The sequence below is a fragment of the Hyperolius riggenbachi genome, chromosome 2 (assembly GCF_040937935.1).
Source record: "Hyperolius riggenbachi isolate aHypRig1 chromosome 2, aHypRig1.pri, whole genome shotgun sequence".
Classification (NCBI taxonomy): Eukaryota; Metazoa; Chordata; class Amphibia; order Anura; family Hyperoliidae; genus Hyperolius; species Hyperolius riggenbachi.
The window spans coordinates 471,857,322-472,001,500 of NC_090647.1; positions in this window are offsets into that span (position 1 = coordinate 471,857,322).

Sequence of the window (144,179 nt, forward strand, 5' to 3'; positions counted from 1 at the left end):
CCATGTGTAACATCCATGTACAGCAGTCCCTCTTTCATGTACAGCCCCCTCTTCCATGTGTAACATCCATGTTCTGCAGCCCCTCATTCATGTACAGCCTTCTTGGGCATCAGCTTCCCTTTTACCTGTATTGCTTCCCATTTTCAGCCTCCTCTTCCACATGTGGCAGCCCCTCTTTCATATCAAGATGCCCCCTGAGCTGCCGCCGCCCAAGACACAGGCCTTTGTGGCCTTTCCAGAAATCAGGTCCTGAGTATATATTGTTTAGTGATATATACATATTTGTACATTTTAACCCAGTAGGATTAACCTTAAAGTATGATGCTGTGGTGTTGCCATGAATGAGGACTGATTTCTGGCATAGCAATGGAGGCTGTTATCTCCTATGAATGTAGTACACTGCTGATGGGAACTCGCTGGAGGATAACACACAATACCTTGAACATTTTACATTCAGGGTTGGAGGACTTCATCTGTATTCACAGTGGCGAGCCCAGAGATAGGCTACATTAGTCTATATACAGTTGTACTTGCATTTGCAAAATGTGAAGAATGGATTTACACAAGTATTACATGACTCAGTTACATTGTGTGGAAGCTCACATTTACTTATCAAAGGAGAAAAAAAGAGGTTTCTGCTATTTCGGCATTGATGTGAAACTGTATATGTCTAAATGGATATGGGCAAAACATAGGAGAAAGAACTGTTTTTAACTCCTTTATAACTACAAGTAGAAAATATCCAACATTTATGCTGCTAGCCTTCCTGCATAATCTGTACACAATAACTGCAGACCAGTGGTGGGGTTCTTGCACCACCCCATTCATTTGTAGAGTAAGAGCAGAGCAGCGTCGGGTCTCCTCCTCTTCCTGGCAGCCAAATACTCTTTGCTGCCATCTACTAATTCCTGCTACATGTCATGTGATGGGGAGACAGAGGATGGCAATATATGGCGTGCAGCTGCCAGGAAGACGAGAAGGACCAACACAGCACTGAAGCAGGAAAATATTACACCATTGCACTTACTGTGCATGGTGGAGTGCAGGGCTGAGGAGGCTGTACAAAGATGTGTGTCTGATCACGTGTGTGGGATGGGGCAAGAGACCCCAGGAAAATTTTGCTGAAGGGTTGATGTTATGAATTCCCTCCCCCCATCAGGCTATAAATAAAGTTTAACAATAATAATAATAAAGAGAATTCAATAAGGGCCTTAGTGTAGATCTAGGATACGTGAGTACAAAACAGTCCCCACTATACGGAACTCAGGCAACCGTAAGTCTCAACTAACCAGCATGCGGGAATAACGGGGGCTGTTTTAAGGGTTTTTTTTTTATTTTTTTTGCCGGGCATTAAATACTTACCAAGTGTTTAGCTCTATCTTCTAACTGCCCTGTCGCTCCTAGTGGCTTTGCGGCTTATGTATGACTCTGACACGCCGGGAGCTGTGCATGGAGCATGCCGGAATGCCGCTAGGAGCGACAGGATGGTTAGAAGGCCATTCTGGACACTTAGTAAGGATTTAAAAAGGACACCTGAGGCAAAAATAAACTAATGAAATAAACAATTGTATCTATCTTCTTTCTCCTAAAAATACTACTTTTAAAGTTTTAACTGGTTTATTGTTTTTGCTCAATGACACATCCGTTGAAGTGTGCCAGAGCTAAACTCTATGAACTATTGACCCTTTTATCTCTTTTCTGCTCTCAGAAGCCATTTTCTGCCAGGAAAGTGTTTTCTAGTTGGAATTTCTTATCAGTGAGGGTCACACTGTAGTCACTTCCTCTCTGAGTCAGGACTGAGACCACTTACATACCTGATATTTAACTCTTTCAGGCAGAGAAAGAAAAAAAGGAACACAGTACAGTTATTTGTGTGCTAGGCACTGTACATACCCATGTCACATTTCCCCTCAGGTTACAGGTATCCTTTAAAGTTGCATGGTGTGTGTGTGTGTGTGTGTGTGTGTGTGTGGGGGGGGGGGGGTGTTGTGCTCTTTAGGCCAGTTTGCTAAAGCAACTGGCAAATGCATGCACTCGGCGATCCCCGCTGGTGCTGGATACTGTGAACTTTGCTGTATTTGTGGAATATTTATGCGTGACAATCACTTTGTTGTGAAAATTCTGAATTAAAAATCATCAATTTCACCTGTTGTTATACAGCAGTCATGTGCAATTTATTCTAAAACCTGCCTTGCAACAACATATGGACTTTCACTAGTTATTAACCACTTTACCCCCACGTGTACGGATTTCTCCGCCCCTTTTTTCCCTCCTAAAAAACCAGGGACGGAGAAATCCGTACCTTCCACGCTACCGCCGCTGTCCGCGCTCCCGCCGCTCGTGCGCGCGCACCCGCCGCTCGTGCACGCCGCCGCCCGCTCGCCCGGAGATCAATGAACGGGAAAATCCATTCCCGTTCGTTGATCTAAGCCCCCGCAATGATCTGCTGCTTCTTTCAGAAACAGCGAGATCATTGTGAGTCTCCCAGCCTCCTACTGCTTCCTGTAAGCGTCCTTCCGGACGCTTACAGGTCGCATGTAAACAAACACTCTGTGGCCATCTTGTGGCCAAATAGTAAACTACACCCTAAAAGCATTTTACATATACAAACATTACATTTACACAATAAATTAACTCATTACCTCCCACACTCCCCAATTTTTTTTTTTTTTTTTGTAATTAAAAAAAAAAAATACAATAAAAAAAAAACATAAATAGTTACCTTAGGGACTGAACTTTTTAAATATTTATGTCAAGAGGGTATAACACTGTTACTTTATAAACTGCGGGCTTGTAATTAGGGATGGATGCAAAACTGAAAAAAATGCACCTTTATTTCCAAATAAAATATTGTCGCCAAACATTGTGATAGGGACATAATTTAAATGGTTTTTAACCGGGACAAATGGGTTAATACATTTCATGGGTTTTAATTACAGTAGCATGCTTTATTTAAAAACTATAATGGCCGAAAACTGAAAAATAATAATTTTTTCCCACATTTTTTCCTATTTCCCCATTAAAACACATTTAGAATAAAATAATTCTTGGCATAATGTCCCACCTAAAGAAAGCCTAATTGGTGGCGAAAAAAACAAGATATAGTTCATTTCATTGGGATAAGTAATAATAAAGTTATAGACGAATGAATGGAAGGAGCGCTGAAAGGTGAAAATTGCTCTAATGGTCAGGGGGTAAAACCCCTCAGTGGTGAAGTGGTTATAGACAACGCTACTGTTTGTACTCCTGTAATATTGTCCACTGTACTTTCATTTGATAATAAAAACAGATTTGATTGAATCATACTCCTAAAATTGAATGAATCATATTCCAGACAAGACTGTATTCTTCTATCATTTAGCTGTGAAAATAATCCAGACATGTAAGAACTAATTCACAACGTAAGCTCGCTACAAAGGAACAAAAGATCTATAAAAATACATGACGAGAAAGTCTAATTTGACAAAAACAATACTTGAACTGGCATACACAGAATTGCAAATAAATGACTCAGAAATGCACTCAGTGCTGAGACAGAGTACTCAGCATAAGAGAACTATCCTCGTCAGAGCCCTCCTGCTGCATGTGATAGCGGCAGATATATTTAGATCCATAAAAACGCAGGTGTAGATATAGAAGAGATACAAAAACGAAACAGAGAAAGAAGGATATTGAAAGTGCCCTCAATCCAAATCCTCTGACCTAGATTAATAAAGGTTGCTAAGATATTGTCTACTCATTTATGTACATGGAAATAAAAGAGAAACAATGAACTTTGACAGCCGCATAAACAATTTAAATGCATATTTGGGCAACGCTGGTTTAAATATGCCCATATTAATGCACATTAAATAACAGAACTGCATTTGCATAATAATATTTCTAACCACTGAATAAAACAGCTACACAATAAAACACAAATCCCAACGCCATCATTACTATTACGAATGCCTAGCATAGAGGGTGTTGAAGTCTGAATCCAAGCAATTAGGTCCAACAATTACACATCATTCTGATAAAGTAGCAGGGACAGCCATACTATCCCAGGAAAAAAAACACATATGTAAGTATGTCAATACTTGTTCTACTTACATTTGTATTGTACTGCCCCTGTTTTGATTGCAATGAATTTTATATGGTAAATAAAGAGAAAACAATTTCAAGCATTTTCTGTTTTTCAGCTGCTTCTGCAGAAAAGTGAGGTGTATTTTCCTTCTCAACCTCCTGTCACATAGAACTGCCCTCAGGCAGTCAGTGAGGAGCAGGAATGTGGAAGGGGGGGGGGGGGATAACAAGCTTCCCTCTCCTCTGCAATGTACCAGAATAGAGCAAGGCTGACTTAGATAAGATTCATTACAGCAGACATATTTATGATTATATTGGAATTTTTGCAATGCAGATTGCATGTAGACTAGAGTTGGGCCGAACGGTTCGCCTGCGAACGGTTCCATGCGAACTTCCGTGGTTCGCGTTCGCGTCCCGCAGGCGAACCTTTGCGGAAGTTCGGTTCGCCCCATAATGCACATGGAGGGTCAACTTTGACCCTCTACATCACAGTCAGCAGGCCCAGTGTAGCCAATTAGGCTACACTAGCCCCTGGAGCCCCACCCCCCCTTATATAAGGCAGGCAGCGGCGGCCATTACGGTCACTCGTGTGCTGCCTGCGTTAGTGAGAGTAGGGCGAGCTGCTGCAGACTGTCTCTCAGGGAAAGATTAGTTAGGCTTAACTTGTTCCTGTCTGGCTGCATACCTGTTCTGTGAACCCACCACTGCATACCTGTGCTGTGAACCCACCACTGCATACCTGTGCTGTAAACCCACCACTGCATACCTGTGCTGTGAACCCACCACTGCATACCTGTGCTGTGAACCCACCACTGCATACCTGTGCTGTGAACCCACCACTGCATACCTGTTCAGTGAACCTGCCACTGCATACCTGTTCTGTTCAGTGGACCCGCCACTGTATACCTGTTCATTGAACCCACCACTGCATACCTGTGCTGTGAACCCACCACTGCATACCTGTTCTGTGAACCCACCACTGCATACCTGTTCAGTGAACCCGCCACTGCATACCTGTTCTGTTCAGTGGACCCGCCACTGTATACCTGTTCAGTGAACTCACCACTGCATACCTGTTCTGTTCAGTGGACCCGCCACTGTATACCTGTTCAGTGAACCCGCCACTGCATACCTGTTGTGTTCAGTGAACCTGCCACTGCATACCTGTTCTGTGAACCCGCCACTGTATACCTGTTCTGTTTAGTGAACCCGCCACTGTATACCTGTTCTGTTTAGTGAACCCGCCACTGCATACCTGTTCTGTTCAGTGGACCCGCCACTGTATACCTGTTCAGTGAACCCGCCACTGCATACCTGTTGTGTTCAGTGAACCTGCCACTGCATACCTGTTCTGTGAACCCGCCACTGTATACCTGTTCTGTTTAGTGAACCCGCCACTGCATACCTGTTCTGTTCAGTGGACCCGCCACTGTTACCTGTTCAGTGAACCCGCTACTGCATACCTGTTGTGTTCAGTGAACCTGCCACTGCATACCTGTTCTGTGAACCCGCCACTGTATACCTGTTCTGTTTAGTGAACCCGCCACTGTATACCTGTTCTGTTTAGTGAACCCGCCACTGCATACCTGTTCTGTTCAGTGGACCCGTCACTGTATACCTGTTCAGTGAACACGCCACTGCATACCTGTTCTGTTCAGTGAACCTGCCACTGCATACCTGTTCTGTGAACCCGCCACTGTATACCTGTTCTGTTTAGTGAACCCGCCACTGTATACCTGTTCTGTTTAGTGAACCCGCCACTGCATACCTGTTCTGTTCAGTGGACCCGCCACTGTATACCTGTTCAGTGAACCCGCCACTGCATACCTGTTCTGTTCAGTGGACCCGCCACTGTATACCTGTTCAGTGAACCCGCCACTGCATACCTGTTGTGTTCAGTGAACCTGCCACTGCATACCTGTTCTGTGAACCCGCCACTGTATACCTGTTCTGTTTAGTGAACCCGCCACTGTATACCTGTTCTGTTTAGTGAACCCGCCACTGTATACCTGTTCTGTTTAGTGAACCCGCCACTGTATACCTGTTCTGTTTAGTGAACCCGCCACTGTATACCTGTTCTGTTTAGTGAACCCGCCACTGCATACCTGTTGTGTTCAGTGGACCCGCCACTGTATACCTGTTCAGTGAACCCGCCACTGCATACCTGTTGTGTTCAGTGAACCTGCCACTGCATACCTGTTCTGTGAACCCGCCACTGTATACCTGTTCTGTTTAGTGAACCCGCCACTGTATACCTGTTCTGTTTAGTGAACCCGCCACTGCATACCTGTTCTGTTCAGTGGACCCGCCACTGCATACCTGTTCTGTGAACCCGCCACTGTATACCTGCTCTGTTCAGTGAACCCACCGCATCAGTGCGCATACCTGTGCAGTTAAGTGAACCCACCTACCTACGTGAGTGCACGCAGTGTGATATACCACTCCGTGCATACCCGATATGGACAAAACAGGTAGAGGAAGAGGTAGTGCCAGAGCCAGAGGAAGGCCACCAGGCAGGTCTGCGCGAGGTCGTGTAAATGTAATTTCGTGTGGACCTGGCCCACAGTACAGTGCTCGGAAGAAGGCACGTCCCATCACCTCCCAAGATTGTCAGGACGTGGTTGAGTATTTAGCGACACAGAACACCTCATCTTGCTCAGCCACCAGCGCTACTACTAGCACCACTTCCGCTGCATTTGACACTTCGCAAGAATTATTTAGTGTTGAAATCACTGATGCACAGCCATTGTTGTTACAGCCAGATGAATTTTCACCAGCTCATATGTCTGAGTTACGCGGCAACACTATGGATGTAACGTGTCAGGAGGATGAAGGACCTACTGATGGTGCAAGTTTGGATTTGTCTGAGGCAAGCGAAGCTGGGCAGGATGACTACGATGATGACGGTAATAGGGATCCTCTGTATGTTCCCAATAGAGGAGATGAAGAGGGGGACAGTTCAGAGGGGGAGTCAGAGAGTAGTAGGAGGAGAGAAGTTGCTGAAAGAAGCTGGGGCAGCTCTTCGTCAGAAACAGCTGGTGGCAGAGTCCGGCACCATGTATCGCCACCTATGTACAGCCAGCCAACTTGCCCTTCAGCATCAGCTGCTGAGGTCCCCATAGTGCCCACATCCCAGGGTGGCTCAGCGGTGTGGAAATTTTTTAATGTGTGTGCCTCAGATCGGACCAAAGCCATCTGTTCGCTCTGCCAACAAAAATTGAGCCGTGGAAAGGCCAACACTCACGTAGGGACAAGTGCCTTACGAAGGCACCTGGAGAAAAGGCACAAACAGCAATGGGATGGCCACCTGAGCAAAAGCAGCAGCAGCACACAAAAGCAAAGCCACCCTCCTTCTCCTCTTCCTCCTCCATCAGGTGCATTATCTGCTTCTGCCGCTTTCTCCCTTCCACCTTCACAGGCACCCTCCTCCACTCCGCCTCTGCCCTTGAGCGGTTCCTGCTCCTCTGCCCACAGCAGCAGTCAGGTGTCCGTGAAGGAAATGTTTGAGCGGAAGAAGCCAATTTCGGCCAGTCACCCCCTTGCCCGGCGTCTGACAGCTGGCGTGGCGGAACTGTTAGCTCGGCAGCTGTTACCATACCGGCTGGTGGACTCTGAGGCCTTCCGTAAATTTGTGGCCATCGGAACACCGCAGTGGAAGATGCCAGGCCGCACTTATTTTTCGAGAAAGGCCATACCTCAACTGCACCGTGAAGTTGAGAGGCAAGTGGTGTCATCTCTTGCGAAGAGCGTTGGGTCAAGGGTACACCTGACCACGGATGCCTGGTCTGCCAAGCACGGGCAGGGCCGCTACATTACCTACACAGCCCATTGGGTGAACCTGGTGGTGAACGATGGCAAGCAGGGCGCAGCGGACCAAATTGTGACACCTCCACGGCTTGCAGGCAGGCCTCCTGCCACCTCCTCTCCTCCTGCTACATGCTCTTCGCTGTCCTCCTCCTCCTTGGCTGAGTGGCAGTTCTCCTCTCCAGCTACACAGCCCCAGCTCCGCAGGGCCTATGCTGCATGCCAGGTACGACGGTGTCACGCCATCTTAGACATGTCTTGTCTCAAAGCGGAGAGTCACACTGGAGCAGCTCTCCTGGCTGCTCTTAAGAAACAGGTGGGTGAGTGGCTGACCCCGCACCACCTGGAGATAGGCAACGTGGTGTGCGACAACGGCAGCAATCTGCTTGCCGCTTTGCATATGGGGAAGCTGACACACATACCCTGCATGGCACATGTCATGAATCTAGTGGTTCAAAGATTTGTGGCAAAGTACCCTGGCTTAGCGAATGTCCTGAAGCAGGCCAGGAAGTTCTGTGGGCATTTGAGGCGGTCTTACACAGCCATGGCACGCTTTGCGGAAATTCAGCGCAAAAACAACATGCCGGTGAGACGCCTCATTTGCGATAGCCCGACTCGCTGGAACTCGACCCTGCTCATGTTCTCCCGCCTGCTAGAACAGAAGAAAGCCGTGACCCACTACCTCTACAACTACAGTAGAATGAAACAGTCTGGGAAGATGGGGATGTTCTGGCCCGACAACTGGACACTGATGGAAAATGCATGCAGGCTCATGCGGCCGTTTGAGGAGGTGACCAACCTGGTGAGCCGCAGTGAGGGCACCATCAGCGACTTAATTCCCTACACTTACTTCTTGGAGCGTGCTGTGCGTAGAGTGGCGGATGAAGCTGTGAATGAGCGTGACCAGGAACCGTTACGGCAGGAACAGGCATGGGACCAATTTTCATCAGACCCAGCTGTTTCCTCAACACCTGCGGCAGCACAGAGGGGGGAGGAGGAGGAAGAAGAGAAGTCGTGTGCAGAAGACGAGTCAGACTCAGAGGATGATGAGCAAGGTGTTTCTTTGGGGGAGGAGGAGGAGGAGGGGACAGCGGCAGGAGAACAACCTCAGCAGGCATCGCAAGGGGCTTGTGCTGCTCAACCTTCCCGTGGTATTGTTGGCTGGGGGGAGGAGGTTGACTTACCTGACGTCACTGAGGAAGAGCAAGAGGAGATGGAGGGTACTGGATCCGACTTTGTGCAGATGTCGTCTTTTATGCTGTCCTGCCTGTTGAGGGACCCCCGTATAAAAAACCTCAAGGGGAATGAGCTGTACTGGGTGGCCACACTACTAGACCCTCGGTACAGGCACAAAGTGGCGGACCTGTTACCAACTCACCGGAAGGTGGAAAGGATGCAGCACATGCAGAACCAGCTGTCAACTATGCTTTACAATGCCTTTAAGGGTGATGTGACGGCACAACGCCAGCAAGGTACCACTGCCACTAATCCTCCTCCCGTGTCCACGCAGTCAAAGACAGGACACTCCAGCGATCTCATGGTGATGTCGGACATGCGGACGTTCTTTAGTCCAACGCCTCGCCGTAGCCCTTCCGGATCCACCCTCCACCAACGCCTGGAACGGCAGGTAGCCGACTACCTGGCCTTAAGTGTGGATGTAGACACTGCTGTGAACAGCGATGAGGAACCCTTGAACTACTGGGTGCGCAGGCTTGACCTGTGGCCAGAGCTGTCCCAATTTGCCATCCAACTTCTCTCCTGCCCTGCCGCAAGCGTCCTGTCAGAAAGGACCTTCAGCGCAGCTGGAGGCATTGTCACAGAGAAGAGAAGTCGCCTAAGTCACAAAAGTGTTAAGTACCTCACCTTTATCAAAATGAATGAGGCATGGATCCCGGAGGGCTGCTGCCCACCCCAAGACAAAGTCAGTCCCCGCACACACAGCATCTCTGCCTGCACGCCGTGTGACTGGCTGCCTGGCCTGCCCCAAGAAGACTAAGTCGCTCCCAGTCCCTCCACACAGCATGTCTGCCTGCAGGCCGCTTGACTACCTTCTCCGCTACCACCAACAGGGTCCGGGACTCCAGGCGGATTGCTGAATTTTTTAGGCCGCTGCTAGCAGCGGCCGCTGTAATAATTTTTCTGGTGCGTGTACATGACTGCCTAATTTTTCTGGCTGCACTGCGGGCAGCTGCAACAACAAAAGAAAAGGCATGTACATGCGCCCACTCCCCTTCGTGATCATTACCTTGCCATGGTGAATGGGCTTGCGTATCACAATGAAGCAATGACCGGCGCCTAGATGAGTGTCTCGGGGGGCACACCCACGATAATAAGGTCGTTGCCTCATTGTGGTCAGACCAAATTTGATCAGCTGGACAGTCACTGTTCTGTCATTCAGCTACATCAGCCAGGCGACCATATGGGCTGTAAAGCCACCAAAACCTGCACTCTCGCCATGGTGCGCACCAGTCCAGCACGGCCGTCACTACACAAACAGCTGTTTGCGCTGCGTTACACGGTGAGTTTGGTGTGTCAGTGTGAAGCAGTACCTTAATTACACTACCTGATTGATGTATACACATGCAAGATGTTTGAAAGCACTTTAGGCCTGTCATTTAGCATTCAATGTGATTTCTGCCCTTAAAACGCTGCTTTGCGTCAAATCCAGATTTTTCCCGGGGACTTTTGGCATGTATCCCACTCCGCCATGCCCCCCTCCAGGTGTTAGACCCCTTGAAACATCTTTTCCATCACTTTTGTGGCCAGCATAATTATTTTTTTTTTCAAAGTTCGCATCCCCATTGAAGTCTATTGCGGTTCGCGAACTTTAACGCGAACCGAACCTTCCGCGGAAGTTCGCGAACCAGGTTCGCGAACCTAAAATCGGAGGTTCGGCCCAACTCTAATGTAGACTACTACATAATAAACACAGAGCAGCAGGTGATTTGATTCTATGGCAGTTTCAAATATAGATATCTACTAAAAATGCCTATTTTCCATGTTCCTTTCATTCATTTCAACTAATATATTTCATGGTTTAGTTACATTGAAAAAAACGTACCCATTAATCACAAGCGTGTAAAATGGAGCACCCCAGACTTAATCTTTATCTGTGTTGGTCAACTCCATTTATAGCCAACTGAAAGCAATGCTGAAGCAACACTAAAAACAGAAGTTAGATACCCATGTGTAGGAAAGAGTCTTGATCCTATAGGGACTTCCCAGCGCCCTTGGTCCACCACTGTCCCCCATTTAGGTTATTCAGTCCACTGGTTGAATACACCTTTGGGAGTCCTCGGAATGTTTTGGAAGCACTCATGTCCATATATGCTTCCAAAGCCTTCCACAAAGTCCCAAAGGCATGGAGTGTAAACGGGGCGCATGAAAAGAGGACCAGGGAGGTTCTATGGTATCCAGAGCCCTTCCCTCTCCATAGGCGAGTATCTAACTTTTTTTTCAGTATCCCTTCAGATTTGTTTTACAAACTAATAAATAAATGACTATACTCACCAAGCCACCTCTGTAGAAGGGTGTATAAGTTGAGATGATGTCAAAACTGCGCAGTCTGATTAAGTATACACCAAAGTACAAGTCACCTCCAGCCTCCTTGTGGACCCCAGAAGAGATATTCCTCACTGTCACAATTTTTCTTGAAACCCAGACAACCAACCGAATCCCAATTCACAAAATTCAGAGTTTTCTCACTGTAGAAAAGAGCAATATAATTAATGTAAATTTTATGCAAAGAAAACCACATTCACAGGTGGGAGAACATAATGCACCTAACAATATAGGAATGGGGCATATGTACAAAACGTCAAGTGGCAATTTTACCATTACTTATGCTGACAAGGTAGCGTGTAATGCACAATTAGCATGACCTGCATTACCTAGGTAACGTGACAGTTGTTAGAATGAAGCACACTACACAAGTAGCGTAACATACATTACGCTAGCAACTTAACCAAAGTTTTGTGCATATGCCCCATTATTTTATTACAGTTTCGACATATTGAATTTTGGTGCCAAACATTTTCAGCATTATATAAGTGACACTAGCATACAGTGATAATATTCTTTCAGCAATAATTTAGCATTTTAATGATAATGAATTTATGAATTAAAGCCCACCTCCTGTAATATTTGTGTTCCAGTTTTACAATTGGAAAGGGGTTAGACACTCTTTTGGATTTTATTGCTGTTGGCAGGGGCGCTTTTAGGCATAGGCAGTGCAGGCCATTGCCTGGAGTGCCATTGGTCCTGGGGGGGCCATGTTGCTTGGTTAAGCCCGGTCCCCTGACTAAGCCCCACCCCAACTAAGCCCCGCCTCTGTGGGTTTTCTATTACTTGCTTCTGCTGCATCTGCTTAGTGTAAGTTGCAGGCAGCTGCCTCTGTGTCTCTATGTGCCTTGTGCATCTTTTTTTCCCCCTTTGTGCCTCTTTATATCCCTTTTGTGCCTCCTTCAGCCCCTTGTGCCATGTCTGACCCCATTTGTCCTTTGGTCTCCCTTTATGCCTCCTTCTGTCTCCCTTTGTGCCCCCTACTGTCTCCATGTGCCTCTTTCAGTCCTTCTGTGCCACCTTTGCATCCTTCTGTGCCCCTTTGTGCCTCCTTCTGTCCCCCTGTGCATTTCTTTGTCCCCTTGTGCTACTCCTGCCCCCCTGTTCCTCCTTCAGTCCCACTCTACCTCCTTCTGTCCTCCTGTGCCTCCTTCTGTCTCCCTTTGTGCCTCCTTCTGTCTCACTGTGACTGTCTGTCCCCCTCTGCCTCCTTCTGTCTCTCTGTGCCTCCTTACATCGCCCTCTGCCTTCTTCTGTACCCCTTTGTGCATCCTTCTGTTCCCCTTTGTGCCTCCTTCTGCCCCCTTTGTGTCTCCTTCAGTCCCCCTGTGCCTCCTTCTGGCCCTCATGCCTTATTCTGTCCCACTGCTCCTGTGTACCTCCTTCTGTCCACCTGTGCTTCCTTCTGTCCTCTTTTGTGTCTCATTCTGTCCCCTATTGTGTCTCCTTTTGTCCCCCATTGTGCCTCCTTCTGTCCCCTTCTTCTGACCCTCATGCCTCCTTCTGTCCCCATGTGCCTCCCTATGACCCCTGTGTGCCTTCTTCAGTCCTATGTGCCTCCTTCTGTCCTCCTTTGTGCCTCATGATAGTGGAGCCCTGCCTATGTGTATTTTCTGGTGAAACGCTGCCCGCATTGCGTATTTTCTGGTGAAACGCTGCCACATTTATGTGTATTTTTCTGGTGCAACGCTGCAGCAATAAATGTAATTTCTGGTGAAACATTGCAGCATTATGATTATTTTCTGTTGAAATGCTGCCGCATAACGATTATTTTCTGTTGAAATGCTGCCGCATTGCAATTATTTTTTGGGTGAAATACTGCCACATTACAATTATTTTCAGGGGGGGGGGCGCAATGGATGGGGTGGGGGGGTTTGGCTGCACTCAGGGCACCACAGGGTTTTCTTGCCTGGAGTAAAAAAAATTGCTGGAGGCACTCCTGGCTGTCGGTGTGCCTACCTGGAAGTGGGTACTTCTCTACAGAATGGACATACACTCACCGGCCACTTTAGAGAGGAGAATTGTATTTGGCAGATAAGAAATTTAACATATATTGTTTTTTCTACTGTCTGTATAGGGTTGTGCAAGAAATCGGGTTATGGTTCAGCTAAGGGGGAATTACACTCATAATCTCCCCTGGTTTAGATTTGCTGCACCATTTTGAAATCTGCAAAAATAAGCCTGTAAAAAGAATACCTGAAATTATATAAAAAAAAACCCTACTTTTACTGAAGCCTTTTTCTATTATTACACCTACAGGAACCAACACAGTTTTTGGTCACCCAAATTTCAAAGTACAGTAAAGCCGTAATTATAATGGTGCTTATGGGGGCACCCTAACATCATCGTTATTGCAGTGGATTGGTGGCAGGAGTTAGTTAAGGTTAGGCATGGGGGTGGTTAGGGTTAGGCATGGGTTAAGCGTTGGGGGGATGGTTAGGTTAGGCATGAGGTTTTTTTTTAAGGGTTAGGTATGGGGAGGGGGGTGGTTGAGGTTAGGTATCGGTGAGGCCTTGTTCACAATGCGTTCCGTTCGCGTGTCCGTCCGCGTTGGGCTGTTTTTGACGCATATTTTTTTTTAGATTCCCGGCGCTTGGGTGGGTGATGTGTTTTTGTGCTTAGCGGTTTTCTTAGCGTTTTATCCCAGCGATTTTGTAATTCACTCCCTGACGCAAGTCAGGAAGTAAACTCTTTGACCCGGAAAATAATAAATACAGTGTATTTATTCCTAAAAACGTGAGTGCAATCGCCTTATTGCGCATTTCTTTGTACGCTTTTTCCACTTTTCCTATACCTTCCATTAAAGGGAAGATTCAGGGAGTCTGGAAAAAAAATAAAAATCCATATCCACTTACCTGGGGCTTCCTCCAGCCCGTGGCAGGCAGGAGTTGCCCTCGCCGCCGCTCCGCAGGCTCCCAGTGGTCTCCGGGGGCCGACCCGACCTGGCCAGGCCGGCTGCCAGGTCGGGCTCTTCTGCGTCCCACGCGGGCGCGCTGACGTCATCAGATGTCCTCCAGGCTGTACTGCGCAGGTGCAGAACTACTGCGCCTGCGCAGTACAGCCCAGAGGACGTCAGATGACTTCAGCGCGCCCCCGTGAGGCGCAGATTGGAGCGCAGAAGAGCCTGACCTGGCAGCCGGGCCTGGCCAGGTCGGGTCGGCCACCAAAGACGACCGGGAGCCTCTGGAGCAGCGGCAAAGGCACCTCCTGCCTGCCACGGGCTGGAGGAAGCCCCAGGTAAGTGTATTTTTATTTATTTTTATTCACCCTGCCTCCTGGTTGCATTTGTAAATATATTTTCTGCTGTCTACAACTAGCACATCAATGCAAGTGTCACATATGAATATTAGATGACAACAAAGAAAAAAAGATTTATCCTAACATCCAGACATTGGCACACAAGAAGATTGCACCGCAAATATTACAAAAAATATATATTGAAGTACCTCACAGGAAGTTACCGCATATAAGCCGACCCGCCAAGGTACCCACTTTTTCCTCAGAAACCAGGAAAAAGTGATTGACTCACATATAAGCCCCCTCCCCCATGTAGCCCCCTCCACAGTAGCCCCTCGCCCCATAGCCAGAAGTGCCCCAGGATTATACAGCTGTGTCTCAAGAAGCCACTAGATGGCATCATAGATATGAGACACAGCGATTGCCATACAGGAAGAATTCCAGATCATTGCACTGCTGACACATTGCTTTCACGTTCCACTCCACAAACCAGGAGACACAGGTAGTCTTGAGCAGCGCACTCTGCACACCATGTTGGCGGGGATGGGGGGCACGGACACAGCAGGGGTGAAGCTGGTAAGAGCAGAATCACTAGTGCACAATCCTTACGCTCCTCTGCCATTAACAAAACCTGATTCACCATCTGTTTTTCTCCCCTGACTCGCATATAAGCCGAGGGGGTAACTTTTCAGCATATTTTTTATACTGAAAAATTAGGCTTATACGTGAGTATATACAGTAATTGAAAACATTTAAAAACTGTTTAAAAAAACAACTAAGGCAAAGGTGATGAAAGAACATTCATCCACAATGCAAGGACCAGCAAATGATTTAATACTGGGGGGACATAGCGATCATCATAAAATGCATGATTGAAAACAAACTCAAGTAAAAAATCATCAGTAACTGTAGTGACTGTGAAGTAAATAGAACTAATAAATACTGACAGTGATATGTCCATAAAGATGCAATAAAGTGCTTAGTGCTCAGATTATATATGATATAAACAGATCACTAAATAAAGCAAGGGAATTAGATTGCACGATATCCAACAATGTATGTCTGATCCTGCCAGAAATCAGGTGAGTACCTAAGCAATAAGATTCTGCAAATTAAATTGTATCCGGTGACTCACCAAAAGAAAAACAAATGTTCCACCAGGGCCACTGTTCAGACACAATACACAGTTTCACTGGGTCTCATAAACACATATTGCACTTTATTAGTCTGCGTAACAAAAACCCCCATTAACCCCCATATTGCAAGCCATCCCGTGTATACAGCCTAAGAAGACATGGCTGCAACGAAACAGATGAAATCACTGGTGTTGGCATAAATAAGACCTTGTGGGTTCTCCAAGCTGTGGACTTTCTGATTGGAGTTGCAAAACACACTGCAAAACGCAATGCCATTTTTTGGTGATTACTCTTTACGATTTTGTTCGGGCAACGAGAAACGCATCGCAATCACTAAAAAAATGCTGCATGCAGTAGAGGCCTGCAGCGAGTCGGGTACCCGCGGGTAACTCGAAATGCGGGTCGGGTTCGGGTACCCGAATTGATTTAAGCTGCGGGTGCGGGTCGGGTGCGGGTAGCGAGTTGCGGGTGCGGGTAGGGTTGCGGGTAGCGGTCTGCGGGTCGCGGGTAGTGAAAACAAACAAGTTAATTCTGACTGTGTCTTTTGCTTACTTTACTTTAAATGTTACTTTAAAATGTGCACTTTAGAAGAAAATGTAAAAAAGCGGGTCGCAGGTCGGGTAGCGGGCCTGCGGGTCGGGTAGCGGGCCTGCGGGTCGCGGGTCGGGTGCGGGTAGCGGTTCTGCGGGTCGGGTTACGGGTATCAAATTCATCAGAAAGCGGGTCGGGTGCGGGTAGCGGGTCGCGGGTGCGGGTCGGGTGTGGGTATGAAAAAGTGGACCCGCGCAGGCCTCTAGCATGCAGCTCATTTGCTCTTTTATATGAATTGCAACCTTGCAGTGAGAATGCTGGCATAGGCTTACATTCACATAGCAAAGCTCCAAAAACACCTCCAGTAAATGCCCCAATGTGAAGTAGCTCTTGCAGGTTTCGCTAAAACTTGGACATAATCAGTTGATGTTTGCCTCGGTGCTGTTTTACCTACTAACCATACACAGCCGGCCGTGTCATACATACTGCGCATGCATACCCAGCCCATACACAACCAGTGTCCTACACTCCCGGGAGTAATCTTCCAGTTGCTAAACCTCTACTAGGTGTATGGATTTATGCCTCGGATCCAGTTAGATGCAGATATTGCTTTGCATAGTTCCAAGTATTATCCCAGTAATGTCTCCTGGCTAGTCAGCCACTTGTATAATGCATAAGTGCCAGTTCAGCTATGTTCCAACATTCAAGCTTGGAGGGGGAGTGGAGACTAGCCTGCAGTGTTGTTTGACCATATGCAGGAAGTCTAAAGCATATTAGCCAGATGACCCCGCTAGAATAGCATATACACAGAGCGGAACCCGGAGGGCTCACACCACCTCCTCACAGTTTTTCCCCGCTTAAGCTCCCATGCTCTTACAAGCGATGCCCGGAGGGCTCTCACCACCTCCAGTCGTGGCCACGTCTTCTTCCAGCCTCCTGCGCCTACTGCCCACCGTCTCCTCTCAACCCCATAGACTGTACTGTAACATCCACATCACGCTGGGTCCACACGCCGCACAGCACGCAGCAGATGACGTCACCTTCCGGCCTGCCTCCGTTACTAGTATCGCCCGCCCCTTGGGCTTCATCAGACGGTCACATGAGTGGTCCCATCTTGTTACATTTAAAAGCCATCCTCTCCTGCTCATTTGCATATCTCCACCTCTGCTCTCTGGACATTGGCCACTACATTCAACCATAGCGATCAGTAAACCAATTATTTCAATGCCAAGTGATTCCTTAATACATAGTCAGGATTGCAGCTCAAAAATTGTTCATCTGTGTTCCACATATCACAGTTATCAAAATTATCAAACGACAGCTCTCAAGGGAAACGTTCCAGTTTTGCTAGCCAGTATATATGGGCCACTGTTCAGAGGTAAGTAAAGGGGAATAGATTAAAAGATTGCACTGCAAAAAATGGCGCACGGTGATGCCGATAATGACATCTTGCTACTAAGGTTAATTACCATTTTAGAAATGTCCTAAAATGTTCAATAACCTTAAGGTGCCCATTAACGCTACAATTTTTTCACCAAATGCGATCTTTCGATGCAATATTTGTCATCGAATTGTATAGAAAATTTGCCATTTATGAAGGCATAAGGAATGATTCTTTGGTCGATTACTAAATAGGATAAAAGCGATCCGAAAGTTGGATTTTATGATCGAATTTGAAGAAAGAATCATTCAGTAATGTGAACAATTGATAATTGCTTTCCAATTAGTTATCATGCAAATCACATTGAAAGATCGCATTTAGTGAAAAATTGTACCGTTAATGGGCACCTTTAGTAAGAAGATGTCATTACCAGTATCCGCGTACATTACCTGGTCCTGGTGATCGCATCTCCTCCACTTCCTGGTTAGTTTGCAGGAGTCCTGCAGCCAGCCAATCACCATGCGGGGACTGAAGTTGCATGGTAATTGGCCGTCTGCAGGAAAGCTGCAAACTAACTAGGAAGTGGATGCGATCACCCGGGATCAGGTAATGTATGTAATGTATCCATTCGCCCCTGCCTACTCTCAAGAAGGAGAAGGATCAGGAAGGATAGGCACTGCAACGTACATTTATTCTTCAAAAAGTGAGGCGCAGTCCGAATGCATAAATACAAAACAGTAGTGCAGCATACATGGACATACCCGTGCTCAGAGGTATGATGGTGACGGTGGGTGCTGGGAACTGCTCGCCTGACGGCCGTTTCATGCTGTATCGCGCTTCTATGGAGGCTGCCACCATCAGCCTTGGATCAGAGCACGCAAGTTACAACACTGTGGGTGAGGTGTGTTCTACCTGCCTAATCCACTTCCATGCTGACTACATACTGCTGCAGTGCCAACTGCCTTTCTACCTGCTTCTACCACTACTCTCACATCGAGGCCCGAATCTACCTATGCCTAACCCTGAGACCCCCAGGTACCTAACCACTCCAGCCCTACTGCCAAACACTAATCACTGCACCCCATGCCTAACACGAACCCCCTGCCTAATTGAACCTACTCCTTGCCAACATAGGCAGCAATTAGGTGCAAGGAGGTTATATTATATTATGGCACCTGGCTCCCACTATTTATCGGGCACCATAATTTATCCTACGCTAATTGCGGCTTTTACTATTGCTGCCTATGGAGGCACCGTTTTTATTGGCGTTCGTCCTGCGCCATTTTTATCTGTCACAAGTAAAAGGGCAGAGTGCAAGAGAGGAGAAATGAGCCCACCATCGCTGCCTCACTAGTATCGCCGGCCATGCTGCTTCATCAGAGGCCAATCCATCTATACTCAGTCCTAATATATATGGTATAATAAGATGAACATGTCATTCAAAGCAAGACTGTGTTATTATTTCATTAAGATAAGTTTGGGTATGAATTGTTACTTGAATAACTCTAAGATGTTCTGTTATCATAATTTTTAATGATTGTTTTGTTTTTCCTACGTACCGTAAGTTGGAACATGATCTGTAGCACAATTAATAAGGAACCTTATTTCATACCTCCTGGTACCAGTTGCATCTGTAAATGTATCTTCTGCTATTTCTACAACCAGCACATCAGTATACATGTCACATCCGAACATCAGAACACAGAACTCCCAAAATACAGGCCACGTATCACATGCTCAGCTAGCGAAGGTAAAACACTCGATCACTGTTACACCATGATTAAAGCTTCCTATCACTGTGTCTGCAGAGCAGCTCTGGGGAACTCTGATCATGCTGTGATTCAGCTCATCCTGTCATACAGACAAAAACTAAACACTGCCAAACCTGTAGTATCCACAGTTATGGACAAGTAAAGCTAAAGAAAAAGGTTTTGACTCAACAGACTGGGATGTATTTAAAGAATTAGCCTGAGTCCTGAATACACTGACACGATATATATTACCTTTTGATTTATACGTTTTTGTGACGATACCACAGTATCCATCAAAACACATATCTGGTACAATGGCAAGCGACTTTGGCCCATATTCAGAAAACCACAATAAAGTTGCTGTATGCAGGGAGCACACAGGGATTTTACTGCTACTAACAGTGACAAGGCAACATACATTGCGCAATTAGCGCAACCTACATTTCCTAGGTAAAGTAGCATAGCGCATGCTATCCTAGCAATGCTCATGTTACCTAGGTAGCATGAGTCACTCTAATTGCAGATGGTGCGCTATCTTGACACTGTAGGTAATGGTAAATTTGCTGTGTGGTTCCTGTGCATGTATTTGTATAGCACTTTTCTCATGTTGGATTCGAAGCGTTTGCGAGGCAGCCACTGAAATAGCGTTTTATGATACATTTATCGTCGTAATGGTGCACCATTTTTCACCCTGCGCCATTTTTAACTGGAAACGTACTGATAGTATTTGGATGCCTGGCAGCCAATGGAGGGGTTGGCAGAAAGGGGCAGCATCAGAGGAGCGGGAGGAGAGGTGGATGAAACAAGCAGCAGAGTTCAGTAGAGACTGGAGAGGTGCCAGTCTGTTTCTTGGTAGGCTGTAGAGTAGGATGTTACCATAGTCAAGACTGAGAGATGTGAATCTGGCCCTGCATACAAACCAACAAAGCTGACATACATTTACCAGGCTCGTTTAAGAAGCTTTGATAAGAGGAGAAATGCGTGTACCTGGCAACTTGTTCTCCACATCACAGTAACAAATCATACAGGAGTGTAATGTAGGAAGTACAATATAGCCACTAGCTTAGAAGTCCTTTTCATGTTTTTTTATAGTAAAGTTCAATTCTAGGACAGTGCTGAAAGCAACAGACATTGAAAACCCAGATAATGTGAACAGGAGGATTGTGCTATGAATTGGACACATCTTAGCAAAGACGGATTAAAATTATTATAACTCCGTTGTATTGCCCACATTATAGCAAACACATTGGGCCACCATGTGAATTGAACGTACAGTTTGCCACAGGCTTGCATGCAATTGAGCTGGATATTTTTCCAAGTAATGTAACAAAGGTGAAATGCATTGAGAAAACAGTATATTTTAGTGACTAACTGAAAAAGCTTACAATTCTTAAAGCTGAAGGAAGAAACACAACAGTGGCCTCAAAACACTGCTAACCAAATGCTGGACAAATGCTATCTGTGTGCTAAAGGGGAACTGAAGAGAGAGGTATATGGAGGCTTCCATGTTTATTTCCTTTTAAGCAATACCAGTTCCCTCACAGCCCTGCTGATCCTTTGCCTCTAATACTATTAGCCATAGTCCCTGAACAAGCATGCAGCAAACCAGGTGTTTTAGACTTTAAGGTCAGATCTGACAAGACTAGCTGCATGCTTGTTTCTGGTGTTATTCAGATACTACTGCAGAGAAATAGACCAGCAGGGCTGCCAGGCAACTGGTATTCATTAAAAGGAAATGAATGTGGCAGCCTCCGTATACCTCTTACTTCAGTTCCCCTTTAAGCCACCCTTGACATGCTGCCTATGGCAATTTTTACTACTCAGTGCAAGTGATGACAGATGTACTTGGTATCAAACACCGACATACCCTGTTCCCAGTGCACTCATTGAGAAGTAGTATATATTTAGTACACCTTGGTAAAGTAGCCATGTGCAGGGAGCGCACAGCAATTTTACCATTACTAGCGCAAAGCGTCTGCTATTCGTAGCTGCAGTCTGAATAGCAGGCGGCCCCGGCATCCAATATTTAGCTAGGGCCCATTTCTGTTGAGAGGATTTAGCACGTGGGGGGGGGGGGGCAGAGGGGGTGGGGGGGAGCAGGCCCCTGAAGGCGGGAAGGATTTAGTAGGGTTATGGTGAATGGTTCATGGGGAGTTGTTGTTAGGTGCCTCCGGTGTGTGTGTGTGTGTGTGTGTGTGTGTGTGTGTGTGTGTGTGGGGGGGGGGGGGGGGGGTTATAAGTTTCCCACTAGGGGGAGTTATTAGTTGTCCAAGGGTGGTTATTAGTTGCCCGCCAGGGGGGTTATTTGTTGCCCACCAGGGGAGGGTTCTATGTGAGTGTAGGGAGAGGTTAGGTCATAATGAAATATCAGCAAATATTATCAATATCACACTATATTAATTAAGTAGTAGCATATCGCACATCAACCAAACCCCACTACCCCATCTGCTGTACAATTTCTCTGCACTGACTCCAACAGGAAGGAAGTTGAATAAATGCTCCACCAGGCTTCACCCCCTCAAATCTTAAAGGGAACCCTATGCATGTTGCCTGGCTCCCCCTGATCCTGTGTCCCTAATACTTTTAGCCATAGACCCTGAACGAGCCTGCAGATCAGGTGCTCTGATTCAAGTCTGGTGGAATTAGACATATGCTTGTTGCTGGGTTGTGACACAGGCATTGCTGGTAACAGAAGATGAATAGGACTGCCAGACAACTGGTATTGTTTAAAAGGATATAAATATGGCTGTCTCCATATCACTCTCACCTTGGGTCAACTTTAACAAGGAGAGGAAGTAAACAGTAAGTTGGACACGCCTCGACTACCAGAAGGCAGCGCTACAAACGCTTAGCTACTACTGTTTGCATATGAACTTAAAGAGAAACTCTGACCAAGAATTGAACTTTATCCTAATCAATAGCTGATACCCCCTTTTACATGAGAAATCTATTCCTTTTCACAAACAGATAATCAGGGGGCGCTGTATGGCTGATATTGTGGTGAAACCCCTTCCACAAGAAACATGAAAAGTACGTACTCTTGGCAGTTTCCTGTCTGTGAACCTTGCTGCATTGTGGGAAATAGCGGTTTCCAACTGCCAAAAAATCATGCAGCAGCTACATTAACTGCCAACAGTAAAAATGTCACCATGTAATAAATGTCAGGATGTAAATTAGGGATTTAGAAGATTTGACAATAGGCAAACACTGACTAAATCATTTATACATAATTATTGTAAAAATGAAACACTTTTTTTATTACATTATTTTCACTGGAGTTCCTCTTTAAAGAAAACCTAAACTGAAAATTAAAAGACCAATTCAACATGCACAAGTCATACTTACCTCCCGTGTACTCTACTTGTCAGTCTCTTTTTCCTCTCCTGCGTCCTGTTCGTGCACTGTGATCAATGAAATATGCTAGCGGTTTTGGGAGCTGATTTCAGAGCAATTCTAGGCATGTTTAGAGAGGTTTTCTAAACGGGATCAGTGACTAATGGAGCACAGCGCCTATGCATAAAAATGGCGCCACATTAAAAAGATATGCTTATCGCTATTTATCGTTAGTACTGCATAATAATGGCGCACAGGGAAAAAAGAAGAAAAACGGCACACACTAACGTTATTTATCAATAGTGGCACACACTAACGTTATTTATCAATAGTGGCACACACTAACGTTATTTATCAATAGCGCCCTACATAAGCCAAACTGCAGACGTTATTTAACTGCAAAACGGTGAATAGATTTAATGTAACACTGTCAAGGTTAGGGTTAGGCACCACCAGGGAGGTCTTAGGGTTAGGAACCACCAGGGGGGGTCTTAGTGTTAGGCACCACCAGGGGGGGTCTTAGGGTTAGGCACCACCAGGGGTGTCTTGGGGTTAGGCACCAACAGGGGGTCTTAGGGTTAGGCACCACCAGGGGGGTGGTTAGGGTTAGGCACCACCAGGGGGGTCTTAGGGTTAGGCACCACTGGGGGGGTCTTGGGGTTAGGCACCACCAAGGGGGGTCTTAGGCTTAGGCACCACCAGGGGTCTAGGGTTAGGGATAGGTACAGGGAGGGTTCTGTGTGAGAGTAGGGTTAGGTATAGTTACAGTACAATATACACCACCAGGGGGTCTTAGAGTTAGGAACCACCAGGGGGGGGGTCTTAGGGTTAGGCACCACCAGGGGGGTGGTAGGGTTAGGCACCACCGGGGGGGGTTTAGTGGTTAGGGATAGGTACAGAGAGGGTTCTGTGTGTTAACGCTAAATAACGATAAGGCTTTAATGCTAAATGACAAAGGCTCTAACGTTAAATAGCGATAAGCGGCAAACGGATTAGCGGCAACACTGTGCGCTATTATTCACAGGCGCCATTTTCAGATGGATGCTTTCTAAACATACCTAGCGGTTTTGGGTGTGTTTTTGTGTAGCAGATTACACATATTGTTACAGTAAAAGCTGTTACTGAACAGCTTCTGTAACAAAAACGCCCGGCAAACCGCTCTGAAGTAGTGTTTTTCAGAGCGGTTTGCGTTTTTCCTATACTTTACATTGAGGACGAAACGCTTCAGAAAACCGCAAACGTGCAGCAGGAGGCACGTTTGCGGCTGGGCAAAAACCTCAAACCGCGGTTGTGTGCACCAGCCCATTGCAATACATTAGCCAAGCGTTTTTACAGGCGGATGCGGCCGGCGGATCGCTCCTAAAAGTGTATTCCTGTTATAACAAGATCAGTGCAAGAAGCAAAATGATTAGCATAACTGCTTGCAATGTGATAGCGGGACACAAGACTATAATGCTGTCTCGGCTGCCAGCTATCACAGGTTGGCAAACTCTCACCATCTGGTACAAGAAAGAACAGAGGGATTTCAATGGCCGAAATACATCAGTGAGTTTGTGATGAGGTTATTATTATGGACGGGGACATTCAAGGTCATTGGAAAGCTGAATAATCACCAGTAGGCTGATCAGACTGGCATCACTGGTACTGCAGGCAGCTAATGAATGCTTATTATGCCCGTGTCCTGCATATGATACTTTGTGACTGGTCATTTCATTGTGCATAATCAAACGTTTAGTCTAGACACAACAAGACAATCTTGTGCTATGCACCATTCCCTTTGTAGCTAAGTGAATCAAGGCAGACTGACGTGCGTCTAAGCCTAAGCCTTATTTGCATAATCATTTACAGATATGATGCTGAAAAAAATATATTACCAAATGATATAAAGGGTGTTGTATTTCGCTAATTGAATTAAATAAGATACATCTGGCATGAAAGTAATGCTAGGTACACACCATACAATTTTCTGGCAAATTTACCTGCCAGATCGATTATTTCCAACATGTCCAATTTGAATTTCGATAGATTTTCCAATAGATTTTCGATTGTCCGATCTATATTCCGATCATTTTTCCGATCGATTTTCGTTCACTTCTATGAAAATCAATCAAACAAACTAGTGAGAAATCGATTGAAAAATTGAAAATCGATCGGAAAATGTATCGAAATTCAGATCGCACATGTTGGGAATAATCGTTGTATTGTGTGTACCTAGCATAAGGCTAGGTACACACTTGGGATAAATGCAAAATGGAGCAGCCAAGCACAAGTGTATATATTGTCTGCAGCCAGCCTTCTAGGTGAGTTCTTTGGATTGCACGGTGACCTATTAAATTTGAATGCATGTATTATTGACCTGGACAGGATTCTTGCTTACTCCATTTTTTTTTATCTTGGATTTATTATTTCTCCACCAGCATGCTGATTCATTTCAGACATTGTTTATGATTTAAAGAGACTCTGTAACAACATTTTCAGCCTTATTTCTTCTATGCTATAAGTTCCTATACCTGTTCCAATGTGGTCTGTGTTACTGCAGCCTTTTCTAGTTGCACAGTGGCTGTGTTTATCTCTGTTATATGATCTAATCTTCTCTCTTCTGTCAGCTCTGTCGGCTGTCAGAGTCAGAGACTGAGCTACTCTCAAGCCTATCACACTCTAGTTAGAAGCCATGTCTTTTGTTTGTAAACACTGCCTAAAATTGGCAATTACAAGCCAGGATTGCAGCAGGGAGTGGCAGAAATAACACAGAGGGGCCCAGAAGAACATAATTATTATTATTATTTATTTATTGTATTTATAAAGCGCCAACATATAACGCAGCGCTGTACATTAATTTAGGTTACAGACAATATTTAGGGGTAACATACAGCAAAATGACAATACCTGAATACAAGAAAGACCAGATCACGCAGCACAGTATGAGTACAATGTAATGCTTAGTCAGTCACTGGAGGGGAGCATGGAGATTAGGCAAGTTAGGTTCACTCAAATGCATAGCATGGGTTTACAGTAATGGAGGTGCATGATCAGGTTGGACACAAAAGGAGGAGGACCCTGCCCAAATGCTTACAATCTAAAGGGAGAGGTAGGGACACGAGAGGTAGGAGACCAGAGTTCAGCTGTGGGTTTAGAGCACTTGTGAGGGGTAGTAGGCCAGAGTGAAAAGGTGAGTTTTGAGGGCTTTCTTGAAGATGTTGATGAATAGAATGGTATGCTTTTTATTGTAAGAATTTTAGAGTACAGATTCTCTTTAACCACTTTGGTGACACTGTTTACAGTAGTCTTTCAGCCTTATACACCATCTGGATTTTCCCAGTAACCAGGCGTTCCTCTCCTCCATGGTGGGTTGTGGGATGTAGACCGTACATTATGATCTTTTTATACTGCGGTTTTGGGTGCATGGTTCCTAGCCCTATTCAATTACATGAATTACTTATATTTTATTGTCATCTGAGAATCCCACATATTACATTGGATAGTGCTCATTTTGTATATGTTATTATCTAACTTTTTCAATTTGTTGTCTATAACTTCTTTTACGCCCTAATACCTTGACAGAGGTGTCTAAAACAATCTCAAATTTTCATCAGTTTATTTTCATCTTGGATTCACTTTAAAGAACCCTTGAAAGTATATCAACAAATATACCTGCATACAAGCATATAATCTGCTTGTCACACTCACCTGTCTGGCGTGCATCGGAGGCCGCGTGCGCATGTCCTTACGCTGGGTTTTATGGCTTTCCCACATTATTTACGGCGTCTGGCGTTACGCTGTATGCGCGTCAACTCTTACACGCGCGTACGCAAACCATTGCGCGCATAGAGAGTTACGCACTGTGCATGTGCAGGCGTTAATTCCGGCGCCAAGTTCAATCTGCCACAGTATATAAACAGCACTGCCCTCTATTGCAGTGCTGTTCGTTCTGACAGCTTGTGGTGTTGTGCTAGTGTTCCTGGCTTATTATCCTGTTGATTCCTATTGTGATCCCGGCTTGTGACCTCGATTATTCTCTGATCTCCACCTGCCCTAACCTTTGGCTTGTGACCCCGTCCACTGATTATACTCCACCTGCCCTGACCTCTGGCTTGTGACCTCGATCTCTCCAGTCTGCCGCCTGCCCTGACCCTTGGCTTGTTAACTGAACCTTGTCTTGATTATCTGACCTGATCCTCTCCACTCAGCAGTGTCATCTGTTCTCCAAACCACTGTGGGATTATTCTGAGCGCAACCTGGTGGGCACTAGGCAGCGAAGTTCTGCATCCCTCTCAAGTGGTTGTGGTCCTGCATCCCCCTCAAGGGGGTGTGGGTGAAGACCCGTGGTCACTTAGACTCTGCGCTCAGGTGGTCCGTATCGCAGTGGAGCAGTCAACAGCTCCCCAGCATCCTAACACTGCTGTAGGTTGCAGCGAAAGCTCAATGCCTCATCTTCTAACTCCTGTGTCTCCTTCCCTAATGTCTCCAACCCACTACCCTCTACATCAGGGGTGTCCAAACTTTTTAGGCTGAGAGCCATCTCATAATTGTGAGTGCTAGAGGGCCTGAATAGCAAAATGACACACAATTCTTGCTGAGATACACTGTTTCTGTGGCATCTCGTCAAAGAAAACATTTCCAACGGAAATAGTAACCCAAATACCATGTGCAGTTAGCACAGTGGCAGCTGCTAATTAGTGGCTGTTACTGCTGCTGGCAAAGTGACAGCTGTGAATCAGGGACTGCTACAGTGGTGGCTGATAACCTATAGGTGAGCTAAGGGGGAGGCAAAGCAGCGACACAAGGTGGCCCCTGCTTGCGGCACCGCAACTACGGCCTTTGGGCCACATAGATTTAACAACTACAAAGAGCTTTGGGGGCCACCAGAAGAGGCTAAACGCAGGGGCATTTTTAGGCATAGGCAGTACAGGCCACTGCCTGGAGTGGCATTGGTCCTGGGGGCGCCATGCCCCTGGTTAAGCCACCCCCCCCCTGAACCAAGACACGCCCCCAAATGAACTAAGCCACACCCCACACAGGTGTTTGTACATCCTTCTGTCCCTTTGTGCCTCCTCCTGTCACCTTGAGCATCCTTCAGTCCCCCTGTGCCACCCCTGCCCCGTGTATCCCTCTATCCCATGTGCCTCCTTCTGTCTCCCTTTTGTGCCTCCTATCTCCTTGTGCCTCCTTCAGGCTAGTGTTGGGCGAACAGTGTTCGCCACTGTTCGGGTTCTGCAGAACATCACCCTGTTCGGGTGATGTTCGCGTTCGGCCGAACACCTGGTGGTGTTCGGCCAAACTGTTCGGGTTCGCCCGAACGGCTGATTGCCTGGCCGGACAGGTCCCCTGTTCGGCACGAACAGGGCCCTGTTCGCCCGAATACTGCCCCCCTATGGGGTCGCAGGCATAAGGGGGGAGCATGCCCCGATCGCGGGGGGGGGGTCGGAAATTTCCCCCACCCCCTCCGCTAGCGCTCCCCCCTCTGCCCGCTTCCCCATACAAAAGTTAGGAAGTGAAACTGTACCTGGCTGTGCGGTTACGGTAGTGGGTGGCTGGCAGTGGGCGGCACTAAGTATGGAGTGACTGAGGAGGAGGAGGAGTCCGGAGAGTGACGCGTTGAGGGAGGCCGGGCAGCGGGCGGTTCAGCATGAGTCACTCCATACTTAGTGCCGCCCACTGCCAGCCACCCACTACCGTAACCGCACAGCCAGGTACAGTTTCACTTCCTAACTTTTGTATGGGGAAGCGGGCAGAGGGGGGAGCGCTAGCGGAGGGGGTGGGGGGAATTTCCGACCCCCCCCCCCCGCGATCGGGGCATGCTCCCCCCTTATGCCTGCGACCCCATAGGGCCCCCAAAAGCGGGATGTTCGGGGAGTTCGGGGTTCGGCCCGAACATGCCGAACATTGCGGCCATGTTCGGCGAACTTTCCCGAACCCGAACATCCAGGTGTTCGCCCAACACTACTTCAGGCCACCTTTGCCCCCTTGTGCATCCAGAGATGGATTAAAGTGAAATGGTGCCTTAGGCAAGCAACAACTTTGGGCCCACACTTGATGGCCACCTAGCTTTTTTAAGAAGATTTGTTGGGAGTTATCATAAACACGGCCCCTAGACTCTCTCTAGGCCATAGGCACCTGCCTAAGTTTCCTTGTGGATGATGAGTGTAACGATTGTGGAATTCTCTCTGTGATCAGCGCACAAGGCGTGCGCTGACACGACAGAAATCCTCCACAAGCGTATCATTTGCGGGAACCCAGAAAAAGGTGCAACGCACCTGTAGAGGGAAATTCCTGTCGGCAGGTGGAGCTGTGGAGTGCAGAGGAACAGCTCCTCTGCCCTGCCACAGATGCCAGACAGGAATTGTACGAAGGGAAGAAACACAGGGCAAGATAGCCCTGAAAGAGAGAGAGAGACCAAAGCGACAGAGGGTATGTGTGTCCACCAATCTAGTCGCCACCCTGCGACGGCGGACACACAACCAGGAAGATAAAGTGAGAAGGCAATCGCCAGAGATGGCGGTTGCTAACAGCGACACAAGACCGAATAAGCACAGATGAGGAATGTATGTATGTCCACCAATCTAGCCGCCAACCTGCGACGGCGGACACACAACAGAGGAAACCAAGTGAGAACGCAATCGCAAGAGAAGCGATTGCGAAAGAGAATGAGCAAAGGGATAGAATGTATGTATGTGCCCCAATCTAGTCGCCAACCAGCGACGGTGCACACACAACAGCAGATATGAAGTAGGAACGCAATCGCGAGAGAGGCGATTGCCAGAGGTGACACAAGGCTACAGCAAGGCAGAGCACGAGAGTAGCAAAGGCACAGCAAATCATACAATGAGAAGATAAGGAAAATAACAAACGCTAACTAAACGCGAACACTGCACTAATTCACAACAGCGAACGCATTTTCTGCGCGGTCTCCGCGTGTTAAGCACAACAGAGACAAGCACGCCTAACTAACCACCGACAGAAACATGAAACAGAGGACGCGAGCGCTTGCTTAACGGTTACCTCACCGAGCCTCCAGCAAGCGTTCGTAGGAGACAAGACAGATACACGAAAACAGGAATAAGTGAGAGATACGATCCACTGCTCTTTCGCCAGAGCAAGTGCGATCCAAGTATAGAAACAGAGCGAGCTGGATCCACTGCTCTTTCCGCCAGAGCAGGTGCGATCCAAGTACAGCCAGAGAGTTGGAGAGCAGAAGGATCCACAGCCGCTACCACTAGAGGCTAGTGCGATCTAAGCACAACCGACAGATGAACAGAAGGGCCTACCACTAACAACCGCTGCTCTGGTTAGTACCCCACAGACAGACAGAACAGGCAATACAAATAATACAATCCTAACTGCTCTAGCAAGGATGCCTAGTGCAGTCCCAGGAATTACTCTAAGCTAATCTTCAAACAATAAGCATGGCTGACACTCCAGGAGTGTTTCACAGGACAAACCGTTATGACCAGCCCAGGTCTGTGATATCACATGGTATTTATAGTACAAACCTCCAAAGGATGTGGCTAGGCAATTAGCATGACAAACGTATGCAAATTCCTCAGCAGCAGCAAGCTGCAAAACTGACAAAAGGTCTGTCTTCCTGAATGAATGCAGAATGCAGACCTGAACAGTGGTCAAAAAGCTGCCTGCCTGTGCCTCCCTCTGTCCAGTGCAGTTTCTAGGTAAAATTGCTCCCAGACGAGTGCCAAAAAATACGCCCCCCCCCCCTCCCCCCCCAGTACAGGTGGTGATGTCACTTGCCTCTTGCTGGCTCTCAGACTCCCTTAGCCAAGGCCAGATTTGTATCTTTCACTTCCCAAGGCCTCACCGACTGCCCCTCCTAAGACCTAAGGTCCATGTACATGGTAGACTAGACCAATATCGCCCTTCATGTTTGATCACTAGATTGACAGTTTTGGGGTGCACGGCCCACAGAGGCACACTGCTGAGCTATACTTTCTACTCAATGAAGAAAGGGGTATGTGGGAGGTACAATTGGGAGTCAGAATAATAATGAGTACAGTATAACGAGTGACAGTGTAATAGGTGTTAGTGAAATTTACAGCCTCACGTACTTTTAAAGACCACGCCTCCAGAAAAATAAATGCAGGGGTACCTTGAGATTAAACAATTGTGTGCAGGGGTTCCTTGAGATCAGGGCCGTGCAGAGGATTCTCAAGGGGGGGTGCTCAAATTTGAAAAAGGGGCCCTAATCGATAAATCGTTCTAAATTGTGTATGTAATACCCCTTCTCCAGAAAGCACTCGGCAGTCTTAACCTAGAGTGACCAGACGTCCCGGATTGCCCGGGACACGTCCCGGATTCGGGGTCCGCTGTCCCAGGCTTAATGAGGTCCCGGGAAACGTCCCGCTTTGAGCAGCGGGACGTCCCGGCCTCGGGACTCTGGCCACTCTCTCCTCAATGAACTGGCAGCGGCGTCTATAGACGCCGTGCCAGTTCATTGCCTGCAGCCCCGCTCCAGCCTCCTCTTCCGGTGTCTGTTTCCGACACCAGCAGGCGAGCAGGGCTACGGCAAGATGGCTGCCGGAGCCCTGTACTGGAGACCTATTTGTGTCACTAGTACAGGGCTTCGGGCGCCATCTTGCCGTAGCCCTGTCAGCGCGGGAGACCAGAGCAGGAGGAACAAGACGGTCCCGGGACGGAGCAGCGCGCCAGAGGCCGGACACTTCTGCCAGGTTAGTAAATGCTTTCTTTTCCAGGTGAAATGTTTGCCCGCATTGTTTCTTTTCTGGTGAAATGTTTGCCCGCATTGTTTCTTTTCCAGGTGAAATGTTTGCCCGCATTGTTTCTTTTACAGGTGAAATGTTTGCCCGCATTGTTTCTTTTCCAGGTGAAATGTTTGCCCGCATTGTTTCTTTTCCAGGTGAAATGTTTGCCCGCATTGTTTCTTTTCTGGTGAAATGTTTGCCCGCATTGTTTCTTTTCCAGGTGAAATGTTTGCCCGCATTGTTTCTTTTCCAGGTGAAATGTTTGCCCGCATTGTTTCTTTTCCGGTGAAATGTTTGCCCGCATTGTTTCTTTTCTGGTGAAATGTTTGCCCGCATTGTTTCTTTTCTGGTGAAATGTTTGCCCGCATTGCGTTTCTTTTCTGGTGAAATGTTTGCCCGCATTGCGTTTATTTTGTACAGACATGTTGCCCGCATTGCGTTTATTTTTAACTGACATGTTTGCCCGCATTGCGTTTATTGTCTGGTGAAATGTTTGCCCGCATTGCGTTTATTTTGTACCGACATGTTGCCCGCATTGCGTTTATTTTTAACTGACATGTTTGCCCGCATTGCGTTTATTGTCTGGTGAAATGTTTGCCCGCATTGCGTTTATTTTGTACTGACATGTTTGCCCGCATTGCATTTATTTTATACTGACATGTTGCCTATTGCGTTTATTTTCTGGTGTCCGGGGTAACTGTTACTGCATTTATTATTTAATGGTCATAGATGGCTATGTTTGCTGCTTTGTGGTTACGGTATACTATTAGCATCACACAGTTTCTGCACACCCATGATACAAAGTCTCATTTGTCCACATCATGGCGTAAACACTGCTTTCTTATGCCTCGCTGTTACATCATTACGTTAGCTCCGCCCATACAATGTCATGGCCACGCCCATTTTTTCGGCGCGGCGCACACTCCTCACTCCTGCTGCGCGCGCCGCCCCCCCCACGCCCCCCTCCCCGTCCCAGGTTGGACCCACAAAAATATGGTCACTCTACTTAACCCCACCCCCCCACCACCACCACCACCACCACCACCACCACCACCACCACACACACACACACACACACACACACCTTTATAGAAGTATCAGGCAGACTTTGTGTCTTCTTCCAACCAACTTCTTTGGTGCCACCACCCTCAAATCAGCAGTCATAGGTGCGCACTATTAGAGTGGGCACAGTGGAGCCTGATGTATGCATGGATTCACCTTTCATTACTGGGACCTCTGTCCCTCTAGATCAGCACCCAAGCTTCTTTTCAGGTAAAAAAGCAGTGGTTGCCAATATGCAGTGGTTGCTAAGCATTAGTAGATGCAAAACTGCAGTAAGTGCCAAGGTGCAGTGGGTGCACAGATGCAGTGGGTGGTAAGACGCAAAGGTCCAGTTTGTGCTAAGTTGCAGTGGGTGCCGATGTGCCAAAGTACAGTCCGTGTCAAGCTGCTGTGGGTACCAAGGTCCAGTTTGTATTGGGTGTTTATTTGCAGTGGATGCTATGCTGTATTGGGTGCTGAATGAGTAGCAGAAGGCGATAAACAATAGTGGGTGCCATGTGAGTGCTAATTGGTACAGGGAGCCATGTGAGTGTTGGACATGAGTGAGCAGGGAGTGCCATGTGTGGTCTGGATGTGTGCCATGGGAGAGAACTGAGTCTCATATGGGTTCAGACCAAGGGTGGGTACTGGTTGCTATTTGAGTGCTGGCCATGGATGGGTACTAGGTGCATATAATGGCTTTGGAACTTTGTGCTGTGTGAGTACTATGCCATGTGGGTGTTGATTATGGGGGTTATAGGGTGTCATGAGGGTCTTAGGTGCAAATACTGAGTGCCAAGTGGGTACTGGGAGCGAGTACATGGTAACATCTGGGTAATGGGTGCTGGTTAGTGGGGTATTTGTTGTCATGTGAGTGCTAAATGCAGAAGCTGGGTGCCATGTGGGTTCTGGGTGCTGGCACAGGGTGTCATGTGCATTCTGGCTGTATGGGTTGGTGTCAAGCATCATGTAGGTGTTGATTGCAGTTACTCAAGCCCTTGTGAGTTCTGGGTGCAAGTACTAGATGTCATATGTGAGTGTTTGGTGTTTGTGCTGGGCACCAAGTGGAGGCTTAGTGCAACCGGAACTACTGCAGATGAAACATGTGGGTGTTGGGTGCAGGTACATTGGTGCGAATACTTGGTGCATTGCCTGCTCTAGGTGCTAGCTATGGGTGGGCATTGTGTGCCATGTGGATTCTGAGTGCAGGTACTTTGGGTGCTAGTACTAGTTATGTGAGATCAGATAATGTGCAAGTACTGTGCCAAGTGGGTGTGAGTACTGGGTGCCAGCTATAGGGTGAATGATGCAAGTACTAAGTGCCATATGGAGGTTGGATATAAGTATTGGGTGAAAGTTGCTTGGTGCAAGTACTGGGTGCTTGCTATAGTGGGGGTTACTGGTTGAGTGTAACGTGGGTGCTGAATATTGGTGGGATTGCGGTGGGTGCAGGGAGTGGGAGGTCACTGTGGGTACTGCTATGAATGGCATAGTTGCTGCTAGGGGAGGTAGAGGTCAGTGTGGTTGCTGGGGGAGGTAGAGGTCAGTGTGGGTGCTGGTGGAAGGGTAGGTCACTGTGGGTTCTGTGGAAGGAAGAGGTCAGTATGAGTGCTGGAGGAAGGGGAGGTCACTGTGGGTGCTGGGAGAGGTCATTGTAGATATTGGAGGAGGGAGTAGTTGTGGATGCTGTGTGTTGGGAGAGATCAGTGTGGGCGCTGCTTTTGGGATGGGAGGTCCCTGTAAGTGCTGCAGGGGACAGGAGGGTAGCCTCTGGGGGAGGGAAAGATCACTGTGGGTGCTGGGGGACGGATAGGTCAGTGTGGGTGCTGGGGTAGGCAGGATCACTGCTAGATTTGGGGAAGGAGAGGTGATTGTGGGTGGTAGGTGAAGGGAGAGGTCACTGTGGGAGGGAGAGGTCACTGTGGGTGCTGGGGAGGGAGAGGTCACTGTGGGTGCTAGGTGGAGGGAGAGGTCACTGTGGGTGCTGGTGGAGGGAGAGGTCACTGTGGGTGCTAGGTGGAGGGAGAGGTCACTGTGGGTGCTGGGGAAGGAGATGTCGCTGTGGGTGCTGGTGGAGGGAGAGGTCACTGTGGGTGCTAGGTGCAGGGAGAGGTCACTGTGGGTGCTAGGTGGAGGGAGAGGTCACTGTGGGTGCTAGGTGGAGGGAGAGGTCGCTGTGGGTGCTGGTGGAGGGAGAGGTCACTGTGGGTGCTAGGTGCAGGGAGAGGTCACTGTGGGTGCTAGGTGGAGGGAGAGGTCACAGTGGGAGGGACAGGTCACTGTGGGTGCTGGGGAAGGGAGAGGTCACTGTGGGTGCTAGGTGGAGGGAGAGGTCACTGTGGGTGCTAGGTGCAGGGAGAGGTCACTGTGGGTGCTAGGTGGAGGGAGAGGTCACTGTGGGTGCTAGGTGGAGGGAGAGGTCACTGTGGGTGCTAGGTGGAGGGAGAGGTCACTGTGGGTGCTGGGGAGGGAGAAGTCACTGTGGGTGCTAGGTGGATGGAGAGGTCCCTGTGGGTGAGGGAGAAGTCACTATGGGTGCTAGGGGAGGTAGAGGTCAGTATGGGTCCTAGGTGGAGGGTGAGGTGAGTAATATGCCACACTAGGATTCCTATCCAGGCCTCTTCACCTGAAAGTGCCCCAGGCGGAGGTGGAGCTTCTTGCGGGTGGGCGGGGCTTACCGCGGTAGGGGGCGGGGCTTATTTTGCGCGATCAGAGGGGCCTTTTTGCTGATTTTAAAAAGGGGGGGGGCCTGGGCACCCAGAGCACCCCCCTCTGCACGTGCCTGCTTGAGATCCAAAAGTTATTTGCAGGGCTCCTCCAGGGTAGAAAGGTTGAGAAAGGCTGCTCTAGCATGTTATGGGAGGGGAGGCATATGTGAAAAGCAGCAATGTGTTACAGGAATACGCTGGGGGGCAGTGGAGACTGCAGCAGGAATGCATGGAACGCAGCAGTGTGTCACAGCTATGTGTGGAGGTAACAGTCTGTTGCGGGAATGGGCAGGAGCCATAGATGTAGAGGAAAACAGGATCTGACACTGAATTGGTTAGCTTTGGGAAACATATCAAAATAGGGGCACAGCCTGGAAGAATCGATCTGCCAGGAAAACAAGCTAGAAATCCGGTGTAAATGAGCAGAGATGTGCAAAAGGAAGGTGGTCTGTTACAGAGATAAGATAGCATGTAGCACTACAGACTACACAATACATACACAGACATATGACTATGGTAGGAATTATATTGTGAGCCCCTCTCAGGGACAGTTAACTACCTGGGGACCGCCTAACACCGATGGGCGTGGCCACAGCGGCAGCCCTAGGCATAATGCCAATTGGCGTCAAGTCCTGGGGCTGCACTTTCCCACGGAACGGCCGCACTCCCATCATCGCAGCATGTCATATTCGATTTACGCTATGATAGCCATTGGGTCTGTGTAGTATACATCTGGTCGGATCAGATGTCTCCTTGCCTCCTTGGTGTCCTAACCATGTACTGTCCACAGGATTAACAGATAGCCCTTTCTGCAACTTGGCCTGATGAAGGGTCTTTTGTGCCCGAAATGAGCGTGTCCTTGCCTGTTTCTAAATTCCATTAAGTCTACGATCAAAGTTTATGTCTGTGCTATAAATTCTGTATTGGAAGCATCCGCAAGGAACCTCTTACAGAGATATTTTTAATAGAACCCTTTCTCAATTTTGTGTCAACAAAGTTTTTGATATTTTTGTACTCAAAAGATCCTGTATGAACTCTTCTTTCTAAGGTCCTTTCTATACATTTGAAGCTTGTGAAGGGGTGAAGTGGATGACCCTAAAAAGGATCAAAAGGTTTTTTTTTTCCTTTTTTCCCTTTCATGTAAAAAAGACAACACTCCCAATTATACTAAAACTGCCTTCCACGGCCTTGCGGCCCATCTCACAAGGGTCATAAGACAAGTGTGGGCATCATGATCTTTACACCCATACCAAGTGTAGAAACAAAGACCCCCCCCCCCCCCTAACTTTTTGAGAAAAGAAAAAGGGACACTTTAAAGGGAAGGTTCAGGGAAACCTTTAAAAAAATAAAAATCCATATCCACTTACCTGGGGCTTCCTCCAGCCCGTGGCAGGCAGGAGGTGCCCTCGCCGCCGCTCCAGAGGCTTCCGGTCGTCTTCGGCGGCCGACCCGACCTGGCCAGGCCGGAAGACGACCGGAAGCCTCTGGAGCGGCGGCAAGGGCACCTCCTGCCTGCCACGGGCTGGAGGAAGCCCCAGGTAAGTGGATATGGATTTTTATTTTTTTAAAGGTTTCCCTGAACCTTCCCTTTAAGACATACCCCTGCCACACCCCACCACACCCCTCACTATGTATATGACAAAGAATTCAGAACCAAAGGATGTGGTTTTATCATTCAAACCACACTGGTCATTTCTATCACTATTAGTTTTTCTTCATTTTAACATTTGAAAATAAGAAATATATCAATATTATTTAAATATATCAATTTAATTGATGGTAATAACGTTTAGAGTCAGTTAAACACATATTTCTATAGAAAAATACATATGTTTACAAATATCTGTGCATGAGTCCTGAAAGAAGGACAAATTAGGAAAAAAGTGGGACAGAGGGATTTCGTTCCCAAAGAGGGACTGTCCCTCCGAAAGAGGGACAGTTGGGAGCTATGAAGACACCTGATCTGAAGTATAGTCCCCTGTATCAGAGGAAGGGAAGATTGGTATTTGGGCCCCTCACAGCCCTGGGCGCCCCCCTACGATTGCAGGCGCTGCTACCCTCTGGTTATGTCTGCAGTGAAGAGAAAGTACTCTCTTTATCTTGTATAGGCTGGTCATTTTACAAACTGATACAATACACACTACCTGCTACAAGAACAGCCAATGCAGGTAGTGGAGGCACTGGAGTGTACCATGACTGCAATGCAGTAAACATCTGCACACACGTTTATCCCCGCACCTGTTTCTGAGACTGCACAAACATACGTGTCTGGCGGCTACAACAAAATGCAGAGGATCCCTGTATGTCTGACAGAAATGAACAGCAGCATAACAAGCTGCAAAGGGAGATAAAACACGGCGTAGCCTCGGCACAGCAGGAGCAGCGCAGGCAGTTGCACGTTGACATTTATTGATTAGCTTTGTTATGTTCAGCAGTGGGATTGTGCTAGGAAATCCTATTTCCAATGAAAGCCAGGCACTCATTGCTGCAATTATTTCTGTGTCAAAGAGTCTAGTCTGTAAATTACCGGCAGGATATGCTGCAGTCTTCCTAGCAAATAGCTGTATGACTCTACAGTTGTTGTGATGTATGCAGCCATGGTTTGCATTAAAGGAACAATTTAGGTTAAAAGCATCAAAAAACCAATAAGCAGAAGAACTGATGTACATGATGAAGCTCACCTGTTATCATATGTGCAGCAGTAGTACTCAAAATAATGAGCAATTTCTCTAGTTAGCAGTTCTAACATCTGTTTCTAAGAGAACCACAACAGGCCCAGAACTCATGCACAGGACACCAGGGAAACACAGGTTAATCCACCCTGACTGTATTTAGAGTGAAGAGCCTGTCTAATTCCCCCTCAGCTCCAAGTAATCACAATTGCAATTTGAGCTCTCAACTGTGTCAGCACAGAAATTCGGCAGTCACGTCAACCTCAGCTAATATGTAATCAAGGGATGTTAACCCTTTGTCTGCTTCCATGAAAGCAGGAAGTAGACACACTGCAGATTTATTGCAGAATTTGTATCAGTTGTAACAAAGAAATGTTTTTTCTTTAAAGACTCTGAAGCGAGTCTAAATTCACTTTTTTAACATGCAGTCATGTTAAGCACTATAACCCCTGCTAAAACGCTGTTATCCCACGGCAAAACGAGGGGTTTATGCCCCCCCAAATACCCCCTTCACAATCCACGACTTTCTTGGTCGTGGATTTTGCTGCTCCTGGAGGCAGAGCTATGAGCTGCAGCTCTGCCTCCATGCGTGTCAATCGCCGCATGGATCTCCGCCTCTCCCCCGCCCCTCTCTGTGAAGTAAGATCGAGAGGGGCAGGGAAAGGCGACGATCAGCGGGGATTGACGCGCTAAGAGGCCGAGCTACGGCCATAAGCTCTGCCTCATCAGGAAGCGCTCCCCGGAGGTAGGAGAGGGGATTTGGGGGGTATAAACCCCTCGTTTTGCCGCGGGATAGTGGCGGTTTAGCAGGGGTTATACTGCTTAACATGACTGCATGTTCAAAAAGTGAATTTAGACTCGCTTCAGAGTCTCTTTAAAGGTTATTATGCTGTTGCTTATTTTTGTCTAATGTGATTCTCCCCTTATCTGTGACTTATCACCAGTGTAATTTGATCTCCCAGCTGAGAAAAAGAGAGAACACCAAGAGCCCAATATAGTGTAGTATGTACTGGTAATGTATAATTGGAAGAGTAATAATATTAATTTAATACTCACAAGCCAGGGTTACCAGGTAGGCAACCACTGTCAAAGCAGGTGGGGAGATTGTCCTGACCCCACTCAGGATTTAAAAAGTCGCTCTCTGTAGTAGAAGGAGGAAGGGTACAACCCTCAGAGGTGCTCAGTGTTGATGATACTGGCAGATGCTGTTTACTCCTATCTGTTATTGCCTGATGAAGCCGGTTTGTATCCCGCGAAATGCGTCGTACTTTATTTGGAGTATGCAATAAAATTGTTTTGACTGAAAAGCCACAGTCGTATGTTCTGCTTGGAGGAGGTAAGTCCACCACTACCTCCTCTATTACCAAGATGGGTTTTTAAGTTCTTTTAATGTTTTTTATCCTGTTGGCGCCTTTGTTATCCTACTATCTTGAACTCCCAGCTGTGTCCACTAGCTGCCTGGGCAGAGCAGCTGATTTGTAAATACAGGAGGTTAATCCTATGTCTGCCTCTATTAAAGCAGGAAATAGACACACTGCAGATTTATTGAAGGAGTTTGTGGGCAGCTACAAATAAATTTTGTAATTTGAGTCGTAATGTGATCCATGAGCTGTGTCAGCTGACTGCCATGGCAAAGAGTTCATTGGTAAACACAGGATGTTAACAATATGTCTGCTCCTATGAAAGCAGGAAGTAGAGAAACTGTAGATTTATTGCAGAATTTATATCATCTGTAACAAAGATTTTTTTTCCCCCAAAAAGGTTATTGTGCTGTTGCTTATCTTTAAAGAGAACCCGAGGTGGGTTTGAAGAATGTTATCTGCATACAGAGGCTGGATCTGCCTATACAGCCCAGCCTCTGTTGCTATCCCAAACCCCCCTAAGGTCCCCCTGCACTCTGCAATCCCTCATAAATCACAGCCACGCTGCTGACAAACAGCTTGTCAGAGCTGGCTGTGTTTATCCCTATAGTGTCAGTATGCTACTCTCCCCGCCTCCTGCAGAACTCCAGTCCCCGCCTGCATCCCTTCCCTCCCTGCTGATTGGAGGGAAGGGACGGGGGGCAGGGACCGGAGCTATGCAGGAGGCGGGGGAGCAGCTGAGACTGACATTACAGATGTAAACACAGCCTCACAGCACGGCTGTGATTTATAAGGGATTGCAGAGTGCAGGGGGACCTTAGTGGGGTTTGGGATAGCAACAGAGGTTGGGCTGTATAGGCAGATCAAGCCTCTGTATGAAAATATCATTCTTTAAACACACCTCGGGTTCTCTTTAAGGGCAGAGAGGAAGTTCTGAGTTCAGGTCCGCTTTAACTGGTGAACTCCTATTTACCCATGGAGGCTGTTTGTCTTGCTATTTAATTGCATTGTCTTTCTAAACCTCGGTTGAATGTGACCCTGGAGGAAACCTGAGCGATATAAGCTGTGCAGATGATGATAAATGCACTCTCAGGGGTTACTGTCAGTGAAAACACCGTGACAAAACAAATGTTTCTTCCAGACCTGCGCCCAGGAGAGTAGTATGAAAACTACCACTTGTGAGGAGCATGTCCTTCCCTTTGACTTTCTAAGCCCTCCAATTTCTCTTATAGGGCAAACTTTGTCTTCCCTTACCAGTGGAGAAGCTTGGAAGTTAAGGAGTCTATTCAGTGTAAACTAAACATTGTACAGATCCTCTTCCCAGAGAAACTTATAATTACCTTCCAGGTCCGTTTCCTGTAACTCACTCTTCAAACTCCCATATGTGCTGGCTGTCTTCTGGCGCTTAGCCTCGCCCCCTTTCAGAAAGATGCTGTGCTCTCCATCTCATAAAGCCCTAAAGAGAGCCCTAAGGCCCGGTGCACACCAAAACCCGCTAGCAGATCGGCAAAATGCTAGCAGATTTTTAAACGCTTTTTTTATGAGGCGTTTTGCGGATTGCTGCTGCGGATTTCAGTGTAGCATATTTCATGTATTGTTACAGTAAAGCTGTTACTGAACAGCTTCTGTAACGAAACCGCCTGGCAAACCGCTCTGATCTGCCGTTTTTCAGAGCGGTTTGCGTTTTTCCTATACTTAACATTGAGGCAGAAACGCCTCCGCAATCCAAAAAATGCCTCACCCCAGGAGGATTTGTTTCTGCAAAACGCCTCCCGCTGTGGTGTGCACACCCCCATTGAAATATATTACCCTAGCGTATCCGCAGCCACAAGGGGCTGCAAAAACGCTCAAAAAGCCGCTCGGTGTGCCCCAGCCCTAAATCAGATTTTGTGTTGTATCTAAAAATTTGTGCCAAAGCATAAAAACCTTTATGGACAAAAAAAAGTTGTTTATTGCAATTTATGGAAATCCTAGCAAAACAGCAAAAGTGAAGCAATTCTAAAAAAAAAAAAATAATAATATACTAACCCATGGAGTGGGAATGCTCTGGATCCTATAGAGGCTTCCTGGCCCCCAGGGCCGGTCCTGGACTTTCTGCTGCCTGAGGCAAAGATCGTAAAGGCGCCCCCCCCCCCCAATATTTCTACATAACATTACATCCCCCACACAACCGACCGTGTCCGTGAAGGAAAGCCTGAGTGACGCAGCAAAGTGAGTGACTGACTCACCAGGGATTGGGTCTCCCTCCGGGTCTGGCGGCGGCGAAGGGCGGGCATCCGCATCCAGCATGCATCCTGTACTGGCAGGGGACAGACGGCTGCGGTCTGCGGCGGGCATGCTCCATCTCGGATCTGAGGGATCTCGCGCTGGGCCAGTGAGCGGCGGCCAGCGGCAGCCAGCCAGCCTCATCATCATCATCATCATCGTCACGGTCACGTCGGCGGCGCTCGCTGCTCAGTGACTGACCGTGACAATCAGCCGCAGCCAGGGCAGCAGAGCGGGCGGCAGCCGCCGCCATCAAATCAGCAGGCTTAGGCACTAGGCAGCGTCACCAGCGTGCAGCCTTGGAGGAGACAGGAGAGGCTGCAGAGCTCGGAGTCGTCGGACTCGGAGGCTGGCGGCAACAGTGCAGTTTCTAGGCTAAAATGCACCCAGGGCGAGGGTGTAAAAATTGCGCCCCCCCCCCCCGGTATAGGTAGCCAGCTATAGGTCCCCCCCCGAGTATAGGTGGTCAGGCATGGGTGAGCCAGTAAAGTTGCCCCCAGTATAGGTTAGCCAGGTAGTTGCCTCCAGTATAGGTAGCCAGTATAGTTGCCCCCAGTATGTTAGATAGGCAGGCACCCCCCCGGTATAAGTTAGATAAGTAGGTGCCCCCAGTACAGGTTAGCTAGGTAGGTGCCTCCAATATAGGTAGCCAGTATAGTTGCCACCTGTATAGGCTAGCTAGGTAGGTAGGTGCCCCCAATACAGGTTAGATAAGTGCCCCCAGTATAGGTTAGATAGGTAGCTTCCCTGCAGTATAGGTTAGATTAGGTCGCTGCCCTTCAGTATAGGTTAGATTAGGTAGGTGCCCCCAGTACAGGTTAGATTAGGTAGGTGCCCCCAGTATAGATTAGATAGGTAGCTGCCCCCAGCATAGGTTAGACAGGTAGCTGCCCCCCAGCATAGGTTAGATAGGTAGCTGCCCCCCAGTATAGGTTAGATAGGTAGCTGCCCCCCAGTATAGGTTAGATAGGTAGCTGCCCCCCAGTACAGGTTAGATTAGGTAGGTGCCCCCCAGTATAGGATAGATAGGTAGCTGCCCCCAGTATAGGTTAGATAGGTAGCTGCCCCCCAGTATAGGATAGATAGGTATCTGCCCCCCAGTATAGATTAGGTAGGTAGCTGCCCCCCAGTATAGGTTAGATAGGTAGCTGCCCCGCAGTATAGGATAGATAGGTAGCTGGCCCCCAGTATAGGTTAGATTAGGTAGGTGCCCCCCAGTATAGGATAGATAGGTAGCTGCCCCCAGTATAGGTCAGATAGGTAGCTGCCCCCCAGTATAGGTTAGATAGGTAGGTACCCCCAGTATAGGATAGATAGGTAGCTGCCCCCAGTATAGGTTAGATAGGTAGCTGCCCCCCAGTATAGGATAGATAGGTAGCTGCCCCCCAGCATAGGTTAGATAGGTAGCTGCCCCCCCAGTATAGGTTAGATAGGTAGCTGCCCCCCAGTATAGGTTAGATAGGTAGCTGCCCCCCAGTATAGGATAGATAGGTAGCTGGCCCCCAGTATAGGTTAGATTAGGTAGGTGCCCCCCAGTATAGGATAGATAGGTAGCTGCCCCCAGTACAGGTTAGATTAGGTAGGTGCCCCCCAGTATAGGATAGATAGGTAGCTGCCCCCAAAACAGGTTAGATTAGGTAGGTGCCCCCCAGTATAGGATAGATAGGTAGCTTGCCCAGTATAGGTTAAGTAGGTAGGTGCCCCCTCATAATGGCGGAGGGGGGAGTCGGAGCCGCGGTGAGGGCAGCCCGACCTCTCCCTCCCTCTCCCCGGGCCGCTCTCCATGCTCCCCCCTCGGACTGCAGGCAGCAGAGTTAGCGCGCAGGGAAGCGCTGCTGTACACAGCTGTTCCTCACCTCCCTGGATCCGATCGCAGCTCCCGCCCTGCTGGTTTCCTCTCTGCAATGTAGCCGCTGATACATTACACACGCTGCTTCCTGTTTACACAGGAAGCAGCAGTGTGTGTATCAGCCGGCTAGGCAGAGAGGAGACCAGCAGGGCGGGAGCAGCGATCGGATCCAGGGAGGTAACAGCTGTGTACAGCAGCGCTTCCCTGCGCGCTAACTCTGCTGCCTGCAGTCCGAGGGGGGAGCATGGAGGGCGGCCCGGGGAGAGGGAGGGAGAGGTCGGGGCTGCCCTCACCGCGGCTCTGGCTCCCTTGGTCCCTCCGCTATCACAGCCATGTCATCTGGTGCCGCCCCTCAACTTCCTGCCGCCTGAGGAACCCGCCTCACCCCGCCTCATGGGCGGGCCGGCCCTGCTGGCCCCCTCATTCCAGGGCGGTCCCAGTTTAAATTTGTCACCTCTGGAAAAACTCGGAAGCACTTGTGCCCACCAGTGCTTCAGAAGACGGGCAGGTCCGTACTATGCATGTACATGACTGTGCTGCCTGTCTTCTGAAGCAGGCGTGGCCACAAGTGCTTCCAAAGCATTCCAAGGGTCCTCAAAGTCTTATTCGACCAGTTGGTAGTCTACCTGCAATAGAGGTATTTTTTTAATCACTTTACATGTACTTTAAATTTAAAACATGGTTTCACTTTTCAGGGTGCACTGAAGGAGTTAAGCCTCGGTGTTTACTGTATGGGTCAGGCCTGGATATACTTCACAGGAGCCTATAGGCATAGATGTCCTGGCACCTTAGATTTCACCCTCCATAACCCACCCCTATAGGGAGGAAGGGAGGGAGGCATTCGGGGAGGGGAGGGAGCTGCCTTTCATCATCAGGCTCCTGTAGGCACGTTGCCTACAGTGCCTTATGGTAAATCAAGCCCTGGTATGATTAGAGAGCCAGGGATCTCCTGCAGTCTATTCACAGCTGCTGATTGTAGAATCTATACTTTGGTTGCTATTGGCAACAACACTACACCTTCGTTCGGCACCATATCACAGGAAGTGTGATAACTTGATTCTCATCACAGCATACAGCATAGGGGATAGGACTTTGTAGATGTCGTTAAAGTTCAAGAGTTTATTTGTAAAACAAATATATAGATATGCTCAAAGCAAAGCAAACCGTCTGTAGAATCTTATGCGTTCTTTGCATACTTTATCTATCCCTAATAGCTAGATCAGGCCTCTCTTAGTTACATCTATGCTAGGCATATATACAGCATACAGATCATGTAGAATGAAAGTAGGAAAAGGAGTGAATAAAGTCCTCAGTCAGAAGTAGTACCTCGGGAGCCCACGTTGGCTCTTCTTATACTGACTTCTAAAGAGTTAAATGTGATATCATCTGAGCAGGGACGGACCAATAACTCATCGCCTGCTATTGGCTGATAAGAACCCGTGATATCATGACAAGCACAGTCTTTATTGTGCTTGCACTGGAAAATTTTCTATGGTGTTTCTTTCCCCACTATTTTCAAGTGCACGCGCGGGAGCGCGCACACGCGCACAACGGCAGCAGCACTGTTTGACTTATAAAAACGGCCTGGAGCTGTTAAGAGTCTCTAGCAGGACGTTTTTTTTTTTTTTTCAACAATAATTTTTTATTAGTAAAGATCTTCAGCTGTGTACATAAAACAGTAAATAGTAAATACCGATTTCTATAACAGAAGAAAAAAACAGCACACATGATAAAATTTATCCGCTGAATTAAGAAGGAGGAAACACAAATACAACAAGGCACAAGAAAAAAAAAAAAAAAAAGAGGAACCGTCTATTGCACAGTACTCAATTCAAAAATAGCATAATAATAGTGCGTCCAAAGCGAGTGGGTGGCCTATCCCCGGTACGAAACCAACCACTTAACCCAAATTTCTAAAAATGTATCTGGCTTCTCCCTTAAAGATGATAAAGTCTTCTCATACATATACACAGTGTGCAATCTATTAATAATTGCCGTTCTAGGTGGAGGCAAAGATTTCCAAGAGCCCGCAATCAAGGCTTTACTAATCAGATTAATATGCCCTAATAATTTATTTTGATACCTAGTTAGTGAAGTCACTGGCCTGTGAAAAAGCGCTACCCAAGGATCAGGGTCTAAACTCACGCCCAGGATTTCAGATGCCAACTTAAAGTTAATTTTCCAGAAATCCTGAAGCAATGGGCATAACCACCAGCAGTGGACCTGATCCGAAGAAGAACCACAGCCCCTGAAACAAACATTGTCTGAGATCAGCTTTCACCTATAAAGTAAATCAGGTGTTCTGTACCAAGAAAATAATATTTTATAACTCCTTTCTTTTGAAATTGAATTGATGGTAGCTGATGCCATATTCAAAAACATAGAATCCCAGTCTACGGGATCTCCAAATCCCTGAATGCCTAGTGTCCATTTGTCCATAGGGGGGGTCGACTTAGGGAGTCTATCATACCACAGAGAGGCGTATAGAGAGGAAATACCTCCTTTTGTAGGTAAAAAAATCAATAAAAAGCGATTCCATTATGGATAGGTCAGGGGCCAATCCTTGCCTCAGTATTAACTGAACGTACCCCTTTACCTGCAAGTATCGGAATATTTCTGAATTTGGGAGATCAAAAGAAGTAGACAGGGCTTCCCAGGACATTATTTTACCCCCAACTAGTATAGCTTTAAGAGTTCTGATACCCTTCTCTGCCCACGCAGACCAGGCCCTGGCCTCACAACCAGGACTAAAGTCTAAATTATAGAAAAGGGACGTTAAACTAGAATGTGTTAGTTATTCCTAACTTTTTAAGGAGTGCCTTCCAGACTTTTAGGGAATCAGCAATCGTTGGGAGGAGAGGTAATAAAGACTCTAGCTTGGGTCTACGTGTCCAGAGGAGGCTAGCCAGAGGGAACGGATGAATCGTGTCTATTTCAAGATCTAGCCACCTGGAGCAACCCCTCGGCTGCGTCCAGTAGAGGAGCTGCGCCAGGCGAGCAGCATAATAATAATACAAGAATTGCGGAGCCCCCAGACCCCCCTGTGTCCTTCCCCTAGAGAGATAGCTGTACCTTATCCTGGGGGGCTTCCCCTTCCAAATAAATTTGCCAACCTTACTCTGTAAAATCTTCATGTCCCTCAAAGAAACAGGTATAGGAAGCAGGGCCGGGCCGAGGCATAGGCTGGAGAGGCTCCAGCCTCAGGGCGCAGTGTAGGAGAGGGCGCACAATTCATTCAGCTGTCATTCCTAATTGTGTTTGAAGCAGAGAGAAATAAGAAAAGGGGATACATGGCAGTGACTGCAAGCCAGATAACTAGATATTAAGGTGTTGGGGAGGTTGTGGGCCCTGTGGCGCTTCTTAGTCTAATACCAATCAGTGTGTGACGGCTGGAGTGGGAGGGATGGGGGGGGCGCACTTTGGTGTCTCAGCCTTGGGTGCTGGAGGACCTTGTCCCAGCTCTGATAGGAAGTGCCCTGAACAGATACAGGATCTTAGGGAGCAGGTTCATTTTAACTGCATAAATTCTTATAGCAGGACGTTTTTATAAGTCAGCTTGTCATTAAGTGGTTAACTTCAGATTTTTTAGGATTTCCATAAATTGCATTGAAGACATTTGTTGATCATAAAAGGTTATCATGCTGTGGCTAATCCTTTAGAGCGGAGAGGAAATTCTGAGTTTAGTTCCACTTTAAGATTTGAATTTTTAAAACAGAATTCTAAACAGCAGCCATGACAGTCATTAAAGGGGGCCCCACCAGCTAGCATTGTTCTTGATGCCACTACTGCCGCTCAGGTATTGGCCACAGACTATGACTATGGTGTGGATTTGATTGTGGGCTCCTGTCACAGTTTGTAAAATGACTATATACTCTGTAGAGATGTCAGCACTATATAAACACATAATAATAATACAAACTAATCCATGGAGAAACAACATAAATGTTCACTACAATTCAAAAAATAACCCCTTATCATTTTCAGCTGCTATTTAATTCATAGGGTTGCTGCTAATGTCTTCTCTGCAGCACTAAATCTCATTTTAAATACGTAGGAGGAGCTGCAGCCATGGCCAGAAACTATCTTTAGGACATTAGAAGAATTTACAATTAATGAGCTGTTCCAAGCAATAAGGAAAGCCTTTTAGTAAATTGCTGACTCAGACAAGATCTTGCTGCTGCTGTGCTACAGCCACCGAGTTCTTTTGCCAGCTACAGTATGTGCAGATCTTGAATATTTAAACTTAAATCAGCTATATTATAGCCTGGTCTTCTTCTGGCAAGGGAGCCAAGGAAATCTCAGGCTAAATGGAGTAGGGTAATTGCCTGCAATGGCCAGGAACAGTGACTGGGCGAGAGGCATGAGGTGAAATAGGTAACAGAGTAAAAGGTCAGGGCTGAGGATAGAGAGGCCACGAATTACCAAGTACAGACAAGTACAGAGTCAGACTGGTAGGTTAAGGCATAAGAAACACAAGCCTATCTGCAGGCAATTGTTTAGGCCAATCAAGCGGTTAGCATATCTCACAACATTTTGAGATAACAAAGAGGGACACCTTTAAGACACACCCCTGCCACACCCCTAGTCATGCCCCCACTACACCCCTAGTCAGGCAGGCCTTAAAAAAATCATAAGCAAAAGAAGTAAATTGCATAATTTAACCACTTCACCTTCAAGGGTTTTTCCCCTTAGAGCAATTTAACTAGAGCAATTTTCACCTGTCAGCGGTTTTTCCATTCATTCACCTATAACTTTATTACTACTTATCACAACGAAACAATCTATATCTTGCTTTTTTTGCCACCAATTAGGCTTTCTTTGAGGGGTACTTTTTGCTAAGAATTATTTTATTCTAATATATGTTTTAACAGGAAAAAAAAGAGTACGATATTTTATTTGGAAATAAAGGTGCATTTTATAAAATGCACCTTTATTTCCAAATAAAGGTGGGTTTGTAAGTTGTTCAATTACAACTTACAAACCCATAATTTCAAAAGTAACAGTAATATACCTTCTTGACATACATATTAAAAAACTTCAGTCCCTAAGGTAAAATTTGGAGGGTATCTATAGGGGAGTGTGGGAGGTAAGGGGTTAATTTTAAATGTAAAAAAGTCTGTTCATGAAAAAAAAATGTTTGTAGATGTAATTTTACTATTTGGCCACAAGATGTCCTCATGCATAACTTTCCTGTGCGTAGAATTACTAAATAAACAGGAAGTAATTCATGGACGTGTAAGTATCGGTTCTTGTGAATGGCGGCAGTCATTCACACGGGGACTTAGATCAACGTAGATCTCCTGTCTAACGATTGGCAGTGATAACAAGCGCGGGAGCGCACAGGAAAGGGGGAGAGAGAGTGCACAGCGGGAAGAGTTGTAGTAGCTATATCCCTGCAAGGAGAAGAGGGATTTTGCAAGGACATAGTTACTTGTCCCAGGGGAGGGGAAGTGGTAAAACAACACTGGTCCTTTTATCATGATACTTTTCCTTCATATTAACATTTAGGATGATAAATATATCAATATAAAAGACGCAAATAAAGATCAGTAGAAAAATACTATTAATAATATGTATATAGATCTGTCCTGAAAGAGGGGCACATAAGGAAGAAAGAGGGACAGAGGGATTTGGTTCCCAAAGAGGGAATGTCCCTCCATAAACGGACAGTTGGGAGCTCGGCAGTTAGAAATGAGAAAAGACTGTGCACCCATGTAAGATGCCTCTCCTGACCGCTCTTTTGTTTCTAGAAAAATTCCACAGATTCCAGGTACCGTGGCAATACATCAATTAGTAAGGTAGTACAAGCATATGTTGGAACATATTCAGGACAATTTAATATTCATGAACAGGTCTGATCGATGATTAATGGATAAAACAATGTTTTTTCGGTTGCTTTCACATGGTCAGCAGAGGATTTCACTTTTGATTAATATACCACCCAATCATTTTGATCAGATCATTTATTCATTTCTACTAGGCCTAATTGGGTAGCAAAAGAATTAGCATTGTATTTCAAATACTGGAAGAAGTAACATTTCAGAAACACACAAACTGACAGGACAGATGGGTGGTCCAGAGGGAGGGAATGCAGACGCTATTTGTAGCCGCAGTTTCTACGCTGTGCTGGCAGCACCCGCTATTTTATTGGGCTCCTGTGGCACCCACATTTCCATGGATAGCTGATACAGTATTTTTTATGTGTACAGTGGCAAAGGCGGTGCGGGTATTGGTGGGTTTATGGCAGTGTGGATGGTTTGGGTTAGGCATCGGTGGGGGTTGGTTAGAGTTAGGCATCAGTAGAGGGAGGGCTCGTGTGAGAAAAGGGATAGGTTTAGCTATAATATTATTGGTAAAATGTACAAATATTTTACATCAGAACTATCAATGACCAATAGTAGAATATCGGTAAAGTTATTCTACTAGTAGCAGCTATTACTGGTGCCCATCTTGCATGTGCGTGGTCTAGAGTACAACGGATACATCTTGAGAAGAAATAGTACTTTTAGGTGTGCCCCAAGCTACATATATACACTAAATTAAACACCTAGGTAAAACAGCACCGAGGCAAACATCAACTGATTATGTCCAAGTTTCAGCGAAACCTGCAAGAGCTACTTCACACTGGGGCATTTACTGGGGGTGTTTTCAAAGCTTTGCTATGTGAATGTAAGCCTATGTCAGCATTCTCACTGCAAGGTTGCAATTCATATAAAAGAGCAAATGAGCTGCATGCAGCATTTTTTGAGTGATTTCTATGCGTTTCTCGTTGCCCGAACAAAATCGCAAAGAGTAATCACCAAAAAATTGCATTGCCTTTTGCAACTCCAATCAGAAAGTCCACAGCTTGGAGAACCCACAAGGTCTTATTCATGCCAACACCAGCGATTTCATCTGCTTCGTTTGCAGCCATGTCTTCTTAGACACAATTTGGGAAAGAGGCGCCCTGGTGTATAAAAACGTTTAAAAACAGTTTAAAATTATAAAAGGAATGAGGTAGCTTACCTCAATGATGAAATCTTTATAGTAATAAAATATTTTATTTAGCTAAATAAAAATCTTTTATTGCCATAAAGATCTTGTCATTGACACAAAAAAAACGCCAGCGCCGCAGAATATGTTGGCGCTTTAGAAATAAAATAATAATAATAATAATAACAATAATTGAGGTAAGCTACCTCATTCCTTTTCTAATTTTAAACTGTTTTTTTTTTTAAAGTTTGTATACACCAGGGTGCCTCTTTCCCAAATTGTGCATATTTTACCATAATACATAATCTGTTCGAGGGGTGGAGACGGAATACCCGTTGTCTTCACCGCGGTGGACCTCTGTCCCTGTTTTTTTCTAGGAGTGTGACCAAAGCCAGGTCCGAAATGGCTACCCCGAGTGGAGACGGGTTTAAAATCTCCACCTGCTTTCTGTGGTTGTTTGTCCTTCTGCAACCTCCCTTTGTGAGTAGTGTCTTTACTTATTTTTTCTTTTTCAACATATCACACTATCGGGCTCCTGCTTTTGTCTCCTGTGTCTCTTCCTATAAGGTATTTTTTCAATGTGGAACGCAGCGTGACCAAGCGTCCTGTAGGACGCGAAACGGTCGTCGCCGACCTTTTCACACCCTGGGCACCCACCAGACCACCGCCACCACTACCAGTACGTATGTAATACATCTACGTGTACACTGACGTTTACCCTTTTGTATGAATTTGATCTGGAGGATTAAAAGGCAAGATTTATCAGAGGACACTGGTGCACGCTTCTGCTTCTTTACGTTTGTCTCTCTTCCTATAAGGTGCCAAGACACCTCCACCACACTATGTCTTCTTAGAGGCTGCCAACCAATAGATAATCTGTAAATCACAATGGAAGTGCAAATGCAGTGGGGATCATAGACCTGCACTTCAATGACCTGGACTGCACCACTATTGGCATCACGTGACTCTGGGAGAAAGTGCAAAGGCCGCCATTGGGGGAATGGTGGGCAGCAAGAGGATGACAGGCTGTTTACAGTGAAGACCTGGCCACATATGACCTTTTGCATCAATGAGTTAACATCATTTAACACTGCATAAGCTAAACAATTTTTCATGCACATTTTTCATAACTGCATTTCTAGGAAATGTAATCATATAACTGAACTAGAACTTTAATAACATTTATGTAAAGGGGAATGCCGTGAAATGATAATATTTCTTCGGTCGGTTGATTGACAGCTTCATACACAATGAAATGGGTGACTTCATGCTTGGTTGGGACTCGGAGCTTCAGATATTGCTGATTCAGATCAAGAAGTACCAAAGGCAAGGCATGCGCCAAGTCTTTGAGATCTGCTTCCCAGAATATAAAGCAGCAGTCAAACGCAAAATAATAACTCCTTCACATTTATTCATATTTCACAACTGACGGTAGTAAATAGATATTTACCAGTGTGGAGAGGTGAGAAATAGCAGGCACTCAGCTTTTTAATGCACAGCAGGCAGCAAGTGGGATGGTAGGCAGCGCCGGGACAGGGTCCTCCAGCACCCCACACTCAGACACCAGAGTGTTCCCCTCCATCCTTCCCACCCCAGCCATCTCAAACTGATTGCTATTAGACTAAGAGGCGCCCCAGGGCCCCCAACACTTTAAGCTCTAGTTATCTGGCTTGCAGTCACTGCCATGTAACCCCTTTTCTTATTCCTCTCTTCAAACACAATAGGGGAGTGATAGCTGAGTGAGTTGTGTGCCCCCTCCTACACTGAGCCCTGAGGCTGGAGCCTCTCTCGCCTCTGCTCTGCACCCCCTTCTACACTGTGCCGAGGCTGGAGCCTTTGTCGCCTCTGCCTCGGCCCAGCCCTGATGGTAGGTGTGTTATGCTTAAGACCTCAGCGAGCTCAGTATCTATAGATGCTGGACAATATGTGGATATAGAAGAGGGATGGAAATGGCACTGCTAAGTTATTTGGCAATTTATTTTCGGTAAAGTGCAATTGCACAATGTTTGTACATTTGTGCATTGGAGTGTGATTAGGTGCCATTGGTGTATGGCAAACGACCATTCCCATCCTACTCTTTGGTCTCAGAAGAAGCAACAGATGCAAACAGATGTTGGCTGTGCACCACCAAGCAACCACTCATACTCCAGTACTGCTATTTTGCCCCAGACACAAAACAGACATTGGCTGTGCACCCCCTGCACCGTCTTACACTCCAATGCTGGTCTTTGGCCCTAGAAGAAGGGGATGTGAAACAGATGTTGGTCGTACATGCCCAGCACCCACTCATACTCCAGTGCTGGTATATGTAAACATTTTGCAATGTAATGTTCATCCATCTTCTGTATCCACTTGTAACGATCGGTGTCGGCACGCAGAGAGAATCTGATTATTGGTGATTGGCAGTATCACCAAGAATACAGATCTATACCTGATTATGGATGGTCTGCAGAATCACCAATAATACAGATATAGCGCTAACCTCTGGACACCTCTAGATATATATATATGGTGAGTGTTTGGTGTAACAGTATGACTGAGCAACCCACCTGATGAACAGGTGACCCTAAGCAGTACGGAAGATACTGCTATGGAGGGTACAGAAACCTTCCAGCAGCCTGAGACTCTCCTAGGGGTGGAGTCAGGCTGAAGGTAAGAAGGACCAGAGAGTGAGTGACACCTGAAGGTGGATGTCACTGACTGATCTTGAAGACTATCTCTATAAGTGGAGAGAGATAGCTCTCGAGGTCGGGCAAGCCAGGTCGGCAACACACAGACAGATAAAGTACAAAGACAGAAACCTGATTCGGTATCCAAGTCAGACAGGGTTTGGCAACGTGATATCAGATATGCGTGGACGACGTCCTGGTGTTCTGGTCTGGTACTGAACAAGATTTTTCCCTCTTCATCGATTATCTGAATGACAACCAGATCAATATGAAATTTACTGCAGAAATTGATCTCCACCATATCAATTTCCTTGACCTTGAGCTTGTCATTCGGCATGATCGATTAGTAACCAAAGGCTATCGAAAAAACACGGCCACAAACTCAATCCTGCACAGAAAGAGCTTTCATCCCCCTTGGGTGACGAGATCTATTCCTTACGGGCAGTTCCTGCGTCTTCGCAGAAACAACAGCGAAGACTCTAAATATCTAGAACAGGCAGAAGAGCTCAAAGCACGACTATTGTTCAGAGGCTACGATCTGGCCCTATTGGAGGAGGCAATGAACAGGGCCCTCTCCAGACCCAGGAGTGAGCTAATCAGGAGACGGCGCCAGCATACCACACAGCGAAACGGCCTTAATGCCAACACTAGACAAGTGTTTGCGTTCGACTACTCACCAATGGCAACTACTATTAAAGAGATCATCCGGAAGAACTGGCATGTCTTACAGGGTGACCCACACTTGACAGGGGTGACCACGATGCCCCCCCTGGTAACCTTTAGGAGGGCCCCCACATTAGGTGACATGCTAACGAGTAGCGAATATAGAAAACCAAACTCGACCAATTGGTTGAACACTCTTAAACGGCCGGGGAATTATCGCTGTGGAACATGTGGCATCTGTGACCAAATCCTGAAACATGGAACATCGACTTTAGGAGGAATCCCTGTTAAAATTAAAGATGTATTGTCGTGCAGATCCAAATTTGTAGTGTATTGTCTATTATGTCCATGTGATAGATATTACATTGGACAAACTACTCGAGAAATGCAAACGAGGATTAAAGAACACTTTCGTTCACTTAAATCTAAAGACAAATGCACAAGGCTAATTACACACATGGCTCAGTGCCACGGAAGAAACCCAAACTGCCTGAGATTCTTCGCTTTAGAAACCGTGTCCTTCGCAAATCGAGGAGGAGACAGGGAACGAACTCTATTACAGCATGAAGCGCGGTGGATAATGCAAACTAACGCACTTGGCCCCCTTGGACTGAATGATAAAAATGAATTAGCTTGTTTCTTGGAGAAATAAATGCAAGATGTCACTCTATCATAATAACCTCCTCCAAACCCTTAAACCTCTAGTTCTGCCACATTTGTGGAATCCCACCTCTTGGCGTGGGGTCTGGCTTTCTTCCCTCTAGATCTTCTTATTCCATCTACATGCACGCGCCGACATGTATTGCTTGGCGTATCGCGTGCATGTGCAACTTCACTCCACTGCACGTTTTTCTCTATTCCTCCTCTCTGGCTGGGCTGCATTTGTCTCCTTATACGTACTTTGTCTACTGCGTATACATTCCATTCATTCCTTTTGCCTCCCTTCTCCTCCCTCCATCGGTTTTTAATTTTTATACCTTTTTGGTAGTTGTTTTAATGTTCAACCTACCTGGCGCCTTGGGCTGCGCCTGCGGGCGCACCCGCCTCGGCCTCCGCCACCCACCCTCCCTTTGCACAAGGCCACCTCTATTTGGACCTCTAATATAGTACGTGTCCCCTCATGCGCACACGTGTGGCTGCTTATTCATAGCGGCCTTTGTTGTGCGCCCCTTTGCTGGGAGGCTGGGCTCCGGACTGTGTGGCGGGGCGTGTCGGTAGGCGTACTCCTCGTCGCCAGGCTACATGGACGCTTTCGTCCTTACTGCAGGGCGAGTGGGCGTCCATAGTTGACATGGCAACAGGGGGCGCGGCCAGCTAACGTAGGCGGAAGTGCCGCCGTGACGTGGTATGTAATCCACGCCGATGCAGCCCGCCCCCAACTCTTTCCCCATTGCGGTGAACAAGCGCGGTTAGCGCGAAACGGACGTCCGCAGGGGGACACAGACCTGGCGCCCACTTAACCTGCCCTGACACCTGGCTGCTACAGAACTGTAAGTGTTCGTTTTTGCTACAATAAAGAACCCCAACTGCAGTGCTGGCTTTGTGCTCTCTCTCCCTCCATACACATCAGATATGCGTGGTACCGAATCAGAAAGCAGAAGGATAGTCAAGAAAGCAACAGGTCATAACAAATATCAAACAATGCCTAGTCTTGGGTGTGAGGTCCGTGGTCTCTACACCCTGGAACTAGTCTGAAGTATAACAGAATGACAACACAAGTTCCCTAGTCTTGGGTGTGAGGTCCGTGGTCTCTACACCCTGGAACTAGTCTGAAGTACAACAGAATGATAATACAAGTTCCCTAGTCTTGGGTGTGAGGTCCGTGGTCTCTACACCCTGGAACTAGTCTGAAGAATAACAGAATGATAATACAAGTAATCTGGCTCAGTGTGAATTCCCAGGTCCTCCTGGTTCAAACACACTGTAGGATCTGACTAAGGTCTGAGTGCTTCCACGTAGTGATCGCAACGGCAGACAATTTGAGAGTGGCCAGCAGTAACCATATATAGAGCAGTGCTCTCTGGCGCCACCCTGAAGTGATCAACCAATGGTTACCAGCTCTGAGGTCAGTTGACCGGCCTGGTCAGCTGATCCCCCTTGACCATCATAAAAGTTCTGCCTTTCAGCGCGCGCGCGCGTATTCCTAAACCTGTGTGAACTAACAGGCTCAGCCACACTAGCTGCACGCTGCTGCGTGCAAACTGCCGCGCTGGACGCGGAACCAGCCGCCTTGCTGTCAGTACATGTGGCGGCTTTTCCACGTTCTGCCATGTCACTAGATGCACGCTTCCGAGTGCAGACCGCCGCGTTGGACGCGGAATCAGCCGCCTTGCTGTCAGTACACGCGGCGGCTTTTCCACGTTCTCTCACACCAGTAAATCGATATTTGCCTGGCTTTCAGAGGTCCTTGCGCTTTGCATTATTGATGTATGTACGAATGTATCACTGAGTTACAAACACCTAGTGTAAAGATGAGCTGTTGGATCCTGTTTAGCAGTTTTATACAGAAGGTGAAAAGGACACTGGGAGCAAATATGGACAGGTTGTTGAGAATAACCAATCAGAAATCTTCTTACAATTAACAGCTAAAAACTGTATGCAACTGCCCTAAGTCATCGTAAAAAAAATCAGACTGCCAGATCATCGCTGCTTAGTGTATTGTTACCCTACTTACCCTTCCACCGGAGGCTGCTCTGTTATGCACCACATCATCATCCCAACTTCAAAGCAACAGAACCTACAGCCTCACTACATATTTGGCCCTCAGAGATCCAATCAGGTCTGAAGACGATCTTCTTGAAATTTATGAATGCATTGCTTGTTTTACCTTTGATAAAGGGGTTCCACAGAGGATATGGCATCCTTTCTATTTCCATACCTTTATCAGGTACACTAGGAAGCTAGTGGCCCGTCAGTATTTGGGACTCTTACAGTGGGCGGGGCTATTAGAATATTTTTCTCATTGTCTCGTCCCATCACTGGAGACACCTTAGTAAATCACCCCCCTCTTCCCCTCTAGCAGTTCTTTCTTTGCTTTAAAAACGGTCCTCACACATTTTTGACACAGCTCAAATTACTTGATGGGTCTGAATCAGGAAAGGTGTAGTCCATCAGGCAGAACACATTCCTCTCTTTCTCAGTCCATCCTAAACACTGGCATGGATCTGGCCCTCCAGGCCTGGAGTTCGATACCTGTGGATTAGATTAAGTGGGGACCCACACTGGTCTAAACTCGGCCGTAAAGGATGATAACAACTGCCATGGCCAAGAATCGGGCAGGCAGACCAGAGTGGGTACAGCCAGTGCTGGGCGTAATGGAAAAAACTACGCTTACGGATCATTACGCGTAATTTTACGCTATTACGCATTACGGAATTACGCTTACGGCGTAGACATTCATTTACAGTACATGTCTGTAATTACGCATAGCCCTTACGCAATTACGCGTAAGAATACCGTAATTCAGGTTGTTACGTTATTGGCTTACAAGTAAATTCGTACTAGCAATTAATGCGTAAGGTCAAGCTGCCAAGCGGAAAAGTTGACGCATGGATCAATGTTAGGTAGCCGCCGACTTTAAGGGTTAATAGCAAAGCCCCCTTAAGTGCTTAGAGCCTCAAATTTGGAGAATATATTAAGGAGATCAAAAGGAATAAGAGGAAAAAATTTTTTTGCAAAAAGACCTTATAGTTTTTGAGAAAATCGATGTTAAAGTTTCAAAGGAAAAATATATACATTTAAAAACCCGCCGACTTTAACGGTTAATAGCAACGCCTGCTTAAAATTTAGGAACACCAAATTCACAGGGTATATTAAGGGGATCAGTGGGAATAAGAGGAAAAAAATGTTTTCAAAAAGACCTTATAGTTTTTGAGAAAATCGATTTTTAACTTTCAAGGGCAAAAATGTCTTTTAAATGCGGAAAATGTCAGTTTTTTTTGCACAGGTAACAATAGTGTTTTATTTTCATAGATTCCCCCAAGTGGGAAGAGTTTTACTTACTTCGTTCTGAGTGTGGGAAATATAAAAAAAAAAAACGACGTGGGGTCCCCCCTCCCAGACCTCTTTAACCCCTTGTCCCCCATGCAGACTGGGATAGCCAGAATGCGGAGCACCGGCCGCGTGGGGCTCCGCACCCTGACTATACCAGCCCGCATGGTCCATGGATTGGGGGGTCTCGGAAGGGGAGAGGCAGCCAAGCTTTCCCCTCCCCCTCCGAGCCCTTGTCCAATCCAAGGACAAGGGGCTCTTCTCCACCTCCGATGGGCGGTGGAGGTGGAGGCCGCGATTTCCTGGGGGGGTTCAGGGTGGCATCTGGGAGTCCCCTTTAAAAAGGGGTCCCCCAGATGCCCACCCCCCCTCCCAGGAGAAATGAGTATAGAGGTACTTGTACCCCTTACCCATTTCCTTTAAGAGTTAAAAGTAAATAAACACACAAACACATAGAAAAAGTATTTTAATTGAACAAAAAACATAACCACGAAAAAAGTCCTTTAATATTCTTAATTAACCATTAATACTTACCTGTCCCTTTAAAAGCCAGTTCCCACGCAATATCCTCGGAAATATACTAATCAGTTACAATGTAACAAAGTTGTTACAATCTAACAACTTTGTTACTTTGTAACTCCACCGCACCCGACGTCACTCGCCGCTCACCCGCCGGCCGCCGCATACACTAACGCTAAGTCCCCGCCGGCTCCCGCCGTCCACTCCGCCCACACCTGTCACCCATATACATGCTGGCACCCATGGGTGCCAGCATGTATATAGGTGACATGTGGGAGAGGCGGGGAGGGCAGCGAGAGCCGGCGGGACTTAGCGTCCTGCACCCGACAGAGCTCTGAGCTATATAGCTCAGAGCTCTCTAAAGCATCTTTGTATTTCAGCGCTGCGTAATATGTTGGCGCTTTATAAATACAACAAATAAATAAATAAATAAAATAAATAAATTTGGGCTCCAAGGAGCCCCATTGGTCCTTAGCAGACCAATGGGGTTCCTTCTGATTTGAAGGACCAATGGGGCTCCTTGGAGCCCAAATACAAAGATGCTTTAGAGAGCTCTAAACTATATAGCGCAGAGCTCTGTCGGGTGTGCAGGACGCTAAGTCCCGCCGGCTCTCGCTGCCCTCCCCGCCTCTCCCACATGTCACCTATATACATGCTGGCACCCATGGGTGCCAGCATGTATATGGGTGACAGGTGTGGGCGGAGTGGACGGCGGGAGCCGGCGGGGACTTAGCGTTAGTGTATGCGGCGTCCGGCGGGTGAGCGGCGAGTGACGTCGGGTGCGGTGGAGTTACAAAGTAACAAAGTTGTTACATTGTAACAACTTTGTTACATTGTAACTGATTAGTATATTTCCGAGGATATTGCGTGGGAACTGGCTTTTAAAGGGACAGGTAAGTATTAATGGTTAATTAAGAATATTAAAGGACTTTTTTCGTGGTTATGTTTTTTGTTCAATTAAAATACTTTTTCTATGTGTTTGTGTGTTTATTTACTTTTAACTCTTAAAGGAAATGGGTAAGGGGTACAAGTACCTCTATACTCATTTCTCCTTGGAGGGGGGGTGGGTGTCTGGGGGACCCCTTTTTAAAGGGGACTCCCAGATGCCACCATGAACCCCCCCCCCAGGAACCCCCCCTCCACCGCCCATCGGAGGTGGAGAAGAGCCCCTTGTCCTTGGATTGGACAAGGGCTCGGAGGGGGAGGGGAAAGCTTGGCTGCCCCTTCCCTTCCGAGACCCCCCAATCCATGGACCATGCGGGCTGGTATAGTCAGGGTGCGGAGCCCCACGCGGCCGGTGCTCCGCATTCTGGATATCCCGCTCTGCATGGGGGACAAGGGGTTAAAGAGGTCTGGGAGGGGGGACCCCACGTCGTTTTTTTTTTATATTTCCCACACTCAGAACGAAGTAAGTAAAACTCTTCCCACTTGGGGGAATCTATGAAAATAAAACACTATTGTTACCTGTGCAAAAAAAACTGACATTTTCCGCATTTAAAAGACATTTTTGCCCTTGAAACTTAAAAATCGATTTTCTCAAAAACTATAAGGTCTTTTTGAAAAAAAAAAAAATTTCCTCTTATTCCCACTGATACCCTTAATATACCCTGTGAATTTGGTGTTCCTAAATTTTAAGCAGGCTTTGCTATTAACCGTTAAAGTCGGCGGGTTTTTAAATGTATATATTTTTCCTTTGAAACTTTAACATCGATTTTCTCAAAAACTATAAGGTCTTTTTGAAATTTTTTTTTCCTCTTATTCCTTCTGATCTCCTTAATATATTCTCCAAATTTGAGGCTCTCAGCACTTAAGGGGGCTTTGCTATTAACCCTTAAAGTCGGCGGCTTTTTTATATTATACGGGAGCGTAATATTACGCGATTACGGCAGACTGTGTAATTTCAATGGGAGTTTACTGTCTTACGCGTAATTTGTTACGCGTAATAACGTAACCTACGGTCTACGGTTAATTAATTACGCGTAATACCGTAACCTTACGCGTAACGCTTACGGTGCATTTGTAGTGAATTACGATGCGTAATTACGCTAATGCGTAATTTCGGCCCAGCACTGGGTACAGCGGGCACATGACAATCACTAAAGATCTAGCATGTCGAACTTTTAGCAATGCACGATTCCTAAGCATGGCATGATGCAATTGTTCTCTCCGCTCCACCACCTGTGAAAGCCGATTCATCGCATGACGCTAAATGTCCCTCCACCCCCTGCATAGCAACAAACATGTCATCAACCAGAGGCTCAAAAGGTGTATGTATAACATCGTTAGTGCTCCGTCATGCTGCAGGGATCAGTACCCAATTTATTAGGCGACAGAAATCCAGCAGATCGTCACCAGGTGAGTATGTAGCTTTGGTTTGTTACGATTGTCTTAGTACCACTGTGAAGCATTCATCCCTACTTTCTTTCTTTGGTGACACCTGTGAGTGGGACAGGAAGTGAGTGACGTTTCTAAATTGGGACACAGACAGCTATAAAAACTTGATAACTATTAGGCTAGAGAAAATGTACCCTTTGAAACTTTTCTTAAATTACTGTCCTCTGTGATACCCACAAAAAGCTAACAGAAGGGATTGAAGTTATTTTCACTGTGGACCCAAACAGCAAAAAATCTTCAAAATCAATCCTTTCCTTTCTCTAGTTAGAGTTTTACTATCAATACAGAAAAACACAGAGCGTCATGTTTCCATTGTCAATGAGATGCAAATAATTCTGAGTTGACGCAGGGTTAGGCAAATTTTCAATGCAATTGTTTGTTCAAAACAGACCAATCAACATTTACCTTGGCAGGATTTCATTGTTCTATTTCAAAGCTGCATGCATTTGCATACTTCTGCATAAACTTAAAATGACTTGCATGTCAATGACCATCACCTGATGAAGGGCTCTTCCCGTAACATGCAGTGTGCGTGGCATGCAATAAACTGAATGCAGGTTCGAGCCAGTGGAGTGCCTCCTTCTATCTTTAATAGATCTCAATGACCATCCCTAACTATGACCCCATCAAGGAACACCTTAGTTCTGCAACAAATTGCTTTTTTTAACCCAATAGACATATTTATTCAATGACTTAAAGTTCATTTTATGGGCATCAAAATTAAATTGTTGCCTCTTTACAATATTCCCATTCAATGTTTTCATGGCTGTAGAATTTCAGATCAAAGCACTTAAAATAAAGACCTTGAAGTCCTACACCTTACACACAGGGACTTACAGGCGCACACTAGTGCGCCTGTAACGCTCCCCCAACGCACAGCAATGTAACACAAGTGGGCTGTTCACACAGCCCACGTTGCGTAACATGTAACGCTGCACGTTGTCCGGAAAGTGCAGCATGCTACGGCGTTAGAGCGGCTATAGTCGCGTTAGACTGTTTGCACATGCTCAGTGGGGGGCAGAGAGGAGGCGGGGAGAGCCAGCTACAGTAGCCGCGCACATGGCTACTTAATATTCACCGCACTGGCGGCAGTTGGTTGGCCGGCGGGACCACGTGTTTCGCTCCGCATCACGTGGTCCCGCCGGCCAATCAGCGCCACTCTGGGAGACCTTATAGGGATAGAGCCGCCTAACGCGGCTCACTCTACCGTCCTCTCTTGCAGCACCATACGTTGTGTTAGGTGCACGTTATGCGACTTTAACGTGGCACCTAACGCAACGTCTTGGTGTGCAAGTAGCCTCAGACTACAATTCATGCTTCTTCCATTAAAGATGGCAGTGCTGAGGGTTTGCCAAGTGACCTGGAAGCAGAGATGGGATATTTCTGGAGGGATTTCACAATGGCTTTAGATGCTTGTCCTCATGTCATAGTTATTGAGCAAGACCTTCTGCAATAGCTATAAATCCAGTTCTGAAAGAAGTTCTCCATCAGGACAACGAAAATACTCTAAGAGGTTTCAGCGCGAGAGACAAAACAAGAGCTGTCTGTTCTTCTAATGTGCTATGGTGACTCTAAACAGAGATTCTCCCCGCAAATGATGCTAATACTTCATTTATTTCAAGGACTGGATTAATGCCCCTTGCTGCCTTGCATTAATTTATAGCCCTTTTACGGTTACATTTAAGCATTTTATCAATTCCTGGAACTCTTGCAGAATACAGAAAACATCTAGCATAAGTGATAAGGGCTTTCAGGAATCAATTAAACTAATGTAGATGATAATGTGATGGTGGGATTCACGTTTATTGGAATAAAGCACATTCAAGTGTGCTGTGCCAAGGCCATGCATCTGAAGGATGTGCCGTAACAAGTGGCTCCTGCCTCAATCATTAGAGGGCATGTGCTGAAGTTCAGAGGAATGTCCATCAATAGAACATCATTGTGTAAGAATGCTGTATTAAAAAAAAATAAAAAAATGATATGGCAAATTAACCCTTTCCAATCCAATTATGAGATCACCAATGTTCCCCCCGGAACTTAGTTTTTTGGGCTGTGCGGAGGGGGACATAAGTGATCATATATCGATAACCTTTTAGTACTAGAGGAGGTACCCCGGCATCAGTAGGGGGCAGGCCAACGCTAGCTGTAGCTTTGCTTGCTATTGTACGCGAACCAGCATAACAGACTAGATCCAGCAACAGTGCTCATAGCAGCAAGTCCAAATGCACCCACATTATATTTAAATTATGTGGTGCAGTGTTGGAGGATGGGGCTGGCAGCAATAAAAGTATCAGACTTAGTCCAACACTTTGATCTAAAGGGGATGACGCTGTGCCGGCTTTTACCCAGCAATAGTGCCACCTAGCGGCAGCCCTTTTTCCTATGTCAGACTATGTCCGACACTGGGCATATACTGGTTAAAAGGCCTATGGCAGCCAAAGTCCGACATAGCACTGCAAAGGAGGTGTCCATCGCACTGCATTCTTAGCTCGGATACCCGCCTTTTTTGCCTAAGGAAGCAGGCTGCGTCCCAAAAAATGCATTGCATTTTGGAGTTTTTGTAAAGTGACAAATAAAAAGTATTTTAGAAATTGACTGCCTGGGTCATCAACTAGGAAGTACCGGTTAATCCACCACTACCTCCTTTTTAAAAAAATTTAATAAAATGTTATACTTGTTGGCATCTCTGTTACATTACTAATTTTTGTAAAGGATTTACAAGGGTTAAAAACATATTCTGTTATACCCCAGCACCCTAGAGAGCATCTAACCTCAATGATAAATGGTGGAGTACCATGCACTATAGCTGATATCACGCATTCAAAGATACAATAACTGAGCTCCTGCAAATATTACATCTACTATTGGAAGACATTAGGTTGGGCTGATGGTTAGATTTAGGGAGACAGGAAATAATGTAAAAAGAGGTAACATTAACAAGTAGGGTTAAGAAGAACCTGAACTGAAAATACAAAAAAGTCAAAATAACCATACACGAGTCATACTTACCTCCTGTGTAGTCTACTCCTCAATCTCTTTCTGCTCTCCTGAGTCCCATTTGTCCACTGTTATCAATGGATTTCTCCGTCCTCCATTTTAAAAATGGCCATTACCCCCTAACAGCTTTCCGGTCAGCACACTGTTAAACTGTAATATCAGCCACTTGAGCCATAGGTAAACATGGACATTACCTTGCACATTCAGTTGTAACTGACAGCTGCTGAAATATAACTGACAGCAACTGGTATATTTCAGTTCTGACAAAATATTGTCAGAACTGGAAGGGATCACTGTAAGAAGAAAATGGTGAGCCTCTGAGAGGAACTGACAGTGAGGTTAGTATGTAATAATTATTTGCAGCTACGTCATGTGTTTATTTTAAATAATTTTCCTCACTTCAGGTACCCTTTAAGATGTTAGGGTTAGGTGTCAGCAAGGGATGTATGTAGGGGTAGAAGGTTAAAGAGGAGCTGTCGCGAAAATCTTAAAATTTAAAACACATACAAATAAGAAGTATGTTTCTTCCTGAGAAAAATGAGCCGCAAATTACTTCTCTCCTATGTTGCTGGCATTTACAGTAAGTAGTAGAAATATGACATTAACGACAGGTTTTGGGCTAGTCCATCTCTCCAAAGGGGATTCTCACCATGGCCTTTATTCTTTATAAAGACACTCCCTGAAAAAATATTTATACAAAGATTCTGACCAACCTCCCTGCTCACCTTACACTTTTATGGCAGTTAAACGGAGCAACTGCCATTCACTAAGTGCATTTTGAAAATAAAGAAATCCCTGTGAACCCCCTCATGAGGAGTTGCACTAGTCCAAAACCTGCCTGTTCTCTCTGATTTTTACTACGTACTGTAAGTGACAGCAACATAGGTGAAAAGTAATTTATGGCTTATTTTACTCTGGAAGAAATGCACTTCTTGATTGATGTTTACATATATTTTAAATTTTAAGATTTTCGCGACAGAGGTCCTTTAAAGGATACCACAACTGACATGTGGCATAATGAGATAGACATGGGTATGTACAGTGCCTAGCACACAAATAACTATGCTGTGTTCCTTTTTTTCTTTCTCTGCCTGAAAGAGGTAAATATCAGGTATGTAAGTGGCTGACTCAGTCCTGACTCAGACAGGAAGTGACTACAGTGTGACCTTCACTGATAAGAAATTCCAACTATAAAACACTTTCCTAGAAGAAAATGGCTTCTGAGAGCAAGAAAGAGATAAAAAAGGGGGAAATTCTTATCAGTGAGGGTCACACTGTAGTCACTTCCTGTCTGAGTCAGGACTGAGTCAGCCACTTACATACCTGATATTTACCTCTTTCAGGCAGAGAAAGAAAAAAAAGGAACACAGCATAGTTATTTGTGTGCTAGGCACTGTACATACCCATGTCTATCTCATTATGCCACATGTCAGTTGTGGTATCCTTTAAGGTTAAAGGGTACCTGAGCTAATGCCTGGTACACACCATGCAATTTCCTATCAGATAGATGGGGCGATAGATCATTATCGACAGATACGATCGGATTTCCAATTGTTTTTCTGATTTATTTTCTGATCACTTCTATGCAAATCGATAAGAAAAACAAAATCAGATTGGACCTGTCAGAAATTATCTATTCGACCCAACTATCAGACGGGAAATTAAATGGTGTGTACCACGCTTAACATTTGATATGAAGAGATAAATGTATATTGACAGTGCCAATCCTGCATAAAATTCAGCTGTGTTCCTTTTTTCATTTTGTCACTGTAATGCTGGGAATACACCATAGATAATAGATACACCATAGATAATGGAACACACCCAGTCCTGCTGTCCGGTGCTGAAGTGGTGCTGAATGCGGCTGTTCATGTTAAAACACCAGCACTACATGGCCTCGATTCACTAACCGGTGCTAACTCAGTTAGCACGTCTTAAAGAGAATCTGTACTCTAAAATTCTTAAAATAAAAAGCATACCATTCTATTCATTATGTTCTCCTGGGCCCCTCTGTGCTGTTTCTGCCACTCCCTGCTGCAATCCTGGCTTGTAATTGCCAGTTTTAGGCAGTGTTTACAAACAAAAGACATGGTGTGAGAATCCGCTCAGCTGCCTGCGCAGACAGGCAGCCTTTTGACCATTGTTTAGGTTTGCATGCTGCAGAACTCTGGAACAGAGACCTGTATTTCCATTGCACGTTCTGGTCTGTTCTCTTGCTGGGGAATTTGCATACATTCGTTATGCAAATCCCCTACCTGCCTTCTTTGATGACTGTCACTATAAGAGCTTTATGTTTCCCAGAAGGCTTGGCTGGTCATTTCCCTTCCATGGTCTGTTCCTGATGGACACTGCTGGAGTGTCAGCCGTTGCTATCTAGTATAGTTAATTCCTGGGGGTTGCTTTAGGCTCCCCTTCTAGCCCAGTCAGGTTGTATTATCTGTTTGTATGTTCTGTTGCCATTGTCCTGTCCCAACGGTGGTCGCCAGGAAATAGTTCTGATCTCTGTTCTTGGAGTATAGCTGGTGCAGCGGTTGCTACCAGCTATCTCTTCTGTTCTGTCTCCTGGGATCGCGCTAGCCACTTTTCGCTAGCGCTGGGGATCCTTCTGTTCTGTCTCCTGGGATCACGCTAGCTACTTTTCGCTAGCGCTGGGGATCCTTCTGTTCTGTCTTCTGGGATCGTGCTAGCCACTTTTCGCTAGCGCTGGGGATCCTTCTGTTCTGCTACTCTGTACCTGGATCGCGCTAGCCACTTTTCGCTAGTGCTGTGGATCCTATCTCTCGCTTGTCCCTGTTTTCGTGTGTCTGTCTTGTCTGCTACGCTTGCTGGAGGCTCGGTGAGGTAACCGTTAAGCAAGCGCTCGCGTCTTCTGTTTCATGTTTGTCTGTTAATGGTTAGTTAGGCGTGCTTGTCTCTATTGTGCTTATCACGTGGAGACCGCGCATAACCGCGTGCACTGTTGCGAATGAGTGCGGTGTTCGCGGTTAGCTAGCGTTTGTTATTTTCCGTATCTCCTCATTGTATTATTTGCTGTGCCTTTGCTACCCTCGTGCCCTGTTTTGCTCAGTCTTGTGTCTCTGTCGGCAACCGCCATTCTTGCGATTGCATTCCCACTTCGTTTCCGCCGTTGTGTGTTCACCGTCGCTGGGTGGCGAGTAGTTTGGGGAACACACATTGGTTCTGTCCCTTTGCTTTGTTTCTTGTGGGCTATCCAGCCCTGCCTGATCGTACCTTGTCCTGGATCTGTACAATTCCCGTCTGGCATCTGTTGCTGTGCAGCGACTGTGTTCGCCTGCACTCCACAGCGCCATCTGCCAGAGGGAATTGCCCTCTGCGGGTGCATAGCACCTAGCCTGGGTGTCCTCAAATATACGCTTGTGGAGGAAATCCGCCGCGTCAGCGCACGTCTGGTGCGCTGACCGCGAATACGATTCCACAATCGTTACACATGGCATGTGATAGGCTGAGAGGATCTCAGTCTGTGACTCACACAGAGCCTGCAGGTGGCGTGGAGAGGGTGTGTATAGCTTCTATCCTATCACAAGCAGAGCAGCACATTCCTGCCTGAGTGCCCAAGCCCGACAAAGCCGTCAGAGGAAAGAAGATTAGATTATATAACAGAGATAATACAGCCACTGTGCAACTAGGAAAGGTTGCAGTAAGACAGACCACATTAGAACAGGTATAGGAACTTATAGGATAGAAGAAAAAAGCCTGAAAATTTTGTTTGAATTTTGTTTTATTAGAATGTTTGTCTCTTTAACCTCCTTAGTGGTAACCCCGTGCTGGACACGGGGTAAGCCGCCGGAGGGTGCCGCTCAGGCCCTGCTGGGCCGATTTTCATAATTTTTTTTTTGCTGGACGCAGCTAGCACTTTGCTAGCTACGCCAGCACTCTGATCGCCGCCGGCCCCCGCCCGATCGCCGCTATCTGTTGCGGCGCGCGGCCCCCCCCCCCAGACCCCGTGCGGTGTCTGGCCAATCAGTGCCAGGCAGCGCCGAGGGGTGGTTTGGGACTCCAAATGACGTCCCGACGTCGCTGACGTCGGTGACGTCATCCCGCCCCGTCGCCATGGCGACGGGGGAAGCCCTCCAGGAAATCCCGTTCTTTGAACGGGATTTCCTGATCGGAGATCGCCGAAGGCGATCGAAGTGGGCGGGGGGATGCGGCTATCATGTAGCGAGCCCTGGGCTCGCTACATGATTTAAATTTTTTTTTTAAAAAAACTGCTGCGCTGCCCCCTGGTGGAATTTTTCATACCGCCAGGGGGTTTAAGGCTTTGGACGTGCAAACCAGGGTGCTAAGTAGTTTGCACGTCCAAAGCTGTTACTGATCACGCGCTAAGTTTACGTCACACCCGGTGCGCTGGAAACGTTGCACCCGATGCACCCAAAACGTCGCATCGGTGCGCCCGAAACATCGCATTGGTGCAACGTTTCGGGTGCACCCATTGCAACGTTTCGGGTGCACCGGGTTCGACGTTTGGAGCGCACCATGCAGCGATAAACTTAGCCAGCACAAAGTTGTTGCGTCCATATTAGTGCTCGCAAAGTTACTTTGCACATCTTAAGGGGCTTTTAGGCATACTAACTGAGTTAGCACCCTTTAGTGAATCAGGCCCCATATGCGGAAATCACTGATGCTATATACTGTATTTACCCCTCTGCCTGTCAGAAAATTACAATTATTTTTAAATGTAAAAAAAAAAGAAAAAAATAATATGTTATTCTCATTGACTCGTATTTTGAAGAAGAAAATATTTTGCTCATAATGAGACTTGGATATGGACTTTGTGCAGCAGGTTATGAATACATACATGAATTTATGAGGAGCGGCATCCAAGATATACACTTTCCAATATGCCAAATGCTGGAGTTTTCAGCACATATTATTCAATTCCCCTAATCCAGGAAAAGGATACAAGCTCTGAAATATTTAGCATCTGCCAATTTCACTCTACACGGCAGTTCACCTAACCTAAGGCAAGTCAGCGGAAGATGAAAAGCATTACAGGAATCAACAGAAAACTGGGTTAACATCAGCACAACTTAATACACATATTATAAGTCACATCGGGCATTTCCTATGCTTCAGTAGCATGGTTACTGCAAGTCTGCATTGCACATATGGACCCACCCTGTCTGTTTGGGAAACAATCACATGACAGCCTGGTCCCCTAAATACATAATCAGCCTTCTATGTACCAAGCACAAAAAAGGGGGACACCAAGAGCCCAATATAGTGTAGTTAGTAAGTACTGGCAATGAGTGAATTTATGAAAAAGAAAGTATGATTATACTAACAAACTAGGGTCATCTCTCAGACAACCACTGTAAAACACATGTGGGTAGATTAAACCTGACCCTACTCAGGATTTAGAAGTCACTCTCCGTAGATCAGAAAAGGGGGTAACACCCCTCCACCAAGGGTGGACTCAATGTTTAAAAAAACAGAGGAGTCAACAGGATAAAAGTAGCTAAAAAAGTGAATAGAGGAAGCAGCGGTGGACTTCTGTGCAAGAGAGGTGCTTGGTTTGATCTAGACCTGCATTTGTTATATACTCCGTCTAATTGCCTGATGAAGCAGGGTCATTCCTGCAAAACGCGTTGCACTGAACTTTTGAGTATGTAAATAAAATTTCTTTATTGAACAACATCAACAATATCATGTGTCTACTTGGAGGAGGTAAGTCCACCACTGCCTCCTCTAGTTTTAACTTTTTTAGCTACAGTTATCCTTTTGGCGCCTCTTTTTCTTTGAACTCTGCACCAAAACAGTTTCATATTTCATGGAGATTTCATTTAGAGACTGCTTCGGGCTAGGTCACTCTAGGGCCATTTTTGGCCATCTTGGTTCCCCAGGTAAGGCACCTTTTGCCTTCCTAAATCTTATAAATCGGAGGATTGTAGACCACATTAATTATTTTTACAGGCACTAATAACAAATTGAGGTTATATACAGAATTTATGTTATTTTTCTTTATAAGTCTATAAAGGATACGCAAACTGTTACAAGGCCAAATACTGTACACCTCACCAGCCCAAACTCACAGAACCAATCCTTTTTATGATTAAGAGGGTGTGTAGCAGCCTTATCAAAACATATTGTTTAGGTAAAGCCTGGGTCTTCAAAGGGTCAGAATATTGTTGTCCTGGAAATCCAAATATAACAAATAGACCTTAATTAGCTCATTAACAGCACCTGACATATTGTTATGCTTTACAACCCTCGTTATGCTAAGACTAGCTGCCCCGTCCTGCTGGCATCACCCTAGGCATCTGCCTGATTTGCCTATCCCTAAAACAGTCCCTGGATACTCAACAGGCTTCCCCCATCTTCCCCCACCAAACCTTACTAGAGCAGAGACCCCTAAAGAGTGATTGCACTGCACCTCCTAGCATGGAGTCCGTTTGGTTCTGTGCTACTGCAAGACACAGATGACTTGCGCTTGTGCGGTAGCATGGACCCGATCTGGCTCTGCTTTTTCCACCACAGCCTGATTGAGTCCATGCATTTTTGGGGGTCCCCAGCGAAGGAACAGGCTGGTGGAAGAAGAAGCAAGTACCCTTTAGGGGCGCTTTTATCCTTACAGGTACACTTTAAGTCAATTCACTGTAATTATTCATCAGCACAAATAGCAAGATAGCATTTATTGCTAGACTTCATCCTTTGTGATTATTTAGGATCCTAGACTATGGATTGTCCCCCTGGAAATACACAGTTTTGGTATTTGCCAGATAAGTTAATTGGCTTCCCCCTAAAATTGGCCCTAGTCTACAATACATACACTACATGATACATACATAGACATATAACTATGCTATAAGCCGCTATGAAGGATAGTTAGGTTACAAGACAATACACTCTGTACATCGCTGTGGATGATGTCAGCGCTCTATAAATACTAACTAATAATAATAATGTAATCACATATACTAGCCTCAGCAGCTAATATACAATATCTCCATAACTGATCCTGCCAAACTGGCCATGAGTTATCATAAACTGCTGTGTTCTCTTTGTGGATGCAAGCACACAACTGCAATCCCCACTGCCCATCCACCAAACCCCCAGCTGTAGTCTAATAGGACCAACCCCCCAGCTGTAGTCTAATAGGACGAATAGCGAAATGTCATTCAAACTTGGCATTTTATAATAGACAGTTTTCAATAACTTTAAGTAAGTCCAGCAGGATTTATTGAGATCTCCAATGGTCTCCTGCCCTGAATGATCTCGGCAGTGTAGATCAGTTGTATCCTCGTCATTCCTGGACTGGTTGGTCATCTCTGAAGGAGCAGAGTGGTCTGTAGATGCAGATAGGCATCCAGTATAACAAGTTAAAATGCATTAATGAAGAAAAACATGCACAGATATATATTATACACCACCATCAGGTAATGCAGCTCACTTAGAATAGAGAGAACCACTCAGTGAGCACAGGAAATAACAATGCCATGGAGATCATCATCATCACATTTTACAGACAGTGACATATTGTGATTGTTTTACTATACTGCAATGTAGGTAATAATCCTGTTGATACTTTCAACAATTTCTGTAATTAGTTACTTTATATATTTCTTTACCACTAGGGATGGTCAATGAGATGCAAATAATTCCAAATGAATGCAGGCTTATGCAGATGTATTCAGAATCCCACTTTGGATATGATTGGTCCATTCTAAAGCTGCATAACCTTGCATACAAAATGTGCACAATCCTGCATGAACTCAGGATTATTTCCATCTCATTGACCATTATTTGCATACACTGTAGGCGAGATTGTATATATTATTATAAATCCATATAACACTAAAAATGTACATTTCTCACTTGTGCAGATAAATGCATACGTTCCTGAAATAAGTCTTAATACTGTCTGTCCACAATCCCCTTCCTCAGCAGTAATAAGGCGGACATTGGAAGCAAGTCTTTATTGCCATGTACAGAAAAGTCCCTAGTATGGTCTGATGCTGGATACACGTGCTTGCTGAAAAAGCACAAACCTACAGCGGTGTCTTGTAGCCTTCCTGTTGCTCCTAGTGGCTGTTAGTGGACGCTATAATGTCTGTCACCCAGGGCCGGGCTGAGGCAGAGGAAAGAGAGGCTCCAGCCTCAGGGCGCAGTGTAAGAGGGGCCACAACTCACTCAGCTATCATTACCCCTATTGTGTTTGAAGCAGAGAGAAATAAGAAAAGGGGTACATGGCAGCGACTGCAAGCCGGATAACTAGATTGAAGGGTTGGGAGCCCTGGGGCACCTCTTAGTCTAATAGCAATCACTGTGTGATCGTTGGGTTGGGAGGGATGGAGAGACGCACTTTGGTCCAGCATTGGGTGCTGGAGGACCTTGTTTTGGCTCCGATGTCATCTGACCCCCATCAGGTCATGTGACACACCGGGAGCTATGTACGGATGCCAGAAGCCGCTAGGAGCCAGCAAGGAGCTACAAGAAGAGTACAAGACATCGTGGAGAGTCGATGATTATTTGAATGCCTACATACATCCCCAGAAACCCCCAAAACAAAGTCCCCGTTATGCCCTCAGGCATGCCAGTTGGTTGAGACTTCCAGCTGCCTGAGTTCTGGATAACGGGGACTTTGCTGTAAAATACTCACACACCCATATGCACTGCAAGCACTGCAGGCTACAGAAAGAGGTATGTAGACATAGAACAGGAGAGACTATGGGCGGCGGCACACTGCATGCTTACTCATTAGCCAATGAATGGACTAAATTTGGAAAGGCGACAAAAGAATTTCCAAAATGGTTACAAGAGAATGGGGTGGCAGCTGTGTGGCAGGGATCTGTGAATCACAAGGATGGCTGAAGAGCAGTACAATTATATCTGTATTCATGCATTTATACTCTGTAATTATACAACTACAATGCACTTTAACTGCTAATCTTAACTGTCTGTATGTATAACGTCTACCATCCGGTGTCATCACCCATCTCTTCACATGAAAGCCAGGCATCTAGCAGCACACAGACGTCAGCGCAAGAGCTGCTTAAAGTAGCATCACACTCTGGTAAAACATACAATAAAAAACTCAGCGCTAACTCTTAAAGGACCACTTTTGTGAAAAAAGTAGGCACTTAAACTCTGACAGAACCGACAGGTTTTGGGCCAGTCCATCTCCTCATGGGAGATTCTTTGGGTTTTCTTTGTTTTCAACAGCATTTCCCAAACAGCAGTTGCAAAATCTAAATGACAAAATAGTGTGCAAGTGAGTAGGGAGGATGGCTGGTATCTTACTATTTTGGCAGGTAAACTGCTGTTCATGAAATGCTGTTGAAAACAAAGAAAACCCTGAGAATCTCCCATGAGGAGATGGACTGGCCCAAAACCTGTCGGTTCTGTCAGAGTTTAAGTGCCTACTTTTTTCGCGATAATGGTCCTTTAGGGCAGGGAACACACTTATTTGAATCGCATGCATTTTACGCACATAACGTAACTCTATGGGCTTTTTTTCCCCACACAAAAAAAAAAAATGCAATGAAAAAACGTTGTGTTTTTCATTCCAGTTTTAGGTGTAGGAAAAAAATGCTCAGCAGCTTCCCTCCTGCAAGCGCTATGGGATTTGCATGTGATTTTCATACAATGCTTCTCTATTAGAAATCAGAAACTCTTGCAATCCCCATGGCTTTTTGATGCATTTTTTTAACAAAAAGAGGAAAAAATTATTTGAAATTGTTTTTCGTGTACAATATGAACATTCATTAGAAATGCATTATGGAAAGCCACAAAAAAGCACATAAAAAAAGGCTGCCGGAGCGAACACATCATCACATGGAGTAAGTGTGTTATTTACAAAATGTACCGCTACTTCCGGTTCCGGCGCCCGCATGGCAGGTCGCAGCTAAGTGTGCTCTCCGGCCCGACTCCTAACACACAGGCATCTAAGCCGACACACGCCCGGCATATTCACTCACCGGGTGGCACACACCTCACGGACCATAGCAAGAATCTTGTGGATGGACAAATTCCTCCGGAAAGCTCAGCGCAGCCAGGAATCAGCAGCGGACCCAGGACCTACCCCGCCCAAGATGGCGAACACACGCAACTCCACCCGCAGGGGAAAGCAGCAGAAAGAGCCATCCGACCAAGAATGGGACTCGGACAGCATAGACAGCAGAGTGGAAAGGCCGGTAAGCAAAATAAACTACAAAACACTGGCGATTGAAGTCGCAAAAAAGATTGCACCAGACCTACAGGAGATAGTGGAGACAGCAGTCACCCGCTCACTGACCTCCATTAAAAAACAGCTCCAAGCTCACTCAGAACGCCATGATGAGGCGGAGAGCCGCATTAAGCACTGCGAACACAGCCTAGATACGCACAGCTCCAGACTTATAGAGCTAGAACAGCAAAACAGAGATTTTATTGACAAAATTGATGATCTTGAAAATAGATCCCGTCGCAATAATCTGAGAGTTGTAGGCTTACCAGAGGCTCATAAACCCAGTGACCTTGCTGCTTTCTGTGAACGAGACCTTCCGGCCTTGCTAGGCCTGGAAATCACATGCAAAACTGAACGGGCACTTAGGGTGGGACCGCAGCGTCTCACAGACCAAGCAATAAGACCAAGGCTAGTCATGGTGCGATACTTGGACTTCACTGCCAAAATGAAAATCCTAAATGCATTTAAGTCCAGAAAAGAACCACTCATGCTGGGAAACATTCAGTTGCGCATCTTTAACGACTATTCTGCGGATGTCACTAGGCGCCGACAATCTTTCAATACTGCTTGTTCCCTACTAATCGATAAAGGCATTAGATTCGCCCTTCTCTACTCGGCCACGCTGAGGTTTCAGGATCATAACGGGGAAATCAGATACTTCCAAGACCCAAAAGAAGCTAGCTCCTTTATCAAAAAGATGGAATCTCGTACAACACCTGGTGAGTCTCCTAACAAGCAAAACTCGCCACGAGACACTGAGCAAGGCTAGTTTCAACTAACTTTTATATGCCTACCTTCCTCCATGGCATCCATGATACTGAGCTGAGATCTTGCTCCCACAATGGAGTCTAAGGAGGAACATGGCGGAGGCCTGTCTAAGCGGGGAAGAAGTGTGGTCCATCTACAGAACACTACACCCCAAGAGCTTGTAAGCTATGGTTAAAACACTATGTTTTGAATACCAGTTATTATACGTGCTGCATTTTTTGCTCTCAGCCCACATTGAGCTTAATTGCTCAAAAGATCAGTTTTATACCTTCTGGAAATTGTGGTATGCATTATTGTTATTACTGTTAGGGTTGTTATTGGGGGGAGGGACTGGGTGGGATAACACTGATGTTCCTTTTTCATGCGTGATATTCCTTTTATTAATAGATAGTGTGCTTATAGCTATACCACCTGCCAAACGCCATTCATTGTGCATAGATTTTGATACGGGATGACGATAAAAATAGTATCGTGGAACGTTAAGGGACTAAGGTCTCCTATAAAACGTACACAAATTCTTAAGCATCTAGGAAAATTACATGCAGACATAGCACTGCTCCAGAAAACGCATCTCAGACAAACAGAGTTCCGATATCTTCGGAAATTTTGAGTAGGGCAAAGCATAGGTTCCCCTTCTAAGGGAAGAAGAGCAGGAGTGGTTACTTTAATTAACAAACGTCTGCAGGCTGAAATTTTACAAACACATCATGATGATGAAGGCAGGTGGTTAGGCTTATCAGTGCGCTTACCCACTGAAACGATTCTTATTTATAACGTATATGCACCCAATACTGATGCTTCCTCTTTTTTGACAACACTGTATTCCCATTTAGCTGACAAAGATCTTAGAAACGCTGTAATAGCAGGAGACTGGAATAATATCATGAATGTGACTGAAGACAGGTCAACTAAATTAGTAAGTAACTTACATCCCCACACGAAACCTACTTCCCTAGCAACCTTCTGTGTAGACCTAGACCTGACGGATACCTGGAGACATCTTCACCCTTATGATACTGAATACACGCACTTCTCGAGGGTACATAACACTTTTTCCAGACTAGATTATATCTTTATGGGTTCCTTATCTCTCAGTAAAACTCAGTCAGTCACTATATCTGCCATGGTCATTTCGGATCATTTACCAGTGATCGCTGACCTTATAGAACAAATTCCCAGAGGAACGGACATCATCTGGAGATTCCCACAATATTTATATGGCGAGGAAAATTTTTAAACACTACTACAAAATTGGTGGAGTGAGTTCATCTACGATAACAGGGGACATTAATCCAATCCCCAATTGATTTGGTAAACTGCTAAAGCAGTAATCAGAGGTAGGTTAATATCTTATATACTGTAGCTGCTAAGAAAAAAATGAATCACACTGACTACTCTGACTCAGTTCTCCAGACAAGAACAGCATATACCACATATAAAAAAAATCCCTCACAAGAAAATAGAGAGACATGGATACAAGCTAAACTTTCTACAGACAAACATTTAAAAACTAGAATACTACTACAACAGCCATATAATATGCTGAAATACCATAAATTTGGTGATAAACCAGGCCGCCTATTAGCGAATCTGGCAAGGGGGTATTTTGCTCCTCTAAATATACCCCGGATTAAATATAAAACCGGAGTTATCATACATCATCCTAAACAAATTAATCAGACCTTTCAGCAATTCTATGCTACCCTATATACAGCTCAACAAACTCCTCAGCATATACCACGAAACAACTTAGATAAAATTCATCTTACACACTTATCCGAGGATGATCTAACTCAATTAAATGCCACTATTACACCTAAGGAAGTATCGGAAACTATTAAAAACCTGCCTAACAACAAGTCCCCAGGACCTGACGGATATACCTAAGAGTTCTACAAATTGCTAAATAAGGATATATCCCATACTCTAGCTAAGATATATAACGATGTTCTCCAAGGCAAACCAGTCCCTGCTTCTTTTAACGAAGCCTATATAAAATTGATTTACAAAAAGGGAAAGGATCCCCTAAACCCAGGATCATTTCGTCCGATTTCTCTTATTAATCAGGATATGAAAATACTTACCAAGATTATGGCCGACAGGCTAGCGATTTCTCTGCCCAAGTTAATAGGACAAAACCAAGTCGGTTTCGTCAAAGGACGATCGGCAGTCTCAAATCTCAGAAAGATATTAGCTGTTTTAGAACAAGTTAAAGCATATCCAACAACATACAAAAATTGCGCACTGCTTTCTCTCGACGCTGAAAAATGCTTTAATCAGAGACACTGTGGTCACCTGGAAGGAGGTACATAAATTTTTTAAGCTTCTATGGCGTATATCCAAGTACATGGCCTTGAATGGGAACCCTGCTTTTAGTCCTGCTAAATTTCATAACCTATTTGAGGATTGGGAAGAGAGAGGGATAGTCAGATTGGGAAACCTTTTTGATTTAAAGCACAACCGGTGGTACACTTCACGTGAACTCCTGAATAAATATGACATACCAGAAAAACATTATTTAGCAGTAGCCCAAGTTAGATCCTATGTCCATAGCCACCTTAAAGATATACGCCCTATAGCCAAACTTCTACCTTTTGATAGCTTTGTCAATCCAGGCACTGACAGGAAATCATTGTCCACCATTCAATCAGACCTCCTTCGGGTTAGATCACAGAGTCTCTCCATCCAAAACATGAAGCCAATCGGGTAAATATTTCACTGACCCTCAACTCGAGGAAAAAATACTAGAAGGCAATAATTTACTACGCAAATTGATAATAAATGAAACTTGGAGGGGATCACATATCTCCATGATATATTTTGTAAAATTTGCGTTTAATATAAAATATAAAACCACCCCGGCTGGATATCGGGGGGCATGCCCGAAGTGCAGTTTTCAGGCTGCTGACATGGTTCACTGTGTTTGGTCCTGCCCCCAGATCTCCACCTACTGGGTCAAAGTGATTAATTACATTAAAAGAATATGTGGCAAACAGCTTATAAAAGAGCCATTACTATGCTTATTCAACTACGAGGCAACTCCTACGGGAGAAACAACAGTGCAGTCAAAAGTCTCTGATCTAGGTCATATTATACTCATTGCAGCACGTAAAACAATTTACAACCGATGGATTTATTCATCCACCCCAACACTCTGGGATTTACAAGAAGAGCTTTCTCAACTACTTTCCATGGATAGACTGGAGGCACTACTTCATAAAGAAAAGAAAACCAAATCACTCTTTAAAAAATGGAGACAGTATATTGAACACACATTCAAAGATGAAAGACTGCATAATTTCATGGCTCCTTTTCGTCTAACCACCTGGTATTGCAATGCAGACTTACTAGGGACATTGGGTAGGCTGGAAATTCCACCCATAAGGCAGCCAAGCCAAACAAATGTTTGAAGGCATTTGAGATCTAAAACACTGATGAGTTTTTACTTTGGGTAATGGAACTGTATACGTGACACTGAGATACTTTAGGTATGTCTGCGAAAGGGAACATCAGAGTGGGGAGGTTGGGGGGGGGGGGGGGAGGGGAGGTTGGAGGAGGGATAAGGGTATGGGGTAGAAGTTGTAAAATTGGTACAGGAAGACATGCATATATTCATAATATCTTCATGTATCTATACTCATGCATACAGTGTTTTATATATTTGTATGTTCATTTGAAAAAAAATTAATGTCATTAAAAAAAAAAAAAATGTACCGCTGCGCCAGCTCTGCAGGGGGGAAAGGATGGGGGCCCATGAAGAGGAAGGGAGGGATGATGTTGGCCCCTTTCCCACCTCTCCTGGACAAGCAGGGGTGGAGTTACCATGTGGGAGTCACCCTTTCCAAGCCCGCACCACCGGATCCCGGTTCAGCCCCCAAGTAAAAGCCGCCAATCACATTGGCTCATAGTGATTACATGGTGAGAAGCCAATTAAATCAGCTCCTGACTGGCTCATGGAGCTCTGCTGTCATAGCAACAGCAGAGCGTGTGTGCTGCAGCGGCGGGAGAGCGGCGCGAATGGTGAGACCGATGGGTCTATGTGGCGTCACATTGGTGAGCCTTGTTTTTTGTACCATCAGTCTCTGGTCATTAACCATTTAATGACCGCTCCACGCCAATTGGCTTGGACGCAGTGGCAGCCCCATGACTACCTAACGCCGATCGGCGTACAGTCATGGGGGCATGTTTTGCAGGATATCTCGCACGCATCTCCGCATGAATGATAGAGCTCTGCTCCGTCACCAGTCTCCCAGCGGCGATCACAGCTAGGAGACTGTTAGACGGCAAAACCACCATCTATTTACAGTGGATCCCACTCAGAGGGATCAGAGCCCACCAACAGAGAGCTCTGTTGGTGGGTAGAAGGGAGGAGGGGGTCACTTGTGTGCTGAGTTGTATGGCCCTGCAACAAGCCCTTAAAGCGGCAGTGGCTTAATTTGTTAAAAATGGCCTGGTCACTAGGGGGGTTTAAGCCTGTGGTCCTTAACCTCCTTAGCGGTAACCCCGTGCTACACACGGGGTAGCCGCCGCGGAGGATCACATGGCCCCAGGACTTAAAAAAACAAAGAAACTGGTGCAATACGCTTTAGCTAGCGGTTCGCTAGCTAAGCGTATGCACAAAGTTGCTCCGGTCCCCCGTGATCGCCCGCAGTTACTTCCGGAATACGTACCCCCCAGTGTTCCCACGCAGGCACAGCCGCCCAATCAGCTCCAGGCATCGCGATGGCGGCGATCGGGATTGCGGCTGATGTCATGATGCCGATGACGTCATGACGTCAGCTCCGATAGTCACCATAGCAACGCCGGAAGCCGATCGGGAAACTGCGCTCTTCGTGGGATCGTGGCGAGGTACGTATAGCCGGCGGCGATCGGCGGGCATGGGGGGGACCGGAGCAACCTAAAGCATACGCTTAGCTAGCAAAATGCTAGCTAAAGCGTCAAAAAAAAATTTGGGGTCAAAAAACCTCCCGGCGGACGCAGAGTCGGAAACTGCGTACCGCCAAGGGGGTTAAGTAGTTAAGGCGCTAGAGACTGTTGGTTCTCACATGGATAATTTAGCAAAAAACAAACATCACATGAACTGGCAACACTGATAACCAGCAAGCTTTTTTATATATTCAAAGATGTTCTTGACAAACGGTTCACCTTGAGCCCAGCAGCCCTCTCATTCCTTTTATTTACAGCTTTTATCCTGCTTTGGCGTTAACAATGAAGTTCGAAATCGGTGTCTCTAAATGTAATTTATGTTACACTCACATCTTACATTATTTCCTATGTGTCTTTTATGTAGGGATCGTGGCATTAAATTTATTGCACATGAGAGACTTTGTCAGTTTATTACTTCTTGACAGGTCATAGAAATTGTATTAAAGAGCCTTGTCTGTTCAGGGTTACAGCATTTTACAATATCTTTGAATCCGAGATTACATGGATAACAGACTGTTCTGAGTTTCTGTATCATAGATGGATATTTTTGTACAAAGAAATGACTATCTACAGCAGCTGAACTGCAGGCAAAAGTTCATCCTTTTGAAAAAAATCTGTAAATGTATTGTTGGAATACCTGTATTCAATCAGGAGCTCCTTGTTTTGTTTCCTGTTGGCACACACAAAAAAAGCTGCATTTGTTTTAGGTTTTTTTTCTTAGGTTTTTGTTTTTTTGTATTATGTATTCCTTTATTTTTAAAAAGCAACTATGTTTAACTAAGTTCTTCTGCAGGTCAAGATGATCGTGGCAGTCCAAGACACGCCCCTTTCTCAAAAAACAAAAGCCCTCCTTCTACAAAATCAACGCCAAGTATAATTAAACTCAGCAAAACAAAATACCAAACATGTCATTAAGCTGAGAAGCAGCAAAATGCCCATGCAGCCAGTATGGGGAAGTCCTAGAGATCGCCGAATGCACACAATGAATTCAATAAGTCTGCAGCAGCAGTCACTATAATCCAATACGACTTGGTCAAGAGTAGAACATGTCTGTTTTGTAATAGCTTAAAACCACAAGCCCAATCTGCTGTATCATTTATGTTCTCCAATTACCCCATTTTCAAATTCCTGGAGATTTATTGTTAATACGAGGAGGGGTTCTGTAACTCCAGGAAAAATTAGTACTCCTTACCCATTCCCACAAAGGCTTAAAAGAAAAAAAACGCATACAACTTATCAAAAATATATTTTATTACTACTCAATACGCAATAAATACCTTTAATGTGATGTTTGCGTTTTTGCCGCAGGGCTTGTTGTAAGTTGTAGCTTGGAATATGCAAATTTATGGCTATGGGGGCTCTGGGTGGTTATTTCTGGCATTGGTACTTGGCTATTGGTGGGGCCGCTCAGCTAGTAGATAGGCGAACACACGGAGCCGCGGGGACGGCCAAACAGATCGTTAATGAGTTCAAGGTATTTATTGTAAATTCAGAATAATAAAAATATTTTTTTATTTGTTTTTTTAATTAACCTTTTGTAAGAATGGATAAACTTTTGTGGGAACTAATGTACCCCTACACCCATTTTGCCTGGGTGTAGGGTTTACATCTAGGGGCCACCTTGATGTTAAAGAGGAGCTGTCAGTCATACTATCTCAGGAAAAAAAAAATATATAAGTAGATAAATACTTGCTCTACTTACATATGTATTGCTCTGTCCATGTTATGATTCCTGTGAATTCTATAAAGGAAAAGTAGAGAATCCTATTCTAGACAGTTTCCATATGTACTGTGGCTATTTTGAAGCCAATCAGAGAGGAACAGAGGTGTGGGAGGGGAAAAGAGGAGGGAAAGAGGCTTCAGCCAATCAGGCTGCATTAGTTAAGTCTGAGGGGAAGTAGGGAAGCAAAAAAGACAACCCAGCATGCCCTGCCACTTCTCTTTTGTGTACCAAATTTTCTGTGTACCAAATAAGAGTCATGTAAACTGGAGAATGATCATTTATCAACAAGAAAAGTAATAGTGATTTTAACGTTTGGATTGCCTGATTAGCATCCTTATTACTTGTTATGATTTGACAGGAATAACAACAGAGCAGTGAAGGAGATAACTAATCCTAAATTTAACGCTAAACCACGCCCACTTTCATTTTCATGAATTGCACTTTCTTCCATTTTATCGCATCATTACCGAATGATAACTTTGATGAATCCTGAAATCACCTTTTAAGTTCGGTATTTTACTGAGCTGTCAGTAATTGATTCAATAAGTGGCCATAAGTGGGATTCGATGAATCGAGGCCATAAGTGTTCATTCTTTCAACTTTTCATTTAAATGAATATTGCCACTTTACATTCTTTTTATTTCCCTGATTTACTTAGGGCTTGTTTACACTAGAGGCGTTTTCTGCCTTTTTTCAAGCGCAGGCGATTTTTAAAATCACCCCCAAGACGCTTGTGCAATGAATCTCTATGAGAAGGTTCATATCAGCGCGGTTCGTGCACTGTGTGTTCAGTAAAGCCCTGGACCATTTTTGGGGCGATTTTGCTATAATGGAAGGTATAGGAAGAGCACTAAACACTCACAAAACCGCTTTGTGGGGCGATTGCATTCGCGTTTTAAAGAAGAAATACATTGTATTTATTCTTTTCCGGGTCAAAGAGTCCACTTCCTGACTTGCGTCAGGAGGTGAATTAAAAAAACGCTTGGGAAAAGCGCTTAAAAATGTGCTTTTCACAAAAATGGAATGCCCACCCAAGCGCCGAGAATCGAAAAAAAAATTGCTACAAAAAACCCACAACGCAAACGCTAATGCGAGCAGAACGCAATGTGAACGAGCCCTAAAGGGGGGAAATCTAAAGCACAAGGAAGATAATAAGCTCCAAACCAAGGCAATCTGTTGCTGCACTGGGTTTAAAAAGCAATTTTTTTCTTGAAAAAAAAACCCTTTGAAATCAATTTTCTCAAAAATTTGTGAAAAAAAGAAAAACATTGGCATGATTCCATAAGTGGCCCTGATATACTTTGAAAATTTGAACCAACTGAATGGGATACTGCTCCCACTTGAAAGCCAGTTTTCCTATACTTGGTCTTTTTCACTTTCCGCAATTGGCCCTTATAAATATAGCGAATTTGGTGATGATAGCATGTATGGGGGCTATGCCCTTAACCATGACATTTTATAAAAACCTAAAATGTTGGTATAATAAAACTCGGACACAAGCAATTTCAGATTTCAGATTTCAACTCAGCATTCAGATATGCTAAATTCTAGAGCTTGAAATGTTGAATTCCGCTGAATCTGGAAGCTCATGACAAAGTATCAGGTATGTGCAAGGATGGAGTGTGGTGGTGAGGTAACTTTTATTATTTACGCTGTTAACCTTTTTTTTTTCCTTATAGGAGATGGGTACGTTTTAACCTCTGTGGTTTCAGGCTAGGAGCGCATTAAGCAGAAACGCCTGCGCTGCAGAAGACATGTGCATTTTTGCACACAAGTAAAGTTTATGGGTTGCATAAAGAATGCATATATCTGCATTTCTCAATGTCTGTTTTTTGAAACACACAACTTGCTGCATATTTCTTTGAACCACATCTGTATTCCACATAATGTATTTCAGTGGAGAAGCAAAGGAAGTACATTTCATTGTATTTCATATAATACTGTATTCTACTCAATTTAAAAAGGGAAAATATTGAAAAGCCACAAACACACCAAAAACCCATGAAAAACGCAATCACAAATGCATAGACAAAATGCACAGTAAATGACAATTCACAAAGCAGAAAACTGCTGGTTTTCAGCACAGTCAGTGTGCTTCTCCCAGGCTCAGTGTGAACAGCAGCACAGCCCGTGTGCTTCTCCCAGCTTCAGTGTGAACAGCAGTTCAGCCAGTGTGCTTCTCCCAGCCTCAGTGTGAACAGCAGCTCAGCCAGTGTGCTTCTCCCAGCCTCAGTGTGGACAGCAGCTACAGTCAGTGTGCTTCTCCCAGCCTCAGTGTGGACAGCAGCACAGCCAGTGTGCTTCTCCCAGCCTCAGTGTGGACAGCAGCACAGCCAGTGTGCTTCTCCTAGCCTCAGTGTGGACAGCAGCACAGCCAGTGTGCTTCTCCCAGCCTCAGTGTGAACAGTAGTTCAGCCAGTGCGCTTCTCCCAGCCTCAGTGTGAACAGTAGTTCAGCCAGTGCGCTTCTCCCAGCCTCAGTGTGAACAGCAGCACAGCCAGTGCGCTTCTCCCAGCCTCACTGTGGACAGCGGCACAGCCAGTACGCTTCTCCCAGCCTCAGTGTGGACAGCAGTACAGCCAGTGCGCTTCTCCCAGCCTCAGTGTGGACAGCAGTTCAGCCAGTGCGCTTCTCCCAGCCTCAGTGTGGACAGGAGCACAGGCAGTGTGCTTCTCCCAGCCTCAGTGTGGACAGCAGTTCAGCCAGTGCGCTTCTCCCAGCCACAGTGTGGACAGGAGCACAGCCAGTGCGCTTGCCTCAGTGTGGACAGCAGCACAGCCAGTGTGCTTCTCCCAGCCTCAGTGTGGATAGCAGCAGCACAGCCAGTGCTACCCTGACCAGATGTCCCATTTTACCTGGGACACGTCCCAGGTTCAGGGTCCCCTGTCCCAGACTGCAATGTGTCCCAGGTTATGTCCCACTTTTGGCTGCCGGGTGTCCCAGGCGTGGGACTCTGTGGCCGCATGAGGTAATGATTGCCTCATTTACCGTTTGCAGAGTCAGAGTAATAGTTTCCTGCTGCATTTCATGTGTCAGAGGTAACGGTACTTGCATTTCTTTTGTCGGAGGGAACGGTTATTGCAGTTTATGTGTCAGAGGTAACAGTTGCTGCAGTTATTATTTGATGAGACTGCATTTGAAACTTTGGAGTTATTGTTGCAGCATTTGGCATTTTGGGGGCTCATGATTATTAAAGGGTATGCTAATACTGTGGCATCAGCAGCTTCTGCAGATTTCACACACAATCTAATCCCACCATAGTCATAGTCCAATGTCCTAAGATATTATTATGTATTTATATAGCACTGGCATCTAAGGCAGCACTTTACAGAGAATGTAGTCATGCCCTTGGCAGAGCACACATTCTAATCCCGGCCATAGTCAAAGTCCAATGTCCCACCATTATGTATTTATGTATCACTTGCATCTTCTGCAGCACTTTACAGAGTACATAGTCATGGACTGACATCCATGATGCAAATCTCCCATTTCATCACATCATTGTGAGAACACTGCTTTCTTGTGTGTTTGGGGAACATTGCCTAATTACCTTTAGGGTCAAATTGCCCATCTGTGTTTTGGGAAGAAACTCTGGCCCACTGCCTCAGTTTGCTCCACCAGACCATGTCATGGACACACCCATTTTCCACTGTAGTCATGGACACGCCCATTTTTTGTCACGGCGCGCTGCACTAGCGCCAAGAAAAATCTGGTCACCGTAGCCAGTGCGCTTCTCCCAGCCTCAGTGTGAACAGCAGCACAGCCAGTGTGCTTCCTGTTCTTCCAGCCTCAGTGTGAACAGCAGGGGTCAGATGACAACTTTCTTCCCTAAGGCTAGGTTCACAGTGCTCAGTTGCGTTGCAGAAAAATTCTGCATGTCAACTTACTGCCCATACAATTCTATAGGCCTGTTCACAGTAACTGATCGCGTTATTGTAACTTGCTGCATACTGGCTTTGCATTACAGTCTATGTCCAGTCTCCATTGCAGTTCACACACATTTTACGGCATGTGATATGCAACTGACCACTGTGAATCTAGCCTTAAGGTCCGTACACACGCCCAGCAGGAGGTGACGACGGACCCGTCGTTGCCTTTGATCAGACGTGTGTACGGACCTTTACCATGAAGCCCAGGCATACATCTCCACTATCCTAAGGCTAAGTTCACAGTGCTCAGTTGCATTGCAGAAACATTTTCTTACTTAAGTTACTGCTCATACAATTCTATGGGCCTGTTCACAGTAACTGATCGCGTTATTCTAAATTGCTGCATGCAGGCTTTGCATTAAAGTCTATGTTCAGTCCACATTGCAGTTCACACACATTTTAACACGTGCGTTATGCAACTGACCACTGTGAATCCAGCCTAAATGCAAATCCTTGCCCGATTTAGGCTCTGTCTATCTCTGGAACTTGTTGCAGCTGCTATGGTAATGAGAGCTCAGGGCATTCTATTAGTAGTTCTAAAATGATAGACTGCATACAAACCTTTGCGTTATTAATTCAGGCCCATAGTATCTCTGGTCAGAAATACTGAAGAAGTACATGTAAGCAGTGGCATAGCTAAGGAGCTGTGGGCCCCAAAGCAAGTTTTACAATGGGGCCCTCCAACCACTCTATACATAACAATTTATACGGAGCACCAAAACCTGCTAATGGCAACTACAGTGTCAGAGGTGCAAGAAGGGGATGGGGATCAGCTTGTTAATGATTACCACTATTCAAAGTATCTATAGTAGTGATCATTATGAACACAGGACCAATAGAAAGCGAATAATGTAGTTGAGGGAGGGCCCTTCGGGTCCCCGATGCGGTCGCTACCTCTGCACCCCCTATTGCTACGCCCCTGCATGGAAGTAAACCATTGTTGACCATATTAGAGTCAGGTAGCATCTCTCCATTTCACAGTACAAATCTAGCGCTTTATTTTCTATCCTATTCTAGTTGAAGGCTTTGGCACAAATACTCGGCGACACAAAGAAGTTTTAACTCAGCTATTCTTCTGAAACAATTAAGAATTGTAAATGGTTGTAGTCTCTCGGTGTACGAGAAGATTGATATTGCTTACAGACACATTCTAAGCAATATTTTGAAGGCAGCAAACTGGCGTCAAGAACTTAAGTCATCAAAAGCAGTAAATATTTTTCAAACAGCTCTTTACTACGAAACTCTCTTGGGTTAAGAGGTCTCATCAAACTGAATACTGATGCTCTCTGCAAATATCCCTTGTCAAATGAGCTTAAAGGGAACCAGAGATGATCTAAAGAAAAGATTTTATACATACCTGGGGCTTCCTCCAGCCCCATACGCACGGATCACTCCCACGCCACCGTCCACCACTGCCCGCAACTACGAGAACCGGCTTCCGTCACTGATGTCATCGGAGCCAGGCTACGCAGGAGAAGTGCATCCTCTACGCATCTCTCCAGCGGCTGCTGCAGAGATACGCAAAGAGCGCACTTTTCCTACGCTAGACTGGCTCCGACTGCCAGCAGAGCGGGGAGTTGGTTCTCGTAGTTGCGGACAGCGGTGGACGGCGGCGTGGGAGCAATCCGTGCGTTTGGGGCTGGAGGAAGCCCCAGGTATGTATAAAATCTTTTCTTTAGATCATCTCTGGTTTTCTTTAAGCTTGGGGTCAGGGTAATGCAGACAGAAACGATCAAATCAAAACTGCTGCCAGCAGCCGGTGTGGAAAATAAGTTACATTTCTAATTCGACATGCTACCATGTGGCACAATTATCCAACAACGCAGCCTGATGTACCACTGCTATGCCAATGACACACACAGCTATACTTGTCATTCAAATCTGGTGGAACAGATCATATTCCAAAAATAAATTCTTGCTTAGCTGAGCTACAAGAGTGGATGTATGAAAACTGGTTGAAACTGAATGCTGACAAAATTGAGGTCCTTGTTGTCCAAGGCCAGCGCCTGGCATCGAAACAGCTCTATTCTAATTCAACACCAATCAGGATTGGGAATTCAGACATTAACAGCTCTGACCTTGTGCGCAGCCTTGGTGTGCTAATAGATGGTGAATTGAGCTTCAAAAAACAAATCTCGGCTGTAGTCAAAACGACCTACTTTCATCTGAGGAATATTGCAAAAATTAAACATCTCATGCCCAACCCTAGTTCACGCCTTCATCACATCACGGATGGACTACTGCAATGCTCTCTATGCCGGCCTCCCAAACAAGAACATGTACTAGTACAGAATGCTGCTGCCAGATTACTAACAAACCAGACTCGTCATGGTCACATTACACCTGTTCTTCGCTCACTGCACTGTCTACCTGTAAAATTGAGAATACTCTTCAAGATTGGACTGTTGACATTCAAATCCCTACACAATTTGCAACCTGGATACATGAAAAACTTGTGGAAACTGCACCACAACCCTCACAACCTCAGATCAGTAGGATCCATAAACGTTGTCACTCCCAGAGTGCACCTCAAAACCTTTGGATCCAGAGCTTTCTGTCATGCTGCTGCTACCGTTTGGAACTCCCTACCACACTCAGTAAAGACCAGAGCCGAGACAAGGTCCTCCGGCGCCCAAGGCTGAGACACCACAGTATGCCCCTCCAATCCTCCCACCCCAGCCGTCACACACTGATTGCTATTAAAGTAGGAGGCCCCCAGTGCCCCCAACCTCCCAACACCTTAATCTCTAGATATCTGGTTTGCAGTCACTGTCATGTATCCCATTTTTCTTATTTTTCTTTGCTTCAAACACAATAGGGGAATGATAGCTGAGTGAGTTGTGCGCCCTGTCCTATACTGCGCACTGAGGCTGGAGCCTCTCTTGCCTCTGCCTCGGCCCGGCCCTGGTAAAGACAGACCCATCCCTGGAGCTATACAAATCCAGACTGAAAAGCCACCTGTTTAGCCTGGCATTTGCAGACCTATAGATTTCTTCCTCTGTACCACAATTTACCAATCAACTAATTACTGGTCTAAGCCATGCTTATGCACTTTGAGTCTTGTGGGAGAAAAGTGCTTTACAAATGTTATTTGTTGTTGTTGTAATTGCCCTGTACATCTAATTACTCATGCAGACAGAGGGAAATATTTAGGAAGCCCGTTCCACTACGACAGAGTAAAAATTTTAGGCTTAGAAAGAAGTGCAACTAGTGGTAATGTTGAGTTTTAGAAAACCCCATGTATTTGCAATCTGAAATAGAAAGATCATTTTCAGTTGTGATACGGTGAACCCCTAGTTTTAATACATTGTGGTAAATAAGGTTACCACCCACCTCCTGATAAAACCTCAGGTGTTTAAAGAGTAACTGTCAGGCTGCAGAAGCTAATTTAAACCTCTATTCTCCTGTGTTAAACAGTTTAGAAGGAAGCTCAAAAGCCATTAGTGAAGATAAACATTTCAGTTACCTTTGATGTGTGCTTATCTTAACCTCTGTTATAGACCCATAAAGACGCAAGCCGCAGCTAAACTGCAAAGCATTCTGGGGCCCTCCCCTCGGCTGCTAATGAGACGGTACAGCAGCTAGTGTAATCAGTCCAGAGCTAGCACTGATAAATCTCCGGGCAGACTACACTGCAGGAGTCAGCTATTGTTCCTAGCCACATGGCTCATTAATATTCACTGCACACCGTGTTGTTCAAGAACTAGCTTATCTGTGATCAGAAGCAGGCAGGACATGACGACACATTTGGCTTCACAAACATGGAGCCTGCCATGAGCTGTCAGGAGCATCTATCTCTGCATATACTATATACAAATTCTGTGAAATCCAAACGTGGACAGTGAAATGCATATGTAATGTAAGTACAGCCAATCTTTAGCTACTGATATATGTGTTTATTTTCTCTGAGACCCTATACCTAACAGCTCCTCTTTAAAAGACCCATCTACATACAGGACACCACCCACCTCCTGAACCAATTAGCAGCCAACGGCCCAGTGCCTAAGGGAACCATTCTGGCCACGATGGACGTGGAGTCCCTAAACATGAACATCTCCCATGATGATGGCATTGTGGCCTGTCATAAATATCTTCAGGGTTGGGACACATCTGTAGAGCCAGTTGGTGAACTGATTAAATTAATTCTCACCCAAAACATGGACCCTTTTCTACTAGGAAACGCAGTTATGTGTTTCCTTGGCTTTTCCACTACCGCGATTCCGCTTTAATTGTGCCAACATCAGTCGGGTGTACAGCATGACTGTGGTGCACTAGCGCTTGTGATTCCTGACAGGAGAATGAAAAGTCGCCGCAAGATTAGTTTGAATTGCCAAATCATGGGGCAAAAACACATAACGGAAACCTTCTTACCAGCACAGTGGTTTAACGGTTAGCGTTCTCGCCTTGCAGCACTGGATCCCTGGTTTGAATACCAGCCAGGGCACAATCTGCAAGGAGTTTGTATGTTCTTCCCGTTGTCTGTGTGGGTTTCTTCTGGGCACTCCGGGCTTCCTCCCACATCCCAAAAACATACAGATAAGTTAATTGGCTTGCCCCTAAATTGGCCCTAGACTATGATACATACACTACACGATACAAACATATGACTATGGTGGTGATTAGATTGAAAGCCGCTCTGAGGAACAGTTAAAGAGGAACTGCAGTGAACATAAAATAATCAAAAAAGGGCTTAATTTTCACAATAATTATTTATAAATGTTTTAGTCAGTGTTTGCCCATTGTAAATTCTTTCCTCTCCCTGATTTACATTCTGAAATTTATCACATGGCGACTTCTTTACTGCTGGCAGGTGATGTCTGTGGTAACAGATGATGCATTTTGGCAGTTGGAAACAGGCAAACAGCTGTTATTTCCCACAATGCAACAAGGCTCCCACAGTATGAAGTCAGCACCCTGGTGCTGACATCACACTCTGGGAGGGGTTTCACTTCAATATCAGCCATACAGAGCCCCCTGATGATCCGTTTGAGAAAAGGAAAAGATTTCTCATGAGAAAGGGATATCAGCTATTGATGGGGATGAAGTTCAATCCTTGGTTACGGTTTCTCTTTAAGTGACAAAATAATATACTATGTACAGCCCTATGGAAGATGTGAGCGCTATATATAAGTACTAAATAATAATAATAATAATAACAGGCCCACAACAAAAATGCAGCAGGCCAGCAATTGTGATCCGGGAAAAATCAATTTGTCCTAGTGGAAAAATAGTACCGCAATTTACAATTTAAACACAGTGCTGTATTTTTTTTTTCAAAAATGTTTTATTTCAAACTTTTTCAAAAACATTTTCCAAAGATGTTCATTTAGTGTATAGTAGTTGCCCAAAGAAGGTTCCACGCAGGGAAACTGTATCAGCAGATATAAAACATGCAATGGCAACTCCCGAGTATATTTAACAAAACAGGGAAAAAATAATAGACCCCAGATACCCTTTACCTCCCCCCAGGTTTAAAGGAAAACAACCCCTCCTCCCCAAAGAAACACCCTACACACAGTGCAGTATTGATCAGAAAAATGCAAATGATTCGATTTTCAGATCAAAATAAAGCTAGCAGAAAAGGGCCCTTAATCAACAAATATTAGCTGTCCACTGCCCTTGCCAATAACCCAAGTTGCTTTTCAACCAACCTGGGCCTAGGAGATACAGATGCAATTAACTGAAAGACTCCACAAGGCTGGCGCAGAGCAGACTAGTGACACGTCTGTGTTACCTTGTCTATAATGATCTTTCCTTCCCTCAGGAAAAGCCTGAATCTGCAGAATGTGTGCAAAATATCTGACTGGAAGACTGATGGGAAGTCTGAAGCGACCTGAAGGACTGTACATGCACTGGGGGTGGCATTACTCTGGTTTTGATCCAAGTCATTGCTAATGCTAAACACCAATTTGCTTAATCATGAAGTCGCCATACCCCCCGACCTTAATTGTTCAACATGGAATATCAGAGGGACAGCACAAAAGCCGTACCTGCGGTGATGCCACTTATCACAAGAAGTCAAAGTGATACATTGGTAGAGACCCTTGGAACTGCGGAGAGCACTAACCAATTGTGATTGATGATACTGAGCTGAATTAATAAGATGGTGACCTTTCTCTCGCCACAAATTTCTGTGAAATATAACCGTTCCTTATTGATTCTATTTTAAAACGGTTGTTTATGACACAGGTTAATTCATACATTCCTCTTATGCTATGCCGGCCTTGATTATACAGTATATATATATTTTTTCAAAGCAACCGGGCTTTGGGCTACCAGGGAGACATGTCAGCTGTCATTCATAAATGTTTCCTTGCTTATTGTTATGGAGACAACTGAAGTGTGACCCTGGAAGCCTAGCTTCAGATGGCTGCAGAGGCTACGACCAGAGCAGGGCGCTTCATATATAATGTAATCCACAGCCTGGCACATACAGTGTATCTCATAAAGCCTCAAAAACCTTTATCTCCGCTGCTTAATATTCTTTTCAAACACTCAAGCAAAACAAATAAGTGTGGAAGTCTTCGGCGGTGAATTAGGGAAACCAAACCAAGACACAGACTGGCTTATTATAAGACAAGACAAGACAAGACAAATAACACTTATATCGCGCTTTTCTCCTGGCGGACTCAAAGCGCCAGAGCTGCAGCCACTAGGGCGCGCTCTGTAGGCAGTAGCAGTGTTAGGGAGACTTGCCTAAGGTCTCCTACTGAATAGGTGCTGGCTTACTGAACAGGCAGAGCCGAGATTTGAACCCTGGTCTCCTGTGTCAGAGGCAGAGCCCTTAACCATTACACCATCCAGCCACACAGCAAGGCATACTGCCACGGAGGAGCCCAGGAGAATCAATTACATTTCAGCTTTTAGCAACATAAAAACGTATGGCTAAATTAAGGCAGATTCTTTGCAAACACTATTTAAAGGGAACCCGAGTTGAGAGACATATTGGAGTTGATGCACAAAAGTGCAGTAATATTGCTGGGCGCAGACAGTGCATAGCAATATTACCATTACTACCAGCAGCATTGTACAGTGAGCTATGCTATTAGCGATATCGATGGTACTTGAGTAGTGTAAGCGTTACTATGGTAATGCGTGTTACCACTCATTAGTAACGCGTGTTACTGTAGCAACGCTCGAGTACCACTGATCACGCTAATAGCACAACTTGCAGTACAGTGTTGCTGGCAGTAGCGGTAGTATTGTATTGCCCCATGGAGGCTGACATATTTAGTTATTTTTAACCACTTAAGTACTAGCGGTCTCTGCCCCTTAAGGACCACTGTCACCGCCGCATGCCGGGATCCTTCTGACATCCACTCTGCCGCCTCTATGACGGCAGAGTCATGTGAGCCGGTCAGGAGCCGCTTTCATTGGCTCCTGACCAGTAGTGGCTCCAGCTTCAGATTTTGGAGGGGGCTCAAAAGGGGCACAATGGCTTGCAGGCGGGGCTCACGGGAGAAGGTAAAAATGGGTGTGGTCATGACATGATGTGGGCGGGGCTAACTGTAATGTAGTTGTACCAGCTAATGTAGTTACATTAAAAAAAATTTAAGTAAATGCACATAATGTCAGACAACGTTTCCATAGTAAATGCACGTAATGACAGGCAGCATTTTCCCAGTAAATGCATGTAATGAGAGACAGCGTTTCCCCAGTAAATGCACGTAATGACAGACAGCCTTTCACCAGTAAATGCGTGTAATGAGAGACAGTGTTTCCCAAGTAAATGCACACAATGACAGACAGTGTTTCCCCAGTAAATGCATGTAATGACAGACAGCGTTTTCCCAGTAAATGCATGTAATGATTGTCAGCCTTTCACCAGTAAATGCGCATAATGAGAGACAGCTTTTCACCAGTAAATGCACGTAATGACAGACAGCCTTTCACCAGTAAATGCATGTAGTGAGAGACAGCGTTTCACCAGCTAATGCACATAATGACAGACAGTGTTTCCCCAGTAAATGCATGTAATGAGAGACAGCCTTTCACCAGTACATGCACGTAATGAGGGACAGCGTTTCACCAGTAAATGCACATAAGAGACAGCTTTTCGCCAGTAAATGCACGTTATGACAGACAGTCTTTCACTAGTAAATGCATGTAATGAGAGACAGTGTTTCACCAGTTAATGCACATATTGACAGACAGCACGTGTCCCCAGTATAGGTAGCAGGTGTATAGCTGTCCCCAGCTGTCCCCAGGGCAGGGTTAATGAGTGACAGCCAGGCCAGCCCTCCTCCAGTCCTCCTCCTTCCTTGCTTTAGAACTTGCCGCGGCCCTCGGGGGGGCTTTAGGAAGCTGATTAGTTGACTGCTGGGGCTGAAGCCTGGGTAAGCCCCAGCGTGGTGGCGCCGCCACTGCTCCTGACCGTGTCTATCAATGTAAGCCTGTGGGAGTTGCTTACATTGATAGACATGGCCAGGAGCCAATGAAATCACCTCCTGACCAGCTCACAGGGCTCTGCCGTCATAGAGACAGGCAGAGCAACTGAGCTGCGACGGGACATGGCGGGCATTCAGCGGCGAGATCGGTGGGGAGCGACGAAAACAGTGGATGTGCACTGCAGCAGTGATTGAAATCTACGCCCTGTTTTGGTGGTTACCAGCAGAGCCGGGACAAGGTCCTCCAGCACCCAAGGCTGAGACACCAAAGTGCGCCCCTCCATCCTTCCCACCCCAGCCATCACACACTGATTGCTATTAGCCAAAGAAGCACCACAGGGCCCACAACCTCCCCAACGCCGTAATCTCTAGTTATCTGGCTTACAGTTACAGTAGGAATGACAGCTGAATGAATTCTGCGCCCCCTCCTACACTGCGCCCTGAGGCTGGAGCCTCTCCAGCCTATGCCTCGGCCCGGCCCTGGTTACCAGGCTGGCAGAGCGTAGATTTCAATCACCGTGGTCCTTAAGTAGTTAAACAATGCACATTACCTGGCTTACTGCTGATGCACTGTCTCTAATGCTGGGAATACACGGCTCGATTTTGAGCCATTTAGATGGCTCGACTGATCATTTGCGACACATCCGATCTCCCGCCCGATCGATTCGGTGCTTGATTTTGCATAGGGAACAATGGGAAAAGATAAGAGAAATGAATGGAAGATAAGAAAATCGCCCGCATAATTGAGCGCCGAAAACAATCGGGCGCGAAATCGAGCGGCAAAATCGACCCGTGTATTCCCAGCATTAGACTTTTAGCCACAGACCCTGAACAATCCTGTAGATCAGATGTAATCTATCTGACAAGATTAGCTACATGCTTGTTTCAGGTGTGTGATTTAGACACCTGAAACTGACCAGAAAGATAAGCAGGACTGAAAGGCAACTGGTATTATTTAAAAGGAAATTGATATAACAGCCTCCATATCCCTGTCACCTATGGTTCCTTTTAAAGTAGAAGTGAACTTATTATTTATTTTATTTATTTACCTAAGTATTTATATAGCGCCAACATATTACACAGCGATGTACAGAGTATATTATCTTGTTACTAACTCTCCCTCAGAGGGCCTCCTAATCTGATCCCTACCATAGTCATATGTCTATGTATGCATTGTGTAGTGCATGTATCACATACTGTAGTCTAGGGCCAATTTTAGGGGGAAGCCAATTAACTTATCTGTATGTTTTTGGGATGTGGGAAGAAACCAGAGTGCCCAGAGGAAACCCACACAGACATGGGTAGAACATTCAAACTCCTAGCAGATGTTGACTTGGCTGGGATCCAAACCAGAGACCCAGCGCTGCAAGGCAAGAGCACTAACAACTACTCCACCGTGAAGCCTTGTAGGTACAAATGCATAGTACAGAGTCTTGCCACCACTTTGGTTTTGAAGATCAACTTCAGGTATCTTTTAATCTATAAACTGCCCAAGTCACCTCTTTCAATCATAACCAGTTAATGTAGATTTTTTTTTCTTTTGATTAAAATGTTACCCCATCTCATATTTTCAAGTTGGGAGGGAAGGAGGTGCCCTAAAAAAAATATAAAATATTGAAAAACTGCATAGAAGGTAAGAGGAACCCACCTTTGGAAACTAGACACAGTCGAGGCAAGAACAGGCAATTTTACTGAAATAAAACACCAGACAATGTGCCCCACGGCCATCAACCCACCTCCCCAGGTCAACGTGTACAAATAATGCTAATGTGAAGTGAAAGTAAAATAAAAAAAAAAACAGATACTTACCTATGGAGAGGGAAGGCTCTGGGTCCTATAGAGCCTTCCCTCTCCTCTCACGGTAAACTCATTCCAGTGTTCTCACCCCCACAAGAGCTTTCCGACCAATTGGTTGAATGTAGCTCTGAGCATCCTCTGGAGGCCTTGGGATTCCTGAAGATGGGCCGCTCCGTATTGCGCATGCGTGAGGTCCTCTGGCGCGTATGCACAGTATGCCGCCCATCTTCAGGAGCAAAGCTTTCTGAAGCTCCCATAGTGGCAGATTTGAATGGGGGTGACAGTGCTGGAACAAGGAGAGCACGAGAGGAATGGGAAAGGCCTTCCATCTCCACTTTTGTTATTTTAATCTCACTTTACATTAGCTTTGAATATGATTCAAATTGGTATTCATTGTGCCCTGATCAATAATATGATATACCTGCATTAATAACTTTAGCGCTATTTGAAGATAATGGCATGCCATTCTTATTATGTACTTTAAAAGCTGATACTCTGTATATATACAATGATAGTAAAGTAACTACAGTATGTTTGCTTCCTGCTTGAAAAGCCCTGCTACAATTTTTCCCACTGTTTCTTACGTGTTGCTTCACATAATAAGATCTACTGCTGGACCTTTTCTCTGATCAGAAGACAGTGGACAAACATACGTACATACCTGACGCACCTGATGTTTTCTATAGGGCCATAACACACAAGTCTACATTTGAATGTACCTAGAGAATCCCCTGCATCAAGAAACATGTGGACTGGTATTGCTCAGGAAGCAGAGCCCCATGCTTGCAGGCTCAGCCATTTTGAATGACTTAAAGAGAAACTGTGACCAAGGATTGAACTTCATCCCAATCAGTAGCTGATACTCCCTTTCCCATAAGAAATCTTTTCCTTTTCTCAAACGGATCATCAGGGGGCTTTGTATGGCTGATATTGTATTGAAACCCCTCCCACCGTGTGATCTCAGGACTATGGTTCTGACATCACACTGTGGGAGCCTTGTTGCATGGTGGGAAATAACAGCTATTTCCAACTGCCAAAAAAGCAGCAGCTACTTCCACTGGCATCGCCTGCCAGCAGTAAAAATGTCCCCATGTGATAAATGTCAGAATGTAAATCAGGAAGAGGAAATATTTTACAATGGGCAAACACTGACTAAATCATTTATACATAATTATTGTAAAAATTAACACTTTTGTTCATTACGTTATTTTCACTGGAGTTCCGAGACACTGAAGCAAAAACGGATTGCTAGAAGTTTAGTAGCAAAGAAAATATTCTCATATTTTTATTTTAAGTTATATAGTGTTTTTTATAACATTGCATCGTTCTCTTTTTATATTTGCAGTTGACACACTACTCAGCATTCTAAGTGTTTTTACAGAGCAGTCTTGTGAACTATTGACCTGTCCTCCAGAGAGAAAAAGAAACTACAGTGACTGACAGTTGAGATAACAAACTTCAGAAGACAGAGCTCTCTGCGACTTTGAAAGTCATGGAGCTCAATGGCTTTTTTGCATAGATAACAACTGGAGTTTCTTAACTCTTCCTGTATTGGAAACAATATTACACTTATGTCTCTGCTCCTAATGTTTTATTTCATAACTGTACTACACATACAAATCATTATATCATAAAAAAAAATAAAAAATTGTTCAGAGGTTTTTTTTTGTTGTTTTTTTTTTGCTTCAGTTGTAAAAAGTCACGATCCTGAGCAGAGCAAAGATGTTATTAACTGTTCCAAATGCTGAGCTCATTTTGAATGTTAAACAACACCTCAGACAAAATTGTTGGGTCTTGGTGGTGGCATAATTGTCGGGCAAGCTTATTATTTCTGGGCCGCGTAGAAATGGATCCGCACAGCACTACATATCTTAACTGCATCAGGTGATTATCGGCTTCTGTATCTATCACTGGTAATAGATGGAACTGAATCAGGCTGCCTGTCACAAGGTTTAATTTCTTCCGTATGGCTCCTTCATGTAATAAAGGATTTACAATAAAATGGGGGAAAGGGAGTATGTGCTATGTGCAAGCGCCGATTCATCAGTTCCTGAAGCCTTGATGTGGGCAGGATCTGTGTGATCTGAGAGGAAATAAATGCACACATATTGTTATTCAATGTTTCTTAGATTATGGTTTTACTTACTTGCAACATGAGTTATAGGCTCAATACACACCATCGGTTCTGCATGTGTCCCTGGCTTTAAGGGGCATAAAGAGATGATTTGCATATTAGGGAGTGATGCATCATGGGAAACCACAGTTGATCACATACTGTAAAGATGAATTATCGCAAATACTTCCTGTTAGAAGACATTATTTGCTTTTTAGTAACCATGCTTTTCGTTATCTTTTAGCGCCTCGTTGTTAGTGCTTCTGCGTAACCATGAGCTTTCTGGGTATTCTATACCTACTGGCAAATAAAGAAAATGCTGCTAACACACCTTACCACCACCAGACTCATGAACAGTTTAACAGTGTTTATGTAAACTACCTAACAGGCATTGCACAAATTGTGCAACTTGTAATATGTATTTTCAGTCTGATAAACAGTGTTTCATGAAGTGACTCTGAATAAACTTCAGGATATATTTTTTTTATTATGCCTCTAACGCTGTTAACAATTATAGAAGGTTTCTACCAGACACAGCCCGTTCATTCCATTGGCTTTAAAATGAACACTACCGTTCTTGTAACGTTCAACTTAACAGTTTCTTCAGTTATAGCTCCACTCAAAAAATAATTAGATTTGGCCACCTTGATACAAAAAGGATTGAAAACCTCTGCAGCCAATAACATTTGAAAGACAAACTTTAAAAAGATAAGTACAAATGCCATTCCTATTCAATGCACAAACCAGTGACATTTATTTCATAACATTTGCTGAGAGAGATTGCGTGTAAAAAAAAACTTTATATTGAAAAAACATTTGACTTCACATCTCTTACATCTAATTTAAGGACCGTAAGTCATTTTAAAAAATGTCAAAATAATTTGCAGTACAGGTAGCGGTTGTTTTTTAAAGAGAACCTGAACTGAAAATAAAAAGTCAAAATAACCATACACAGGTCATACTTACCTCCTGTGTAGTCTACTCCTTAATCTCTTTCTCCTCTCCTGCGTTGGGATGGTCGCTGGATTCCACGGAATTAAAAATTCAGTGATGCCGGACGGAATTTGATGATTCCGTTCCGTTGTGACGGAACGGAATTGCTATATCACTAAGGCGGAATTTCCGCAGAAAAATATGAAATTCCGTGGAATTTTACGGAATTCAAATTTTTTTGCCTACCAATCTCATTTCTGTCTAATAAGATTAATTTCTACTTGACAGACTTCCTTTCTTCCCTCCTCCCGGAGGAGGGTCTTGTCTTCCAGGGAATTGTAGGATTCCTGGCCAATGTATGTAAGCTGGCTTTTGAAATCCCACAATTCCCTAAGCAAGCTCATTTTTCTCTTGGGTATATCACAATGGTACATGCTAGGCTAGCTTCAGCATGTAGCATTGTAGTGTGTTGTGTTGGTGGTATAATGGTTTGGATAGCAGCCTACAGAGCGGTAGGCCTGGGTTCGATTCCTAGCCAATGTATGTGAGTTGGCTTTTGAAATCCTACAATTCCCTAAGCAAGTTCATTTTTCGCTTGGATATATCATAATGGTACATGCTAGGCTGGCTTCAGCATGTAGTGTTGGTGGTGGTATAGTGGTGAAGAGAGCTGCTTACCAAGCACTAGACCTGGGTTCGATTCCCGGCCAAGGTATGTAAGCTGGCTTTTGAAATCCTACAATTCCCTGGAAGACAAGACCCTCCTCCCTCCGCGAGGTAGGAGAAAAAAGATTAAGGGAACAGTCAATAGGGCCTATGGGCTACCATTTAGCATAAATAAGGTTCCATTTGCGATTACTTTAATTTTTCCGCCGGAATCCAGAATTCTGCGGAATTTTCATAGCGTCGGAATTCAGCGCTGGCGGAATCCGTGGATTCCGGCGGAACGGAATTTGCTCTTTCCGATTATCCCTACGAGTCCTGCGTCACGTTTGACCACTGTGATCAATGTAATTCTCCGTCTTCAATTTTAAAAATGGCTTTTACCCCATAACAGCTTCCTAGTCAGCACACTGCTAAACTGTAATATCACCCACTTGAGTCATAGGGACACATGAAGCTTACCTTGCACATTCAGTTGTAACTGACAGCTGCTGATATATATAACTGACAGCAACTAGTATATTTCAGTTCTGACAAAATATTGTCAGAACTGGAAGGAATCACTGTAAGAAGAAAATGGTGACTTCTGAGAGGAACTGACAGTGAGGCAAGTATGTAATATTCATTTGCAGCTACGTCGTGTGTTTATTTTAAATAATTTTACTCGCTTCAGGTTCCCTTTAAGGTTTTACCTAGTGTAGATCTCTGACACACTGTGCAGTTTTACAAAAGCGCAAGTTATTGCAAATATGCATCACTCAAAGCCCTATTTCAGCCTCTAATTTTTTTATAGGTATGTAAGTAACGTTGCATTAATTAGCAATGCACAAATTTGTTTTTCTTTTTGCAATACAAATATTTAGAATACTTGGTGAGTGGCTCCTGGATGGCTAAGGTTAGGCACCACCAGGGGGGAGGGTAAATGTTAGGCACCACCGAGGGAGGGTTCTGTGCGAAAGTAGGGAGAAGTTAGGTAATAGTGAAATACTGGTAAATATTACCGATATTTTACTATTTGAATCAAGTAGTCGCCAAATTTATTGATATTCTTCTGCCGCTATACTGCTCCATTTTAAACGGGAACCTTTTTTAAATGTATGCTTCCCAGCTCCTTTCTGACCAGCTCATCTGGGTAAACTGTGAGATATCGTTTGGAAGGTCACAACTTCCATGAGAGGTGCTTATGCTCTGTTCAATGGCCTTCTTGGCACTGAATGGACTTGAAGAAGTGAGATTGTTGCTCATGAAACACATTGTGTTGTTGGTGCTAGTAAATTATGTTTATACTGTTGTCAGGTGTTACTTTACTAGAGGTAAGCCAACACTAGCCACCCATTTTTAAAATGTTTTAGTTTTTATATCACATAAGGTGCCCCCTAGTTCTCCATTAGTTCATGGCAGTGAACTGTGAGAGGGGAAGGTACAGTGTTCTCCCCAAGGTCTTTTAGTTGAGTGTTCCACCTAGCGAAATGCGGTGAGCTGTCATCGGCTCACCTCCTCACCCTCTTCCTATGCTGTAAAGCTATGTACCCACCTGGCGATTTTCCTGACGATTTTCCCGATGGGGATTTTTACACAACGTCGGCAGGTGGGTACAGAAGCACAATTGCAAACGTCGCATAGCGTCGCGTGATGACTAAAGACCGGCATGGCGGATCGGATCTTTAAGATCCTCGACGACACCGAGCAAAGTACTGCGATCGCTGGAAGGCTTGCTCGCGCCGCCATGTATGTTGCGTGACCTTGTGTTAAGCGACATAGTGCATGTCTACATACCTTTATTTGTGACCTAATTAACATGTATACATACGTCCAAGGACAGTGTAGAAGCTTGGCAAATACGTTTTTTGTACCGCTCCCCAAAAGTAAATCAGCTAAGGAGTAGCAAATGTTTTACCATTTTTACATTGAACAGGAAAGACTGTTGCTTTTTTCCACACTTGCAATAATTCAGTGACTTAACATGATAGGTGCATATCCAATTATGTCCTATTACACCATAAGACACTAATCCCCCCATTTTCTTAACACTAAACAAACCAGACCTGACTGCAATTGACAGTGGAATAATTAGGCCAATGCAGCCCAATCTTTTTATTAACTTTAACATTTTAATATAAAACACTTTATTAAACTCGTTTAACAAGAACTTTTAAACCTGCAAGGCAAGGCATTCCGGAGGTTAAAACCGTTGACCGACTCATCGGGAAAACACTGTGGGCCTGCAGCCATATTCTGGCCCCCAGCCGCAACCCAGACTCGGGGACAGCGGCATGCCCTTCACGAACCGATTTCTATGACGCCTCTTACCAAGAGGAAATCACCCGGTGAAATTCCTCGAACCAGATTTAAATCCATCCTCCGGACACCTTGCCCCGCCAGCTGCAATGACAAAACTTCAAACTACCAAAACAATAGGGCGGGTGGGCGGGAAACAGTCTCCTTCCTCCTAACTCCCTGTACAGCCACTACACTGACTTCCTACCCGGAATCCGCCCTTCCTGTCCTGGCCTGGCAACTCCCCTAACCAACTCCTCCCCACGAGCTTCTGACCAGGGGATAGTCCATCCCCCAGTCAAATTAACCCCTGGACTTCCTGACAACTGTCTAGCCCTATCATGGGTGGCCTTTCCCTAGCTGCGCTACCCAGGCCTTGCTTGATAGGTGCACATCCAATTATGTCCTATTACACCATAAGACACTAATCCCCCCATTTTCTTAACACTAAACAAACCAGACCTGACTGCAATTGACAGTGGAATAATTAGGCCAATGCAGCCCAATCTTTTTATTAACTTTAACATTTTAATATAAAACACTTTATTAAACTCGTTTAACAAGAACTTTTAAACCTGCAAGGCAAGGCATTCCGGAGGTTAAAACCGTTGACCGACTCATCGGGAAAACACTGTGGGCCTGCAGCCATATTCTGGCTCCCAGCCGCAACCCAGACTCGGGGACAGCGGCATGCCCTTCACGAACCGATTTCTATGACGCCTCTTACCAAGAGGAAATCACCCGGTGAAATTCCTCGAATCAGATTTAAATCCATCCTCCGGACACCTTGCCCCGCCACACGCGAGCAAGGGTGAAACCTCACCCTTGCGCCGCCCGCAACAAAAAGGCCCTCTGGATCCCCTCCTCTAAAGCCAAGGTCCATAAGTCTGTGCCTATGGCATTCAGATGGACGCCATCCCTGCTCAACCATGAAGTAGTATCCTCCTCTAACTCTAAATGTCTCACCGCCATGCCCCCATTTTTTGTGATAAATCTAGACATTTCGCGGTTGAGCTTCTTCCTAGCCCTGTTGACCCGATCAACAGACCGTGCGTTTCTCCAGGTGCTCCGTCCGATGATTTCCGACCATACCAGGATAGTGTTGGGATACGTGTGGCGAATCCACAACATATCGCTTTTCATGTCGCAGATGATTCGCCTCGTTGTCCTTGAGGCCAAATCATTTCCGCCCACGTGTAGGACCAAAACGTCAGGCGCTCTGTCCAAAGCCACGAAATGAATTACTTCCGAAAGTACCTGTTCCCAAAGCATCTTAGGAATCCCGATCCACCTCAGATGAGCTGTAGACCGGGGAATCCCCAGTTGCCGTCCATTTGGGCGTATCAGAGCTCTCCGAGCACCCCGTGCTACGTAAGAATGCCCTAGAATCCATACCAACAAAGCGGGGGTCGGGGTTGCCTGAAAAACAAAATAAAACAAAACAGCAAACCACAACTACCAACAACCTGCCACCACAATACGGCTGCCTAACCCCTCGCTCCCACACAATGGCTTTTTAAACTACCAAATGCGGTCTGACATATGTTAAAAATCTGGATGACTCCCATCTCCCTATTTTCTTAATCTGCTCGTTACCTAAACCCCAGCGAGCCGCTTCTGTCGCCGCTCCTATCCTAAATGAATGCGAAGCAAACTCCTTAGGCATATAACCTAAACGGAGAAGGGCCTTGCGGAAAACAGCAACAAATTGGTACTTCGAAAGTGATGAACCGTCCGCATGGGATAGGAAAGTACTTCCCAGCCCTGTCCGGACAGCTAAAAAAAATTTTACGGCCTGCACCGGGCACGCCGTGGAGTTTGGCACTGGGAATAACGATATAGTTCTACCTTCGCCTAAGCGATCTGTCTTTGACCTACGCAAATAAACCTCAATACCCTCTTGTGTTCTACACACCTCGCTGCACATTAACCCCCCTTGATGCTTTGTATTGCTGCTAACTAACTCGCTAATTCTAAAAGCACCGAAAAAGGCCATAGCAAACGCGACCCTAAACAACAGCACCTCGTACTGAGAGGTGCAGATCCCATCCAAACTACCCATTACCGCAATTAATAACTGAAAAGTAACTGGGCGCCTGGTGTCCTGCTTAACTCTACTCTGAGATTTAAAACCTCGCATAGCCATGCGCACGCGAAAGTCTTTTGTGACATCTGTAACTCCCTGAAGCTTGAAACAAAAGGCGAGTGCTGCCAAGTTTTTTGACAACACCGTTGCCGACACCCCTGACGCTCCCTTTAATGTCATAAAGTTGAATAACAAACACAACCGGTCTTCGTCCGACTCAGAGCCTCCAGCCTGTCGGGACAGTTCGCTCCAATGTCCCCATACAGCCGTGTAAGCTGCCCATGTAGACGCCGCCAATGACCTCGATATCCAGTCCTCTATGCATTTAGGGGTATGTCCCATAAGGCCCGAGGGCATGAGGCCCCCTGCCGTTCCGCCTGTGGCGCGCTGTTCCAAAATCTCTGCCATTGGAATCGAGAAAGAGCGTCAGCCACCTCATTCTCAACCCCAGGTAAATGCACAGCAAATATAAACATGTTAAAGGTCAAGCAGCTGAGGACTAATTGCCGTAACACCCGCACTGCTGGCGGGGATGAAGCCGATAATCGATTCACTGCTGTTACCACTCCTAGGTTGTCACAATTAAATCTTATACGCTTATTCCGCAACAACGGCCCCCACAATTCCACGGCTACCAAAATCGGAAACAGCTCCAACAACAACAAATTTTTTGTGAAACCTAACTGTACCCACCTGTCAGGCCACCGCTCCGCACACCATTTCCCCGCAAAGTAGGCACCAAAACCACTTGATCCCGCCGCGTCGGTGAAGAGTTCCAAATCGTGGTTCCCCACATTCTCTTCCATCCACATCGAACGACCGTTGAAGTCGGCCAGAAACCTAAGCCACATGCGAAGGTCTTCCTTGTGTTCAGCCACCAATCGTATCCGATGATGTGGCAACCTTACCCCCGCCGTGGCCGCCGCCAAACGCCTGCAGAAAATACGCCCCATAGGCATAATTCTGCAAGCAAAATTCAGCTTTCCAAGGAGTGATTGTAACTCCCTGAGCGTCACCTTGTTCTTGGCCAAAACCGTCTCTATCTGAGACCGTACATCAACCACCTTCTCTTGTGGCAACCTGCATTCCATAGCCTCGGAATCTATTATGATTCCCAAAAATTTCATGACGGACTGAGGTCCCTCAGTCTTTTCTTCCGCTAACGGAATGCCAAAGTTATCGCACACCTGCCTCATGGTTGTAAGTAAGTAAGCGCAATCACCTGAACCCTTTTCACTGATGAACAAAAAATCATCCAGGTAATGGATGACCGTCGCCGCGCCGGAAACCTCCTTAACCACCCATTCAATGAAAGAGCTAAAACGTTCAAAATAAGCGCACGAAATGGAGCACCCCATTGGCAAGCAGCAATCGACATAGTATTGCCCTTCCCAGAAACATCCTAACAAACGAAAACTAACCGGGTGAACCGGCAACAACCTGAAGGCGGCCTCGACGTCTGTCTTGGCCATCAGCGCCCCCTGGCCCGCCCGCTTCACCATTTTTACCGCCGAATCAAACGAGGCGTAAAGGACTGTGGCTGCGTCCGGGTCTATGCCGTCATTCACCGAAGCTCCCTTTGGGTGTGAAAGATGGTGAATGAGCCTGAAAGAGTTTGGTTCCTTCTTAGGCACTAGCCCCAATGGTGAAACCACTAAATCGCCCACTGGAGGTCGACGAAACGGACCCGCCATACGCCCCAAACTTACCTCCTTGCCCAATTTTGCCGAGACCACCTCGGGGTGGCACAAAACTGACTTCAAATTACGGTGTGGAGGGTTAGTACCCCCTACCCCAAAACTAGGAATAACAAAACCTTCATAAAAACCTTGCCGAAGGAAATCCGCTGCTGTAACGTCCGGATACTTACTTAGGAAACGTTCCATCCTTTCCACTTTCACCGGGCTCCTCCCTTTTACTAGCAGCATCCGCGGAACGAGACTTCCCTTGTCGGTAGCATTTATTGCTTGTATGGCTTCCCCCGCAGGCAGAACACTCGTGTTTGAAGCGGCAGGAACTTCCATACTTACATGCTCCCTCGTTGTACTTCCAACACACTCCCGGCTTCCTGTTGGCCGACTGTCCCGAAGCTCCTGAACCGCCGGCCCCCCCTTGAAAGGACTGGTTGGATCGTGTACTCGGAATCATCAGACTCATCCATAGGTTGATGTCTTTGTGATTCCACTGTATCGCTGGGTGGAAAGCTTTTGACTGCCTGAAATGTTCATCATATCGCAGCCACGCATTTCCCCCATACATCCTGTGGGCCTCACCTATCGTCTCCAGGTAGCAGAATAATGCTGAGCAACACTCCGGTTGTTTTTCACCCAGTACGCTTGCAAATATAGAAAAAGCCTGCCTCCAATTTTCAAAATTCCTCGGTATCAACCTATACCTTCTGCGTTCCTCTTCTTCCTTCTTACTCTCATCCCCTTTTCCGCAATCTAGATTAAACTTACTTAGGCAGAGGAGTGAAAAAATTTCAACATACTCCCCCTTCCAAATTTTTTCGCGCACCTCAGGTTTCAAATGCGAACCCAGCGGTCCCCCGACACACAAGTATGCCTCCCCTTTTGCCGTATCCGCTAAGCGGACTAACTCAGTTTCCTTTCCTCTTGCCTCCACTGGAACCGGCGCGTGCCCCGCAGCCCCCGTGGCTGTTGTTGCATTACCACTGCTAGCACTCGACTGCGTTTCCACGGCTGTAGCCGCTTGTGACGCCACGGGACCGACCCAAGCTTGTGCCGGTGATTCCGCCTGAACGGTGTTCTGGCTAGGCGCCCGCAATGCATCCCTGATACTCTGCACCAATGATGTCATGAGGGCTACCATACTAGGATCATTGACCGCTGTAGGCTGGGGGGCCCCCGACTGGTTAACTCCCGCTAGTGTCCCCGACCCACCAGCACCCAACACCCTGCTTCCCGAACAGCTACCCCTACAATATTGAACATTGGACCCACAAACAGAAAGCGCCTCACCTGGCTGCACCGGATGCTGATCCCGATCAGCCGCAACGACTGGCCTAGGTGTCCCGTCTCGACCTCCATCCTCGTCGGACCCGCCGGAAGCAGTATTCACGGGGGAGACGGATCGGCTGGCATTCCTGTGGTTAGGACTCCCCTGACTCCTTGACTGATCACTCCTGCTGGGTCTAGCATCACTGGCCGGCCTGCCATGCTGGTGCTCTCTGCTCCGAACCTCAGGGTCATTTCTCCGGCTGCGTGGGGGTGATGGGGAAAGTTGCCTGCCAGGCCTGGCTGCCGACACCCTGTGACCCTGCTCCGTGCTGCGCTTCTCTTTAGCTGGTGCATTCTTCGCTTTTTCCTGCGTGGTTTTCTTTTTGGCAGCCTGCTGTCTGCCCTTTGAAGTCTGCCTAGCAGCAGCCGGTGGATTAGCTCCTGACGGGCCCGCCTCTTCTGCCGCCTGGGGCCCCGTGCCGGGGGTACTACTGGCAGCTGAGGCTGCCGCATGCTGCTGTCCGCGTGCGGAAGTGCGTCCTCCCGACTTCTGAGTGGCGCCGCTGGTGCCTGCAGCCGCCGCCCTGTCCCCGCTCTTCTTGCCGCTCACTCCCTTCCCACCCTGCGCTTTACCTTTTTTTGGAGGGGGCGCAGGTGGGGTCCGCGGCGAACTGTCGCTCCTCATCCTCCGGCGGGGAGACGCTGCGGGGCTTAGCCGATCGGGCGGCCTGGACACACGGGCGCTGGTGCGGCCTGCCGGATCGCCGGCGCCGCCTCCCGCCATTCTTGCAAGCTGTTCCGCAACCCACTGCAGACCTTGTGCAGTTGCCTCACTCCTGACGAGGCTCAGAAGGCTTTCCACATCCTCCATGCCGGCGGTAAGAGAATCTTCTCTCAGGACTGTCTCCTCTAAACGTTCCCCCAAACAGTCTCCTTCCTCCTAACTCCCTGTACAGCCACTACACTGACTTCCTACCCGGAATCCGCCCCCTTCCTGTCCTGGCCTGGCAACTCCCCTAACCAACTCCTCCCCACGAGCTTCTGACCAGGGGATAGTCCATCCCCCAGTCAAATTAACCCCTGGACTTCCTGACAACTGTCTAGCCCTATCATGGGTGGCCTTTCCCTAGCTGCGCTACCCAGGCCTTGCTGGAAGCTCTGACACTCCCAGTCTTCACAGAGTCTGACACAAGCAGTATGGAATAGCTGAGCATTTCAATATTCAAATACACATGGGGCATAATTCACAAAGCTTTTTCACCTGTTTTTCTCTGTTTGGCCTTATCTATGTTGCTTTTTTAAAGGGAACCCGAGGTGAGAATAATATGGAAGCTGCCATATTTATTTCCTTTCAAGCAATTCCAGTTGCCTGGCTGCCCTGCTGCTCCTCTGCCTCTAATACGTTCAACCATAGACCCTGAACAAGCATGCAGCAGGTCGGAGGTTTCTGACAATATTGTCAGAACTGACAAGATTAGCTGCATGCTTGTTTCTGGTGTAATTCAGTTCACTACTGCAGCCAAATAGATCAGCAGCACTGTCAGGCAACTAGTATTGTTTAAAGGGAAAAAAATATGGCAGCCTCCATATCACTCTCACCTTTGGTTCACTTTAAGCAGGGATGCTCATCCGGATCCCGGGTACCCGGATTAACCCGGGTATCCGACCATTTTCTGCTATCCGGGTCGGATCCGGATTCCAGATACCTGGGCGAATATCTGGATAGCTCTATGCGGATATCTGGCCGCATAATCCGGATACCCGAGGGTACCCGCAGATATACGATGGATATCCGGATCTGGGTACTGTAACAAGGGAGATGATGTCATTGAGCCAATCAGAGGGCTCCCAGCCAATCAGAGGGCTCCCAGCAGAAGCCCTAGCAACCAATCACAGAGGGGAACTCTGGCCAGCCCCGCCTGACCTCATTGAGCCAATCAGAGGCCTCCCAGCCTAAGCCCTGGCACCCAATCACAGAAGGGAACCCTGGCCAGCCCCCCTGTGTAATAAGAGGGCTGACATGATGAGACAGATCGTCCTTGCTTGTGTGGCTGGCTGGCTGGTCACTGACAGACTTGCTCCAGTGCTGTTGGCTTAGCAAGTGCTGCCTGTATACAGTGATAAACCTAAAGCTTTGAGTGCTAAACACCTTCACTACACTATTGTTCTATTGTTTTTTTTAGCTAGCTAGTGTAATTGTTTGATTTCTTTCACTCAGTTAGGTCCTGTCTGTGTGTGCTGTGCAGGCCAGCAGGACTGTATAGGTTAGGGAGGGAATAGGATTACTGTGTTATTGTATTGTAATATATAGTTAGTTAGTACTGCAGTTAGTTGTTAGAGAGAGTAGTACTGTATTAGCTTACTACAGATTACTGCAGTGCTGCTGAGCTGAGCATTGTCAGTGTGACAGTTAGACAGATAATGTGCACTGTCTGTCCTCTACTCTGCGGTTTGTCACTCCGTGCTGATTTGATTTAAAGTCCAACCCCGATTTAATTAAAGTAAAAGTACCCCACATCATCTGGTGACATCATCACGTATAAGTTGTACTATGTCTGCTAGCACTGGCAGCCGGGGGAGGGTCAGCAAGGGCAAGAGGACAGGGAGCAACATTAAGGCCACCCTCACAAGGTCTGCCGTGTCAGTGTCGACCCCAGCGGGCAGCCTACACTCAGTCAGCGAGCTTTTCGCTCCAGGTGCCACAATTGAACTCAGGGCTGTTAGCTGCAAGGAGTTTGAGGAGGATGTTCTGGGTTTTGAGGAGGGGGGGTATGATGTTGATGATGGGATGAAGGACCGTGACTACCATCCACAGGATGGGGATGTCAGCCATGACTCTGAGGAGGAGGATGCGTCGGTGGGCTTGGCACGAAGGATCAGCATTTGCAGGCAGTGGCCGTGGAATGCGGGACCCACCACATCCTTCTGCCGCTACCACCAGCCGCACCACTCAACCCCCAACCGCTGCAGGGAGAAAAGCCGCAGCATCCCATTCAGGCCGCAGGGGAATCTTCACCTCCCCTATCTAGCGGTTTTTCACTCTGCCCTCATTGGACAGCAAGTTTGCCATATGCAATGTGTGCAAACTACAGATGAGCAGAGGTTGTGACTCCTACAAGTATGGCACCTCCAGCTTCGTCACCCATCTGGCCAAAAAACATGTTGTTGAGCATGAGGAGTTCAAGAGGCTGAAGCAAGCTGGCGCTGGCTCCCACCGCCACGGTGCCACAGGCCACTGCTGCTGATACCACCACCTATATTCAACCCAAAACACAATTGCGGGCTTGCAGTGTCATTTTTGGAGGTGTCTGGGCTGAAAACTGTCATGTCCCAGTTGTGCGATTGCACTTTGGACACAATGTGGGCTGCACGACCGCTGTCTGGAACCTAGTCCTGATGTTAATTGACAGCTTTTTTTTTTTTTTTCATTTTATGTCCACCAAATAATAAATTAGTGTTTCCCTTTAAAAAAAAACATGATACTACATGCATCATTTACCCTAAAAACCCTTTTTAAAGCTGTTTAAAGGGCATTTCCGGTTTTTCTATCCAGGTACCCGAATAGGTCGGGTACCCGCAGGTAATTTGGTCGGATATCCGAATTCACTCGGATATCCGCAAGGTCGGCTCCGGATACCCGAATCGGATCATGGTATCTCGGTACCCGGATCCGGGCGGGTATTAAAAAGTACTACCCGAGCAACCCTGACTTTAAGCTCCCAAACAGCAAAATATAACATAATTAACCACTTCAGCCTACATTGTTGTTCACCTTATGCATCCGAGCAACTTTCACCTCCCATTCATTCGCCAATAACTTTATCACTAATTATCACAATTAATTGATCTATATCTTGTTTTTTCCGCCGCTAATTAGGCTTTCTTTGGGCAGTACATTTTGCTACGAATTATTTTTTCTAAATCCATTTTAACAGGATGATTAAGAAAGAAATGGAAAAAAAAAGATTATTTCTCAGATTTTGGCCATTATAGTTTTAAATTAATACATGCTGCTGTAATTAAAACCCTTGTATTTTATTTGCCAATTTGTCCCGGGTTATTACACCGTTTAAATTATGTCCCTATCACAATTTATGGCCCCAATATTTTATTTCGAAATAAAGGTGCATGTTTTCAATTTGCATCCATCACTATTTACAAGCTTATAATTTAAAAAAATATAATAATATACTCACTTGACATGCATATTTAAAAAGTTCAGACCCTTAGGTAAATATTTATGATTTTTTTTTTTATTGTAATTTTCTTATTTTTATTAAAAAATGTGTTTGAGTAATTTTTGGTGTGGAAGGTAAACAGCTAATTTTAAATGTAAAGTAATGTAATTATTTAATAAAAAATGTATGTAGGTGCAGTTTACTATTTGGCCACAAGATGGCCACAGTCAAAAAAGTCCTGGAAGCGTATCTAGGAACTAGAAAGAGGATGGGGAACTTTTTTTTTCTTTGCAGAAAAACTGTGGTCTCTGATAAGAGACCATCGGTTTTTCGGGAGGGACTTAGATCGGTGAATGGGAACTATATTCCCATTCACTGATCGGGGGCTAACGGCAGGCGGCGGGAGCGTGCATGGAAGCGCGCGCACAGCTGGAGCTGCACAGCCTATCTGGACCGATATATCGGTCCAGATAGATTGAAGTGGTTAAGGTAAGAAAAGTAATATTGAAATTAAGTTAATCAGGAACAACTCACTTTGATTATTTTGTTTCTAAATGCGCTAAAAAGGGTATTTTTATCAAATAGGTGATAAATAAGTCATGAATGAAAAGTTTTGTGAATAGTGCCCATGGTAGGAAATTTAAAATATTTGCAATCAATACTAACAATTTGTAAGAATAGGCAGAAGGGATCTCTTTCTCAACAAAGGTGGAATTTCATTTTAAGATTAGAATTGGCTATGTGCTCTGAAATACTACACAGTCATCATTATCACGGCATCAGGTGATGTGAAGCAAGTGCAAGTGCTCCATATTTATGTGCTATGTATGATTGGAATTTAACAGAAGGCTGTTTATGCACATTGTTCTGTGCTTCTCCACAAATCACATGGACACATATTTTATTTCAAGTGAGGCAGCTCTATGCAGACGAATTGGCAACTCAGACAAATAATAGGAGAAAATGATTGCCATGGACACTGGAAGGCAAGGCATTTGTGTGGCCTCATTCAAATATTTTGTTTATACCATAGGGAGAGAAGAATTAGCCATGCACAGTTACTACCATCTCTGGCGTATGGGGGAGGGGGGCACAATGAACAGGCAAGCTTTTAAAAGCCATTAAATCCTTTTCCCAATGGAGAGCATTCGACCAGAGGTGTAGGCAAGACACCCACAGACATGAGATCGTTCTACACATAACCAAAACTTGGTGCAAATGATGCCTATGCAAAACACACTCAATACACCACATTGAAATTTTCCAATATGAGTAAATGGTCTTTAACCCATTCGCGTTCCGTCGTTTTCACTTGAGCAATGTTCACCTCCCATTCATTAGCCTATAACTTTATCACTACTTATCACAATGAACTGATCTATATCTTGTTTTTTCCGCCACCAATTAGGCTTTCTTTGGGGGGTACATTTTGCTAAGAGCCACTTTACTGTAAATGCATTTTAACAGGAAGAATAAGAAAAAATTGAAAAAATTCATTATTTCTCAGTTTTCAGCCATTATAGTTTTAAAATAATACATGCCTCCATAATTAAAACTCACGTTTTGTATTTGCCCATATGTCCCGGTTATTACACCGTTAAAATTATGTCCCTATCACAATGTATGGCGACAATATTTTATTTGGAAATAAAGGTGCATTTTTTCCGTTTTGCATCTATCACTACTTACAAGTTTAGAATAAAAAAAAATATAGAAATATTTCATCTTTACATTGATATTTAAAAAGTTTAGACCCTTAGGTAAATATTTACATGTTGTTTTTTTATTGTAATGTTTTTTGTTTTTTTTTATATTAAACATTTTATTTGGGTATTTTTGGGAGGGTGGGATGTAAACCATATTTTTTTAATGTAATTGTGTGTTGATTTAATTTTTTTTTACTTTTTGTTGTAGTTTTACTTTTTGGCCACAAGATGGCGGCCATGAGTTTGTTTACATGACGTCACGCTAAGCGTAACACACGCTTAGAGTGACGCATCGGGGAGGGAACAGCCAGAAAAGGCGGAGCTTCTGAGAGAAGCTGTCGCTTTTTCAGCGGGGGAGAGGAATCAGTGATCGGGCACCGTAGCCCGATTCACTGTTTGCCTGGCCAAAGAACCGCGGGCCGGGAGCGCACGAACCAAAATAGGTTAAAGTGTACCTGAACTTTTGCACAGGACAGAAGGAAAACATAGAGAAATGCACCCTGTATGTATTTCAATGGCAAAGCTAAGGAGCTGTGGGCCCCGATGCAAGTTTTGAATTTGGGGCCCCCAAGCACTCTATACATAACAATTGATAAGACGCACCAAAACCTGCCAATGGCACCTACAGTGTCAGAAGTGCAAGAAGGGGATGGGGAACAGTTTGTTAATGATTACCACTGTTCAGAGTATCTTTAGAAGTGATTATTATGAGCACAGGACCAATAGAGAGCTAATACTGTAGTTGAGGGAGGGCCCCGATGCGGTCGCAACCTCTGCACCCCCTATTGCTACGCCCCTGATGTATTTACAGAGTTTAGCCTGCCTGATTTCCCCCTCATCTATGACTAATCACAAGTTGTAATTTGATCCTTTAGCTGTGTCAGCTCAGGAATCTCTGCTGCCATGGCAGAGCAGCTAATTTGTTAACACAGAATGTTAACCTTATGTCTGCTTCCATGAAAGCAGGAAGTAGATACGCTGCAGATTTATTGCAGGATTTGTAGCAGCTGTAACAAAGAAGTGTTTTCCTTTAAAAGTTATTATGCTGTTGCTTATCTTTTAGAGCAGATAGGAAGTACTGAGTTCAGGTCCGCCTTAAAGGAAACCGAGGTGACATGATGAGATAGACGCAGGGCCGGTTCTAGACTTTTTGCCGCCTGAGGCAAACTTGTGAGAAAACGCCGCGTTTCTGCGTTGGACGGATCCAAGTTTTCCAAATTGAATCCTTTGATATTAATTGTAAGTCACTATCTGATTTCATAGATCAAGATCAATATTTAGTAGATTTCATCAAAATAAAGCAAAAATGAGCAAACAATGGCTTCACAACGGATCATGCATCAACGCCTTTTAGTATTATTGTTTTGTATTTACTGTATATAGTGCTGACATCTTCTGCAGCTCTTTACAGAGTATATATAGCCTTGTCACTAAGTGTCCCTCAGAGGAGCTCACAATCTAATCCCTAATGCTTAATACACACAATGCAATTTTCTGATCTGTCCGATCTGATTTCCGATCATTTGTCTGATCGATGTTGTATAGAAGTGATTAGAAAATCAGATGGGACCTGTCAGAAATAAATAATTCGACCGTCAATGTGACGGAAAATTGCATCGTATGTATCAGCCGTTAGATACTTATGCTACGTACACACATGCGACAACGATCGTTCGTTGAGAACGACGAACGAACTTTTAATTGATGAAAGAACGACCTATGTAAAGATAGTTTTAAAAGGTGTGTAACGATCTGATCGTTAGAACGAACGTTACATCACGTAAAGCAACTATTGCGCCTGCGCATAAAAATAAGAAGTTTCACAGAGAAATAGTGAAATGCGCATGTCAAGCCTAGTACGAACGACCGTTTCCAACGATGTACTACTTTTGCAAACGATCGTCGTTGGTTAAAATCCGCCGAGACAGAACTTTCTTTTGTAGCGATTTGGCTCGTTCGTCGTTTGCCTTAATAGTCGGTGGTTCGTTTTTTGTAACGATCGTCGTTGGTAAAGATCGGGGAACGATCGTTACAAACGACTATAGTCGCATGTGTGTACGCACCTCTATACTTATATGGCTATTGTAGTCTATGGCCAATTTAGGGGAAGCCAATTAACTTATCTGTTTGTTTTTGGGATGTGGAAGGAAACCAGAGTGCCCACAGGAAACCCACGCAGACACGGGGAGAACATACAAACTCTGTGCAGATAGTGCCCTGGCTGGGATCTGACCTGGGGTTCCAGCGCTGCAAGACGAGAGTTCTAACCACTACGCCACCGTGCCATAGGTCAGCGTTGTCAGATCACCTCATACTGGGTGATTCAGGTGCATAGATAGATAGATAGATAGATAGATAGATAGATAGATAGATAGATAGATAGATAGATAGATAGATAGAGATACAGAGATCTGGTACAGACACTGCATCATCACAAGAGGTGTAAACAAACAAACAACTGGGAATATCAGATCTATGTGGAATTGAACTATCGAGTACTATGAAAATGGGATATGTCTATAAGGGAAAACTTCTTTAAGAAGAGCTGATATTTTCTATGCCACAGTAGGGGTTGTAACGTGCTGCATGTCTCTGGCTGGATGTAGACTTTCCATGTACGCCGGGGCTTCTGCAGTATTTTCCAGCAGAAATCAAAGCCCCCCTCTTCTAATCCAGCAGATGCAGCCTCAGTCATAGAGTACCTGCTGAGTCATGTGACAGCTTCTCCCAGCCCTGCACATCTCTACAAGACATCTGGCTGAGCAACAGGTACAGATAACACAAATACACACAGCGTCACCTGATTCAGCCAATCCATGTTCCCTCTCTCCATCTCCTATCACCTGAGCTAATCACCTATTACTCCAAGGGGAACTCCAACTTTATTACACTATAGCTTCACTCAGTGTCTTCCTACATGAGCTGTATTCCATAATGCCAACTATAATCGAGATTTCCAGTAAAGCAAACACTATGACTAGTCACAGTACACCCAAGCAAAATGAATAACATTTCCCTATTAACATACAATTACATGTACTGCAAGCCATCTACAATGGGTTAATAATGATGTCCTACTGAGAAAATCACCCCAGCATAGTAATGATTCTTAGGGTTAGAAATCATATCACTAAATAATGAACCTTGCTGTCACTTCTGCTTACCTATGTACAGATTAGCAAACTGCACCCAACACAGCCAGTGACTATGGATAGGATGAAATGTATGTAGACAGTGGGGCAATTAAAGCATAATATAATTTACTTGAAAGTCATTAAGTAAATGCATTCCCAGCAGGTGCAGCGACAGTCAGAGGCAAAAGAAGGTGGAAGTCTGGAGGAGATTCCCTCCTGTCTGCCCCTCTCATCAGAGCCTGCAGCAGATGAAAGCAGACTTACCCTGGATGCTGCTGTACAGATGGGAGCCTGGCTGGGGCAGGACGCGTTCAGGGAGGTGTATTCCGAGCCTTCCAGTTCAGCAGTTCTGAGATGAAACTGTTACTATCTCCTGCTATTAGGAAACGATGCGCTCGCCTATGCTCGCCTGCTGTTTCAGGTTCTCTGCTGGCATGCTCGCTCTCATATACAAACATCCACCACCAGGGGGCTGCAAAGGCTTGTGCTCTCAGACTCCTTATGTTTATCGGTGGACCAGCGCAGCATCACCGCTCGGATGGCCATGTGTGCTACTGCTTGCAGCTGCACTATCAGGCAGCGAAGGGCAAGCAGGGGATGCTGAAAGGGATTCCTGCCCTGCCTCCTGCTTAAAGAGCCAGGCGTACCTGAAATAAGCATATTGCTCACATTGCTCTGCTACAGTTGTAGATGTAGGGTGGTGAAAATGGCTTTTAGAAGGAAAAATGTCTGATGTGATTTGGTCACCTGGGGATCGCATAACGCGTGATTTTCTTTTTTTTTTTTTACTGAACTAGAACATGATTTGTGAGCGATCACGATTTACATTTTTTTTACATTTGAACCTCAACTGCTCAAAAAGCGCTACATGCACCTCGTTTCCAATTTTCAATTTTCACAAATCGCTTGCGATCGCTGCAGTGAGATCACTGCCATATGCTATACATTACACTTGCGCTACAGCCAGGGATTCAGAGTGTATGGCCACCTTAAGCTGCTAAGCAGAGGTGGTATGGATGAGACCACTCTTGCTTTCTTGTAAGGTGATATCAGAATTGGTTAGATGAGATGTACGCAATAGCAGGGACACTGTAAAAGAGATATAAAGGTGGCTATACACGGTAACACGGGTAGATAGCAGCTCATGCAGAAAAAAAAACATAGGGCACATCTCCACTGGTGTCTGCCACGTCGGTTTCTGAATTGTACACAGCATCCATACTTTTGCAAGTCTGCAGCCTAATCACTTCAGCATATGACTATTGGTATGTGAATGCATGCTGCAAAAAACAGCACCATGCATTATTCCCCCCCACCCCCCGCACACAATTTGGATTCAGCCTATTGATTTCAATAGGCTGTGAAAAACGTCCACGATTCACAGCTAATGGAAATAGGTCCTAATACTTTATTATTTAATACAGCGAAAGCGCTCAACAACTTAACCAACAGTCAATCTAATATATAAAAGTTCATTCCATCCACTAAAAAATGGCAAAGTTGATAACAGTCCACAATTCTTCATATCCTTCATATGCTGTTCATGGCAGTAACATTATTCGCTCACCAGATCATTTGCCTAACCACAAAGGATCAGCATTCACGTGTTTTGGGTCTTGCCCACTCTCCACTCGCCTATGTCTCCCAGCTCGGACTCCTCAAATGTCCATGTACAGCGCTGCGGAAGATGTCGGCGCTATATAAATACTATATAATAATAATTCACTATGCAGCAGTAAAACTGTTATGAGCAGGGAGCACACAGCAACTTTACCAGTACTACCAGCAGGCACATAGCACGCATTGTGCAATTAGCGCAGCCTGTGTTACCCAGGTAACGTGTCCATTGACTGGGTTCCGTGTGCTATGCTACTTGTATAGCATGTTGTGCATGATCAATGGACATGTTACCTAGGTAACATAGTTTGCAACAAGCAACATGCGCTACATACTTGTCTGTTCATGTTGTGCGCTCCCTGCACACAACAGCTTTACCACTGCATACTAAATATGCCCCAGGCCAGAGAAGTCCAGAAATAACACCCAAGCCTAGACAGAGTTGCGTTTTTGGAGTTGGATGGTCTTTCTAAAAGATATACTGTTAAAATGTAACTGAGGCAAAAAGGATCCAAAATAAAAAAAAATACCTTAAAAGAGGGAAGCCTCTGGATCCTGCAAAGACTTCCCACGTCCTCCTGGCCCTGACTGTTGGTGTGTGCAGACCCCTGAAACAAATCCGACAAGTGCTTGATAGATCTGTTACATAGCTGCGTTCTTCTTGATGCACAAATGCAGCTATACTCATGCAGATGTTGCATGGCCGTGCTGGTGCATGAGGAGGAGCGCGGTAACGATTTACAAGAGGGTCCCGAGACAGCATCGGTGGTCTCCTGGAGGACACAGGAAGCCTCTTGAGGTTACTTCACTCGGTGAAAGAGAATCTGTATGGATAAGAAGTGCCCCTATTGGGTACTTACCACGAGAGGGGCAAGCCTCTGGATCCTAATGAGGCTTCCCTCATCCTCCAGTGTAGCCTCTATCCAGCGTTTGCACCCCCCAAAAAATCCAGTGGTGCCTGCAGCACGCAGCAATATTTACCTTTGGGATCCAGTGCAGGCACAGTACCATCTTCCCCCTCAGGCTCCGGTGGAAATAGCTGAGCCCGAGTGGGTGCTCTCTACTGTGCAGGTGTGAGAGTGCGCAGTAGAGCGGACCTGATCAGGCTTAGCGGTTTCCACTGGAGCCTGAGGGGGAAGATGGTACTGCACCTGTGCTGGATCCCAAAGGTAAATATTGCCGTCTGCTGCTGTCCGGGGGTCTCAGTGCTTGATCCGTGCTGCAAAGGAGGAAGGGGGAAGCCTCATTAGGCACTTCTCCATATTACAGGTTCTTTACGTATCTGTTTTTTGTATTCTTTTTCGTCTTAGGTTTTCTTTAAGCTAACATAGGGCCAGGCCCAGTCCGCCCATGATGCCAAGTGAGGCAACTTCTTCATGCGGCAGAAGTCTGTGGTAAGCATCAGGCAGAAACAGGAAGTGAAGAGAGTGCCCGGCCAACCTATACTGGGGGCAACTGTACCGGGCTAACCTATACTGGGGGCAACTGTACCTAGCTACAAACATTGGGGACACCAATACTTGGCTACCTACCTATACTGAGGGTGTTTTTTGAGGGGCTCACAGCTCACAGCTATAACGTGCAAAGCAAATTGTCGGGTGCTGTGCTATCATTCCAATACAATAACTTTTTTTATTTCCCAGACGCTGCCTAAACAGACAGCGTCTTTTGCCGACAACAAATATGGCATAAGTGGTGGGATATACGCGACCGCGCATGTGCAGAGACAATGCGGCAAACAGCATGCCACTGCGCATGCGTCTGGTATCTTTCGGATGCGACTGGACGGTCACATCATCCCGGCGGGCAGAAGTCATGAGCCCCCGCTCTCCCATTGGCCCACAGACAGCGCTTCTGGACATTTAATATGCCGATTTACAATTGAAAGTTACAGAGGCGCCTGGCGCATCCCTGACCTAATACTGGTAAGCGAACTTCTATCTATCATCCATTATTCTATTTCCACTCTGCCTTTCCATCTCCAGAACTATGCATCTTCCTACCTTCTTAAAAACACTGGCCATTGTGCCCAGCATATGGAAATACACTACTTGTCACAGAACTATGCACCTTTCCACTCTTTGAACAATACTAGCCACTATGCCCAGCTATATGTAAATACACTACCTGTCACATAAGTATCACATACTCAGCTGTATGGAATTACCTGTACACCATCCTCTTTACCCCACGGTCACTACCTATTAGGATTATAATATATACCACTGATTCTACATACTACGGTTCTATACGGTTCTTTACCTTCACATCTTTCCGATACCTGATCAATTTGACAATTTATGTTTCACTATAATTTATGCTTCACTAACATTTATGCTTCACTATAATTTTTGATGTTTCACTATAATTGTACATAAGAGTCATGCAACATATATGCACTTCCCGCTATAAAACGATCCTAACATACCAACATGCATTATGTAAATTATGCCAACATTAGATACAGTATTTTGAGTCTGATGCCACTCCATTGTCTCTGATTTTCAGTTGTGCGCTCCCTCTTTTTATTGCCTGAAGAAGCAGGACTCTATACCTGTGAAACGCGTTGCGAGCATTTGTGTGGAGTATCAGTATATCACTACATTTTTGTTTGTAAAAATCGAGTCCAGTGTCTGCTTTTAGGAGGTAAGTCCCCCCCTGCCTTCCAAGTACTTTTAACCTTTTTAGCCTGTATTATTCTTTTGGTGCCTCTGTATGCATTGCAGCATCATTCCAATTGGGGGGTGCATCCTAAGTTTGCCTCAGGCAGCAACAAGTCTAGAACCGGCCCTGTGCAGGGCCAGTATACAATTAATTCTGTGACAACAAAGCAAAAGTAATCATATGCAATTTTCTTAATGGAATAGAATACAATTTGAATGCATTGCTTTCTTACATCGTTTGATTATGTAATTAGCACACAGTAGGAACCATCTACAAATAAAAACATTCAGATTTTGTCATCATGTGAATGTTTTCACATTTTGTTATGTAGGTTTATTCCTATGTGACTTAATGTAGGTATAATAAAGATTTTGCAACCTCCTCCTGTGTCAGAAACCAGGTAACACGTATATGCCAGGATGGAGTTTACTTGCTTTAAAGGAGGCTGCCAAATGTATTTCCTTTTAAACCATGTAAATTGCTTGGCTGTCCTGCTGATTCCACGCCTTTATTACTTCTAGCCGTATTCCCTGAACAAGCATGCAGATGAGATTTTTTTATCTGACTGAAGTCCAACTTAGGCCCCATACACACATCAGACCATAGTCTTTTGAAAATGAAAGATCACAGACCAATCTTACCACCCTTCATGTAGTATGAGAGCCATACTCTACACAGTCTTGTCTATGGAGCTGAACTCCACATCAGAAAAAAATCTTTGCAAGATGCTGCACACAAAGATGCTGTACAGACACAAAAGATCAGTATCTGCAAAAGATCTGTCCCTGCCAAAAAATCCATTCCTGCAAATTGCAATGATAGTCTATGAGATCTGCAGATCCTCATACACACATGATTTAACTGACATTCATCTGCAGATCAGATCCACCAGGATGGATTTTCAGATCTGCGGATGATTGCTTGATCTGCAGATGAATGTCAGTTAAATCATGTGTGTATGATGATCTACAGATCTCATAGACTATCATTGCAATTTGCAGGAACGGATCTTTGGCAGGAACAGATCTTTTGCAGATACTGATCTGTTATGTCTGTACAGCATCTGTGTGTGCAGCATCTTGCAAAGATTTGTTTCTGATGTGGAGTTCAGCTCCATAGAATAGACTGTGTAGGTATGGCTCTCATACTACATGAAGGGTGGTAAGATTGGTCTGTGATCTTTCATTTTCCAAAGACTATAGTCTGATGTGTGTATGAGCCTTTAATCTAGTCGTACTTCAGTTGCAAACTGAATGCTTGTTTGAGGAATGTGATCCAGATACTATTGCAGCTAAAGACATTAGCAGGACTCAAGGGAAACTGGTATGGTTTAAAAGGAAATAAATATGGCAGCCTCCATATCCCTCCAAGTTCAGGTGTCCTTTAATCTGGGGTGCCTGTGTAGGTAGCGCCATCTAGAGATCGCCAATGAGATGCTTATAATTCCAAATTGAAGCAACGTTTATGCTTATTTTAAATAAATGTATGCATGTTGGAAATAGACCAATCCAATGCTGCAGCTGCAAAACTAACAATTAGCAGAAGACAAGCAAGTGGCACCCCTGGCAGAAGAACAATACAAAACAATAGTGCTCATTAGTCGTTTATCAATTAGTAATCTGCCATGGCAAAATGCTAATCAATGTCATCGGACAGCTGAAAGGAAGTTACAGTATAGGAATTCTCTAGTTTTGAAATCCTGACTGTTAAGGAATAAAGTTTGGCAATATATAATATGTTTACTGTAAAAATGCATTGCTGATTAATGCAAATTTACTGAAAAACACTTTTTCAAAAAGTGGCAGGCTGAACTGAACTGGACGTTTCTGCAAAATGGATAATGACAAATACACTAAAGCATAAAACACAGATAAAAGACATAGATTAAAAAAAAATTCTATAATGCCCTCCTTACATATTCTCCTATTGTAAAGTGCCCAGTTTTATGGAGCCCTTTAATAGTGGTCCCTACCCTATCTAAAAGTGCACTCTCTCCATCTGCTTGGATCAGCCATAGGCAAAGCTGTAGTAACTATAAGCTCAATTCACGAAGACTGGGGATATTTTACAGACAGCAAATTAGCACACTTTTCATGTCAATTCATGTCAAAGTGTACCTGAGGTGAGGCTCCTTTAAAAATGTATACATACTTAGGGCTTCCTCAAGCCCCCTCCGGGGTGATCGTTCCCTCGCCGTCCTCAGTCACCTTCTCCTGCTCCCGCAACTGGACCCAAAAAATCCTCCAGTCGAGGCATGCACAGTCTGGCCAGGCACACTCCCCGTCTTACTTACATCGCTGGGAGCGCTCTGCGCCTGCATGACGTGAACGTGGCGGGAGTGCGTGAGCGGCCATGCCACGCATGCGCAGTTAGCGACAGACCAGAGGACTTTCTGGGATCAATTGCGGAAGAACGGGGTGCCGGAAGAGGACGGCGTGGGGGAGATCAGGCTGGAGGGGGCTGGAGGAAGACCCAGGTATGTATATTTTATTGCTGTGGCCCATTCGCTGGGTCACTTTAAAAATGGATTTCTTGCTTTGAGAATACAATTCATGTGGTATTTCATTCTTTATTTTAAGGATTCATGTGGTATTACTCCCTTATTGCAGTACACGGAAAATGAAAGCCAACTGTGTTATAATTAACTGCATTTCTTAAAGGACAACCGAAGTGACATGTGACGACATGTGATGAGAAAGACATGTGCATGTACAGTGCCAAGCACACAAATAACTATGCTGTATTCCTTTTTTTTCTTTCTCTGCCTGAAAGAGTTAAACATCAGGTATGCAAGTGACAGTTTCTGTCCGGGTCGGTACTGGGTCAGACTGGGTTAGATTATGGCATAACACTCAGTGTTAAGTAATTACAGCCATAAAACACTTTCCTGTTAGTAAATGGCTTTTGAGAGCAGGAAAGAGATAAAAAGGGTCAATAATTCATAAATTTGCGCTCTGACATACTTTAATGAAGGTGTCATTGAGCAGAGACAATTAAATAGTAAAAACTTAAACACTAGATTTAAATATAAAATAAAACTGTATAAATCTAAAAGAAAAGTCTATTTTAGTCTACTCGAATGTATTCGGTAATTTAAAAGAATGTGCAGCTGAAATAGGGCTTTAAAGAGAAACCATGACCAAGAATTGAACTTCATCCTAATCAGTAGCTGATACCCCCTTTCACGTGAGAAATCTTTACCTTTTCTCAAACTGATCATCAGGGGGCTCTGTATGGCTAATATTGTGGTGAAACCCCTCCCATAGGAAACTGTGAGGATCATGGTCCTGGCAGTTTCCTGTCTGTGAACCTCATTGTGGGAAATAGCTGTTTACTACTGTTTACTACTGTTTCAAACTGCCAAAAAAGCAAGCAGCAGCTACTTCCAGCGAGTCAGTGAAATCACCTGCCAGCAGTAAAAATGTCACCATGTGATAAATGTCAAAATGTAAATCAGGGAGAGGAAAGATTTTACAATGGGCAAACACTGACTAAATCATTTATATATAATTATTGTAAAAATGAAGCACTTTTTTAATTACATTATTTTCACTGGAGTTCCTCTTTAAGCAACAACAGATGAACGTTAGTTTTGTGTAGTAAAGGGCTGTGAAATGTAGTGACCCTTCTTCGGTACTATCAGATGGTTGGTATTTTTCTATAAAAAAAAAAAAACAACAACCCTATATGTATATTACTTTCGTACCAGCTTCAAGCATCCTTGTCCTGTAAGTGCTTACCTTGCTCACGTTTAATGTTTGCCTTGCCTTCACTGGCTCTAATCCTTACTGCCTTGCAATTCTGTTAAAAGGAAATACATTAGAATTATAGCTTCCATCATTGATTATTCTGAGAGCAGTGAAATGTAATTGCAAAAATGTATTTCAGCAGATGCCATGGAAAGCAAGTGAATGTGCATAATGCAGTAGGTCAATGAAGACAAATCACTCTGTAATACATCACTGGAAGCTACAGACCTTTATATCTAGTGGACCAATACACACCCTCACAGCAGAGCTTCTACTAATACCATGTTTCCTATCAGCAGCACTAAAGCACCAAAATCACAAAGTTATACTTTACTAGCTGCTAATTAAACTAAATGGTAAGGAGATGTAGAAGCAGTTAGACATCAGTGGTCCATTTGTTTTTGTAAATTGTAGCTTGTAACGGTTGTTTGCAAAGAGTAACAGTTCACTTCAGGGAAAGTATGTAAAGTAACTTTGACCTTTGACCCAGCGTGATCAAACGTCTGTAGAGACGTGAAACGGCCATCGCCGGTCATCCTAGTGCCCCACCACCCACCTCTGCACCGATGTTAAAGGCAGAGAAGGCCAGATTTTAAAGCATTACTGGCAGTTTTTTCTTTTTAAATAGTTCTAACCAGCAGGTGGAACTGTTCTACATGATAATAAGAAACTTCTTAAAGAAATCCTGAACTGAAAATTTAAAGTCAAAATAAGCATACACAAGTCATACTTACTTTCCATGTAGTCTACTCCTCAGTGTCTTTCTCCTCTCCCGCGTCCTGTTTGTTCACTGTGATCAGGGGAATTTTCCGTCCTCCATTTTGAAAATGGCCATTACACCATAACAGCTTTCTGGTCAGCACACAGTTAAACTGTAACATCGCCCACTTGAGCCATAGGGAAACATGGACATTACCTGGTACATCAGTTTTTCTCTCAGCTATAACTGACAGCAACTGATATTTTACTGACAGCAACTGATATATTTCAGATCTGACAAAATATTGTCAGAACTGGAAGGGATTATTGTCAGAAGAAAATGGTGAGCTTCTGAGAGGAACTGATGGCAAAGTAACTATGTAATGTTCATTTGAAGTTACCTCATGTGTTTATTTTAAATATTTTTACTCAGTACAGCTTCTCTTTAAAGAGGAACTGTAACATGAAAAGATCCCCTGTGGGGTACTCACCTCGGGTGGGGGAAGCCTCCGGATCCTAATGAGGCTTCCCACGCCGTCCTCCATCCGTCAGGGGTCTCGCTGCAGCCCTCCGTGGAGTCCGGGCAGCGGTGACGTCAATATTTACCTTCCTGGCTCCTGCGCAGGCGCTCTGACGGCTGTCGGCTCCGAACTATACGGAAATACCCGATCGCCGTCGGGTCCACTCTACTGCGCAGGCGCAAGTTTCCTGCGCCTGCGCAGTAGAGCGGACCCGAATGAGATCGGGTATTTCCGTGTAGTTCGGAATGGAAAGCCGCCACAGCGCCCCCGCTGGAGCCAGCAAAGGTAAATATTGAAATGACAGTCGGCACAGTCGCCGGCTGTTCGGAGGGCTGCGGCGAGACCCCCGTGGGACAGAGGACGGCGTGGGAAGCCTCATTAGGATCCGGAGGCTTCCCCCACCCGAGGTGAGTACCCCCCAGGGGATCTTTTGAATGTTACAGAGTCTCTTTAAATCCTACTTAATAATGGCAGTTTAGCATGAATTTCAAGAACTGCACTACAGTTAAAGTGAACCTCCGGACTAAAAATCGACTCCACAGCACTGAAAAGGCTTGGTGTTTCTTTAACAGTTTCACAGCATCAGAACTTTGTTTCTCTTATACAAGCCTCATTTTTAGCTGCACAGAAGAAAACTGCCCGGGCTTTTTTCCCTGATGCTGTGCAAAGCATGATGGGATTTCTGATGTTGTTGTTCTCGTTCTGCTGTTTTGGTGCAATTTTTTTTTTTTACATTTTGAATTTGACATTTGAAGCCTAGCATGTGCAGCTGGGAGAGGTAATCAGGACACAGGACAATTGGAACTGTGTTTCCTGCTCCTTGTCACCTCCTTTCAACCAAAACGATGGCTGCCCCATGACAAAGATGGCAGCCCCCATGAATCACAAACATTTGCCTGTTCTTTTAAAACGGGGTGGGTAAGAGATTATATTACTTATCTATTCTAATTAGCATAACTAATGTAACTTGATGGCAGTATGTTTGTTTAGGCTGAAGTTCCCCTTTAAGAAAGGTAAAAATCCATCCCTAAACTGCTGCAGATTAAGAAGTGCTTCTACAGACTATGCAATGCAGGCTATGCATGACTTGTGAAGTGCTCCTCTCCCCTTCTGTACGTATTCCTCAGTCAGTTGCCAGTTGCCTTCCCATCCAGAGGAGCACACCAGTGGCAGCGTGTCTGGTTGAAACATTGTCAGTTTGAGGTGGAATGCAGCGAAAACCCTTTGAACCCCATAGCAAATTAACCCCCCCCCCCCCCCCCGTTGAAAACCAAAAAACCAAACCCCCTCCTGTGCCTGGTAAACTGCCACCCCCCCCCCCCCCCCCCGCACACACACACACACACACACACACACACGCACACACCATATTTGAAGTGAACCACCTATATTTAAGGCAATCAACAAAGTGCTGTGACACGGTATCCTATGGGATTACTCTCACTGCACTGCTTGAGCAGCACTTGCAATTTGTGAAAATTGCAAATGCGCTGCATGCAGCATTATTACAGCACATTCACTGAAATGAGAATGGCACAGCACAAGCATGGCAAAATCACAAACATTCACAAAGAAAATGGACAGGCTGAGGCGAACACAGCCAAATTCACTGACAGTCTGTACATTCTGTGACAGACTTGCTGCTGTGGCCCATGTTTGTGGCATTGTTAGCCAGGCTGCAGACTCACTCGGGCCCCATACTGCAGTCCCACCTGTGTTGGCCTGAAGGCAGCCCTGCACCCTATCACCTCAGCTTATCAAAAGACTATGGGGAAGTGAAGACTAGTATCTTGCCTTTTTTCACATTTCACATTGGTCCTTTTCCGACAAACCAGCACTGGGTCAGGTAAATGTTAAACTGCTCCACTGCGCTACTCTGCAGAAGGGGAAGGAGCTGCTCCCCCCCCCCCCCCTTCCCCATGTTTGCTATAGTTACACCACTTAGTTTGAGACTGGTCAATAAATGTTAACTCTAAATAAACAATTTTTCCTGCAACTTAGACTATTTTTTAGATTTTAGCCCCTTACTTGATTGAGTTTAACTCCCTTGCTATAGACAATAAGGAGTTGGGAGACATGTATTTACTTGTATGTTATGCTAGACTGTAGTGGCATGATTTGGGCCAGCAGAAAAAGCGATCAGTTGAATGTCCATAGGAAAGAGGCTTTAGCGACCTTGTAAAATAAAATGCTTTAATGTGTTGTAAAAAAAAGGCTTCTGAAAAAAAAAATCAAAAGTAATGCCGAAAAAACCACAGATGTTATTTTCTACCCAGCAACAGCAGTAATGGAAATGTTCTGAGAGTCTTTGATCTCTTTCTCTTTTTACAAGTAGTAGACAAGTGTGTATTGGAGATCACTTGTCCATATCTAACTAACGCTACAAGAATAATATTTCTTTCACTACAGACTAATGTGGATGGTGGAATAAATGATTATGTTACAGCTATGATGTTGCTACATACTGAGCAGCTTTCTTCATATAACTTTTGTTTTATTTTAAAAGAGTTTCCTGGTGCCTTCATGTCAATATACTAATGGGTTGACTCCGCCCTCCTCAACCCTGATAGGACCATGTCTATAAAAGTTTTGCACTGCTAGCTCCACGCCATTCTTTTTTCTGTCCTTCTCTGACAGGATCATGTGTTGTTTTATTTAAAAGGATTTTTGGGATGACAACATACAGTTTGGATGATTAAGGGGTTACCCTTCCCCTTCGCAATCACAATGGCATCTAAATGAGCCTATAAGATTGACACCAGATTGTAGCGGTAAATCTACTGTTACGAAGTGGACAGACTGTTTTTTGAAGAATGGGCACAGTGCATGGACAATACCTGCAGTTGGTGAGGCTTATGGTTTCCGTTTTTTCATTGTTATTTTCTCTCGTGTCGGCGTCTAGGTGGTGTGAGCTATGGCGGCCGTGTCACTTCCGGTCGCGTCCGCGTACCGGAAGTACGCATTACTGGCCTAGGTTTGCCATTCGTCCGCACATCTGTGGGCAGGAGGTGCGGCGGCCATCTTGGTTGATGGCAAGGGGGGCGTAGAAGCGGCGGATTGGAGCAGCCTTTAAAAGGACGGCGGGGAACAATGCTGGTTGCTCGTTGTGACGCCGGAAGAGCGTGGAGAGCAGACCAGCTACTGCTGTCAATAATATCCTTCATATTGAAGTAAGCGCTCCTTACTGTTAGTTACACATTTTGTTTTCTGCTGGAATCTTGCTGTGCCCTTGTGTTCATTTCTTCTCTGCTGCTGCTTAGTTTGTATTTCTCTGTTTCTTTGTAGAGTGTGTATTGTGCCCTGAATATGGGAAGATCATCAGATCACAAGTCTTCAAATGGGTAAAAAAAAAAAAAAGGAGGGGGTGTAAATACCTCTATATGTTTTCACTAATAGTGATAATACATATTTTTGCTTTAGCGCACACAGAACTGATCATTCAAAATCTCGATCAAAGGACAGACGGTCCAAGACAAGATCAAGATCATCACACTGTTCATCAAAATATGATGACAGATCACCTTCTGTTCATAGACAAAAGGATCACTATTATCACAGTAGTTCAGCAACAAATTCAAAACGTAATAACACCAGGAGATCAAAATCTCGATCAAGATCTCGTGAAAGATCACTGCAGGCAACTTCAGTTCCTACAACATCGAGAGATCTACACCAGCATAATACAGAGAGTTTAATTGCCATAATTCGACAAACGGTTATGGAAGAAATGAATGCAAGAAAGACTACAGAAGCCCAAGGAGACATGCAAGTTGAGGATAGTACACCACTTCCAAAGAATGGGCCAGATGATCAGATAAATGAAGACGAAGAGGAAGAAGAAATTTCTTCAAATTTTGATTTCGCTTTTGTTCAACCTCTTATTTTAACGGTTAAGGCGGCAATCCATTGGGAAGAGGCGGAGGAGCCACCTAAAAAATCTAAAAGATATTATCCACATTTAACCCTCTGGGGGATAATCCCGAGCTGAGCTCGGGGTAAGCCGCCACAGAGGTTTTCTCAGGCCCTGGTGGGCCGATTTGCATAATTTTTTTTTTGTTGCACGCAGCTAGCACTTTGCTAGCTGCGTGTATATACCGATCGCCGCCGCTCCGCGCTGATTCGCCGCTACTCGCCGTGCCGTGCCGCTCCCCCCCCCCAAGACCCCCTGCGCAGCCTGGCCAATCAGTGCCAGGCAGCGCTGAGGGGTGGATCGAGACTCCCTCTGACGTCACAACATCGTTGACGTCGATGACGTCATCCCGATCGTCGCCATGGCGACGGGGGAAGCCAAACAGGAAATCCCGTTCTGAACGGGATTTCCTGTTTGCTTTGTATGCCGGAGGCGATCGGAGGGGGTGGGGGGATGCCGCTGCACAGCGGCTATCATGTAGCGAGCCCTGGGCTCGCTACATGATTTAAAAAATAAAAAAAATTAAAAAATAGTGCTGCGCCACCTCCTGGGCGATATAATTGTATCCCCCAGGAGGTTAAAAAAGAAAGTAGTGACCTTTCCCTTGATGGAAGAAATAAAGGATTTAATAACGGACGACTGGGACCGGTTAGATAAAAAACCTTCTCTACAAAATCGTTGGGCGAAACTGTATCCAATTCCTGAGGCAGAGGCACCGTTCATATCAACTGCACCAGTAGTAGATGCATCCATCTCCAACTTAGTAAAGCACTTAACTCTACCTATGGAAGATTTTGTCACGTTTAAGGATGGCCTAGACAGACGCATTGACAATGACTTGAAAAAGATCTATTTTTCTTCAACAGGGTCCATGAGACCAGCCATAACCCTTACATCTATAGCGAAGGCAATCAAAGCTTGGTCAAAGACTATTGAAGATACTGTGAATTCAGGAGGCGATAAGGAAGACATTCTGTCAGCTGCACAGGATATAAAAATCTCAGCAGAATTTGTAAGTGAAGCAGCGATAGACACTATAAGGGCTGCATCCAGATCTATGCTGTCGTCAATTACGTCCAGAAGGGCATTTTGGCTCAAACCATGGACGGCTGATTCAACATCTAAACAGGTTTGGGTTAAAATCCCATTTGATGGAAAGAACTTATTTGGTGCCAAGTTAGAGGAAGCTATTAAGCGTGTTACTGGAGGAAGGTCAACCTTAATACCACAGGATAGAAGAGGACGTAGACAACGATTTTTTCAAAAAAATCAGACCCAGACAAGATTTAGAGATGTTAAATCCTATAAACCAGGTCGAGAGTTCCATAGAACTTGGAGGGTGAACCAACCAGTAGGTCAAAAAAATAATAGGAATACAACAACCACATCTCAGGCAACCTCAGAGCCTTTTTGACGGTGTTCGCTCTCAGTCTGTTCCGGTGGGGTCTCGTCTAAAGTGTTACGGGCAGATTTGGGAAAGAGATATTCAGGATCCCTGGGTCATATCGACAATCAAACACGGTCACACTTGGTCATTCAGAAGGATCCCAACAATGAGATTCAGCCAGACAAAAATGCCATCATCAATACAAAATAGACAGGTTCTACTTCAATTCAAAAGGGACTTATTATTACAAAATTTTGTTCAAGAAGTGTCGATAAAAGAAAAGTTCATGGGAGTATACTCACCCGTCTTTCTAGTACCGAAGAAGTCGGGAGGATGGAGGCCTGTTATCGATCTGAGGTACTTAAACGACTTCATAAGAATGGAAAGATTCAAGATGGAGTCCATACACACAATAATCACAGCTGTACAGCCGGAGGATTTTATGCTTTCCATAGATCTGCAAGATGCATATTTTCACATACCGATTCATCAAAATTATCAACAATTCCTGAGATTTACAATCGAAGACAGTCACCTACAATTCTCATCTCTCCCATTCGGGCAATCGACCTCCCCTCGAACTTTTTCAAAGATACTTCAAGCATTAGTGGCAAAACTCCGAATTCAGAAAATCCGGATTTACAGTTATCTAGACGACCTACTACTTCTATCCCAAACAGAGGAAGAAATTCTGCAACATCGAGAGGAAGTGATAAACACGTTAACAGCCTTTGGATGGTTAATAAACCGAGAGAAAAGTCAGCTGTCTCCTTCAAAACAATTGATATACTTAGGAGCCCTGTTCGATACGAAAAGGAACATAGTAGCCCTACCATCAGACAAGATGATAAGCCTGGTCGAGACAATAAAAGATGTGCAGAAATCACAGGTTATGACCGTAAGACAGTGCCTTCACCTTCTAGGAGTATTAACGTCTACAATTCCAATAATTCGCTGGAGCAGATGGCACATCAGACCGTTCCAGTTCGGGTTCTTACAACAATGGAAAAAAACGGACTATTAGCAATTAATACAAATTACGCCTCCAATGAAGAAATCCCTGTTATGGTGGAAAGAATATCAGAATCTAACCAATTGTACCTCCCTTCAACCAATAGAATGGATAGTTCTAACAACAGACGCAAGTCAGACTGGATGGGGTGCAGTCTGCGAAGGACGAGCAGTACAGGGTCTATGGACTGTAAAAAGAACAGAAGTATCAAACGAGTTAGAGCTAACAGCTGTACTTCTAGCCTTGAGAGAGTTCAGGAAGCAGATTTATCAGAAGTCTATCTGTATTCTATCAGACCATCGGACAGTAGTGGCATATCTACAGAAACAGGGAGGAACCCGAAGTACAACTCTCATGAGGATAATGATGCAAATTATGACATGGGCCGAGGACAATCTAAGGAATTTGAGAGCATTTTACATTCCAGGGAAAGAAAATGTATTAGCAGATTTTCTATCCAGGAGTTCGCCGAGCAATCTGGAGTGGTCTCTGAAACCAGATGTGTTTCAACAAATAACGGCACAATAGGGGACACCATTGATCGACTTGTTTGCGACGACATACAATGCGAAAATCCAGACCTTTTACTTCAGGTACCCGTGTCCAGGGTCAGCGGGCTACGATGCATTGAGCCAACCTTGGCCAGTCTTTCTTTATGCGTTTCCCCCAACTCCCCTCATAGGCAGGTTTCTGCAGAGATTGAAAATGGAGAAAGTGACGGCAATCGCTATCCTACCGTACTGGCCGAGGAGACACTGGTTTACACTAGTTCTACAGATGGCAGTAATGGACCCAATAATGCTTCCTGCTCATACAGATCTACTGTCCCAGCAGAGTATCCTGCATCCCAATCCACAGAGGTTGCATCTAGCGGCTTGGAAGCTGAAAGGCGGAAACTGAGACGTTTGGGATGTACAGATCAAGTCATACAGACGTTACAGAGTGCAAGAAAAGCTACTACTAATAAAGTATACGGAAACATTTGGAAAAAGTTTCTGGAACATACAGTCCGTGTGGGTACAGATGCAAACAACCCAAGAGTGTCAGATATCCTTACTTTCTTACAAACAGGACTGGATCTGGGATTGAGCCTAAGTTCTATCAAAGTACAAGTATCGGCAATTTCAACATTCTCAGGGACTCGATGGTCAAAAGAGCCATTAATACAGCAATTCCTAAGAGCGGTGATCAAGATGAGACCTCCAAAGAAAAATATTTTCCCAAAATGGGATTTGCCACTGGTGTTAAGGTTTCTAGAACAAGAACCATTCATACCAACAGAAGATTGCTCACTATATAATTTGACGCAAAAAGCTGTGTTCTTAGTGGCAATAGCATCTTCCAGTAGAGTGTCTGAAATACAATCATTCATGGTAAAAGAACCTTACACATCATTCTTCAATGATCGGGTAACACTCAGGCCTTGTCCACAATTCTTACCGGAAGTAGTATCAAATTTTCATCTCAATCGAGAGATTTCGTTACCGATATTACATATGGAAGAAGGTGTGGATTTGCAAACCCAAAATCATCCATTGGATATTGCTCATCTTCTAAAGACTTATATTGCAAAGACAAAGGATTTCAGAAGCTCAGATCAACTCTTAGTAGTACCGTCAGGAAAGGAAAGGACAATCAGCATCCACACGCACGTTATCAAATTGGATTGTAAAGCTAATCCAGAGAGCTTATAAAGCAAAGGGATTGGAACCTCCTAAAGAAATAACAGGACATTCCACAAGAGGGATAGCGGCCTCTTGGGCAGCACACTCAAGAGTATCGGCCGACACTATTTGTCGAGCAGCAAGTTGGGCAACAGTGCACACTTTCATGTCACATTATCGGGTGGACCCAATGGCCTTAACTACAGCAGAGTTCGAAAGAGCTGTACTGTCTGTGAAATAAAACTGTTGTCCAATAAAATCATGTTAAGTTTTTGAGTATTACCCACCCTTGTTATGTTTTTTTAGCTATATATATCCCATTAGTATATTGACATGGAGGCACCAGGAAAACGGAACATTTTTATACTTACCTACCGGTAATTTTCCTTTCCTGGTGCATCTCCATGTCAATATACTTACCCTCCCTAGTGGAGAGATAATATGCAAAAGAATGGCGTGGAGCTAGCAGTGCAAAACTTTTATAGACATGGTCCTATCAGGGTTGAGGAGGGCGGAGTCAACCCATTAGTATATTGACATGGAGATGCACCAGGAAAGGAAAATTACCGGTAGGTAAGTATAAAAATTTTCCGTTATTTCAACAAGTGTCATTAGATTGGGCATTCAACAAGCATAACATTTTTATTTTTGTTTACCTTTTAATTTTTCTTTTGGTCTTAAAGAGAACAGTAAGAAGTGTATAAAGCTACTTATGGAAGGGGGCATGGCACAGGATATTGAACCTAAAACCTAGCACACACATCCAATTTTTATTGGGCAATGATTGGCCAATTTGACCACATCTATGCAGTAAGAGAGCTTACCTTCACAATCTCTTCACAGTATACAAGATCTGTTGGTCCTCATACTACATGGAAATTGTAAAATTGGCCAATGACTGACCAACCAAATTTGGGTGTCTCTACACACTTTCAATTATGACTGGCCAATCACTGACCAATTTTACCACCTCTATAAAAGTGGGGGTTGGGTAAGTGGAATTACTGTATGTTTGTCTGAATACTGCACAGAAAGGGTTAGAACCTCTTAAAACCTCTTTTTAATTGTTAATGCTACGTGTCCTCACATGACACATTTTGTCCCACTTCCTGTCCCTGAGACCTCTATAAACATTGGTAGCTTTACTATGAACTCTGGTAGTCCTGAGGAAATTATAATGTTATGAGTCTTCTAAGGCCACGTTCACACTGAATTTACTGCAATGTGCATGCTGCGCGTCACAGTAAACTTCAAAATTAGTATCTTCTGATAATGCACATGTTGCAACACACGGTACCATGTTGCCATTCATTTGGAATGCTGGCGTAATATGCGTCAGGTCAGGTGGTACACAGCTTATAATGACATGTGATGTACTGCGGAATGTGACGTACTGTGGAAGTGACACACATTTATGAGTGCACCCATTGTGGGAACATTGTGTTGCTGTGTGATTATAACTTGCGTATGTCAATCAAAAAGAAGCAGCTATGACCTCAAAAAACTGCACCAAATCAGTACCATAATAGTAATGCAAAAATCCATCCTTTATTGAAATGTAATACAAACAACTAAAAACAATTAAAACCAGGTGGGGAAATACATATAACACCCCAAGTATCGGAGAACCGGAGGGATAATAAAGTGCTAATAGTGATACAGACACACCACTGGGGGTGTGAATCAAAAATCAAGGTGCATGATATAGACTGCTGTCTCATACAGAATCAAAGTGCAATAATAAATGTGCAATATACATCAACAAATAACAATGTGCAAAGGATAAAAATGTGGTAGCAGTACAAAAACACACAAAATTGTCAACAGCATAAAGTGACAACAATTAGTGCAAAGATATAAAACCAATGTGCAGATGACAAAGTGGTTAAAAAGAGGAGAGTTCAGTAAAGAAGCTGTATAAGCACTGTGCAAATGGATGCAAGCCGAAAGTGCAAGATAGAGAATGAAATAAAGAACAACACACCAAAGTGGTGAGAAGAATCCTATCGGTAAGAGGTATCTCCACTGGTCCCCACCGCTGCTATCGCGATTCGCCACTGCTGTGGCTTTCTCAAAGCATTGTTGCTTGGCCCTATAACTTGCGTATAACACACCACAAAGTGAATAGTGTGAATGTACTCCAACTCTTCCCCAGTCTACAAAATGATTGTGATGCCGAGTGATATTCTCCCAGATGGGGACACAGCAATTAAAACTCAAAAGAGATTCATAACCCCTGTGCACATTAACCAGAACTTGCATGAAAATGTTGAAATGATAAGTAACAGTAATATTTCATTTCAAAGGGTTTTCATTTGACAATAAAGTCATTTTAGAAAAGCATTTCATTAGTGGGTTGAATCAGAAGGTTGACTCAGTCCTGACTGAGTGTGACCCTCACTGATAAGAAATGACAACTATAAAACACTTTCCTAGCAGAACATCGCTTCTGAGAGCAAGAAAGAGATAAAAAGGGTAATTTCTTATCAGGGAGGGTCACACTGTAGTCAGGACTGAGTCAGCCACTTACATACCTGATATTTAACTCTTTCAGGCAGAGAAAGAAAAAAAGGAACACAGTGTAGTTACTTGTGTGCTAGAAACTGTACATACACATGTCTATCTCATCATGTCACATGTCACTTCGGGTATCCTTTAACCCGACATTATCAGTATAGGAAAGCCAAGGCTGCCATGTTTTCGTAAATACTGTATTTTCATTGTGTCATTTACTACTGATAACAATCTTTCAGATATAAGTATATCAGTGATGATAATTTTAGTTAGTTCAACAGATAAAGGAGGTTGTAGCCATTGCATAGCTATGTGCAACCTGGTAGCCTTGGATATGTGTTGTGCAAGACGAAATTGTGGAAATTTCCAAACCCACAATTTGTCACCCAGTGGTAAGATCAAAAGATCAGGACAGAATGACTTTGCCAACACAGTGTTAGTGAGTGATTCAATCTCTGAGCAGTAGCATTTAGCCACAGGAAAGAACCATCATGTGGGGAACATGCCTACCTGAACAGTAGGAACATGCCTACCTGAACATGCCTACCTGAACCTGTCTGTAGCATAAATTGGATTTCATTCAGAGGAAAGGCTGCTGCACTCACACTTACCCAACAAAAGGAGCAAGGAATCTTGGATTTGATGGAGGCGTGAGGTACGTTCAGTGGAGAACTTTGAGGTTAGTTTCTATGTTTGGAAAATAATGACTACCTTTCACTAGTGTAAGGCAACACTTTGACATTCAACACTATGGGCCATATGCAATTCCTAGAGATAAGAAGCTTAAAACATGCAACCTTCTTATCTCCTCACATCGCTCAGGATTTACCTGCAAATTCAATTGCCAGTTTCACCTGAGCGATGTCCTTGCGTAAAGGAGCATAACTCAGGCGAATACTAGGTATTCGCGGAGAGATGCTCCTGTGTGGCCAGCGATGTGGAGCGAGGCATTAGTGCCGAGGAGCTGTCCTTCAGCACTGCAGCCTCACTTCCCCGGGAAATGCGCGTGTATCGTCGCAAGAGCCAGACTTTGCTCTTGCCCGCCGCCCGTCGCCTCCTGCCGCTCGTCGTTACCGCGGTACCCACTAGGACCTTCTGAAAAAAACATACCTCCATCGTTCCCATCTCGCTGCATGTCCCACGCCGCTCCTCCGCTCATTCTTCCTCCATCTCTGCTTATTCTCTGAGCTTGAGTCTCCCGCCGGAGCTCCCCATTCATCCACTAGGTAGCCCAATGAGATTCATCCTGATTCTAATTAGTTCAGTACATGTAAAGGAGGATACTGTGCACCTATATCATAAACAGTTCCAAAGATTTATTTCGTTCCTCAGTCAAAAATATAAACAGCCTTGACATACGCAAAAAGGAGGTGCCAAACCTGTGTGCTTGAAGTTGAGGCGGTGTAGAAGGGAGAGGTGACCAGGGGAAGATACGGACGGAGAAGTGACTACAAAATGGCCACCATAGACGTGGAAAGTCTCTATAGTTGGATACCCCACGGGGAGGGTCTGGGGGCGGTTCGAAGGTACCTGGACAGAACAAGCAAGGACGAGGGGTACAAGGATTTTCTTTGTGATTGTTTAAATTTCGTATTGACACATAATGCTTTTATGTTCGATGGAAGATGGTACCACCAGAGGTCGGGGACAGCCATGGGAACCTCTGTGGCATGTACCTATGCAGGTCTTTTCCTGGGGGCATGGGAGGAGGACTATGTCCACAACTCCAGAAATCCATTCAGACAGAACATAAAGACCTGGGCCAGGTATGTGGACGATGTGCTGGTCGTGTGGCAGGGAGACCGGGAGGAGTTTAGTGCCTTTATGAGTTACCTCAATGATAATCAGGTGAATATGCGCTTTACGTCAGAGGTAGGCGAGCAAGCCATCAGTTTTCTAGATCTGAGGATTAGGCCCGATGGGGCCAACCTAGCCTGTGAGGGGTACAGGAAGGACACGGCTGTGAACTCCCTTCTTCATAGACATAGCTTTCATCCTAAGCATGTCAAGACCTCCCTGCCATACGGCCAGTACCTGCGTCTAAGATGAAATAATTCCAACATGGAGACTTTCGAGGTACAGGCGCGAGAACTTACTGCAAGACTTGAAGCCAGAAATTATGACAGGCACTGCCTGGAGGAAGCCCAGGATAGGGCAAGAAAAATGGATAGGAACTCCCTCCTCTTGAGAGGCTCGGGGAGTCGAAAAGATAATAAGAAAAGCAACTTAACTCTCACTTTCGACTTCACCCCGATGTCAGCAAAGTTGACCCAAATCATAAAAAAGAATTGGGGGGTAGTGACGAGAGATCCAGCCCTCCACAAGGTGTTTCCGGATCCCCCCAGGGTTGTGTTTAGAAGGGCCCCCACCTTGGGGGACACGCTAATCCGAAGCGAATACCGCTCACCCCCTATTAGGAATTGGCTATCAGACAACCGTCCAAAGGGCAACTACAAGTGCGGCCACTGTGACTTCTGTGCCAATATGTGGGAGGGCACTAACTACCGCCTGGGAGGCCTATAGTGGGAAGTGAGGGCCTTCATTACTTGTCAAACCAAGTTTGTCTCCTATGTGGTGTTTTGCCCCTGCCTCTTCTATTATGTTGGAAAAACAACTCGCCCCCTTAAAGAGAGGGTGGGTGAGCATTTTAATTCGATCAAATCGGGCAAAGGCAGTCCTAGACTGATTGAACATGTGAGGGAGGTTCATGGTGGGAGGGCAAGATGCCTAAGATTCGCAAGCCTCCTACATGTTGCCCCGTCAAGGAGAGGGGGTGACCGTGACCGGGAATTAACCAGACGAGAATCGCGGGTCATCTTGCGCTCCGAAGCCATGGGACCTCTGGGCCTGATTGATAGACTAGAGCTGGCGTGCTTCCTTGAACCTTAGGGCTCCTGGTGTCCCCCTTTTTTTCCCCTTTGGGGTATTCTAAATCTCCATCTAGTGAATGTTTCTCTCTGGAGGTTCTGGTTCCGGTTTCTTTCTTTTGGTTTTTCCTCTTTTCTTCTCCTCCGGGTGCGTTTGGGGGTGGTGACTTGTCAGCCTCTCACTAGGTGTGGGCAGATGTGAACACCCAATATGGGTTGATTGACTGTCCGCACAAGCGGCATACAGGTACCATAAATATCAAAAATAATAAAAACATAATGCATTAGTAATGCAACAGAGGTCCCCAATAGGTGGGCCTGTATAGATCCAAATAGGATCCAATAAAACATATAATGGACAGTAAAATATTTGTCCCGTGATTTGGGTGCCTGATGCGGCCTGGTGCGGACAGCCGACTATGGGGGTGAATTTATCCGCCTTTGGGTGAGTCAGGGAACCTAGGGTCTTTGGCACCCCTGAAACCTAAGAATCAATAAAGTCCTTTCCTACACACGATAGGTGAGATGGTGTTGGGATGTGGCCCCCCTTGAGGACCGTTGGAGGACACCAACCCCCCCCCCCCTTTCTCTCCTCCTCTCTTCTTCTTCCTTTCCTCTCCTACTCCTCTAGTGTCTCGTTTGTACTTTTCCAATACCTAATAGTGGGGACAAAGGATGCACCCACAACAATGAGATGTGTGAGCCTGCTCCCTACCAATATGAGCATGAAGCACCTTAATGTAGCAATAGTGTAGTCCCTTTCTTCCTCCTTCCCTTTTGTTCATAAGGATATGACAGGGATAAGGGTAAATATAACTCATAGGGTCTCTGGGTTCCCACACAGCCCTCACGATCTTTTTAATGGGTTTTTTTCAGGTTTGGGGGTCCCCATATGGGGTGTTCTTATCAGATTAAATAAAGGAATCAATTTTACATTTTAGAGATAGAACAGGCGGGTATAATGTCATAACCTTAAGGTAAATGGTGTAGACAGATGCCAATTTGCACAGAGCACGGCGATATGCCTTCCTTTATAGACACATTGAAATGTTTTTATGGGATACCAATGGTGAATATTATATTTATATGTTATTGAATGCACACATTTTTCTATATAGAGTCACAGATATAGCACATGTTGATGACCTGGACGTCCCGTCCCTTCTAGATGCACTGCACAGCATCACCTGATGTATAACACTATCTTAGGTCTTTCGCCGTAGAACGGCGGAACTCCGCCCCCTCACCCCCGACCTCTCCCTGTCACAACTCTACACCAATGAGACGGCGCCGGAGGCGGGGACGGAAGGTCCTATACAGGAGGCTTCCCGGCGCCGTCTCTTCACGGACACGCATGTGAGCAAGCGCCCGAGCGGCGTGAAACGGCTGTAAAAAGTGCCGTCCGTATCTTCCCCTGGTCACCTCTCCCTTCTACACCGCCTCAACTTCAAGCACACAGGTTTGGCACCTCCTTTTTGCGTATGTCAAGGCTGTTTATATTTTTGACTGAGGAACGAAATAAATCTTTGGAACTGTTTATGATATAGGTGCACAGTATCCTCCTTTACATGTACTGAACTTGTTTTGGTGCCCTGCACAAAATTACTTGCTGCACATTTCATAGCTCTTCCTGCATGTCCTAATAAAGTTGTTGGAACACTATTAAGGTGTAGGAATCGCATGTTGCATGTGATGCATAGCACCCTCTGAAGCAAGGCCTTTAATCCCCAAGTCCAAGCATATGAGTGCCAGATCTTAAGCTATTCTGCTATACTGTACCTGATTCTAATTAGACCAATGAGAATTAGGATGATTCTCATTGGGCCACCTAGTGGACAAATGGGGAGCCCCGGGTGGAGACTCAAAGATGTTTTGCCGCCTCCGAGAATAAACAGAGATGGAGGAAGAATGAGCGGCAGCATGGGACATGCGGCGAGACGGGAACGATGGAGGTATGTTTTTTTGTTACATTTTAAATAGGTAAGGAGTCAAAACTGACTCCTTTACCTATTTAAATCCCTGGCATCTGGGGTGTCCTTAGTAAAGGAGGCTCCCAGATGCCAAAAACAGCTTGCTGACACCGGCGATAGGTCTTTTTGCCTGCTCAGAGCAGGTGAAAAGTTTACATCTACCTTTGGCGGGAAGCATCACTACCCGGTAGGTGAAAAATGCAATTGCATAGGGGGCAAGGAACTCACTGGGCGATTATATCGCCCAAGCGAGCTCTTTTCCGCCCCGGGGGGTGTTAAATGCAAATGCATTAGGCGACCTTACTGACGCCTAATTTAAGAACTCGCCAGCACTTATCGCTGGCGAGTTTGGTAATTGCATAGAGCCCATTGACTCTCCCATTGTAGCATAAGACTAAGCTTGGATGTCTCCAGCGGTTCGGAGATGATGGAGAAAAGGTAAGAGATTCGCGATCCCTGTAAGGCGGCTCAAGGTACACTATGTTTTAAAATAATGAAAACAGAAGGGAACACCGAGAGCCCAATATAGTCAGGGGCGTAGCAATAGGGGGTGCAGAGGTTGCGACCGCATCGGGGCCCTTGGGCCAGAGGGGCCCCGTAGGGCCCTCCCTGAACTGCAGTATTAGCTCTCTATTGGTCCTGTGCTCATAATAATTACTTTTATAGATACTTTGAATAGTGATAATCATTAACAAACTGTTCCCCATCCCCTTCTTGCACCTCTGACACTGTAGTTGCCATTGGCAAGTTTTGGCACGCTGTATCAATTGTTATGTATAGAGTGCTTGGGGGGGCCCCATGTAAAACTTGCATCGGGGCCCAAAGCTCCTAAGCTACGCCACTGAATATAGTGTAGTATGTACAATAATGGGTAATGAGAGGTATATAAATGAATATACTCACAAGTCAGTATAGGTAACCACTGTATAGGCAGGTGAGGAGATTAGACCTGTCCTCACTCAGGATTAAGATGTTGTTCTCTGTAGATAGGGAGAAGAAAAGGGGGATTCAACTCCTCCACCAGGGGTGGATGCTGATATTGTAAGGAGAACAGAGGCGCCAAAAGAATACAATGTTTTAAAAGCTTTAAAATACCTCGGGAGGTGGTGGTGGACTCTTCTTCCCGAAGTAGACATAATACCATCAATTTTAATACAAACAAGTTTATTTATATACTCCAGTAAACCGTGCAACGCGTTTCGCAGGTATATTCCCGCTTCATCAGGCAATAACAAATAGGAGTACACACAGTACAGAGGCACTTATCGTGACCTTGAGACTGTACTGTGTGTACTCCTATTTGTTATTGCCTGAAAAAGCGGGAATATACCTGCAAAACGCGTTGCACTGTTTATTGGAGTATATAAATAAACGTGTTGGTATTAAAATTGACAGTATTATGTCTGCTTCAGGGAGATGAGTCCACCACCGCCTCCCGAGGAATTTTAAAGCTTTTAATACATTTTATTCTTTTGGTGCCTCTGTTCTCCGTACAATATGTTTTAAAAGAGATCTGCATGGACACCTGTGTTGGGCGTACATATTAGTACGCCACCGGTGAGCTGGGTACACCTTTCTGCCGCTCATATCCCCAGCGGCGTTAAATACTATTCCCCCTCTGAATCATTGCAACTAAGAGGGAAATCTAATTTGCGGTATGGCGACCCTCGGAACCCTGAAATTACCTTACGCGCCTTGTGCACTATAGCACCACTGCTATAGCGACACCTAGCCACTCGCCGCTGAGCACAGTGCGCCCAAACAACCTGCTTCATGTGTTGGCCCTGGGGATGCGGTATTCTATGATATATATTTATACTATGAGTAATATTTATTCTATGATATATATTAGACGATTATTTTCCTTCTCTCTCCATTCTAGCAAATGAACTCTTGGTTTATGTCTCTGTCCACACATCTACAAAAGTAAGAAATAAATTGTTGCTAAATTTAAGGGACCTCGCGGTCAATAACGTCTCGCTTGTTTGCATCAAGGCAATTCACTATATTAATAGGTTTATTTTATGTCAAATGCAGGATAACCGCACAACACTGATCCCCCCGACCCTATTTATTAGAAGAGAATCCATTTACTTGGTGTCAGTTGTAAATGACGTTTTACATACAAATAACACAATTGTGAAAAAGCCCTCACAGCATTCAGGCGTGAACAGAATTTCATTTCCTTCTAAGCAAATTTCATTTACTTCTAAACAATGTAAATCAATAAAGGATACAATGTAGAAAAGAGCGTAGGAGAGATCACTGCAATAGAAAAAACACAAAAAGGGGAACAAAAATTACGATAGAACAAGTTCATTTCTCTGCCGTAAGGTTTTATTTTTTCATTTTGGCAAGGATGCTAAAATATTAAACAGCTTTATCAGCATTTAGTTAACTGAATAGTCTTCAGATGAGAAAAGTCTTTAAAACACCCTCACAATAGTATGATCTAGTTGGCTGAGAATAGTCATTAACCTGAAACAAGATCAACGTAATGCCATCATATATATGAGCAGTGGCGTAGCTAGAGATCATGGGGCCCCATAGCAAAACTTTCCTGGGAGGCTCAGATGTAGACACTCTTAAGGAATGCCACCTGCCCCTACCCTACGGATATGAGTTAATTGGGCAATTTATATCATCATGCAATTAGAACTGCACATAGTTCATGGGAACAGAGACAAAGTCAGAGAGTAGAAAAACACAAAGACGTTAAATATGTGATATATATGTGAATACATTAAGTACCCACTGGGCCCCCTCTGCTCCAGGGCCCCATAGCAGCTGCTATGGTTGCTATGGCTATTGCTATGCCCCTGTATATGAATAATACTGCCATACCTTATTAAAGGATACCAGAGCCGAAAACATAAGGAGAAATGGGGGGAGCAGGCATGTCTGGGGAGCTGTCCTCATGGCCACTGCTCCCTCGTTCTGCTCTGCCCCCTCTATTCTTATATAAGCCCCCCGGCAATCTTAATTTTGATGTCATGCGCAGAGCATTCCCGGGCCCTGGTCGCACTCTATAGGACGCACGCAGCTGGGCCAGCGCCTGCACAGTGAAGCCCTACTTTGGTGGCCTCGGAAGAGGCTGCCAGAGGGGGGGGGGCGGCTTAGGAAAGAATGGAGGGGGCAGAGGAGAAAGGGGGCCATCAGAACAGCTCCCTAAACATGCCTGCTCCCCCCATTTCTCCTCATGTTTTCGGCTGACAGAAATACAGGAAACCAGGATCTTAGCTCTTAAAGTGAAATTACTGTCTTGCAGTCTGGCATAACATTTAACAAAAATTTGTTTTACTATTTTTTCTGGCTCAGTTATCCTGTTTATTTTTGTCCACAACTAATGCCATCTGTGTAGAAATCGCAACACCCCCAGCTCACAGAACAGAATTGGTAGGAGCTGTCATTAGGCCGAGGTCCTCACATATTTATGACACAGCTAAAATTAATTAGTGGGACTGAATCATGAAAGGTATGGTTAATTAAATAGAACACATTTCTCGATCCATACGCAACAGAGATGCATAGATATGGCTCTTGAAAATTGGAGTACGACACCTGTGGTATATCAAATTAATTCATAAATCTAGGTGAGCAGCTTCTTTTGTGGACTGGATTCAAAAATTTTGTCACAAAGGTCACTGTGTCCTACTTAAAAAAAAAACACTGCAGCACTCTGACTTAAAACTGATACGCTTCAGATAAAATGGAAGTCTATATTAACTAGGGATGATCGGAAAGAGCAAATTCCGTTCCGCCGGAATTCGCGGATTCCGCCAGCGCTTAATTCCGTCGCTATGAAAATTCTGCCGGATTTTTCCGGATTCTGGTGGAAAAATTAAACTAATCGCAAATGGTACCTTCTTTATGCTAAATGGTAGCCCATAGAACCTATTGAATGTTCCCTTGGTCCTTTTTCTCTTCCTCCCTCCCTTCCTCCCGCCTCCTCCTCTGGGTTCGGTTCCTGGCCAATGTATGTGAGTTGGCTTTTGACATCCTACAAATCCCTAAGCAAGCTCATTTTTCTCTTGGATATATCACAATGGTACATAATAATAATCCGAACATTTATTTAGCGCTTTTCTCCTATCGGACTCAAAGCGCTCAAGAGCTGCAGCCACTGGGACGTGCTCAGGAGGCCACCCTGCAGTGTTAGGGAGTCTTGCCTTGAACTCCTTACTGAATAGGTACTGACCTTAGCCAGGATTTGAATCCTAGTCTCCCATGTC